The 144,179-nt window shown below is 38.4% G+C and overlaps 3 protein-coding genes and 1 pseudogene across 5 annotated transcripts; 3 read left to right on the top strand and 1 right to left on the bottom strand.

Annotated features, from left to right (window-relative positions):
* Window positions 1-46,303: 46,303 nt before the first annotated feature.
* USP44 (ubiquitin specific peptidase 44) lies at window positions 46,304-75,973 on the top strand. Of its 2 annotated transcripts, none has more exons than XM_041738520.1 (6): window positions 46,304-46,372; window positions 60,982-62,479; window positions 65,728-65,923; window positions 67,977-68,085; window positions 72,221-72,426; window positions 73,359-75,973. In XM_041738520.1, the coding sequence occupies exons 2-6, from the start codon at window positions 61,052-61,054 to the stop codon at window positions 73,556-73,558; spliced, it is 2,139 nt and encodes a 712-aa protein (XP_041594454.1). In that variant the 5' UTR covers window positions 46,304-46,372; window positions 60,982-61,051; the 3' UTR covers window positions 73,559-75,973. The 2 variants fall into 2 exon arrangements, with proteins under 2 accessions (XP_041594454.1, XP_041594453.1); XM_041738519.1 differs by lacking the exon at window positions 46,304-46,372 and adding an exon at window positions 46,453-46,636.
* A 1,316-nt stretch (window positions 75,974-77,289) lies between these two features.
* METAP2 (methionyl aminopeptidase 2) lies at window positions 77,290-114,532 on the bottom strand. Of its 2 annotated transcripts, none has more exons than XM_041738522.1 (11): window positions 114,303-114,532; window positions 112,190-112,297; window positions 102,714-102,779; window positions 97,801-97,903; window positions 86,725-86,886; window positions 85,805-85,986; window positions 84,474-84,568; window positions 84,143-84,239; window positions 80,139-80,242; window positions 79,063-79,178; window positions 77,290-77,977 (listed from the first exon to the last, which is right to left on the bottom strand). In XM_041738522.1, the coding sequence occupies exons 1-11, from the start codon at window positions 114,451-114,453 to the stop codon at window positions 77,725-77,727; spliced, it is 1,437 nt and encodes a 478-aa protein (XP_041594456.1). In that variant the 5' UTR covers window positions 114,454-114,532; the 3' UTR covers window positions 77,290-77,724. The 2 variants fall into 2 exon arrangements, with proteins under 2 accessions (XP_041594456.1, XP_041594457.1); XM_041738523.1 differs by having other exon boundaries at window positions 112,190-112,294; window positions 114,303-114,530.
* A 19,026-nt stretch (window positions 114,533-133,558) lies between these two features.
* Window positions 133,559-134,439, top strand: LOC121481269 (annotated as a pseudogene).
* A 454-nt stretch (window positions 134,440-134,893) lies between these two features.
* LOC121481005 (small RNA 2'-O-methyltransferase-like) lies at window positions 134,894-139,239 on the top strand. Its single transcript, XM_041737979.1, has 2 exons — window positions 134,894-134,994; window positions 138,267-139,239. Exons 1-2 carry the CDS (start codon window positions 134,894-134,896, stop codon window positions 139,066-139,068), a joined length of 903 nt encoding a protein of 300 aa, XP_041593913.1. The 3' UTR covers window positions 139,069-139,239.
* Window positions 139,240-144,179: the final 4,940 nt, after the last annotated feature.

The raw sequence follows: 144,179 nt of genomic DNA on the forward strand, positions 1-144,179 counted from the left end.
TTTAAGGCTGAATAATATTCCAGTGTGTATATACATACACACAAATATGTATATATGTACAAAAATATGTATGTACAACTTTCTTGATCCATTCATTTGCTGATGGATATTAATGTTGTTTCCATACCTTGGCTATTGTGAATAATGCTGCAAAGAACACAGGAGTATAGACATCTTTTCAAGATAATGGTTTCAACTCCTTAGGGTATATATCCAGAAGTGGGATTGCTGGATAAGAAAGCTATTTTTAGGGCAGCTTGGGTGGCTCAGTGGTTTAGCGCTGCCTTCGGCCCAGGGCATGATCCTGGAGACATGGGATCGAGTCCCACGTCAGGCTCCCTGCACGGAGCCTGTTTCTCCCTCTGCCTGTGTCTCTACCTCTCTGTCTCTCTGTTTCTCATGAATAAATAAATAACATCTTTAAAAAAAAAAAAGAGTTATAAATAATAGCAACCTATTCTTTAAGGAAAATATATGTAACCATAAAAATAGCTTTTTTAAAAAAAAGATTTTATTCATTTATTCATGAGAGACAGAGTGAGAGAGAGAGAGAGAGAGAGGCAGAGAGAGAAGCAGGCTCCCTGCAGGGAACCCAATGCAGAACTCAGTCTCAGGACCCCGGGATCATAACCTGACCTGAAGGCAGATGCTCAACCACTGAGCCATCAGGCATCTTCATTTTTTTAAAAGATTTTATTTATTCATTAGAGACACAGAAAGAGGCAGAGACATAGGCAGGAGGAGATACAGGCTCCCTGGACAATTTAAATGAGTTTAAACCAAAAAACAAATGAGCAGCTTGTCTGAAAAGTTCAAATACAGCTGTATCCTGAAGCCAGACCAACACTGGTGACTTTTATTTTCTCCGTGTCCCCACCCTACTCCTATTTGTTAGTTTTCTCCTAATATAAGACAGCCCCCATGAGGTTTGAGAAGATTTCCATGTGTGGCTCCATGCTGTATTCTAATCTAGCAACTTCTCCATTATGGCCAAATGAATGAGGCCCTAGGAAATGTAGCCCATCAGAATCACAGGAAGTAGAGAAGAGGTAGTTCCTATAAAGAAGAGATGCTGGATTGAAAAAATATGTTTAATGGCTGGTATAGTAAGAAAGTATAACATACATAAATCATATTGCCCCAGAACGTTTTTAGGCCCATATACAGGTGCCTGTAACAATTTGTGTTCTACCAAGTTTGAGAAGGTTGGTGGCAAGGGGAACCAACCAGTGGCATTGGTCTTCTGTCCTAGAACTAGTTACCTTGCATCATGAGAATGTATTTGTGTTATGCTAACCTTACCGGCTACATGTTCCACAGATCAACTCTTCTATTTTGCTGTTATCTCAGATAACTCCTATTCTGAGTATATCATGTGTGAGACAGGATAAATGGGCCCTAATATGGCAGCAGTTCTTTTCTAAAGCACGTTGAAATCCTGGGAAGACTGGGGTTATAGCCTATGCTCCAGTGAGTCTGTTAAGATTACTCATGATGACTCTAGGCTATGTTTGGAACTCTTTCTGAAGTGAATAAACAGATGGCCAGCAGTGGCTAAAATTGAAAGTAGTTTTTAAAATGCTGAGAATCAATTACTTTCATATCCTCCAAGCTTAAATATCCTTCAAAAATGACTGGACAATATTTACTAAGAAACATGTGCCTTCTGGAATGAATTCAGCTCAAGGAGATCAAATGTGCTATAATATTCTAAGACATGAATTCAAAGTGATATGAAAAAATTACTGGTTTCATATCCCTATCACAGAAGTCTTGAGGCATAATTAATTGATAATGATTGCTTTAGAAATATTCTGAGCCAAGATTCCACCAAAAAAGAATAGTATTTTTCTCATCAGCTTTCTAATAGCACTATTATTCACAAGAAATTCACAGGAATGGGCATGTGATATCTTAGAAAAGTGATCCATTTAGGGTATGCTTGAGCCAGAAACAGCAAAATGGTGAGAAAGGCAAGTTTCTGAATCCTAGAAACTATGCCAGTAGGATTTTTGGAGGGCCAAAAAAAGATAGTGAATCAGCCAGTCCAGCTGTGAGAATGCAGCTGTGAGATTGCTGAAGGAAATGATGAAGTAGAAGGCAAGCTCATCAAATGACATGCCACCAAGCTGAGAGCAGTATTAGCACAGTGGAGGACAAAATAAGTATTTCCAATGACTCTAAATTAGAGACTTGGATCTAAGAAAAAAACTTCAACAAGACTAGTCACAAATTAGCATCAAATAAAAATCCATAGGAGCAACATAGGCTGTAGGCAGAAGTTGAGGAGCAGTGGAACAAGGTATATCACACTCTAATAGAGAGTTTAGAGTATGTAGAAAGTATCTTGTTCAAATTAATTCACAGATTTATAAACAAACAAACAAAAAATAGGTCTTGCCCAGAGAAGATATTTCAATTGTCTCTACTTAACAAATTACCCCCCAAAAAACTAGTGCCTTAAAATTGCTTATTTGCTCACAATTCTGTAATTTGGGCAAGGTTTGTTACTGTTCCACATGGTGTCAGCTGGGGTGGCGCAACTATGACTAGAGAATCAACTTCCAAGATGGCCTTACTCACAGGCTGGCAAGTTGGTGTAACTGTCGGTTAAAAGATCAGCTGGGGCTGTTGGCTAGAGTCTGGTTCTCCTCCCCATGGCCTCTCCATGTGGCTACGCTGGACTCATGGAGAGGCCATGTGGAAGACAACTGCTCACAGATGGCAGTCTCAGGGTAAACATATTACACAGCAGTTGGCTATCCCCAGAATGCTAAGTCTTCTTAAGGCTTAAGCCTGGAACAAGCACAGTGTCACTTCCTCTGAATTCTATTGGTTAAAGTGTGGCCAGTCCAGATCCAACAGAACATCACACAGGTGCACGAAAATAGGAGGCATGGTTCAGCTTACCACAGAGGAGATGTGACTTGTACAAAGTTAACTATATGCTACTATTAGAGGAAAAATTGATGCTAATAAGCCCATAAAATAAAGCAAAGGGGAAGAGAGAGAGATGATTGCTTTGTATGGCCGAAAAAGAAGAGAAAAAAATAAGGGAAAACAGACATAAATAGTAAAATAATGATCCTATTATAAGGACCCTGGTCAAATCTCAGCTTCACAATTTAAAAGAAACCTGAAATTTTTAGAGATAAGTCAGAGGGGAACAGTAATTAGGAGTGGAAGATAGGAAAACAGAACTTATGAAAACTTTTAGAAAAGAAAGTTATATAGCCTGAAGAAAAGAAGACTGTAGTGTGACTTGATAATGAATTTCAAAGCAGTATATCAACATTTACCACCAATCTCTATGCTCCCAGAACAGGAAAAGAGGATATCTATTTAAATTGATCATATAAGATTCAGGCTAAAGAATTTCCCAGAATATATGATGGATTAGAAAAATTAGAAATAAAAATTTCAGTTGAGTATCCAACTCTTCATTTCAGCTCGGGTCATGGTCTCACAGTCTCTGGGTCATGCGGTCGAGCACGTGTGGGGCTCCATGCTCAACACAGAGTCTGCTAAGGTTTCTCTCTCTCCCTCTCCCTCTGCCCCTCCCTGCTCTCTCTCTCTCTCTCTCTCTCTCTCAAATAAGTAAATAAATCTTTAAAAAACAAAACAAGAGGACCACTGACCTTGGGAGATAAAATAGTGAGTTGGACTCACTGCAAGTTTCTTAACAATGTAAACACTAAGGTTTTGATCTGTAAAATGGGGATAAATAGTAGCTACCTCACATTCTATTTTGCAATTGCCATATGGATCCATTTGACCCTTTAAAAATCAAAGATAAATTATGGGATATTAGTTGATCTTATTTTTCATATATCTTGAAATATTCTGCTATTTCATCAACCTTGGAATAAGTTCATCATTACCAACTAATTATTCTCAACCATGATTTTTAAAAAGACGAAAATAATAAAACAATGGAAGAAATATTAAATTACTGAGAAGCATGTGCAATAGTGGAATATAATAACATTCTTCAGCTTCTTTTTCTTTTCCTTCAGTTTCTTATTGTACTGACCAAAGTATTTTTTTTTAATTTTTATTTATTTATGTATGATAGTCACAAAGAGAGAGAGAGAGAGAGAGGCAGAGACACAGGCAGAGGGAGAAGCAGGCTCCATGCACCGGGAGCCCGACGTGGGATTCAATCCCGGGTCTCCAGGATCGCGCCCTGGGCCAAAGGCGGCGCTAAACCGCTGCGCCACCCAGGGATCCCTGAGTCTTTTTTTTTTTTTTTTTTACTTTTTTTTTTTTATAACCTTGAGAAATTTGAACGTTCAGGTTTAGGAGGTAAGAGAGTTCAGGGAAGGAAAAATAATACTTCATATGGTACACATGACAACAAAGAAAAATGGTAAATGAATAATTAAGGTTTAGGAAACACGCCCCTTAATTACCTAGAAATCCCTCAGCTAGATTGTAAACACACGGAGAGGGCTTTTATAATTTTTTATTCTCCCCAAGCTGCGCTGTGCTGGGTTCATAGTATTCTTTCAATAAATGATTGATTAATTAAAAAAAAAAGTTTTTAAAGACTTTATTTATTCGTCAGAAGGAGGGGGCAGAGACACAGGCAGAGGGAGAAGCAGGCTCCAGGCAGGGAGCCCGACATGGGACCCGATCCCGGGGCTCCAGGATCACGCCCTGGGCTGAAGGCAGGCACTAAACTGCTGAGCCACCCGAGCTGCCCAATGACCGATTAGTTGAAAGAAATGGACTCAAGTCAGTCCTTCGTGTCAGTAAAGTGGAATAGCCAGAAATACAAATCTTGTAGTCCAATTAACCTGGGTTCTAATTCCTGTTCTGCCATTTAACTAGACATTTTACCTTAACTTACCCCCTCGGAACCTCAATTTCAAGATCTATGAAAGAGAAGCAGTAACAGTATCTACCTCATAAGACTGATATAATACTAAGAGAGCTAATACAAATGAGATACTTAGAGTGGTCAGTACATGTTAGCCTCTTTTTCTTTTTCTGTTAACAGTTATTTTTCACTAGCACAGAAATCAAATGTTCAAAACCAAATGTCAACAGCATTAAAACAATAGTCTCATATGACTACTTTTTTCTAGAGCAGAAGCCAGCTTTTCACTTATTGTTATGATTTACGATGGGATTACATTTATCAAGGGAATGAATTTAAAATCTGGAACTGGTTTTTCCCTTAATAAACCAAGCAAAAGAGTTCCTTATGACAGGCAAATTATATCTTTTAAAAGCAAAAGGGAAGAATAGAATTCCCTTTATCATGTGAAAAGGACTAGCACTCATTAACTTTGAAACTTTTTCAGGATCAACTTGATAGAATGAATACACAACAGAAAGGTTATAATATTCTTTTCTACTTCTTCACGCTTAATAAAAATGAAACTTAGAAAATAAAAATAATACCATGTTTTTTCAAGATTGCTCTTTACTAGGTGAGAATAATATTAATAATAGTATTGATAATGATAATAATGACAGCACTTAATAAGCACTGTAAGTGTTCCACATGAATTATCTCATTGAATTATCATACTGATTCATATTATATACTTTAAAAAAAAGAGATGCATGAGCAATTTTAAGAAGTTGATTCAAAGAATAAGAAGGGTGAATGAGACAGACATTGTGATGTGCCACCCAGATCCCTCATCATTGAAGGACTTGCTACTCCAGCTGCTAGGAGAACTGTTGGCAGATAGCCCTACCCTGCATTAACACCTTTCAGAAATTGTCTCAATCAGCTATCAGCTATCAGCCAGCCCCTTCCAGGATTGCCTGAGAAGCAGAGAGCATCTTTGTCGGAAACTACGCCCCTTCCAGGGTGGCCCACATCCAATGACTGACTGTTGCAAGAGTACAAAGTCTTGGCCATCTAGGGCCAACTTAGGACAACTCTGAAGGGCCAGTCTAGCTTCAGAGCTGTTTGTGGGGTAGGCTGGGATTGTGGTTGGTGCATATCACAGCTGGACTTATCCCTCTGCATCCTTCCCCATGTTTTGACAAGTTTTGATCCCAAGGGCTCTGCTTAATAAACATCCTTCATGCTCATCTCTGTCTCAGAGTCTGTGGCCTGGGAAACCCAATTGCAACACTGCAAATACACTACTAATAAAAGGCTACTTTCACTCACACAAAAGATCTATCTTTAATAATATGTTATTAAATTTACTTATCATAAAATATGGAATCCCAGGCAATTTATATTATGCTTAGTCTTATTCTGTACACTTCCATAGCCTGCATGTTGGAGGAAAGATGGCCATGGGATAGCTATGCTCTGACAGAGCACAGAGCTAGTTCTAGCATACAGAGTGGGTAAATATTGGGAAACAAAACTTGTCAGACTGAAGGTGATAACTGATCCCTTAACCAAAATAAAATCAAAATAAAGAAAAGCAGGATCTTCCTCTGGAAAAAAGGACAAATCTAAGTGATACATTCTGATTGGGAAAATTTTAATTACAGAAATTTTATAAAATTAAAAAGGAAAAATACACTCTTTCCTCATACTTCAGTTTTTGTCCCATTTCCCAGAGGTAGTCACTATTGGTTTGGTGTGCATTATTTCCAGACTTTTTTCCGTGAGTATTTAATTATAGGTGTACATATGTTTGAATATGAATTTTTAATAAAAGTGGAATTTATGGTATGTGCTGCTCAGCAACTGACATTATGGAAGTAATCTGCTTTACTCAAACTATTGATTTAAATGTTAATCACATCAAAAAACCACCTTCACAGCAACATCTAAGATTGGTATTTGGCCAAACATCTGGGCATCACAGACTAGCCAAGTTGACACATAAAATTAATCATCACAAGACCACCTCTTGTCAAGTTGGCACTCTTTAAACCATACTTAATATCTAAATAAAGATAACAAGTGTCTTTGGGGCACCTGGCTGGCTCAGTTGGTAGAGCATGTGATTCTTGATCTTGGAGTCATGAAATCAAGCCCCATGTTGGATATAGAGCTTACTTTAAAAATTTTTTTTAATTTTTTTCTTAAAGATAATGTCTTAGTTCAGGCCACTTACCAAAGTACCATAGACTGAGTGGCTTATAAACAACAGAAATTTCTTATAGTTCTGATGTTTGGAAATCTGAGAACAAGGTGCCAGCATGGTTGATTTCTAGTAAGAACCCTCTTCTGGTTGCTGACATTTTTTTTTTTTTAAGTAAGCTCTACACCCAGTGTGGGACTTGAACTCACAAGCCCAAGATCAAGAGTCATATACTCTAGTTACTGAGTGAGCCAGGCCTTCTAGACTGCTGACTTCTTGTATCCTCATATGGCAGAGAGCAGGGAAGAAAGGTCTCTTAAGACTCTTATAAGGGCACTAATACTATTCATGAGGACTTCACCCTCATGACCTAATCATAATTACCTCCCAAAGGCCCCATTTCCTAATACCATCACAGAGTTTCAACATACTAGTTTAGGGAAGAAACAAGCACTCAGTCCATAACAACATGGTTATACTTCCACCTAAAATGATACAACTAACTTTTGTACAACTGAAAAAACATTAACCTTTTCCCCAGATGAAGATGCAAAGTTCTTGGGTGATGTTCACTCTTCTTAATAGCATATAACTTAGGGATGCCTGGGTGGCTCAGCGGTTCAGTGTCTGCCTTTGGCTCAGAGAGTGATCCTGGGTCCGGTGAAGAAATCCCACATCAGGCTCCCTGCAAGGAGCCTGCTTTTCTCTCTGCCTCTGTTTTTCTCATGAATAAATAAATAAATCTTTTTTAAAAATCATATAACTTAAATATTATGATATAAAGTCAGTTTTATATAATATGATAAGGGAAGAAAACAAAGATACTTGCTACACACATACATACACATAAACATATTCATAACAAAATAAAGAAAAAATACTCATGATAATTATAGACCTCATTATTACTGATCATGTGGTCATACCTAGTATTTAAAACTATTTTTCCACTCTTGGGATCCCTGGGTAGCTCAGCGGTTTAGCATCTGCCTTCAGCCCAGGACCTGATCCTGGAGACCCGGGATCGAGTCCCACATCGGGCTTCCTGCATGGAGCCTGCTTCTCCCTCTGCCTGTGTCTCTGTCTCTGTGTCTCTCATGAATAAATAGACATAAATAAATAAAACTATTCTTCCACTCTCTATTTTGTATTAAATAAACATAACATAAATAAATAAATAAACATAATAAATAAATAAAACTATTCTTCCACTCTCTATTTTGTATTCCCTTTGTCCTCAGCAAGCACCTCAGCTAAGATGGGGTAACTTAAACCTTCAATCCTAAGGGGTTTTACCAGGTGGGGTAATTTAAACCTTCATTCCTAATTGGTCTGGGTCATCTCTGCTTCTACCTGAATGGAGTTGTTGTGGTTTTCCGTTAACTTTAACTACATGGTAATAACAAGAGATAGCCAGGGATGCCTGGCTGGCTCAGTCAGTAGAAAATGCAACTCCCGATCTCGGAGTTATAAGCTGAAGCCCCATGTTGGCTGTAGCGAATACTAAAAAAAGAAAAATTAAATTAGAAAAAAAGGCCCAATATACCTTTCTTCCCCTTCATTGTAAAGTAGCAGTTCAATTTCCCCTTGGTAATCAAGATCAATCACCTGATCCAGCACAGAACTCCATTCTTTGCCCATTTAGAGGCATGGGGAACCCAAAGTGGCCAGATGGCAGTCTTAACTTCCAATTCAGTGGAATTATTGTTGGGTCTTCTAGTAAAGGCATTCTTCTATTTGGAACCAAGACCTCTAGGCAAGGAGTGCATGAGGTCATAAGGACAGGAAAGAAGAACTTTACTAGGGGTAAAAATGAGTGGTTCCACTCTGGTTTCCACCCCTTGATTCCTGGACCTATGAATCCTGGCTATGGAAGAACAGCAGAATATATAGAGCATATAGAACCTCTCAGAGAATCTTGTGCTAGCCCTACAAGATATTGCCACCTAGCTGACACTGTAACTGAGTCTTCAAAAGGCCATTCCAGCATTCTATGAAGCCAGCTGCCTCAGAATGGTGAGGAACACGATAAGACCAGTAAATTCCATGAGCATGGGCCCACTGTCACACTTCATTGGCTGTGAAGCAAGTTCCTTGATCAGAAGCAGTGCTGTTAAAAGAAAAGAAAAAAAAAAAAGCAGTGTTGTGTGAAATACCATGATAATAGAAAAGGTATTCTACTTTTGACTGAAGGATTACATGCAGGGAAGGCAAATCTAGATTCAGAGTGTCTATTCCAGTAAGAACAAAGTGCTGCCCTTTCTATGATGGAAGTGGCCCAATATAATCAACCTGTTAGCAGGTAGGTGGCTGATCACTCCAGGAAATGATGCTACATTGGGGGAGCAGACTAAGGACTCAGCAGTGGTCCTAGCCAGGTTAGCTATGGTGAAGTCCATGCTATTGAGCCTGTGAACAATTTCTATCCCTGCCACCATGGACACTTTGTTCATGAGCCCATTGCACATAACAGGGATGGCTTGGGAAAGACGCTGACTGGAATCCACAAAACAGGTCATCCTATCCATTTGGTTATTAAAGTCCTCCTCTACTAAGGACATACATTGGTGAACATTCACATGACACAAATATCTTCATATTTTTCACCCAATCATCAAGATCTATCCACATACCTCTTCCTCAATCTCTTTGTTACCAATTTTCTAATTATGTTCTTTCCAAGTCTCTTACCAGCCAGCCAAACCATTGGCCACAATCCATGAATTAGCATATAATCATTAATCTGGCTGTTTTTACTTCAAAGCAAAATGAACAACCAGGTACACTGCTTAACATTTTGCCCACTGAGAGAATTTTCCTTCATCATTGTCCTTCATGTCCCATTTTTATTTTCAAGTGATGCCTACATATCACACAGAACTACCTATAAACCAGGCCTACAATTTTGCTTCTTCTGTCAACTCATTGTAGGAAAGAGGCACCAGCTAAGAAAAGGTAATGTAGTAGAAGTAGGGATACTTTTATATCTGTAGTATAAACCTAGGTCATTCATTTTAACAGCTGGATAGTATTTCATCTTATCCTTGTACCATAATACAACTATCCCATTGTAATGGGTTTTTAGTTGCCTCCAATTTTTTTCTTTTAAAATGTTCCAGAGAATGAATGAACATATATATCCTTAGGTACTCGTGAGATTGCCATAAAAATTAGATAATAGAAACAGATGAGGTATTAACTGTGACAACTAGATTTGCTACCCTAAAACAAAGATGAATCCACATCAAGAAGCTCAAAGAATCATTTTGAAATCTATTACAAATATCCCCAACCACTCAGAAAAGAAGCTAATGAGACTCTCAAGAGAATGTGTATTTTATCACTTGATATTGTTGCACTAACATTTAAACCAATATAGGTGAGGATCCCTGGGTGGGTCAGCAGTTTGGCGCCTGCCTTTAGGCCAGGGCACGATCCTGGAGTCCCGGGATCAAGTCCTGCATTGGGCTCCTGGCATGGAGCCTGCTTCTCCCTCCTCCTGGGTCTCTGCCTCCTTCTCTCTCTCTCTCTCTCTCATAAATAAATAAATCTTTTTAAAATAAATAAATAGGGATCCCTGGGTGGCGCAGCGGTTTGGCGCCTGCCTTTGGCCCAGGGCGCGATCCAACTGTTTTTGTCCACAGTTTTGAGTTGACTTAGCAGTTATTGTCACCAAATGAATTTTGGGTATTCAACAGTCAGAATATAGTCCACATTATTTGAAAGTCTTCTGTTGGCTGCTTCCACATATTACCAAGTAGATCAGTTAGCTATTCAGTATTTTCTGATGATTGTTTCTATCCCAAGAGATGGTCCAATCCTACAGTTATTTAAGTACCACACTCTAAATTCAATGAATAACTTATTCTTATTTCCACATAATAATATATATTTTCTAACTTTGCCAAACTAGTGATCTTAACAATTTATAGTTTATAAGTCAAAGAAATTCATTCCATCCCAGCCAAGAGTATAATTTTATTCCAGTTTTTTTTTTTAAGATTTTTATTTATTTATTCATGAGAGACACACACAGAGAGAGGCAGAGAAACAGGCAGAGGGAGATGCAGGCTCCATGCAGGGAGCCCGACCTGAGACTCCATCCCGGGTCTCCAGGATCACACCCTGGACTGAAGGCGGCGGTAAACTGCTGAGCCACCAGGGCTGCCCTCCAGTTTCTTTTATGAAGGACCTCTAAACTCCATATTTGAGTGTTTAGTTATATTTCATTTGTGTAAGATGAGAATAGTCCTCTCATACAGAGGCAGCTAAAATGTGTATCTCTATTTACAGTCCATGGAATTAGTAGAGATTTTATCTCTGAATCACATGGCAAAAACTTCAGGCAAAGCGAAGTCTTTGTCAGTTCCAAAAGAAAGCAATATTCAGACTAAAGGTAATCTTTTCTTCAGTGGATCATCTATAAGCAGAGGCTGCTTGTTACTCACAAAAACTTACAAGTGAACCACCTTGTGAAAATAGCTTAAATTCCATCATTGGGATTTTATTTAGAGTCTTTAAAGCTTTTCACTCTACTAAAAAATCTCTTAAAATACAAATTCTTGGGAGAGTTAATCCCTTAAGCCAAGAGATCCATCTTCATTAAATAATTTAGAAATAAGACATGGGATTTGGGCAAAGAGATATAATCAGAAAGAGAAAGAAGGCCACTGACTCAAAAAATTCTGCCTATATTACAATTTTACTAGTAGTCTATTCTATTCTCATTACATTTCTGGTAATAAATGAATCAGAAAAATAAATCCATACTGACTTAGGCTTGTATATTAATTTATCCTTTAAAACATTTCAAAATATGGATCTGATAACTGATAGAGAATGCCTTACTTATAGATATCTCTTCTCTTAGACACACTTTCTTTTCAACTCATGAACTTTTTTCTTTTTAAGATTTTATTTATTTATTCATGAGAGACACAGAGAGAGATTGAGAGGCACAGACACAGGCAGAGGGAGAAGCAGGCTCCATGCAGGGAGCCTGACGTGGGACTCAATCCCAGGTCTCCAAGATCACACCCTGGGCTGAAGGCGGCACTAAACCATTGAGCCACCCGGCTGCCCAATGAACTTCCTATATATACCTTGGTTCCTTCCAGAAATCATCAATACTTGCCAACTCTGGAGAATGGACCCCTTTTTATTCTCCCATCCCTCTGGAGCTAATCATTATCTTAACTCTTATCATGATCATGTCTTTGCTTTCCTTTAGTTTTACTACCCATGTGTGTATCCTTAAATAAAAGAATTTAGTTTTGTCTATTTTTGAACTTTATAGATATGGAATCATCTATATGTATTCTCTTTTGTTACTCCACATTGTTGCTGATAACTCCATATTGTTGTTTACAGCTGTATTTTGTTCATTTCCATTTCTGCATAATTTTCCAATTTATAAGTATACTTCAATTTATTCCTCCATTATACAGTTAATAGATATTTATGATGTTTCCATTTGGGGGCTACTATGAACCGTGCTGTTATTATAAGCACTGTTAGGGAAGCCTGGGTGGCTCAGCGGTTGAGCGCCTGTCTTTGGCCCAGGCCATGATCCTGGGGTCTCGGGATCAAGTCCCACATTGGGCTCCCTGCATGGAGCTTGCTTCTCCTTCTGCCTATGTCTCAGCCGTTCTCTCTCCCTGTGTCTCTCATGAATAAATAAATAAAATCTTTAAAAAAAAAAAAAAAAAGCACTGTTAAACATGAACTCTGATAAACATAAGCACACAGTATATTCCTAGGTGTGAAATTGTTGTGTCATAGAATATGAGTGTCTCAACTTTACTTGGTAATGCAAACTAATTTCCAAAGTGGTTGTGCCAACTTACACTGCTACCAGAAATGTATGAGAGCTACTATTGCTCTTATCCTGACCAACCCCAAATTTTTCTAATTTTCAAAAATCTGGTCAGTATAACCTACTTATCTCCATAGCCATGATTATAAATGAAATTGAATATTTTTTTCACATATTTTACCAAAGATTTAGATATCCCTTATTATGAAATGGTGACACTGGCTTTATCCTTTTTTATATAGAGTATTTTGTTTTTTAAGAAGTTATTTATTCTGGATACTAGTATGTACTTGACTGGTGTTATAGGTTGTAAAAATCTTCTATTATAGAATAGAATATGTCTTGCCTTTTCTTTTTATATTGCCTTTTGACTTTTTTTTTTTTTTTTTTTTTTTAATTTTAGGACAGCCTCCTAATCAGAAGGAAGCCTAAAGGCCCGCCCATGGAAAGAAAGGCCATCACGAAGAGTAAGTCTCCCACATGGTGAGGGAACAGCATGGGGGCTGGTACCAAGAATGGTGGTACTCACCAAAATTTGACTGATCCTTATTTTTTTCCATTCACTGAACACAATTCGACTTGGAAGACCCATCCAGAAGCAACCTTCTTCTTCCTCTTCTTGACTTTCCTAGTCTTGCCTTCTTCAGACTAAACAACACAAAGATTCTTTCATTCTTCCTTAATGTCCTAATTTCATATCCTCTCATCATCCTAATTGACGAGCAGAAAGTAGAATAAACTATCACCTTCTTTACTTCAAATATAATACCTCCATTAATGTATTTGCTTTTTCAGAAACCACTTTCCACTGCTGCTTTTGTATGCTATCCACAACTAAGTACTATACTGACATAAATTTAAATGTCTATTTGTTAACACTACCAAAAGGCATTTTGTTCTGAAAAACAAGTGATTGAGTCTAATATTTCTATATTTCTCTCATTCTTAAAAATAACCTCAGTTATGTTGCTTAGCTACTTATCGATCGTTTCAAATTGTTTAAAATACATATGTACACACACACATTTCTTGAGAGGAATTAAAATCACTTCTAGTAAAACATGTATCTAAGTGAGTCCTATATTTCATTCTTTAACATGTAAAAATAGAGGGTTTTTTGGTCACTTTGTTTTCTTCACTATTCTTTTCTTTTAATGAACCAAGGAAAATTCTGTTTCTCTGCCTAGTCACATTCTCAGAATATGAATGGGACAACACCTTTGCCCCTCTCAGAAAGTTTTTTTTCTAGCATAGCCAATTACAATTATGAAGTCTTTCCTTTATTTCATTGTGAAGTTTCTTTTTCTTTTTGAAGAATTACGACTGATGCTCAAAAAAACTCAATTATGCCTAGCAAAATTCCATTATCTCATTTCCCCAAGGGGTGCTAGTGAGCCCTGCCCCACCAGCCAGGATACACAAGAATTCTGTTTTAAAGCAGTTCCACATGAATGCCTGTTTCTCCCTTGTGTTCTCCATGGCTGGGAATCACCTCTTTGAAAAACACAATGCCATGCTGAATGTGCATTTTTCATTAAAATGTGACCTGTTTCCAGGCTGGTATCTGTGCTCCACATTCAACTAACCCTTTGGCCAAATTCACACCCACATATTTTGGACATTCTTCTGGCCTAAAACTGCACCCAGAGCATCTGTTCTGTGCAAAGGATTAATAAAAAAAAAAAAAATGTGTGTGCAGGTCAGAAGCCAGTCTAGTGACTGTACATCCCCCTTCAGATGTTAGATCAGCTCACAAAATATATGAGACAACTATCAGCCTATCAGTAAGTTTTTGGCTTACTTTAAATCTTAAAACCTTAAAAAAAATCTTAAAACCTTTAAACTAATAGATGAGAAGGTCACGAGAAAAACAAAAAACAAAAACAAATCTTAGAGAACATTTTCTTTCTTTCTGTTTTAGTTCTTGGCCACTTGATAATGTCTTATGGTTTCTAATATTAGACTCCCAAAGAAAATCTTTTCCTTAGGATATTCTATTATAATCAAGAGTCTAAGAAAGACTTGGGCTATTTTTCTATGAGTAGAAAGAACAAGAAAAATATAATTTTAAATATCAAAATTAAGTGGGAAGGAAAACTTGCATACATTTTTCTTTACCTAGAACTCTTTCTTTTCCTCTTTTCTCTGCATCACCTCTAGAAAGAAAAGCCATAAAGGTAACCAACTTGGGAAGTAGAATCTGAAACATATTTAAGGAAAATGTATTTTCAAAATATATTGATATGAATATATCTTTTTTTAAAAAATTAATGCAGTGCATAAAGAATGCACCAAAGACTGATGTCTAGACATTATTCTCAAATAAAATCTCCCAAGTTATATTATATAAACCCTCAACTATATTTCCCTTTTGCATATAGAGAGTTAAATGATCATAAAGATGACTAAAGAAGGCTTACCTACTTTTGCCCAAGGAGATGAGTTTAAGGACTATATAATCTTTCATAATCAAAGATGTAACATTTCTCTCTATCCTTCTGCTGTATATCAAGGCCATTTGCCACCCAGGCAGGAAGGAGCCAACAGCAACAGACATTTTGCAGTAGAACCCTATGAGTTATTTAGACCAAAAGAGGGAAGACCCTCTGTTCTGGCCACCAGATGTTGTAGCTATCTCTCCAAATGTCCTGTTGGTGACCTTGACTAGTTAGCATTCTGTGCTTGGAATAGATGCTGTGATTGCCTCTCACTCTCTCTTCCAGTGCATAAAAACAGAATTGAGTTTCCTCCCCATAGCCTCAACCTCCACCCCACCAATGTAGGGAGGCAAGAATAAAACCTAAGAATTGATCAATAAATGTGGCAGGGGTGATGGTAAAACTATTGTGGAAGTCTTGGTTCCTAACTCTCTGATTTTTTTTTTTTTTTAAAGATTTATTTATTCACGAGAGACACAGAAAGAGAGGCAGAGACACAGGCAGAGGGAGAAGCAGGTTCCCCACAGGAAGCTGATGTGGGATTCGATTCTGCGGAGTCCAGGATCATGCCCTGACCCAAAGGCAACACCCAATCACTGAGTCACCCAGGCGTCCCCCTAACTCTCTGCCTTAAGAATTAATTACTTACAGAAACACTGATACAACTTAGAAAGAAAGCAATTTCAACTATAGCACATCTTGCAGCATTGGCCAAAGACATAGTGAAAACAATGCTACAAAAACAAAACAAAACAAAACAAAAATTGGGATACCTGGGTGGTTCAATGGTTGAGTGTCTGCCTTTGGCTCAGGGCGTGATCCTGGGGTCCTGGGATCAAGTCCCACATCAGGCTCCCCGCATGGAGTCTGCTTCTCCCTCTGCCTGTGTCTCTGCCTCTCTCTCTCTCTCTCTCTCTCAACAATTTTCAATATTCCTTTCACCTTTTAAATTTACACTGACACTTTTTGAAGATTAATGAATCTGGATGCAAAATAGAATTAACAAATGTAAATGTTTGCTTTTATTTCAGGTAGCAAAGCAGAAAAGATAGCTGCTTTGTGGAAAAGTATTATCCCAGAGCACCCCCTGATGGCAAAATGCACTAATGTAAAGTGCTTCCATGGGAAAAGTTTCAAATCTTCAATATAAGTGGGAAAATATTGCTATTCCACTCTAAAGACCTTTTCTTCATTTTCCTTTTAAGTTTTTTTTTTTTTTATTTATTTACTCTTGAGAGACAGAGCAAGAAAGAGAGAGGGAACCCAACATAGGACTTGAACCCAGGTCTCCTGGATCACTCCCTGGATCAAAGGCAGGTACTAAACCACTGAGCTACCCAGGCTGCCCTTCATTTTCCTTTTACTTTCCTTTTTTATATAAGCTCTATGGCCATCGTGGGATTTGAATTCACAACCTCGAGATCAAGTCACATGTTCCACCAACTGAACCATCAAGTTCTCTTCTTTATTTTTTTTTTCCCTTTTCATTTTTGTTGGGAAATTAGAAATCATCTTGCCACTTATAAAAAAAGTAGTCCCGGTTCACTTTATAGGTAGATTTATTTACTACAAAAATAATTTCTTTCATGCCAGAACATGGAATTCTATTCCTTAGATTCACCCGATAAGGGTAAAACTAAACCAGTTTTTATACTCCTGTTGAACTTAATTCTCAGATAGCCTTCTTCGACTACTACTGAATTTGAAGTGTTTTGTCAAGTGCTGTTCTTCATCAAACCATGCATACCCACTAACCTCTGAATTCCTCTTGGATGTCAGCTTTATAGCCCATACATGTTATGAGTGCCATATGAGCTGTTATTTACTAAACGGGATCATCAAGTCCTATTGTTTAGATCATGAATGGGCACAGCTGTACACATGGTTCTCTGGAAGGGTTTTGCTGCAGCTAGAAAGATAAATGAGATAATAATTCTGCAGGCAGGCAAATGTTTATAATAACTTAGCACAACCAGAAATTCATACATAACTTGTTTTCTTCTTTTTTTTGTTAAGATTTATTTATTTATTCATGAGAGACACAGACTGAGAGAGAGAGAAGCAGAGACACTGGCAAAGGGAGAAGCAAGCTCCTCAGAGGGAGTCCAATGTGGGACTTGATCCCGGATCCCGGGATCATGACCTGAGCCGAAGGCAGATGCTCAACCACTGAGCCACCCAGGCATCCCAACTTGTTTTTTTCTAACAATTAAATACACTTTGAATTTTGTATATGTACTTATAATACACCTTTGTATTCTTGTATTAAACTTTAGAAAAAGGCATTTGAATTTAAATGCATGATAGAATTTGCTTTAACAGCATCTTTAAATGCTAATCAAAAGAATATTAGGTATTGAATTTTCCTATTCCTTTGAGAAAACATTCTCATTATTAATCTATAATCACTTTATCCTGAGGCATGATATAAATCCCATCATAACAGTGTCCCAACAAGGTCAGGACTAACTAAGGAAACCTGAGTCCTACAGAGTTAGATGAGACCTAGGCATTAAACATGGGACCAAAGCCAGGGGGTAGTGACTTGAGAGAAAGGCTCACAAGTACAAAACTAAATACCAGGTTAGAGGGGGCAAGGGCAGGAGGGATTATTATTAGACAAAAGGCCCAAACCAAATGTCCAAACCAGCTATTTCCCAGTATAAGAGTGGGCCAGCTGCTGCCAGGATTTGTGTCTTCATGGATAAGAGCTGGGGCAGGGTATTCTCCCTAAAACATCCAAGAGTAGGTTACTTACTGAAAGGTAAGTCCAAATAAATGTTCCTGAAGAATTCCAAGTAGCCAGCCAGGTAACCAAGATCAGTGCAGGTCCAATGGGTAGAAGCATGACCTAGAGCCGGTAAAGGAACCAGTAAAGTTCATGCAGCAGATATCTTTATACCTTGGTTATCACAAAGAAAAGGCATAGAAACTGAAGCAGTCCCTGCCACCAGGTTTAGCAGTTAACGAGCTGAAATGAACCTGGCCCACTGATTTGAACTGTATTAAGATTTTTTAAATTCTTTAAAAAATAAATAAAATGTTCCTTTTTTCCCTTCCAACAAAAAAAGTCCCAGGACTCAAAACAGAACATAAAGCTTTCTGCCCATGGACACTGCTGAGTAAGCATCATTAAAGTCTCCCCTGGGGGCGGGGTGGGGGAGGTGGAGCTAGGATGGCTGGCTGAGTTGGTTAAGCATCTGCTTTGGGCTCAGGTCATGATCCCAGGGTCCTGAGATGGGGCCTCTGAGTTGGGCTCCCTGCTCAGCAGGGAGCATCCCACTCCCTCTGCTTGTGCGCTCTCTTGCTCTCTCAAATAAATAAAAAATTTTTTAAATTATAAATAAAATAAAGTCTCCCTTCCCACCATGGTCATGTCTAAGTCAAAATATCCCAAAGAGTATGAACAGCTGTGGAAGTTCTTCTGTGGAGGTTTGAGATTTGCAACAACTGATGAGAGAGTCTGAGGAGCCATTCTGAGCAATGGGGAACGCTTATGGACTGTGTGGTAATGAGAGATCCAAATACTAACCACTCCAGAGGCCTTATTTTGAACCGTATGGGAAAACTGAAGTGACTGACATCATGACCAAATGAGGCAGTGGCAACAAGAGATTCTTTGCTTTTGTAACATTTGATGACCATGACTCTGTAGACAAGACTGTCATTCAAAAATACCACACAGGGCAGCCCTGGTGGCGCAGCGGTTTAGTGCCGCCTGCAGCCCGGGGTGTGATCCTGGAGACCTGGGATCGAGTCCCGCTTAGGGCTTCCTGCATGGGGCCTGCTTCTCCCTCTGCCTGTGTCTCTGCCTCTCTCTCTATCTCTGAATGAATAAATAAATCTTAAAAAAAAATAAATAAAAATAAAACCACACACACACATAAGGAGATCCCTGGGTGGTTCAGCAGTTTGGTGCCTGCCTTCGGCCCAGGGCACGATCCTGGAGTCCCAGGATCAAGTCCTGCATTGGGCTCCCTCCATGGAGCCTGCTTCTCCTCTGTCTGCCTCTGTGTGTGTGTGTGTCTCATGAATAAATAAAGTCTTTAAAAAATACCACACTGTAGGGACTCCTGGGTGGCTCAGCAGTTGAGCATGTGCCTTTGGCTCAGGGCCTGATCCTGGACACAGGCAGAGGGAGAAGCAGGCTCCATGCAGGGAGCCCGATGTGGGACTCTATCCTCGATCTCCACGATCACGCCCTGGGCTGAAGGCGGCGCTAAACCGCTGGGCCACCCAGGCTACCCTAAATAAAATCTTAAAAAAACAAAACAAAACAAAACAAACAAACAAACAAAAAAAAAACACAACACTGCGAATGGCCCCCACCATGAAGTAAGGAAAGCCCTATCTCAGTCCTCAGTCCTTCTCTCGAGAAATGTTAGTTCCAGAGAACTGTTGCAGCCACTTTTACCAGTGATGTATCATGCTTCATCAAAAAGTGCCTCCCTCACCTGTCTCAGCCTTGGCATTGAAGCTTACCGCACACTGAACTGAATTTCAGGGCACCAGGGCAGCTGAACAGTTGATCTCATTTCAGCGGTCTATACCTCTACCAGCTCCTTATTCCAGAATTTCCTGGGAACTACCAGGAAAGTCCACTAGAGGTCACTTTATTGCGACCTGCAATGGATGGGGAATTTCAGAGCTTCATTTCTCCTAGAAAGGTTATGAAAATAACAGTGTTGATGTTAAAAGTTCTAAGGACCTAGGATAGCAACTTGGGAATTAATATGTCTTTTCATGCCATGGTGCAGAGTGTTCCCAGAATTTCAAACAGAGGAGGCTAAAGGTGTTAATGGGAATTATGAAAAATTGAGAGGAAATTGGTCTACTGCTTTTGAAAAGCCACATTCACCACCTATCCCTTCATAGTAGACAGAACCCGTAGGACTCCAGTAGGACACTAGAGCAGGCAGGGCTCCTAATTTGGAGACAGTACATCCATGGGTATCAGAAGGTCTCTTACCCTCTACAAGTGTGTTTTTCTGAGGACAGAGAGATCCTCAGAGAGATTTAAGAGATAAGGGACTCAAAAACACAGGCAGAGCTGCTCTTTTTTTTCCACCCACTCTTTCCTGTCACCTAAGAAAATTCAAAGAGAAATTTGGACTCTGAAACCTTCTCCAGGGCAGCCCAGGTGGCTCAGCGGTTTGAGCGATGCCTTCAGCCCAGGGCCTGATCCTGGAGACCCAGGATCGAGTCCCACATCAGGCTCCCTGCATGGAGCCTGCTTCTCCCTCTGCCTGTGTCTCTGCCTCTCTCTCTCTCTCTGTGTCTCATGAATGAATGAATGAATGAATGAATGAATGAATAAATAAATCCTTTAAAAAAAATGAAACCTTCTCCAAGACTAAGATTTTTCTCAGCCAGCCAGAAACAGATCAAGGAATTGATGTTTCAACCCCCTGTTCTTTATAAAGGGCTTGAATGACAGCAACTGAAAGGCAAGCAAAACTTCAGCATTCACCACCAAACTAAAAGGTACAGAATCAATGATAATTGCAGTTAAGTCCGAATTCAGCCTAAAAACAAAAGGAAGATAACATGAGAATGGCTCACCAGGACCCAAAACCCCAGGCGCTAGGGACAAATGGGGATCATTGACAGAGAAAAAGGGGTGGAAACCCTCAGTGTGATGCAGATTTGTTTGAAGTGGAGTGACCCCCTTCTAGACAGGGGAATCCCCACAAGCCAGCCCACCCCTCCCCCACAGCCCTGTGTGAGCTCACAATACCTAGCCTTCTGATGGCAGTTGCCTCATAGGAATGTAAACTGACCAAAATGGAAAGCTTTGGATGAGTGGAGCTGGAGTCTGCCATCGGTATAAAGTCTGAGAATTTAAAAAGTTCTGAAGTGTGAGCAGGTGAGCCTGAAAGAAAAGAGAGCTGAGAAAACTGCGCTTTATTTCTGTCCTGTTAGGGATAGAAGATTTGGGTTTTGAGGTTTACTTAAACCATCTCTGGGGAGTTTGGACTATAGAGTGCTTTAGAAAATAAAGGCCTTTGATTTTGAATATTACTCCTGATTCCATTTATCAAATTTGACTTTATTGTTAAAATATCTAGCAAAAATCCTGTCCACTTGTAGATGGTTCTAGGTATCCTGGTACCTACACACTCTCCCTAATCCTCCAGGGAAATTACTATATTCTCTTGTCTCAGCACTGGGCTCCCTCAGAATTGGTCAGGCTTATGCAAAGAACTGGGTTTTATACTATGTCTTAAAAGCAATCAAACTGTAAATCCTATAGTGGAATTATCTCAAAATAGAGGCATAGTCCAATTTTGGAGCAGTTTGCCATCCATACTGTCCTAAAGATACTAACAGGTTCTTTTCAAATCAAAGGATCAAACAGGCACCTCTGTCTACAAGCACTCTGGGGGGGGGAAATGAGCCAAATGTGTACCTTCAAGCCAATTAACATCCATTAGACTACATAAGCAAGTAGAAACAAAACCAAGAGATTGAAAGACTGATTCCAGCTCCAAAACCATTTCTGTGACCTTTGCAGGTCCCTTATCTTCTTGCTACCACAAGATACTCCACATGATCAGACATTCAGCATATTACAGCGAAAAGTCCAAGGATTCAAAGTCCAGGCTTTAATCCTTTGCAAACTCTGAGATCTAGATGCCAATGTAGCTATTTTCTGGCTGGGTGATTTTGAAGTTATTTAATTTCGGTTTCCTTATCTGTAAAAAGGAAATAATAAACTCTACCTTGTAAGGATTAGGGGTGTGTGTGTGTGTGTGTGAATTATCCCAGCCCCCTCTTGGATGACAGACTAAGACAAAATACAACATACTATACAGAAAGCACTTTGAAAAACAAAGGTATTATATAAGGAACAGTAATTTAATAAATCCATGATGATTTAGAGCATATTGAGCTTTCACTTCTGCCATCACACACAACAAAAATAGACTAAAACCTGTTTCAGATCTATTAAAATTGCTCCTTCAATAATTTGCAGGACAAATACGAAGCTACCAGAAGATTAGTTTCTACTCAACATCAGGAAAAATTACTGACAGAAGTCCTAAAACAGAAGGGCTGTTTCTGGAAAGTGTGAGTTCCCTGTTAGTAAAGATCCTAGGACTGGGGAAGATGATGGGAGGGAAATGAAGAGGGGACTCATGAATGTCCAGATCAACCACTGGTCTGGACTTTATCAGGTCTGAAAACCCTTAGCTAGAGAATTACAAAAGGATATTCTACATCATGGGGCACCTGGATGGCTCACTCGGTAGAACATGGGACTCCTGATCTGTGGGTAGTGTGTTCAAGCTCCACATTGGGTGTAGAGCTCACTGAAAAACAAAAACCCAAAAAAACACTACATCCTTGATCTACTTTCCAACTAGCATGTTTCCTAAGTGGTTGCACTGGTTGCACTAACTGAAGAAAAAATATCCATTCATATTTTCTGCTTCTTTGCAATTATTTCTAAAAACACTCAGTCAATGGTAGCTAAACACCCAGCTCTAGGATACAGTGGCTTAAAAAGCAAAAGCTACATGGGCACCCAGCTGGCTCAGTAGGTGGAGCAACTCTTAATCTCTGGTTCAAGCCCCATGTTATATGTAGAGATTAATACAAATAAATAAACTTTAAAAATTAATAAATAAAACATTTTTTTTAAAAAAGCAAAAGCTACAGGGCACCTAGGTGGCTCAGTCAATTGAATTCAGGCTCCTTGAATTCAGGGAGTCTGCTTGGGATTCTCCCTTTCCCTCTACCCCTCCCCTCGTGTGCTTTCTCTCTTTCTCGCAAATAAATCTTTTTGAAATTTATTTATTTAAATTTTATGTATTTATTCACGAGAGACACAGAGAGAGGCAGAGACACAGGCAGAGGGAGAAGGAGGCTCCCTGCAGTGAGCCTGATGCAGGACTCGATCCCAGGCCCCAGGATCACACCTGAGCCAAAGGCAGGCGCTCAACCATTGAGTCACCCAGGGGTCCCTAAAATAAATCTTTTTAAAAATATTTTTAAATGTAAAAAAATAAAAAAGCAAAAGCTACATTAATGACATAAAAATCATTTTGTAGCACATTTCAGATTGTTTGCTTAAAAACAAATACAAACTTTTATGTATATATTTGAATTCAGTTCTCTAGTTTACCTTCCTAATGAACTACTCTTTTTTCATAAGAATTCTAAGAAAAACAAATATGTTATCAGAGCATCTGAAGACTTTTGAAGTTAAAATAAGCTAGAAACTACTAAATAGATGTTGTGTGTGGCATACCTAAAAGCAAACCCAAAGCAGAGAGCTGCCAATTGTCTCAATGTGTATATAGATCAAAGCACTGTATATAGTGGTAATATACACAGAAATCTCTGGATATATACACATAACCTCTTCCTGGATTCAAATCCTGATGTCACTACCTGTTAGGTACATGACCTAAAATAAGTTACTTGATCTCTGTACCCCAGTGTCTTCATTGCCAAAATGGATTAACAATATATATACTTCATAGGCTTAGTATGAGGGTTAAATAATGAAATACTTATAAAGCTGTTTGCATAGTCCCCAGACATATGAGTGAGTGCTTATGCAGTAATAGTAGCATTAACACAGTAGCTTCCTATGGATGGGTGATAGGTTTTAAATACAGACTTGTTGAAATATTTTTATTTTTATTTTTATTTTTTTTAAGAATTTTTTTTTAATTTATTTATTTATGATAGTCACAGAGAGAGAGGGAGAGAGAGGCAGAGACACAGGCAGAGGGAGAAGCAGGCTCCATGCACCAGGAGCCTGATGTGGGATTCGATCCCGGGTATCCAGGATCACGCCCTGGGCCAAAGGCAGGCGCCAAACCGCTGCACCACCCAGGGATCCCGTTGAAATATTTTTAAATGAAATTTTAAAACATTTTATTGTAAAATATGGTAATGACTACAAAAAAACTTTAAAAGAACATCAATTACCCATAATCCTACCAATTAAGGAAAGGGCTAATACACTTGGTGTGTTTCTTCCAAAATATTTTTTCTTGTATGCTTTTCCATAGTTGGGGATCATATGTTCACAGTCTAATAGATTAAAAACTAAGGTTTAGAGCTTCACCTCCTTCAGTGTCTAGGTGAAGTCTTCCCATATATACCTTGAAAAACTATATTTTCCTCTTCTTCACTATCCTCTTCCTCCAGGAATTTACTACCTACCTAGTAAGGGCATAGCCCTGTGATCCCTGGCTGCTGCTTCTTCCTCCTTTTTTTTTTTTTTTTTTTTTTAAGATTTTATTTTTAAGTAACCTCAACATCTGTTTTGGGGCTCAAAAAACTTCAAGATCAAGAACCACATGCTCGGGCAGCCCGGGTGGTGCAATGGTTCGGCGCCGCCTTCAGCCCGGGGCCTGATCCTAGAGACCCTGAATCAAGTCCCATGTGGGGCTCCCTGCATGGAGCCTGCTTCTCCCTCTGCCTGTGTCTCTGCCTCTCTCTCTCTCTCTCTCTCTCTCTCTCTGTGTGTGTGTGTGTGTCTCTCATGAATAAATAAATAAAATCTTTAAAGAAAAAAAAAAAAGAACCACATGCTCTACCAACTGAGCCAGCCAGCAGCCAGTTGCCCCTCCCTGGCTTCTTAATGTGAATTTTCTTTTTTTAAAGATTTATTTATTCATGAGAGACAGAGAGAGAATGTGAATTTTCTGACTTTCAAATGTCTCTCTCTTTCCTGAACACCTTGGGAGGTACCCTCTTCTTTCATAACCAAAACTTCTTTTCTCTCCTTTTCTTCAATGCCAGCCTGGCTCTGGAGAATTCCTTCCCTGGACTGTGTGGAGAGAGATGTTTAGAGGTGGAGCTTTTTCTCACCATGATTTCCTTCAACATTTTATAACTCTACAAAGTACATAAAGCTTCATATATATAATTACCCATTTGTCCTCATATTAGATGTACAGCAAATGGGCATTCTGGCTGGATCAGTCAGAAGAGCATTCAACTCTTGATCTTGGGGTTATGAGTTCAAGCCCCATGTTGGGTGTGGAGATTACTAAAAATAATAATAATAAACTTAAAATAAATAAATAAATAAGTATGACCAATATAACTTTAAACTGGATAGTTCAGAAATTGTTCCTCACTCTATAATAAAGCACAATGATTATCAGAAGTAGAAATTATCAACTACTACCATTGAATCTAGTACTTTTATTTTTGGATTTTATTTTTAAATAATCGTTATACCTAGTGTGGGACTCAAACTTGCAAACTTGAGATAACTTGCAACCCTGAGACCAAGAGTTGTATGCTCTACCGACTGAGCCAGTCAGATACCCCTCTAACCTAGTACTTTTAACTGTGTAGTTCATTCTTACTATAGCTATTGCTAAGTAGCTAAGCTATTGCCTCAGCAATAAAATATATCACCATAATAAGGTACTATCACCATCATCAGCAAACACCTACCATTTATCATGTGTCTAAGTAATTGGTTATATCTATTTTTACACATATTAGCTCATTCAATCCTCAAAACAACTCTGTGAGATTACCTATTATGCAGGTGAAGAAAAGAGAATTTGAATCAAGATCTCTTTTGATTCCAAAATCACAGAAATTTTATTCTAATTCATACCCTGAAAAATCTTTTTCTTTTTTTTTTTTGAAAAATATTTTTCTAAAAAAAAAAAAGAAAAATATTTTTCTGATCACACCTCATTTCGGAATTTTGACACATTCACATTTCATAATACTCTGACATAACATCTTTCAGATTTATGCTAGAATATTAGAATTCTAGAGAGACAAAGACTTAAAAAACATGTCTGCAAAGGTAGTCCTCTTTGAGAGAGTATACTTTCTGGCAGAAGAAAACATGAAGTGGGAAGACAGGGAGAAGATGCCTATTCAATCAGCTAAACTGGCTAAATCAATCCCGGAGGCAGCTAATCACAGTCAGTATAAGCACAGCTTCACAAAAACAGGCTGGCAATAAAATACTTCAGATAACCAAACCAGAGAAAGTCCAAGGCAGTCTAAGACGCCATCAAGTACTACTGCTCTTTGGCTGATAGAATTATAGAGAGGTTCTTAGATTAAAGTTTTACATATGACAACTACTCCTATCATTTGGTGAAACATTTCCCAGCCCAAATTTCATAATCTGGGATAATAGTATAATCTATTTTCTTCTGAAGGCTAAAAAGAAAATAAAAGTTCGATTTTCCAAAATATTCCAGGAAAAGACACCTTTTAAGCTCTTTTCCTGTCTCTCTATTATGGCTCCTATATGTGGCTCATAGTAGGGAGAATGACAAAGAACTCAGGTAGAACAAGCTGCCATTGTTGTGCAATTTTCAAGCTTCTTGAAAGAAACAGAAAACAAGAAAAGCAAAATTCTTTAAAAATTCCTGTCATCCTATCTACAATGCCCATCTCTGGTTCCTCCTGCTCCCTGCCTTACCACCCCCATTATCCGGCTCATCTGAAGCTTCTGGCTGGTCTTAGAACCTCATAAAAACAACTTCTTTCTAGCCAATCTGATTGATGCTCGCCCAGAGATCCAGATTGGAGAGCATAGCATATACAGCATGTATACATACTTTCATGTGTGTACACATGTACACACAAGATGGCCAGCAGGACACACATACACAAAGGATATTCAGAAACAACTATTCCACATGAAGTAGGGGTATAATGGAGGATGAGCAAAAAGCTGTATTAAGAGCTAAAAGGAAATATAAATGGATATTGATAGTCGAATGTATGGAAGAAAATTTAATCTCAAGAGGCTGTCTAAATGTAAGTACTAGTCTCATAAGACCAATTATCTAGCTTTACTCAATAATCATGTATAGGGGGACGCCTGGGTAGTTCAGTGGTTATGCATCTGCCTTCGGCTCAGGGTGTGATCCTGGAGTCCCAGGATTGAGTCCCACATCAGGCTTGCTGCATGGAGCCTGCTTCTCCCTCTGCCTATGTCTCGGTCTCTCTATCTCTCTGTGTCTCTCATGAATAAATAAATAAAATCATTCAAAAAAATTATTTTTAAAAAATCATGTATAGGCATGTATAGGGAAAGTCCTAAAGGTTACAAGGCAGACTGATAAGACAATTACTACCAATAATAATAATAATATCTTAATCTGATTATTGCTCCCTGATTCCCAAGAGCTGTCATATCCATTCTCTCAGATACTTACCACTGTTCACAGGAAGTTGAAGCTCAGATACCATTTTTGTTATTTACACTCAATTCCTTCTTTCCCTCCTTCCCTCTCGTCTTCCTTCCTTCCTTCCTTCCCTCCTTCCTTCCATCAAGTATAGAGTGCCTAAAACGTGTAAACACTGTTTGAGGTACTGAAAATCCAGCAGCGAACAAGACCTAAAAGTTGCTATTCTCATCTAGCTTACAAGGTTTTTTGTTTTAGTCATTGAAGGATAATTGACATGTAATGTTATTTTAGTTTTAGGTGTACAATATAGTGATTTGACAATTCTACACATGAGGGGCGCCTGGCTGCCTCAGTCGACTCTTGATCTCAAGGTTGTAAGTTTGAGCCCCATATATGGTATAGAGATTACTTAAGAAGAAAATCTAAAAAAAAAAAAAAACAACAACACAAAAAAAGCACCCAGGTATGCCTGAGTGGCTCAGTCAGTTAAGCATTTGCCTTTGGCTCAGGTCAGGATCCCAGGGTCCTGGGATCAAGCCCCATGTGGGGCTCCCTGATCCGTGGAGAGTTTGCTTCTCCCTCTCCCTAAGCCTGCTGCTCCCCTTGCTTGTGTGCCCTCTGTCAATAAATAAAATCTTAAAAAAAAAAATCTACACATTAGTCATTGCTCACCTCAATGAGGGTAGTCACCGTCACCATATAATGTTACTACAATATTATTGACTATATTTCCTATGCTGTAGTTTCCATCTCTGTGATTATATACCTTACATTTCAGTAAGAAAGAGACAATATACAATACATATAATAAGGGACGCCTGAGTGGCTCAGCGGCTGAATATCTGCCTTCAGCTCAAGGCAGGATCCCGGGATTGGGATTGAGTCCCACTTCGGGCTCCCTGCGGGGAGCCTGCCTCTCCCTCTGCCTATGTTTCTGCCTCTCTCTCTCTCTCTCTCCACATCTCTCATGAATAAATAAAATCTTAACAAAAGAAAAAAAATAGGGCAGCCTGGGTGGCTCAGTGGTTTAGCGCCGCCTTCAGCCCAGGGCCTGATCCTGGAGACCCAGGATCAAGTCCCATGTCAGGCTCCCTTCATGGAGCCTGCTTCTCCCTCTGCCTGTGTCTCTGCCTCTCTGTGTGTGTCTCTCATGAATAAATAAATTAAATCTTAAAAAAAGAAAAGAAAAAATACATATAGTAAATAATTACAGAGCTATTTAGAATGTGATATTAGAACGATGCAGTAATTTATAAAATATGAAATACTATGGAAAAATAAATACATCAGGGTAATGGGAAGTGTTAGAGGAGGGCTATAATTTCAAATAGCATTGTCGGGGATCCCTGGGTGGCTCAGCGGTTTAGTGCCTGCCTTCGGCCCAGGGCATGATCCTGGGGTCCTGGGATTGAGTCTGTGTCAGGCTCCCTGCCTGGAACCTGCTTCTCCCACTGCCTGTGTCTCTGCCTCTCTGTGTGTGTCTGTCATGAATAAATAAATAAAATATTTTTAAAAAATAGCATTGTCAAGACAGGCCTAATTTAGAAAGAATATGGGTACTTGGGTGGCTCAGCGGTTGAGCATCTGCCTTTGGCTCAGTCGTGATCCCAGGGTCCTGGGGTCGAGTCCCACATCGGGCTCCCTGCATAGAGCCTGCTTCTCCCTCTGCCTATTTCTCTACCTCTCTCTCTCTCTCTCTCTCTGTGTGTCGCTCGTGAACAAATAAATGAATAATCTTTTAAAAAATAGAAATAATATATCTTGGAGAAGAGTAGGCAATCAGAGTGACCAGTCTGTCCAGAGGTCTAGGAGCAGGAGCTTGACTGGACTGTTTGATGTGCAGCAAAAAGACCAATGTGATGAGGAAAATCATAAGAGATAAGGAAAGACAAGAGAGAAGGCATGGGGCCAGATCCTTTATAAAGATCCTTGAGGTCTTTATAAAAGCTTTTTAGCTTTTATTCTGAGTGAAATGGGAAGCCTTCTTGACTGTTAGGATGAGAGTAGACTGCAGGGGGGACAAGAGTAGAAGCAGTGAGACTAGTTAGAATATGCTATTAAATAATCCAGGGCACAAGAAGACAGCAGCTTGGTCCATGGTTACAGCAGCAGAGGTAGAGAGACAGATTCTCATTATGTTTTGAAAGTAGAGCCAAAGGGATTGATTCTCTGATGTGGAGTGTGAGGGGTAAACATATAGGATGTCAAAAAAGACACTGAAGTTTTCAGTCTGTGCAACTAAAAAGGGTAGAGGTGCTATTTACTAAAAGAAGGAAAACAAGACAAGTAGATTTGAAGAATTTGACATTTGTAAATGTTAAATTTAGATGTCTATTAGACATCTAAGTGATGTTGGATAGGCAGATATTATGAGTCAGAAACTAAGGGGAGAAGTCTGGATTGAAGATAAAATTTGGGAAGTATCATTATTTAGGTGGTATTTAAAACCATCAGCATAGATGAAACCACTAACAGAGTGAGAAAAATAAAGAGATAAGGACCAGAAACTGAGCCCTGGTTGCTTTCCAACATAAAAAGTGGAGAAAAGAAGGGCAGCTGGCTGTCTCAGTTGACAGAGCATGCAACTCTTGATCCCAGGGTCTTGGGTTCAAGTCCCATGTTGGGGACAGAGTTTACTTTAAAAATTAATTAATTTTAAAAAATAAATTACTTTAAAAAATAAAAATTAATAAAATAATTAAAAAGTGGAGAAAAAAGAAAGATTCAGCAAAGGAACTTGAGAAGGAATAACCAAAGACAGAGGAAGAAAGCCAGGAAAGTGTGGTATTCTTGGCACACAAAAGAAAGGAAATATTTCCAGGAAGAGAAAATGACCAATTGTGTTAATACTCCTAATGATGAAAACTAAGAATTGACCTCTGTTTATAACAATTTAGAAGTTGCTACTACTAGGTTGCTCCACAAGAGCTGCTTTTATGGAATGATAGAGATGAAAGCCTAACTGAATTAAGTTTTAAAGATTATGGGAAGACAGCAGCCGGGGTAGCTCAGTGGTTTAGCGCTGCCTTTGGCCTGGGGTGTGATCCTGGAGATGGGATAGAGTCCCACGTCAGGCTCCCTGCATGGAGCCTGCTTCTCCCTCTGCCTGTGTCTCTGCCTCTCTCTCTCTCTCTCTCTCTGTGTGTGTATACTCATGAGTAAATAAATAAAATCTTAAAAAAAAAAAAAAAGATTATGGGAAGACAGAGTACCTGGGTGGCTCAGTCAGTCAAGTGGCTACCTCAGTTTTGGCTCAGGTCATTGTTTCACAGTCCTAGGATGGAGTCTGGGTAGGGCTCTGCCCTCAGCAGGGAATCTGCTTGTGGGTTCTCTCTCCCTCTGTGCCTCCCCCCACTTGCATGCTCTCTCTCTAAAATAAATAAATCTTTTTAAAAATTTTTAAAAATTAAAAGATAATGGAAAGAGAATTAAAGACAGCAAGTTTAGAACATTTTCTCTTTTTTTAAGATTTATTTATTTGAGCAGTGCCTGGGTGGCTTAGTCAGTTGAGCATCTGCCTTTGGCTCAGGTCATGATCCCAGAGTCCTGGAATCAAGCCACACATCAGGCTCCCCACAGGGAGGCTGCTTCTCCCTCTGCCTCTCTCTCTGTCTCTCTCATGAATAAATAAAATCTTAAAAAATAATAAAAATAAAAGGGAAAAAAATTCCCTTATTTAGTCATACCCTTTCGTTTTACAGAAGAAAAAAAACCAAAATTGTATTAGTTTAATGATTTGCCTAAACAATTACTATTGGGAGCAGCTGGCTGACTCAGTGGGTAGAGCATATGACTCTTGATCTTGGGGTTCTGAGTTTGAACCCCATGTTTGGCATAGAACCTACTGTAACAACAACAAAAAAAACCAACTAGTTACTGTCAGAAGCAGGGCTATAAAGCAACAGGTCTTTTAGCCTTAACCAAGTCCCTGATCTTTTCTCATTATTATAATAACATTGATCACATTGTATTGCCAGTCTTCCTCATCCCATAGAATTCCTGGAAGGCAGTAACAATGTCTTACCTGTCTATAATATATCCCTTGATTAAAGATGATGAGGTAATGAATCAAGCCCATGGTGCCATAGAAATAACCTCAAAATCAGATAGAGGGGCTTGCAATCCCCTTTAATACCACTTGTCTAAAAATAAATAATAAAAATAAATAATAATAATAATAATAATAATAATAATACTTGTCTGTACTAATTTCCACACTGTCAGAGATACCTGAATGAGTTTTAGTGAAACAGTGAAATAACCCTGAGCTTTAAAGCCAAACACACCTGAGTTTTTTTTAATTTTTTTAATTTTTATTTATTTTATGATAGTCACAGAGAGAGAGAGAGAGAGAGAGAGAGACAGACAGACAGACAGACAGAGACACAGGCAGAGGGAGAAGCAGGCTCCATGCACCAGGAGCCCGATGTGGGATTTGATCCCAGGTCTCCAGGATCGCGCCCTGGGCCAAAGGCTGGCGCCAAACCGCTACACCACCCAGGGATCCCCCACATCTGAGTTTAAATCCCAGTTCTGAAATTAACTATGATACTAGGCATACTATTTAAAATTTCAGAGCTCAGTTACTTTATCTGCAGCCCAGATCAGAAAGGCCAGTAGACAGGTATCAATGCCTATCCTGCAAACTAGCATGCTATAGGTGTTCAATTAAATGGTAGTTATTTTATTGTTGTTATTGTTAATGAATTAGCTAATTCATTCATTAAAAAGTGGGGCATTTTTTTTAACTCCTCTCTGCATATCAAAACCTCACCTGTCAAAAACAAAAACAAAACAAAACAAAAAAACCTCACCTGTCCTTTAAACCATTTCCAGGCAGACATCTCCAGAAATTTCTTTTTTTCATCTCCAGAAATTTTCAGAATGGTAACTACCTTTTCTTGACTTCACATGAAACTGAGTGACCCATTGGATTATAAATTCTATCTTGTCCCATTCTCTAATTTTTTATTATGTGCATATCTCATTTTTCTCATGGAATTATAAACTTTTTGACTACGTAATAGGGTAGCATAGAGAGAACAGAAGGAGGGAAACCAGCACACTGGCTAATTATCATAGCTCTGACAAGGGATGATGAGAATAGGAACTGAGGCAGTGGCAGTGGAAAGTGAAATGGGTCTCAGAGACACTTTAATAATAAAGCTAGCAAAATCTGGCCTCGGATTCAATGTGATGGATAATGCGGGGTGGAGATAAAAGATGATACTAAGGTGTCTAAAATAAATGGTTGACTAGATGATTCTATTATCTAAAATAAGGAGTAAAATCAAAAGAAGAGATTGGAGACTGGGGGTGGTAGAAGGAAGGACAAAAAGTATTAGGGACATGCTAAGTATTTTGCAAGTAGGCATAGGTGGGCAATGAAAAGAGAAAAGAGGGTGGCCTGGGTGACTCAGCGGTTTAGCTCCACCTTCAGATTGAGTCCCATGTCAGGCTCCCTACATGGAGCCTGCTTCTCTCTCTGCCTGTGTCTCTGCCTCTCTGTGTCTCAAATAAATTAGATAAATAAATAAATAAAATCTTTCTTTTAAAAAAAAGAGAAAGAGAAAAGAATCTAAAATCCTAAAAATGCTTGGTTTGGGGATATTTCCTCAGGAAACAAAGGGCGAGCAGGATGTAGGAGCTTGGAGAAAGCAGTTCATTCAGTGAGTGCAGAAATAGGACAAGGGGGTAAATGTTACAAGTAAATAAATTTTTTATTTGCCATAAGGGAGAATTTTCTGATAACATAAACTCTGGAAGCTAAGTATCCCATTGTATGATTTTGGATCAGTCATTTCATCCTCAAGCTGTCCCATCTGTAAAATTCATACCAAAGCTATTATCCTTATCATTTGTGTGCTAGTGCCTATTAGGACACTTCCTGTATCACTGAATGTGACAGAAGAAACAGATTTCACATAAAATGCAGATGGAGTAAGTAAGGTTACAACTCAGATCAGGAAGATGAATAAAGCCTTAATTATGAACCAGTTGATCCCCACACCTATTCATAAAATGAGTAGTTTTTTTTTAAATAAAATTTTATTTATTTATTCATGAGAGACACATAGAGAGAGGCAGAGACACAGGCAGAGAGAGAAGCAGGCTCCATGCAGGGACCCCCATGTGGGACTTGATCCCGGGGACTCCAGGATTACTCCCGGAGCTAAAGGCCAATGCTCAACCACTGAGCCACCCAGGGATCCCCATATAAGTAGTTTAGAAAGCAGATACTTTTTAACAGAAACAGTTCTGTTTTCTTCTTTGAGACCATCTTTCCTTACCTATTTTTCTGTCCATTCTTCAAGGTCATGAGTTTACCTATGAGTGAATAAATTATAGTAGAAGAGCTTCTATAACTTATGTAGAACAACATCTCAATCAATTTGGACACCTTGAATACATATCAAATTAGCTTGGCAAAGCAAGAATCTAACAGGAGATAAAATGTAGGTAAAATTCTGTAAGCCAATTTTTTCTCATTATACTTATACAAATTCTGCTTGGAGATTCTAACACAGTATATTCCATCTGATTTAGACAGTCAAGCTTAAGTACTTTTTTTTTTCACAAGTAGACAAGTTGAGGGGTTGGGGGTGTTTTAATTACTATTTCTCAAAAGAAATCACTTCCATGGTATCTATAAAGTACACTGCAAAGAAAAATGGTACCTATAATGTATACACACTGTAAAGAACAATGGCTGTTCATAGGAAGACTTGTTTTCTAATCCCAGGTCTGATGAATGCTGTGTAGCTTCAAACAATTCAGTTAATACCTTAATTTCCTAACCTATGTAATGAGAAGTATGAAGAAAGAGAATGTATATGAAAATCCTGTGAGGTATAAATTGTTCTGCAATGAAAGGCTTTATAACTAGTGCATAATTCCTCCTTTCCTCAATCTATTTATACAGAAATGGGGTCCTTAATTAATATCTTTGAGATAATTCATAATCCTCTCCTACCTCCATCAGATTTATTAATCAAATGATTAAAAGTATTTTGGTAGATAGGTAAAAGATTTAGTGACAAACCCTGCTAAAAGAAGAAAGCCAAATGCCTCTGAAAAAGGTAAGAATATCTTAAATGAAAAAATCAAAGACTATATATACATTTAGTGTATTTGTAATACTCAGTCTTTATTATTTCTCAAATTTGTCAATTGAAAAACAAAAGTAGTGGTGTAATATACTCCATAGGCTTAATATTACATTAATCAAAGCTGATGACCATGAAAACCACGTATTGTTGTATTTGAACCACTAATTTCAGATGAAATCTAAAACACTTAAGTCCCTATTGTTAACACTGACATGCCAACAAAAACATTAAGGAAATCCTTTGTAGCTAGTTTATACTAGTATGCATTTACTTGAAAAAACAAAATATGTAGTAACTAATGTATCTAAATCCTAATGTAAAAGCCTTCAATAAAATCCACTCAGTCAAAAGTTGAACAAATTATACTACATAGCTTAATTTAAAATCTTTGTTGTCATGCATCAAAGTCTGATAACCATACTTTACAATTTAGTGTATGTGGTTAGACCATTGCCTAGATTAAATAAATCCAAAGGTACATTTCCATTCCTACAGGAGCCAGTTAACCTGAAAAGGAGGATAAAATCAGTAACCTATCACAACTTGGTATCTCCCCGAGTTCCCTGATCTTGGTCAAAACTGAGTTCAAAGGGCACTTGACAAAATTGTGGATGAATAGCCTTGGCAAAAAAACTACTTAAAATGCCATCTTCACAAATGAAGTACAGTACCCCTTCACAAATGAAGTACGTACTCTAAATATAGGGAACAGAGCATGCTGTGATCCAGTCAAGAAAGGGTTTTCCTCTCTATTGCTAAATTGAACACCTCCCAGAGTGGATTCCACTCTGGGAGAATTTGAACAAGTTGAGCCTGTTTCCTCCTCAGCTGTAAAATGAGGATAACACTGACCTCCTTAGGACAATTGAGAGAATTACAGTAAGTACAGTAAGTAGTGAATACAAGCTAACTAAGCAAAAGCAGGAATAGTAGTACCCAGAGCTGCAGCCCTCACTGTTCTCATTCTGTCCTAATGCATAGGAGATCATGTACAGGTCTTAGAATAAAAAGTAGGAATGTGTTTTAAGAAGGAAAGGGTGATCAACTTTAGCAAAGGGTGAAGGAAGATCAATGGCTTTTGAATTTGTCAGGAAGGGATTGTTGCAAAGTTTGCTTTAGAACATTTTCAAAGCAGTAAAGTGAAAAGCCTGATTCTAAGTGACTAAGGTGGCTCAGTTAGGCATGGATCATGATCCTAGGGTCTGGGATCAAGCCCCACACTGGGCTTCCTGCTCAGTGGGGAACCTAATTCTCCCTCTGCTGCTCCCCTTGCTTATGTTCTCTCGCTCTCTCTCTCAAATAAATAAATGGATAAAATCTTTTTTTTAAAAAAGGAAATGGCAGGTGTAAGCCAGGGGTTTTCAACAGTTTGCCTCCAGCAATCACTATCAGAGTCATGATGATTTTTCTAAATCAGAGAAGGACCTATATTTATAGGCTTTTTGTTATAGTTCTCATTTACAATAAATATTAGAATTGAGAAAAACAATTACTGAGACTGTCTTGTTACCATGGTCTAACTCACAAAATGTCCTATTAGTGGTTGACAATATATAAAACCATTGAGGTTATAATGGTACAGAGAACACTGATGATGCATTAAGAAATGTTAAGTAAAGTGGGCAGGGGAAGCAAGCCATATCTCTAAATAGGAGACTGACAGAAAATGAATTTGTAGTGATTGTGATGAAATATGGTTTCATGGCAACTATTTCTACAGATATAAGCTTGTTGTTGACGACATGAGGGAGAAGAGAAATACAGTGGTTGAGACAAGAAACCATAAGTCAGGCAATTTCTTTCAAGATGTGGAAAACTGCATGTTTGAAAGCAGAGGTCTACAGGAGCCAGTGAAAAGTAAGAGAACACAAGAAATAGAAGAAGAAAGCAAGAAAGCTTAGCCACCAAGTACTTCACATAGGATTGGATATGATTCAATAATGATAATAGGAACCTAAGATTTATTTTTTAAAATTTTTATTTATGATAGTCACACAGAGAGAGAGAGGCAGAAACACAGGCAGAGGGAGAAGCAGGCTCCATGCACCGGGAGCCCGACGTGGGATTCGATCCCGGGTCTCCAGGATCGCGCCCTGGGCTAAAGGGAGGCGCCAAACCGCTGCGCCACCCAGGGATCCCAAGGAACCTAAGATTTATTGGGAACTATTATCATTTTAAAATTGTTACATCTCTGTTATACACAGTAGCAGCTTAATAGGAATAGTGCAATTCTGATTCTTACTGTTGTAAAAAAATTTGTAAAGTATGTAGAAAGATCATTTATCCACCTTTTTAAAAAAGGTATACTTTTTATTTAATTTTTTATTATTTTTTATTTTTTTAGATTTTATTTATGTATGAGAGACACAGAGAAAGAGAGAGGCAGAGGGAGAAGCAGGCTCCATGCAGGGAGCCTGACGTGGAACTCAATCCCGGGTCTCCAGGATCACGCCCTGGGCTGAAGGTGGCGCTAAACCGCTGAGCCACCCGGGCTGCCCTACTTTTTTATTTTAAATATTTTATTTATTTATATGAGAGAGAGAGAGAGAGAGGGAGAAGCAGACTCCCTGCTGAGCAGGGAGCCCAGCAACAGGGGCTCAATCCCATGATGCTTAACTCACTGAGCCACCCAGGCACCCCTTCACCTTTTGCACTTAAATTTCACTTTGAATTCATGTCATACTGCATGTTTTACAACAGCATTCACATAATCTTCAACAATGTGAATCTGCTGAGTCAGTTTTGTAATTCTTATTTTCAGATACAGAAATTGAAATACATAAATGTTAAATGACTTGAAAAGGGTTCTTTTTATTTTTCTTAAGCCCAGAGTTGATTATGAAGATATAACTCTCAAATTTTCAAGAGATAAAGTGTCAGACTTCCTAACTAGCACTCATCTTAAAATGTTTTTTGTTCATTCAGATTCTATTTCCCCAAAGACCCAGTGAGTGCTCTGATGCTATTCCACTCTTGATCAGACCTCTCAGAGGTAACATAATATCTATACGTGTTTCTCATTTCTCCCCACCCCTCCCCCATCATCCTCCAAATTTAAAAACTCATTTTCCATTATCTTCAGAGCACTATTAATTTATCTAATTCATTAGTTTGCATTAAGATATTAAAACTGATCAGAGGTTGGGGTACCTGGCTAACTCTGTCAGGGAGCATGTGACTATTGATCTTGGGGTTATGGGTTCAGGCCCCATGTTGGGTGTGGAGCTTGCTTGGAAAGAGAAAAACTGATAGAGGCTGAACAAATTATCCTCTCCTAGATTTGCATTTTAACCTGGGGCCTTAAATTGAAGATGGCATTTCTGACCCTCATAATGGAGCCAAGGAAGTTTGTTTTTTTCTGGCATCCCATCACATCAACACATCAGAGGCAAACTTTATAGGACTTTTTGTAGGAATAACCATAACCTTCATTACATGTACAGCAGTATTAAACAAAAAGGGAGAAAATTATTCATAATAAGACTAGCCAAAATTATAATCCTTTTTGCCCAGCTTAATTTTGTGATTGATGATAATATTAAACAGTTTCATCTTAATTCAGTAAAATGTTACAAGCATAAGCAAATAAGTTAAAATGTTTAAGTTACTCTTTAATACTATTATTCATTTTCATGAAAAAAAAATTTTATAAGTGCTGGTGAATTTATACATTTTCCTTTCATGATCAATCCTGAGACATTTTAGAGTTTTCATGCAAATAGATGAAAGAAAACTTCATTGTTGCTAAAAAGATCTCGTTTATGTCACCTTTTGTTTTCTACTTACTGACTCATCCTTCATTATTTTTCTAAAGATCAGGAGCCACATATATCTAGTTTAAAAATTAAGAAACCTCTATCAAGCATCTGTTCTGCTTAGTTCTGTAAACACTTGTTTCAGGACCAAAGACAAAATGAAATAGATGGAGGTTATCTGTCTTACATACAACCTCCTTTCCCTTTAAGACTCTCCTGTGGAAATGTGGTTTTCTAGAACTTCATTCATCTCTGGTTATCTGAGCAAGGAGAAGCTTACTGATACTAATAGACAGCTGAATCAATGACTGTCACCAAGGGGGATCTCTGGCCTGAAAGAAAGTCACCTTAAGATCTTAAAAAGAGGGGCACTCTGGTGGCTCAGTTGGTTAAGTGTCTGCCTTTGGCTCAGGTCATGATCTCAGGGTCCTGAGACCAAGCCCCTCATAGCGCTCCCTGCTCAGTGGGGAGTCTGCTTCTCCCTCTCCCTCTGCCCCTCCCTCTGCTTGTGCTCTCTCTCAAAATAATAAATAAAATTCTTAAAAAAAAAAAAAAAAAAAAAACCTTAAGATGGCAGAGAAAAGCAGGGTGGTCATCCTGGCTTTGCACATGAAGAATTGTCAGCTTTTTTTTTTTTTTTTAAGATTTTATTTTTAAGTAATCCCTAAACCCAACGTGGGGCTCAAATTTACAATTCCAAACTTAAGAAACACATGTCCTACCTACTGAGCCAGCCAGGTATGCCAGAATTGTTAGCTCTTTTTATTGCATGCATAGATCCTGAAACTACAGTATGAAGTTTCCTTTATATGATGTAGTACTTTACTACATTAATTGCTGCTTTATGTTCAGCTTTCTGGTTTTGTGCAACTCTAAAGGATTTCAATTTCCAAATTGTTTGGGAAGATGTACATGATTATACAAGCAATTATGGTTAACCACCTATACTTTCCTTATTTTTTTTTTTAAGAAATGGGTTTAAAAACATGTACAGAGTATAAAACAAAATTTAGGTATCTCAATCATCTTTCCTCATGAAAGATTACTTTCCCTAATGAGGGGTGCCTGACTGGCTCAGTTGGAAGAACAAGGATTTATGGAGCTCAGAGACATGAATTTGAGCCCCACATTGGGTATAGAATACTTAAACTTTAAAAAAAAAAAAAAAAAAAAGAGGGAATCCCTGGGTGGCTCAGCTGTTTCGCGCCTGCCTTTGGCCCAGGGTGTGATCCTGGAGTCCCATGATCAAGTCCCACATCAGGCTCCCTGCATGGAGCCTGCTTCTCCCTCTGCCTGTGTCTCTGCCTCTCTCTGTGTCTTTCATGAAGAAATAAATAAACAAAATCTTAAAAAAAAGAGAGAGAAAGATTACTTTCCCTCATGAAAGGTACTTTTAGTTTCTTTTTGGCATGGTTTACTAAAGTTTTATAAATTAAAATTTCCAACTCTAATCCTTTTCCTTTCTCTCGCTGCTTTTCCAGATTCTTCCCTTGCTTGCTATGAGAAACAGAGACTAAAACTTGGCTCTACATGTTTCTCAGAATACTAATTTTTAACTTCTATAGTATTTATCCTCCAGTTAACTATCCTCCAGTATAGAAGGAAAACACAATTTAAGGGATTATAAACACGAACAAAACTCAGTTCCTGACCTTAAGAAATTTTACAGGTTAGTAATAATCCTGAGAAAAATAATAATGATAAATATATTTTACTTTTCTTTTTACACTTTATGAAGAGTTTACACATGCAAAAGTTGATTTGATATTTAAAACATCCTTGTAAGGAAAAAGGACAGCAACTATCTTCTTAATTTTACAGAGGAGATAGAAGTAAAACTTGCAACACATTTAAAGAACTAAAAATATGTAGGTAAACTGTCATACATTGTGATTATAACCAGATAAACAGGGACGCCTGGATGGCTCAGCGGTTCTGCGCCTGCCTTTGGCCCGAGGCATGATCCTGGACGGAGCCTGCTTCTCCCTCTGCCTGTGTCTCTGCCTCTCTCTCTGTACCTCTCATGAATAAATAAATAAAATCTTAAAAAAAACCTAAATATACTTAAAAAAATAAAATAAAAAGTCAACACTCCATTGACTGAGCCATCCAAGCACCCTTAAAGTCTTATTTTAGAAATCCCATAATCAAAAAAAAAAGAAAGAAAGAAATAAAGAAAGAAATCCCATAATCAGTGTCTACAGGAGGTCCATTACAAATAGTCTTAGAGAAAAATGCAAAAACATTTCCAAGCACAAATAATTTACTACCTGATAGCTGGGCTCCTTAGAAAATGGAAGTTTGGGATAAAGGGTGCTAGAACAAAATGGGAATCATTTTGCTGGGAGAAAAGAGAGAAAGGCCCTGACAGATCTGAGATAAAGCCTTGGGCAAAGCAGCCTGTGGATCCCTGAGAAAACTGAGTAGGGTGGAGATGGAGTCGATACTAAAAGGAGACCCCAAATGACTAGCCTCACAATTTTGCTACTGCTAATGACAAAACCCTGGGCTCAGTTTCAGTTTCTGGTAGGTCTATGTTGGAAATTCACTGCCAATGTACAAGTTTCCCTCACAAGCCACCAAATAAACACTTAACAGCCCTTTAAAATGAAATCAGCTTTGGTATCTTCTACTTCTTAACTTAATTTGCCTCCCTTACCTGGCACCACGCTCATTCTTTCTTAGAATTAAAAATGGTGTCTGTTTGGCTCTATCCATAGAGCATGCGACTCTCCATCTCAAGGTAGTGAGTTTAAGCCTCACATTGGGCATGGAGCTTACTTTAAAAAAAAAGAGAGAATTTAAAAAGGCTAATTTTAAAGCCATTTCTTTCTCCTCACTTTCTTCTATCTATATTCACTAAGACCATATTTTGTCATCTGCCATTCTATTTCAATATTACTCTCTCTTTTCTTATATATTTGCCTCAAATTTAAGATTCTTTGGGTCACTCTATTTAAAAAAATAACTGCAGGGTGTTGCTACACCTTAATCAAACTATAGGTCTGAGTCCTTTAGTATTTTCTTTACCTATTTTCTCCATTAAATCCTTTATCTCTTCCTAATGTTGAAATGAAGGTCATGGACATCTCACTGTCTAGCATGATGCCAAGCATATACGTGTTCAAAAAATATTTGTTAAATGAATCCTTCATAACTTTTTAAAAAAGATGTTATTTATTTATTCATGAGAGACAAAGAGAGAGAGGCAGAGACATAGGCAGAGGGGGAGGCAGGCTCCCCATAGGGAGCCTGATGCAGGACTTGCAACTTAATCCCAGGACCCCAGGATAACCACCTGAGCCAAAGGCAGACAGTCAACCGCTGAGTCACCCAGGCACCCATAACTTTTTTTTTATTTAAAGATTTTACTTATTTGAGAGAGTGAGTGTGTATGTGTGTGTGTGTGTGTGTGTGTAAGAGAGGGAGAGAGAGAGAGAAGAGAGATATTACTAGCAAGGGCGAGGGGCAGAGGGAGAGGGAGAAGCAGGCTCCCCAACGTGAGATGGGACTGGATCCCAGGACCCTCGGATCATGACCTGAGCCAAAGGTCCACGCTTAACCGACTGAGCCACCCAGACACCCTCTTTCATAACTTTAAAATTATTAATAGGAACATATAGTCTGGGCAGCTCCCGTGGCGCAGCGGTTTAGCGCTGCCTGCAGCCCGGGGTGTGATCCTGGAGACCCGGGATCGAGTCCCACGTCGGGCTCCCTGCATGGAGCCTGCTTCTCTCTCTGCCTGTGTCTCTGCCTCTCTTTCGCTCTCTGAATAAATAAATAAATCTTAAAAAAAAAAAAAAAGGAACATATAGTCTATCAAACTCTGAGAATTCTTTTTTTAAAAAGATTTTTATTTATTCATAAGAGAGACACAGAGACACAGGCAGAGGGAGAAGCAGGCTCCATGCAAGGAGCCCGATGTGGGACTTGACCCCTGGTCTCCAGGATCACACCCAGAGCTAAAGGCAGACGCTCAACCGCTGAGCCACCCAGGCACCCAAACTCTGAAAATTCTTGTAAGTAGTTTCCTCAAAGTTAACAAGCTCTCAAATTCTTTTATTGACCATTAGGATTCCTAATATATTTCGTATCTTCATGAAAGACTGGAATACAGAATTCTAAAAATCTGCACAAAGATTAAAAAGCAGCTCTAAGATTATACAAAATTTGCAGTGTTTTGTCTTCCTTTAATTCATTCACATTTTCAGGATCCAAGGAAGAACAGGTTTGTGTTCTACCCACTTCAGAAGTTGTATATGGCCAGAGAATTGAGGTATAGGAGTCATTAAAATTTCATCATTAGAAAACTGTCCATTTACCTTAGAAAAAGGGCAAATTGCCATTTCTTCCAATGTGAGAACTGTGGAAACAAGGGAAACCCCCATACACCATTTCATGATCCCGTATTTTGTGAGGGAGCATCTAATTTTAACTCATGAAGCATTTTGAGAATATTTTTGGCCAGCAGTATACTCTTAAGAGCTGTAAAGAGACACACAAGCAAAGCAAGTGCACATTCCTTGTCCCCTAAGAGGTTACAATGCAAAGAGAGAACCAGGCGCGGAACTCAGAACAAAAGCTGTTCTGACTGCATAATAAGGTATTGGGGCGTGGGGGATGGGGCTCTGAGAGCCTAGTTACTAGGAAAGCAATTTCCAGGAGGTGAGAGTTTAGGCCAGCCCTGAAAGAGTTTGATTGTAATGATTTGCAGGAGTGAAAGTTGGAGGGCCTTCTACTTAGGAGATAAACATCTGCCCTGATTTAAAGGTGGGAAGTGCCTGAAGTGTGTGAGACGTAAAGAGACTGACCTAGCAAAGGCCGATAAAGGGGAAGACTGATTCTGAGGAGATAATAGGTAAGTTTGGGGAAGACTTGATGACGTGTGAAGGGAAGAAGACTTCTTTTTTCTTTGTTTTATAGTAAGCTTAGATTTCATGAAAATTGGTGTAAAACAAGTAGGAAAATTGCATGAGAAAAAAATGAGTATGACAGCTATGTAAAAATGAGATTGCAGTAGAGAGGTTCTGGGGGTCAGGAAACAAGCTGGACACACCAAAATTTAGGCCTAGGTTCTTAAGGCCTAGTATAAAATGATAGCTGAGGAAATTTTCAAAGCTGAATAAATAGTAATAACAATACATATAAAGCCAAACTACAATCTCATTGCTTATCTTTAGTCATTAACACAATTATTTTTTTAAAAGATTTTATTTATTCATGAAAGACATACACAGAGAGAGGCAGAGACACAGGCAGAGGGAGAAGCAGGCTCCATGCAGGCAGCCTGATGTGGGACTCGATCCCTGGACTCTAGGATCATGCCCTGGGCCGAAGGTAGGTGCTAAACCACTGAGCCACCCAGGGATTCCAATTATTAACACAATAATCTCCAGAAAATTTCTTATCTCCAGCTCATCCTTCCCATCTAGTACCTCTCCCTAGCTTTGTATTCAGTCCTATGCCTTACTCAACTTGCCCTTGTTTTGTTGTCTTCCCATTTCTTTTTAAAATTTTTTAAAAAATTTTTATTTATTCATGGGAGACATAGAGAGGCAGAGCCGCAGGCAGAGGGAGAAGCAGACTCCATGCTGGGAGCCCGATGTGGGACTCGATCCTGGGACTTCAGGATCACACCCTGGGCCCAAGGTGGCGCTAAACCGCTGAGCCACCCAGGGATCCCCCCCCCTTTTTTTTCTTTTTAAGATTTTATTTATTTATTCATGAGAGATACAGAGACACAGGCAGAAGGAGAAGCAGGCTCCCAATGTGGGGTTTGATCCAGGATCACGCCCTGGGCGGAAGAAGGCGCTAAACTGTTGAGCCACCCGGGTTGCCCCTGTCTTCCCATTCAGGCACCCCTGAAAATAAGATTTTTGAGGACTATATAATATTCTGTCAATCTTATAAGATATACTTAACCTACCCCATAGTGCTGAAAGTTCGTTTTTTTAAGATTATTTATCCATTCGTGAGAGACACACACACAACAGACATAGAGACACAGGCAGAGGGAGAAGCAGGCTCCACACACGGAGCCTGACATGGGACTCGATCCCGAGTCCCCAGGATCACGCCCTGGGCCAACGGCAGGCGCCAAACTACTGAGCCACCCGGGCTGCCCAAGTTAGGTTATTTCTGATTTTCACTATCCTAAATAACACTGAGATGGATAGCTTTCTAAGTTGCTGGAGTCTCAGGTAAAAATTCTTTGTATTCCCAAAAGTAAAATCCCTAGATTGGCAGTGGCAGACTTTTAATATTTGCCAAAGACCTTCCAGAAGGGGTTTATCGTATTAAAAATGAAGAGCAAGGGTCCTGAACTCCTATTTTGCTTTCTAGGAAATGCAGGAAGAACGATATTGTTACGTCAGAAACACTTAGAATGAAAAACTCCCTCTTAAGAGATACTCTGTCGCAATGCATTTAGTACATTTTAGAAATTAACGAGATGAGAAAGATTACAAGACAGCGGTTGATGTGTTTTGAGTGGGAGGAAAGTGCAGGGGACAGAATTGAATTAAAAGAATTATTATGCACTTAAGTATGAGGGGGAAATGAAGGAAATATTAAGCTCTATAAATTCATTCCTTATGTATAATCTTTATGTGCATAACTACATTTTATGCAGTTGAATCATGTACATTGGTATTTTTTTTCCTTTATTTTTAAGATTTTATTTATTCATGAGAGACACAGAGTGAGGCAGACACACAGGCAGAGGGAGAAGCAGGCTCCACGCGGGGAGCCCGATACAGGACTCGCTCCCCGGTGTCCAGGGTCACGCCCTGAGCTCAAGGCAGACGCTTAACCGCTGAGCCACGCAGGCGTCCCTGTTTGGTATTTCTTCAAATATAAATTGATTACGCTGTGGCCGCTTTGTGACCTACATAAGAATTCTTGAGGTTAATATGCCAGATGTTAATTAGCCGTTTCCTTTCAAACTTCTGTTTCCGATAATATACTACGAATACCTTCGTGTGCTCGTTTTTATTCTCCAGGTCGTGCTATGGAAAGATATTCCCCAATTCCCCAAAGTAGCTGTTGACTAGAAGACATGCACAATTTTATAACTCGCCTTACATATTGCAACGTAATGCACTCCACGGACGTGCTACTAACTTCGCGCGTCCGTCTTGCTGCTCCCACCTCAGAAATCAGGGGCTTTCCACTCGCAATACTCTCCTCAGGGTAGCGGAGGCGGAAACGGCTCAGAGCTGAGCAGAGAGTAACAGCTCGATAAGTATTAACGGCTTAGTCTTCGTGTACCTGTACGTTTGACTTTAGTCCAGACTTTTCAGCTTCATCTTCATCTACCTGGACGTTGGGCTTTCCTCTTCTCCAGGTTTTTCTCTCCCGGCTCTTCCTTTCGGTGTCTATCTCATTATCTTAAATTGGCAATTTCAGGTCAGTCGGCAACTTCAGAGTCAACTAATTCTGGACAGGGGTGTCCCTTCGGGCCCCTTAAGTTTATTTCTCACTAAGTGTGCCATTCTGGAACCTTCCTTGCCCGACAGCTGTCTGAGGAGGCTGAGTCCAAGGGGATGCCCTTGAGCTCACACCTGGGTTCCTCCTCAGAAAGGAAACGTTTTGTCGAAGAATTTCTACGCCAGTTAACCTGCGCTGATTCTTTTTTTTTTTTTTTTTTTTTTGAAGAAAACCGAACTAGCGCGCGTCTTTGCCAAACAGTCCGTCGCGGCCTGAGTCGCAGAAACTCCGTGGGCTGTCCCGCGTCTCGCGGACTCGCGGTGAACGCTGGCAACGCCCTCCCGGGCCGCGGCGCTGAGGACAGGTGCCAAGCCGGCCTCGGGAGGGAAGCCCGGCTCCCAGCGCCCCCGCGGGCAGCCGCCGAGCGAGGCTGTGGAGCGAGGCTGTGGAGCGAGGCTGTGGAGCGAGGCTGTGGAGCGAGGCTGTGGAGCGAGGCTGTGGAGCGAGGCTGCAGCCCAGCCCGGGCGCTCCCGAGGCGCGGGGGGCGGGGCGGCGCGGCGTCACCGCTGACGTAGCCGCTCGGCCGGGCCGCCGCCGCCGCCGCCGCCGCCGCCGCCGCCGAACCGGGGGGCGGGCGGCCCGGGGTGAGCGCAAAATGGCCGCGCCGGCTCAGGCGGGTGAGTGTGGCGACGGGCGCGCTGCCTCTGCGTTGGCCGAAGGGGGCGGGGGCTGTGCGGGCGCGGAGGTCCCACGGGAGCCCCCCGGGGCCGGGAGGCACCTGGCGGCGTTTTCCCGCCGCGCTGGACGCAGGGGGCCCCTGAGGGAGGGAGGGGGGCTGCGACGGACGGACGGAGGGCAGCGAGCCCCCGGGCGCGCGGAGGCGGCGCTGGCAGCGGCGGCCGGTCCGGCGAATTTAGAATTGGCGCCTGTGGGAAGTTCCGGTGGGTTGTGCGTTGCCGCGGCCGGCGTCCTCGTGGGGCCGCCTCCCGAGTGCGCAGGGATGCTGCGAGGAGCCGCGTCCTCGGCGGCCAGGCTCGCCGTGTGGCCACCCCGCGCGGGGCTGGAGGGGGACGGGTTGCGAGGGGAAGGGGGGAAGAGCGAGACTCTCGGGGACGCGGTGGGGGGGGCGGGGCAGGCAGATGTGCGAGGCCCGCGGTCGGAAGCGTTGAGGAGACGGGATCGCGAATCCCGCGCGCACCGGGCGCTCTGCGGAGCTGGTGCGGAGCTGGTGCGGCGAGATAAAGCCGCGTCCTCCCTCTGCCCCGCCTGCCACCGAGGGATGCTCCACGCCCTCTGGGAGGCTTTGCAAGCGCCGTTTCTGGTCCTCCGTTTGCGAGGAGCGGCTTGCCCTCGATCGGGTCCCAGCGTTGCCAGCACCTGCTGCCACTTAGAGACGCTTAGGATTTTTTGGATTCTGGCCTCCTAAACCATCCCCGCTGGCCTTCGGGGAAGGAATGCTAATAAGCTAACCTCGTTTTGAGGCATAAGAAATGGGTCAGAACTAGGGGGAAAAAAATGCTCAAGTTTAAGAGGTAGTAGGACACGGTCCTCCTAACCCTCACCCCCAATTAAAAAGAAAAAGGTGAAACGTGGTAATTGTTGCAACTGCAAGTTTGAGCTGTTGTGAATTCTACAGGTAACTGGATAATTTCTTGCAGTCTTAATTTTGGAAGTAAACAATTTAGCGAGTCTCAGGAGAGTCGTTTTGTTCTGAAGCCCTCCCGATCCCTGCCCCCCCCCCCCTTAATGGTCATATCTTGCAAGTAACGGGATTGTGAAATTAGCATGGAAATAGGACCTTCAGGCCCTGCACTTGAATTGCTTATTATCTGTGAAGTAGCTGCCTGTGGGGAAAAAGTAGGGGGGTGGTAACATTGGGGCCTGGAATTCCATTTTGAGTCGTCCTTAAAACCAGTATTCAGTGTAAACAAGGAAAAAGAATTGGCTGTTCACTGTGATCAAATTCAGAAAGCCAAACATGAGTTAAGTACATGTTTATAGAATATTTCATAATCTCAGTGAGATTCAATATTTAGTTGTCTTGAAAGAGAGGAAAACTTTGTATTCTTGGAACCCTAATCTTTTTATGTTTAATTTAGCATCTTGGGATTTGAAAGAGATTTTTACTTAATTTCCCCCACTACCACCCCCCCTCCCAGATTTTAAAGAGATTTTATTTTTATTTTTATTTTTTTTTTATATTTATTTATTTATGACAGTCACAGAGAGAGAGAGAGAGGCAGAGACACAGGCAGAGGAAGAAGCAGGCTCCATGCACCGGGAGCCCGACGTGGGATTCGATCCCGGGTCTCCAGGATCGCGCCCTGGGCCAAAGGCAGGCGCCAAACCGCTGCGCCACCCAGGGATCCCTTAAAGAGATTTTAAACATTTTGGTTTGTTGAGCTTCTATCTTCCCTGCTCTGATTTCTCTTAACATTTTGTGTACTAGCCATTAATTTTGCAATGGATGGCAGATTTTTTAATCTAGGATTTTTCATAGTAGATTTTCTGTATTGAAATTTAGAAATATTCTAATATTGAACAGAGTTCAATGCATACATTGTAGACAGTTGAAATTTTTTGTCTGTTTTGATTGAACATTCATCTTTTTTTTTTTTTAAGATTTTATCTATTTACTCGTGAGAGAGACACAGAGAGAGAGAGAGAGAGAGAGAGAGAGGCAGAGACACAGGCAGAGGGAGAAGCAGGCTGCCTGCCGGGAGCCTGATGTGGGACTCGATCCCGGGACACCAGGATCATGCCCTGGAATGGTGCTAAACCACTGAGCCACCCAGGGATCCCCTTGTTTTTCTTTTATAATATCAATTGTCTCAAATTTTTTCAGTTTAAAAACATTTAAGTGATAAGTGAATCTGTGTTGTATACTATACAATTATACACTTACTGGAATATTTAAAATGAAAATATTGATTTGGGTTAAAATATTTAAAATATATTGTTTCTACTTAATTATCTGTATACCCCCCCTTCACAGATTTTTTCATTTTGTACTGCAAAAAGAAAGGAGTAAGTTATCGTATATATCCTCTACCAAACTTTTCCTCTACATACTTGCATCTTATTATTATGGTGGTACATAAGAGGATTTTCTGCTCATTGGGTTGTCTGAGGGCAGAGTCTGGTTGTATTTTGTTTGTATCCCTAGTACCTATCTGCTTAACATGCTGGAAAACCCCTTGTAAATGTTTGTTGAATTGTGTTTTCAAATGGTATAGAGATACAGAGAAAAGCAGTATCTTGACTTCTTGGTAGCAGAAGAAAAAGGGTGCTCTGGAGTTTTTCTCCTTCCTGTAATGTTAGGCAGAACAAACATGGTTGCCAGATTCTAATGGTAGATTAGAGAGAGACTAGGGCACAGGCTTAGGAGTCTAATCAAGGTAGGAAATTTGAATTCAGTAATGGCGGACAGTTTTGCCAGTAGGCCCAACCTAAATAGGTGACAAGTAACTAAACTGTAGGACTCAATAATACTCGCTTTCTGGCAAAGATTAAGAGTATTGAAGTACATTGGTTTTTCGCAGCACTTTCAGGTACCATAAAACTTTATTATAAAGAATTCCTTTTTAGTGGAGTTCTACATAGGAAAAGCTAATTTATTTATAGTCCCAAGAATATACTTGTTAGGCCAAATCATGAATATGCTAGAATGATAGTCTAGGCATTTTATGCAAAGTATTTGAAATCCGTTTTCTAGACACTTAGTAGAAGGGTCAATCTTTTTGTGAACATTTCCCTCATTGTTATGAAGTTAGCTGCAATAGATTGATGTATAAGTATGGTGGTGTGACACTAATGATAAATATTTTGGAACAAAATTGCCCATGAGTGAAATACTTAAAAGCAGTGATGGGTGAGGAAATCAATTAACCTGGTGGCAGAACTTGCTTTCTAGAAGCTTTTTCTTAGAACATTATCAACTAGATTCAATTTCTGTGCTTCTGGTGTGTGTGTGGGGGGGGGGGGGCAATGTTAAGAGACGTGAAGAAGATCCAGGGTAAAAGGATATCCTTTTTTGTCTAATGAGGAGTTGCAAGCAAGATCAGGGTAATTATAGACTCTAGATCTCTAGAAGCAGAAAGAATAACGACAGCCTTTCTAGGATAAAGGAAAGGAAATACATCATGATTGACAAGAAGAGGTGGCAAAGCACATAATAGGCATAATAGCATACCTAAGAGGGAAAAGGGAGTTCATTGTGTTCGTTCATTCAATAATTTCTTCCTTCAGAATTTTGAACCCTTTTGTACCAGGCACTATGCATGTCCCTTGGCACTTTTTTTAAGATTTTATTTTATTTACTCATGAGAGATACAGAGCGAGCGAGAGAGAGGCAGAGGGAGAAGCAGGCTCCACGCAGGGAGGCCAACGTGGGTCTCGATCCCGGGTTTCCAGGATCAGGCCCTGGGCTGCAGGCAGCGCTAAACCGCTGCGCCACTGGGGCTGCCCTCCCTTGGCATTTTGTAAACATTTCTTAAGAGAACAGGGTACTATGGTAGTTCCATAAAATAAATGGAAATTTGTAAACTGCTCATAAGGAGTGGGTAGGGTTTGCCCTAATTACTATGGATAAAGTTATTTTCATTCTTAATCCAAATGCATGCAAAGATTGTGGTGGCTAGTAATTTTTAAGGCCTACTTCCTGTTGAAATTGCCATTTCCTCCTATCTTTTATTATGGAAAATAACAAGTCTCCCTACTTTTAATAGCTTTTAGAGGATCTGTTTAGGTTATTTGGTACCATTAAAAGAAAATTAAGTTTTGTGGGTGGCTCTGTCGGAAGCAGCCCACTCTTGATTTTGACTCAGGTCGTGATCTCTGGGTGAAATCAGCCCTGTGTGGGGCTCCACGCTCAGCACAGATTTGGCTTGGGTTTCTCCCTCTCCCTCTGCCCCTCCCCTCCTCAAATAAATCTTTCTTAAAAAAGTAAGTTTTGTTATAAAAATTAGCTTTGTTAAAATTCAACATATGCCTACTCTTTAATATCTGTCCCTCTGGGAGGTTCTCTAATAAGATAAAGATGATTACTGTAACATGATTTTATTAAATATTCTTTTTTTTAAAAATTATTTATTTTAGAGAGAGAGAGAGAGCCCACACACCCACAAAGAGAGGGGCAAAGAGAAAAGAGTCCTAAGCAGACTCCACACTGAGCACAGAGCCTGAGGTCATCACTCTGAGATGACCTGAGCAGAAACCAAGAGCTCCTTACTCAACCCCTTACTAAATAAATAAATAAATCTTTAAAAATTGTGCAACAGTGCTATGAGACACACTAGGAATTATATAAAATGCAACTTATATGATCATTTGACAAAGAATGAGCTATGGAAAGGGAGAAGCTTCTTAATAAAGCAAAATATTTTAGCATTTATTCAGATTTTAAAATACAGATTATTTTTAGGAGCGTATATTAGCCAGATCCCTCATTCTGTGTCACTTTAAAAAAATTTTTTTTAAAGATTTTATACTTTATTCATGGGAGACACAGAGAAAGAGGCAGAGACTTAGGCAGAGGGAGAAGCAGGCTCCGTGCCGGGAGCCCAACGTGGTACTCCATGGATCTCAGGAGATCCCAGGACCCTGGGATCAGGCCCTGAGAGAAGGCAAACATTTAGCCACTGAGTTCTGTGTGCCACTTTTTTTTTTTTTTTAAATTGATTTATTCATGAGAGACAGAGAGAGAGACACACAGGCAGAGGGAGAAGCAGGCTCCATGCAGGAGCCCGATGTGGGACTCAATCCAGGATTACACCCTGGGCTGAAGGCAGGCGCCAAACCACGGAGCCACCAGGGCTGCCCCTGTGTGTCACTTTTTTAAATAGTAATTTAGTTTGGCTATTTTTGTGTGTTTGTTTTTTCTGGTAACTTCTGTCTTTCATAAAAACGTATTTTTTAAAGCAAGGAATCTGAAAATGGTGCTGTTAATTGCAATCATTAGGAGATTGAGGTTATTTTTACCTGACTGGTCTTAGTAACTGACCTCCTGTAGGAACTTCCAAAGCTTGTAATAATATTGTACCTTTCCATGGTTTCTTTTTTTCTTTTCTTTTTTTTTTAAGATTTTAAAAAATTTATTCATGATAGACATAGAAAGAAAGAGAGAGAGGCAGAGACACAGGCAGAGGAAGAAGCGGGCTCCATGCCGGGAGGGACTCCAGGATCACGCCCTGGGCCAAAGGCAGGTGCTAAACCGCTGAGCCACCCAGGGATCCCCCCATGGTTTCTTTCTAAATGTCTTAAGGTGTAAAGGGAGTGGCCAGCTGAAAAGATCATTTTGTTGAGGTTAACAAATTTATAGTGGAATGTTAATTTTTTAAAAACCTTTTATCTCTTTATTTGAGAGAGAGCATGCACACATGACCAAGAAGTTGGGGGGAGGGGGGGGGACTAAGCAGACTTCCCACTGAAGAGGGAGCCCAATTCAGGGCTCCATCCCAGAACCCTGGGATCATCATCTGAGTTGAAGGCAGATGTTGCTTAACCTACTGAACCACCCAGGTGCCCCAGATTGTTAATTTTTGAAGAAAATATTAGCTACCCTTCTAATTTTTCAGTGATATTTGTAGCTCTTAGTAATATTTATATTTGGAGCATAAATATATATTTAAAGTGTCACTACATATCTTACCAAAACCTAAAATAATCTTTTTAAACTTTTTGATCTATTATTTTTTATTTTTTTAAAGATTTTATTTTGTGGACATTTGGGTGGCTCAGTCTGTTAAGCCTCTGACTCTTGATATCAGCTGAGATCTTGGTCTCAAGGTCCTGAATTCAAGCTTGGAGCCTACTTAAAAGAAAAAAAAGATTTTATTTTTAAGTAATTTCTACACCCAACATAGAGCTTGAACTCAAAACCCCAAGATTAAGAGTCACACACTCCACCAACTGACCCAGCCAGGTGCCCCTGTTTATTTTTTAAATTTTTAAAAGATTTTTAAAAATATTTATTTATTTGAGAGCAAGCGAGCACAAGTAGGGGTGCAGGCAGAGGGATAGGGAAAAGCAGACTCCTTACTGATCAGGGAGCCCCAACTCGGGGCTCAATCCCAGGACCCTGAGATCATGACCTGAGCCAAGGCAGATGCTTAACCAACTGAGCCACCCAGGAGCCCTAAAGATTTTATTTTTAAGTAATCTCTATTCCTAACATGGGGCTCAAACTCACAACACCAAGATCAAGAGTTAAATGCTCTAGGGGCACCTGAGTGGCGCGGTTCTGCCCATTAAGCCCCCTGACTCTTGATTTCAGGTCAGGTAATGATCTCAGAGTTGTGAGATCAAGCCCTGTGTGTGTCATCCCCCCTGCCAAAAAAAAAGTTGAATGCTCTATTAAGAGTTGAATGCGTACAGACTGAGCTAGCCAGATGCCTAAAACAATCTTAATAGGGGTGGGGAAGTATATCTCCATTTACTTTTGTTTAAAATCTATTTGGGTATCTGAAAGCACAAAGAATGGAACAAGACATGTGGTAGGCTGTGGTTAAGGATGGAGAAAGTAGGATAATGACATCACAAAATATCAGGAAACTGCCTTGACTGACTCTGAGGGGGGAAATGGCCACTTGGGTGGGGATGGAGGGCAATTTTGGTCACTAATGATCCATGACTTCCTATTCTTCCTTTTTCCCTTTCTCTCTCTTTTGAAGTATAATTGACTTCCTATCCTTGACCACTTACTCAAATGTTATAAAGAGAACTAAAGCAAAACCTGCATTTAAACAAGTTGGTTGATTGTGCCAAGAATTGGGTAACCTGGAACAAGATGGCTATAAAACCTATAGGATGGTAATTGTCATCATTTAAGTGGTGTTTAAAACCATGAGCATACAGGAAGTGGGGCACCTGAGTGGTTCAGTTGGTTAAGTGTTGGCTTTCAGTTCAGGTCATAATCTCAGGGTCCTGGGATTAAGCCCCTCATCAGGCTCACTGCTCAGTGGGGAGTCTGCTTCTCCCTCTCCCTCTGCCCCTCCACCCTGCTTGTGCTGTCTCTGATGCTCTCTCTCTCTCTCATAACATGGGGCTCACACTCATGACCCTGAGATGGAGAATTGCAGGCTCTACAGAGTGAGCTAGCTAGGAACTTCAGAAATCTGCTGTTTTATTGGACTATGGGGAACAGAGGATTTCTTTTAAGATTTTATATGTTAGAGCTGTGGAGGGGGAGCAGAGGAGGAGTAGGGGGCCTGACATGGGGCTTGATCCTGGGCCCAAAGCAGATGCTTAACCCAGGCGCCCCTGGGGAACAGGATTTTAAGAGTAAAACCGTCAAAGCAAACTTGAAGATTAATTTGCCAAGATAGTACAGGGAGAGCCTGGATGTTGGGAAACCAGTTTGGATGTTACTGCTGTACCTCAGGAATGATATAATAAAAGTCCATAATGAGAATGATAACGCTTCAATTGAAAAAAAAAATAAAGAAAAGAAAAGAAAAGAAAGACTTGGGAAGTGATAACCTTATATCCATAGGTGACAAATTGAATGTTTGAGTGGAAAAGATGGGAGGGAGGAGTAAAAACAACAAAACCTAGTCTGAATACTTCAGTGATGATATACTATCTTTAATAAGAGAATATTGGAAAAGGAACTAATTCTGTGAAGATAAGATGTATTGGTAACCTAAGTTTTGCAGTGTGCCTGAGACTGATGCAGAAAGATTTTGGTGGTCAGTTATTTAGAACTGCCAATAGGATGAGCTATTGAAATAGGTGTCAGAAACGTATTACTACATGCTTAAAACCTGGATTGTATGATGCAAAGGGCTATAATTTGAGTAGATTAAAATTAATTTCAGACACTCTACACTGGGTGGTAAGCATGAGCAATTTTGTTTTATTGAACTGTAACAATTTAAATGTTTTACTCATGATATCTGATTTTTTTCTGTGATATAAATTTTTAACTAAAAATACCGTATTTAATAAGATTGAATGTTTTATTTTTCTTCTAGTCATTTTAGCTTTATATTTTGTAATTACCTTAATTATAGGTTAACCCTCTGTAAAGTAATCAGATTTCAATGAGTCAAATACAATTATTTTCTTGAACTTTAGAGATTTACTACAGGGAATTTTAAAAATAAAAATGCTTAGTTATAGGGGATGAAAAGCTTAAATCATTTAAATGGTTTTCTTTGAGCCATTTGAAAATTTTATTGTCTTTAAGCAGTGAAGAATGACAAAGCCCTCAGAATATTTATAAATCTGTCTTTAAAATAAAGATAGCATACTTGGTTTCAAAAAACACATTTCGTAGGTATTCAGTGGAATTTTAAGTATGAAACATTTTTTAAATACACAAAAATGATAGTATGTATATTATTTTAATCTTTATAGATTTTGTTCAAAACATCATGACTTGTGTGTGTTGCTATTATATACAGGGACAGGTAATATTTTATCAGATTCTACATGAGGATGCAGAAATATTTGGTTATCTCTATTTAAAGTGAATATATTGCTAAAAATTACATAACCAATCTCCAAACTAACCAGTTAATACATAGCTTCTCCATAGTGGATTAGCAAGTGAAAAGAAGTGCTCTGAACCCAGTAGAGGAAAATAGGAAGTGTCAAGAAAATACTCCCATCCCCCTTTCCTTTCCTCCCAGCTCTTAGGTCTTTGTGTGTTGAGGCCCCTTTGGGGATACCTTAGTAAGTGTCTTTGAGCTTTGGCTCTAAGCAGCAGTGCTAGCTGGAAATCTCAGGCAGCAATCTTGTTTGCTAGCTCTTGCTTACTTCCCTGCCCTTCTCTTGGTTGTATGCCCCCTCTTGGTTTCTTTCATAAGTAAACAGGGTGGGCCCTGCTCTAAAATATTAATCTCCTGATCTGTCATTCCAGCATCTGGTTTCACTTCTTTGTGTGTTTGTTTTGGTTTTGGTTTTAAAAATTTATTTTGGGGATTCCTGGGTGGCTCAGTGGTTGAGTGTCTGCATTTGGATCAGGGCGTGATCCAGGGGTATGGGATTGAGTCTGCATCAGGCTCCTTGCTAGGAGCCTGCTTCTCCATCTGTCTATGTGTCTGCCTCTCTCTGTGTTTCGTTTCTTTTTTTTTTTTTTTTTTTAAGAGTTTGTTTATTCATGAGAGACGCACAGAGAGAGGCAGAGACACAGGCAGAGGGAGAACCAGGTTCCATGCAGGGAGCCCCACGTGGGACTCGATCCCAGGTCTCCAGGATCAGACCCTGGGCTGAAGGTGGTGCTAAACCGCTGAGCCACCGGGGCTGCCCTCTCTCCGTGTTTCTCATGAATAAATAAAATCTTTTAAAAAAATAAAAATTTATTTTGAAGTAATCTCCACACCCAACATGCACTTTGAACTCACAACCCTGAGATCAAGAGTGTCTTGGGCTCTACCAGCTGAGCTAGCCAGGGATCCCTGGTTTTCACTTCTTTGGATTTTTAAAAGGATTTTATCTTTAAGAGATCCTCTTTTAAAATGCAAATACCCTGGTAGAGATCAGACCTTAGTTCTCAGCAAACATCTTAATTATCAGCTAGCACCTTAGTTGGGGTGAGAAGAATGAACCCTTGGCTAAAAGTGATAAAACTAGAAGGAAATGTGTATTTACAGTAGCAGCCCCAGCAGCAGTAGTATTGTCAGCCAACGTGTACTGGGAGCCACATAATTAAGTGACAGGGTTTATTCTAGGTGCTTTATACATATACATTTATAAAATTCCCTCAACAACTCTGCTGGTGTTCTTACTATTGTATTTTAAAGATAAGAAAACTGAGTGAGGTGAGTGGAGCATAAATAATTTGTCTAAGGCACACAGACACATGTTAACATTGAGGCTTTTGGATTTCAGAGTGTGCTTTCTAACCATTTTGTTGTGATACCTCTCCACTGCTATATTGCCTCCCAGAGAGATGGCATCTGATCATCATTTCACCCTTTTCATGACTTTTTATTGAATGGAATCATGTTAAAGGGTGCGGAAGGTCTTACTATCATCTAAATAGATTTTTTTAGTAATATCTAGGCATGTATTTGCAGAATATAGAAAAGGGAGTAAAGAGGCTATATTTAGCACATATATATAGCTAAATTATACACTAATATGTATATGTTCCTACTTAAGACTTATACAAGTAATATGCTCATAATTTCTAGATATTTGAAAATATGAATAACCCCAGAATAGGCTATATACTTTGTAGGGTTTTTTTTTCTTTTGAGTCTTCTCTGAATTTTGTGTAAAGTGTTAACTCATACCACCTTTAAAATTTAGAAAGAGGGGCTCCTGGGTGGCTTAGTCAGTTAAGCCTCTGCCTTCAGCTCGGGTCTGGGATTGAACCCCTGTGTCTGGGAAATCCTGCTCAGTGGGGAGTCTGTTTCTACTTATCCCTCTGCCCACCCCCACTTGTGCTCTCTCTCTCTTTTGCTCCTTCTCTCTCAAAATTTTTTTTCAAATGAAAACAATTTTTAAAAATATTTTATTTATTTATTCATGAGAGACACAAAGAGAGAGAGGCAGAGACATAGGCAGAGGGAGAAGCAGGCTCCATGCAGCGAGCCTGACATGAGACTCAATCCGGGGACTCCAGGATCATGCCCTGAGCCAAAGGCAGACACTCAACCACTGAGCCACCTAGGCATCCCTCAAATCTTTATTTTATTTTTTTTAAGATTTTATTTATTCATGAGAGACAGAGAAAGAGAGAGAGAGAGAAAGGCAGAGACACAGGCAGAGGGAGAAGCAGGCTCCATGCAGGGAGCCCGATGTGGGACTCGATGTGGGACTCGATCCAGGGTCTCCAGGATCACTTCCTGGGCCGAAGGCAGGCGCCCAACCGCTGAGCCACCCAGGGATCCCTCCCTCAAATCTTTAAAACATTTTTAGAATGAAATAATTTCCCTTTAGTGCAGATAAATGGCATTTCTCTCTTCATCTCAAGCTGAACTAATAATTATTGTCTAACTTACCAGAAATAAATGTCTAAATTATCTCTGTATTCTTTATATGATCCTTTTAATTTTATTTTTATATGATTTTTAAAAAAAGATTTTATTCATGAGAGACACAGAAAGAGAAAGAGAGAGGCAGAGACACAGGCAGAGGGAGAAGCAAGCTCCATGTAGGGAGCCTGATGTAGGACTCGATCCCAGGACTTGAGGATCATGCCCTGGGCCAAAGCCAGGCACTAAACTGCTGAGCCACCCAGGGATCCCCCTATATGATCTTTTTAAAAATAAAAGTAGAAGGGTGTCTGGGTGGCTTAGTTGGTCAAGTGTCTGCCTTCATCTCAGGTCATGATCCTAGGGTCCTGGGATCGAGCCCCATGTCAGACTCTTTGCTCAGAGGGGGAATCTGCTTCTCCCTCTCCCTGTGTGCTCTCTCTTTCATTCTCACTCTCTCTCAAATAAATAAAATCTTTTTAAAAAATAAAAGTAAATAAAAGTAGAAGAGAGCTCTAGATTTTTCTCTTACTCTCCTTATTTGATCAGTCCTTTCAGCCAATGTGTGTGTAACACTAATTTACCTCTGCTCCCATCTTTGCTTCAATGCCGCTGCAGCTTTAATTTCCATATAAAGCTGGAGTAATAATTTCCTTTTTTTTTTTTAAAGATTTTATTTATTTATTCATAGACACAGAGAGAGAGGCAGAGACACAGGCAGAGGGAGAGAAGCAGGCTCCATGCAGGGAGCCCGACAGGGGACTCGATCCCAAGTCTCCAGTATCACACCTTAGGCTGCAGGCGGCGCCAAACCGCTGCGCCACCGGGGCTGCCCTGGAGTAATAATTTCTTAAAATCACTCACCCTGTCTCTAGATCTGCCGTTTCAGATCCATCTGTAACCTATGTATCTGATCATGTCATTCTTCAGAATTCTTCAGGGGCTTTTTATTGCCCACAGGCCCTGGAAGCAGGCTTGGGGATGATTGGTGCAGGGAATTTTTGAGGTTCCAGGTACTGGTGAATGAGTCCAAAAGGGGAGTTAGGGATGTGTGCTGGTGACCACATCCTAAAAGAGCAGGGACCCTCTAAAATGTCAGGTTTGGGCCCTGGTGGTTTGGGTTCAAAGGCAGAGTGTGCTGTAGCTGTGTAAATTTTTGTGGCAGCAAGAATCAAAGTGGGGAGACCATTTAAGGAGCCTTATTGCAGTAATCCAGGTGAGACTTGATTGTGCTTGGCATGGTGAGAGCAGTGGAGGTACTAAGTAGTCAGGTTCTAGATATATTTTTAAGGTAAAACCAACCATTTTTCCTGAAGGATTGGTGTGGGGAAAGAAAGAGGAGTCAAGAATGAGCATTTAGCTTCAGTACCTGGAAGGATTTAGGATAATGGAGAATCACTGATGTCTTAATTTTGCCATTAGCAATTATTGTTGAATACTAGCAGTTCTATTAAGATGCTATATTTGAATAGTTTTTGGACTTTAGGAAATTTTGGAGGAAGAGAAATAAACTTAAAATGTGCTCTTGTATGCACATGTAATGGTTAGGACTGGTCAGCCTTAAGTCCATATTCAGGATACACCCAGCATCTGAAAAAGTTAAGTGGAGGGAAAGGGGCTCTTTGTTTGCTAGGAGATTTTACAAAAAAAGAGGTGGGGAGGAATCAAAAATTAGCTTCACCTCTGTAGCTTTCTTAGAGCCCTGGAGGTGGCATCTGCAAGTACTGCTGAAATTCATATTGTCTTGCTGCCCTAAAAAATTTAAAGCATTGATCATGCTACATAAAATGATCTGAGTGTTTTGTAACTAGGTTTCCACCTGTGACCTGAAATTTGTGATTGATTTGCGTTAAATCAGTGAAGGAACTATTTTGTGATCCCTGCTTTTTAACTAGATGTCAGTTTACTAGTTTTATTTTTGTTTTTAAAGATTTTATTTTTAAGTAATCTCTTAACCCAGCATAGGACTCAAACTCAAAACCCAGAGGTCAAGAGTCATGTGGTCCACCAACTGAGCCAGCCAGGTGCCTCTATCTTTAGATACTTGTAGCAAAAGTAAGTATTCCTGACTCTATTATGATAAAGGAACATGTTTCTGGGTCAAAACCATATAGGTTTCATTTGTTTTATTTGATGGGGGGTTTTGTTTTTGTTTTTAGAATGAGCTTATGATTTCAGATAGTGTGTAGGCCTGCCAGAGTGTAAAAGTTCATAATATTGTCATCCACTTCATATTCTTCCTTTTTTCTCTTTGCCTGTGTATCCTTGCACTTTCCTAAGAGGCCATTCAAACAATTCTCCTCTTTTGTGTTCTCCCTCCCTAAGGCAAATTGTAAAGTCTATCAAATTAAAAGTATGTTATAAAGCCATAAATTGAAGGTTATTATTGATTTACTAGCAAAAAGCTAAATTTAAAATGGTAATTAAGTAGAATATTGTGATTTATTTAAATAAATAGAATATTAAGTTTTGTTCACTATAACTGCCATTATATATATATATATATATATTTAAGATTTTATTTATTTATTCATGAGAAACACAGAGAGAGAGGCAGAGACACAGGCAGAGGGAGAAGCAGGCTTCCATGCAGGGAGTCCGGCGTGGCACTTGATTCCGGGTCTCCAGGATCACACTGTGCTGAAGGCACTGAAGGCAGCGCTAAACTGCTGAGCCACCCGGGCTGCCCTATAACCGCCATTATAGCTACAATTTATTGGGTGTTTAGTATGTGGTAGATAAATATTTTATCTCAATTCTTCATTGAAATTGATGTGATTCTTCCCTGTTTTACAGAAGAATTTTAGAGAAGTTAAAATAATTGCCCAAATCAGACAAACAGTATGTGGCAAAGGTAGAATTCTTATCTCTTAAGTTTTTATTTCAGAACTCATGCTTTTACACTGTGGTTATGCTTTAATAACTATGTTGATAAGGCTCTCAAAATGTGGATATTTGTAAGATCTATTTGAGTCCTGCCAGCTCCAATTTTTAAGAAGGGGAATGTAGTTTTATAAATTGCCCTCAACTGTTACATAGGAGGATGGATCTTATTCTAGTTCATTGAAAAGGGGTCACTACCCATTCTTTACCAGTAGATGGTGGCAGAAAATTAAAAACGGTTTTCAAAGGGAACCCATTAGAGAAAATAAAGTGAAGTGTGTGGTTCTCTCAGAGCAAGGCAGATGAGAGATTAGAGACCTCCAGAGCAAGAGAAAAGTGAGAACTGTCTGTGTTTATGATAGGCAGCCCAGAAATTGGGAGGAAAGGAAGCAAATTTATAAAATTATTCTTGGAAAAATACCTTATAAAAAAGAAAGATACTGGTTTCTTTTATTTAAAAATGGTATTGTTCTGCTTAGTTTTCAGATGCTTCAGGTATCGTGAACAGAGACTTGTTTGGATTATGTGTTTCTCAGCTAGACTAAATAAATGTTAACAATGGATAAGTGCAAACATATTGGGCAGTTGCAGCTTGCTCAAGACCATTCCATCCTCAACCCTCAGAAGTGGCATTGTGTGGACTGCAATACAACTGAGTCAATTTGGGCTTGCCTTAGCTGTTCTCATGTTGCCTGTGGAAGATATATTGAAGAACATGCACTCAAGCACTTTCAAGAAAGCAGTCATCCTGTTGCATTGGAGGTGAATGAGATGTATGTTTTTTGTTATCTTTGTGATGATTATGTTCTAAATGATAATGCAACTGGAGACCTGAAGTTGCTACGAAGTATGTTAAGTGCAATCAAAAGTCAAAATTATCAGTGCACCACTCGTAGTGGAAGGGTTTTGCGGTCTGTGGGTACAAGTGATGATACTTACTACTTACCTGATGGCACCCAATCTCTCCTTCAAAATGAAGATCAAATGTATACTGCCCTGTGGCACAGGAGAAGGATATTGATGGGTAAAATATTTCGAATTTGGTTTGAACAATCACCCATTGGAAGAAAAAGGCAAGAGGAACAATTTCAGGAAAAAATAGCAAAAAGAGAAGTGAAGAAAAGACAACAAGAATTAGAGTATCAAGTTAAAGCAGAATTGGAAAATATACATCCAAGAAAGAGTTTACGTTTGCAAAGTCTAGCTCAGTCTACTACCGTAGAAATAGTTCCTGTTCAAGTTCCACAACAAACCCCAGCATCACCAGCAAAAGATAAAGTAGTATCTACCTCAGAAGATGTAAGATTAAAAAAAGCCAGTGACTCCTCAGGTAAACGAAGGCCAATAGTAACCCCTGGTGTAACAGGATTGAGAAATTTGGGAAATACCTGCTATATGAATTCTGTTCTTCAAGTGTTGAGTCATTTACTTATTTTTCGGCAATGTTTTTTAAAACTTGATCTGAACCGATGGCTGGCTGTGACAGCTGGTGGTGATAAGACAAGATCACCTTATAAGCATCCACCAATCACAGATGCAGTATATCAAATGAATGAATGCCAAGAAAAAGATACATGCAGTGCTCTCTCCAGACATCCAAGTTTATCCTTAGGACTAAGTGGTGGAGCATCCAAGAGTAGAAATATGGAACTTATTCAGCCAAGGGAGCCCAGTTCACAATACATTTCTCTCTGTCATGAATTGCATACCTTGTTCCAAGTCATGTGGTCTGGAAAGTGGGCCTTGGTCTCACCATTTGCTATGCTACACTCCGTGTGGAGACTTATTCCAGCCTTTCGTGGTTATGCCCAACAAGATGCTCAGGAATTTCTTTGTGAACTTTTGGATAAAATACAACATGAACTAGAGACAACTGGTACTAGGTTACCAGCTCTTATCCCCACTTCTCAAAGAAAACTTATCAAACAGGTTCTGAATGTTGTGAATAACATATTTCATGGACAACTTCTTAGTCAGGTATGGGTTTTTTAAAATATCATTTTCATCTTGGGGAATTCATAAAATGAAGCCTAAAGATACACCTTTTCTCTGTATGTCTAGTGTGTTAGAGCTAGTACTTTTTTTAGGTAAAAATTGCTTTTTCAGAAGTTGGCTCACGTAGTGTTTGACTCATTTATGGGTTTCCTTCATGAATCACTGAAAGTTTTTCATCTATGATATCAATGTTTTTTATTTTTGTTTTTGTGTGTGTGTGGGGGGGGAGGGAATCAGGAAACAGCCTCTTAGGTTAATATTAAATTCATTTTCTGAGAGATTGAGAAGAGAGGGTTTAACTCCACAGAGAATAGATTTGAAGATGCTGCTGTACTGGGAATGGATTTTAGTAATCTCAGGATCCGAGAAGTAGCCCTGGAGGACTTTCTATAAAACCAAAGGGGTATAAGATCTGAAAGCTTTAACAAATAGGTAGGGAAATTTTAAAGTAAATAACGATTTCATTGAGAAAAATCCTGAATGGTTTCCTTTATTTTAATTACAGCTGTAAAAGTTCCCCTTGTTGTGAAAAGGAATCACGAAACCAGAAACTTATATCTAATTAATAGCTCTCTGTAATGAGTGGACTTATTGGTAAACTATTACTAGGCAAAACGCTCTCTACTTTTCCATAGCATAGAGCTTAAATTTTTTTCTGTTTTAGGTAATTGGGCTGTTAGGTCATTTCTTTCCCCTTGTACACCTGCCTCTTCTCCTCAGTTCAACTTTCACAGTAATGATACCATCTTTATAGCATACTTTTCTGGAATGTAGCTTAAATATATTAAAAAAATTTTTTTTTTAAAGCTCATCATGGGGCTTGAACTCAAAACCTGAAATCAAGAGTCACATGCTCTGTGGACTGAGCCAGCCAGGTGCCCCTGTAGTTTAAGTATTTCAAATATAATTTTCCTTAGAGTTTATCTGTGACACTTATTCCACTTAATGTTTCAGCAATGTAAAGATTCTACATTGTGCCATTTAGCAAGTAAGAGCTGTTTCTTGTGTTGCATGGAATTTTTATTTTTTCATCATTTTTATACGAAAGTTTAAAATGCACTATTAATAGGAGTGCCTGGCTGGCTTAGTCAGTAGAGCACGTGGCTCTTGATCATTGGAGTGATGAGTTCAAGCCCTACATTGGGCACAGAGCCTACTGAAAAAGTTAAAATGAACGATTATAAGTAGAAGTAATTTATACTCCTAAAAAACCTATATGATACATTAAATCTATGCAGTAAAAGAGAAATCATCCCCTTGTCCCATAACCCCACAACTCACACATAAAACTATTCATATTTTGGTATATATCCTCTGGTTTTCCTTCTCCTGTAGATTAAAATTTTTTATTTAAAGTTCTATATTTATTTTAAGTAAACTCCGTGTGGAGCCCAACATGGGGCTTGAACTCAAGACCCCGAGATCAAGACCTGAGCTGAGAGTCAGGCACTTTAACCAAGTCACCCACATGCCCCTATCTTCTGTACATTTATATTTTCTCCTTCTGTATGGTCATGATGAATTTACCTGATTTTTTTTCATTATTAATGTAAAGGTCATTAAAATATTTGATCATTTTTTACAGCATGTTAATGTCCATTATATGTAGAGACCATAATTTATTTACCCATTCCTGCATTGTTGACTTATAAACTATTTCCACTTTTTCTGTTATTATAATGTCACAATAAATTTTTTTCTAGCAATTTCATTAAGACAGAGTCCTAGAAGTAAAATTGCTTGGTGTCAGAAGTTAAGACTTTTGATACTTGACTACAAATTTCTTTCCAGAAAGTTACTATTTTCTATTTCAAGTAATGCAAGGTGCTGGTGTGCTTATTTTTTCCTTTACGGATGACTTGAAATGAGCCAAAAACTGGCATAATAATTTTTATTCTCTTCCCTTCAGACACATAATAAACTCTTAGGAAACTGGAAACCAGTCATCCAAGGAGATTCAGATGATTGGTTCCTGGAATGGCTTCTTCTTTCTTTTTTTTTTTTATTCAAGAAGCTGTTCTCAAAAGGTTAAATCTCCGCCCAATGAGTCTCCAAACACCAAAAGTATTCTTTTCTTTGTGTCAGTTTGTTAAATCTAGAATCTGCATTAGACATGGCTTCTTTATTTCATTGCCTGTTCCAGGAACCTTGCTTTTTTTTTTTTTTTTTTTTTTAAAGATTTTATTTATTTATTCATGAGAGACACACACAGAGAGAGAGGTAGAGACACAGGCAGAGGGAGAAGCAGGCTCCATGCAAGGAGCTCAACGTGGGACTTGATCCGGGGTCTCCAGGATCACACCCTGCAGCACTAAGCCACTGCACCACCAGGGCTGCCCAGGAACCTTGCTTTTATAAAAGAATTTAGTAATGTATCATGTAGGGATTCTTAGATCTATAAAGTCTGTCTTCAGTTTTGTGCAGTGTTTGTTGGCATTAAATCCTGCTGAGTGCTTCACTGGTTAAAACTGCCCCATGTTCTTTGTGGTTCCTGTATTTGATGAAGATTTTAATGTAGTGACGTTTGCTTTAAGTGATAGTATGGCATCATTTACATTAAATGTATTGTCTTTTGAAATTATCAGTTGGTAGGTATCCAGTATATATAAAAATATACAAATAGTATTTTGTTTGTATCATGGTTAAAAAGCTATAGGGATTTGGGGGGAGAAAATTAGTGGAAGATGAGGAAGGAGAAAGGGCAAAAAACAAGGCTAATAATCTAAACACATTAAATTAAATGCATGTAAATCGGTTTCTTTTTTTTTTTTTTTAAAGATTTAATTTATTTATTCATGAGAGATACAGAGAGAGGCAGAGGGAGAAGCAGGCTCCATGCAGGGAGCCATACATGGGACTCATCCCGGGTCTCCAGGATCACACCCTGGGCTGCAGGCAGCACTAAACCACTGCACCACCAGGGCTGCCCGTAAATCAATTTCACACACACACAATGTATACCTAATTAAGTGAGTCCACAGGTGTTTGTTTACCTACATTCAGATTTGATAAATGGCTTTGGAGTACATAATGAGTTTAATGATAGTCATCGAAAGGAAAAATTGTAATAATGAAAAAAATTCCTGAAAGTATATAAAAAGCAGATTACTCAGAATTTTGATGGTGCATTTTCAGAAGAAAAGTTAATTTACTGGGAGTGACCTCTAGAGTGAAAGGAGTAAATGTTTTGATGGGATTGTAATCTGAGGAACTAATATTTTTATTTGCAGGTTACATGTCTTGCATGTGACAACAAATCAAATACCATAGAACCTTTCTGGGACTTATCACTGGAATTTCCAGAAAGATACCAATGCAGTGGAAAAGATATTGCTTCCCAGCCATGTCTGGTTACAGAAATGTTGGCCAAATTCACAGAAACTGAAGCTTTAGAAGGAAAAATCTACGTATGTGACCATTGTAACAGTAAGTAGAGACTTTATATTGAGAGAAAGCTGAGAAATATCCTGAAAGCAGTTATGGAAGTAAACTTTGTTAGTTCATGAAAAGAAACTGGGATAGATATTTCTACTTTATAATTGGCACTGGTGAATTAAGTGTTTTCCTTTATTGATGACCTTTAAACTTTTTTGATCTCATAGTCAATTATGGAAAAGATTAATAAGAAATTTGAACTTAATATGTGAGGCAGAATAAAGAGGCAATAGGGAATAGTAAAAGGAAAGCATGGTATTTAGTACTAAATAAAATGTTTGCTTTATGAGTCCTTTTGCTATCTATACAGTCCTTTTGATATATAGATAATATACGTATATAAGTGTGTATATGCATATACATATACATATATATGCATATATATATTAAAGGAAATATATAGCTGGACTGCTGCTATGGAGATTGGCTTCATAAAAACAAAGATTTAGTCAAAAACCATCTGCTATCTCTTCTATATTCGTTATTATTCTAATTGCTATGGATAGAAATAAAACACTTTCAAGGTGCTCACATACCTAATGGAAGAAATAGACAATTAAGATCTATTATGAGAAATTTTCTACTAGAGGTGAACCCAGGAACCCAGCACTGGGGGGTTGAAATAGTAATTTCAATTAAAGGAAAGCATCAAACTCCAGAGAAATTGTGTATGAAACTATGACAGATCTGCTGTGTCTTTTTGGTATCTTTATCTTCTCTATCAGTATGCATGTGGTATCTTAGTATACCAGGTATTCAGGTGTTCTCTAATTTCCATGTTTGAAAAAAAAGGATCCTAGGGTCTTAGATACTAAACTTTTAAGGTAATATAAAAGAAATATTGGATGTTCCAGAATTGAAGAAATGTCACATCAATTGATGGTTTTTTAAGAATGCCTTCTATTAACATTTTCTGAGTGCTGTCTAATAGGAACTCTGTGATAAGTAGCCTAAGATTTATAATGTTTGAAAAAAACCTTTATCAAATTCGAATGATGAAGTAAATTTTTTCTTGGACATAAATGTGAATGGTTCTAGATGCCTTCATCACCAAATCTGGGAATAGAAAGATATTATGAATGAATATAGAATATGGTTTTATGTGTTTACTGGGTTTACCAACTAAAGTCCTATAAGAGCTGTTATAATTTAATACATAAAGGCCAATGTTTAAAATTATAAGTCAGGGAGTTGACATCACATATATAGCCATATTTGAGGCCATACATTCAGGGAGGTGATCCAAAAGTAGGTCCAGGACATTAAGCAGCACGAGATACCTGGATCTTAGGAACAGAGACCTGGAAGACAGGATACCTATGGCAGGTGGAGATGGCTTAGAAGACAGCCTCCTGGGAGACTAATTCCACCTTAGGAGAAGCAGCTGCTGCTGTGGCTGGAGTCAGAGCTCTTGTATATGCTGAAGGACCACTCCTGGGTGTCCAGAGCAAGCTCTGGTAAATAGTGCCCCAGCCAGAAGCTTCAGGTGGACCTCTAGAGAAGCAGAAGAGACAACAACACAGAATCCCAAGTGCCACTTGTTTAAGATCTGGTACGAAAATAGTAAAAGCAAGACACTGAGGGAGGCCTCAGGCTCTGAGCTGGAAGAGGACTGCTTTATCAGGAAGTAGGAAAGAGTATTCTGAGCTATTAAGGGCCCACCCTCCTGGGATTCCAATTTCCCTCAGTAAATGAACTGACCGTGATAATTTAAAAGAATTTGGGAAGGGTATATTAAAGTATGTTTAGGGAAAGTTTTAACTTTTTTCTATTAATTGGAATAGTCAAATTCATTTTTAAATATTACAGCACTAGATCATTCTGTTGCCTTATTTGTAGGAGTATATTAAATCAGATACTTAATTGTTTATGTGTCTGTCTGCCTAACTAGCTCTTAAATTGTGTGTGTGTTTGTACTTACAAGTTTTTTGAGAACAAGGCCATGTCTTTAGCACAGTATAATATGTTTCTAAAGTATCTAAAGTCTACTCAGCATTTCTTTGTATTTTTAAATTTGATTCTCATTCTGTCTTTGATGTCACAGCAAAGCGTAGAAGGTTTTCTTCAAAATCAGTTGTACTCACAGAAGCACAAAAACAGCTTATGATTTGCCACCTACCTCAGGTTCTCAGACTACATCTCAAACGATTCAGGTCAGTAGTAGTAATATTCCAACTACACACTTCTTTTGTTTGTTTTAAAGATTTTTTTATTTTTAAGGTAATCTCTGTACTCAGTGTGGGGCTTGAATTTACAATCCCAAGATCAAGAGTCTCATGCTCTACTGAGCCAGCCAGTCTCTCTTCCAACTATACACTTCTCATTTAGTCATTCCTTTTGCTTATAGTGCTTCAAAACTTAACACATGATGAAGCAGATTTTAATAGTATATATTCGGCTAGCAGATGACTTAACATCTATTTTTTTAAAGATTTTATTTATTCATGATAATCACACAGAAGAGAGAGAGAGAGAGGCAGAGACACGGGCAGAGGGAGAAGCAGGCTCCATGCAGGGAGCCCGACCTGGGATCCGATCCCAGGTCTCCAGGATCATGCCCCGGGCCAAAGGCAGGCGCTAAACTGCTGTGCCACCCAGGGATCCTGATTTTTTTTTTTTTAAAGACAAAGAAATTCTGTCATTATCTCTAGCCTTGACCCATGGACACCATCCGTATTCAATAAGAATACTCTGGTTAGCTTCCCTGGATTGACGATGAGTAGACCCTTCACATTTTCTGCGTAGTAATATTATTCTTGCAAACTTCTGCTTATAGAGTTTAATATTCAGCATATTTTAGGTATAAAAGTTTAAAATTTTTAACTTAAGAGTGTTTGGCCTAACTGCTTCATTCTTGGAAAATATCTAAGGTATTGTATAGTTCAATTCAGAGCAGTTAACAAAAACAAAAAATCTCTAGTGTTCAGAAACATTTAGTCAGGTGAATTAGTTTGCATAACTATTGGTTAAGCAAGGCATATGGATTTTCACACCTTGCAATAACTATGTTAACCTTAGAGCTTATTCTTAAGTTACTTTATATGCTGTGATTTGAAACTATTGAAATCATGTTTTTCACACATTGGTTTTTGGCTTGTTTAAAGTTTCTTTTTTTAAATTTTTTTTTAAGATTTTATTTATTTATTCATGAGAGACACTGGGGGAGAGAGAGAGAGAGAGGGAGAGACAGAGAGACAGAGACACAGGCAGAGGGAGAAGCAGGCTCCATGCAGGGAGCCCAACGTGAGACTCGATCCCAGGTCTCCAGTATCACACCCTGGGCCGAAGGTGGCGCTAAACCTCTGAGCCACCCAGGTTGCCCTAGACTATCCTATTTAAAAGTAGCACCACCTAACCCTCATTACATTACCTATTTTTGTTTATTTATTTATTATTTTTTAAAGATTTTATTTATTTATTTATTTATTTATTTATTTATTTATTTTTAAGAAGTAGATTTTTTTAAAATTTATTTATTCATGATAGTCACACACACACACACAGAGAGAGAGGCAGAGACACAGGCAGAGGGAGAAGCAGGCTCCGTGCACCGGGAGCCCGACGTGGGATTCCATCCCGGGTCTCCAGGATCGTGTCCTGGGCCAAAGACAGGCGCCAAACCCCTGCGCCACCCAGGGATCCCAGATTTTATTTATTTATTCATGAGACACAGAAAGAGAGGCAGAGACACAGGCAGAGGGAGGAGAAGCAGGCTCCATGCAAGGAGCCTGATGCAGGACTTGATCCCAGGAATCTGGGATCACATCTGCCCTGAGCCAAAGGCAGATAGATGGTCAACTGCTGAGCCAACCAGGTGTCCCCTATTTTTGTTTAAATGGCAAAACCCACTATCTGCAATTAGTAGTTTATTTACTTATTTCTCTCCCTCTGGCAGAGGAACAGAAGCTCGGTAATGACAGGGACCTTGTCTATTTCACCTGTATCCCAAGGCCCAGAACTGAGCTCTGTGCATAGTAGTTGCCCAACAAATGTTAATTAAGTGAATGAGTGGGGCATATACAGAAGGGGGAGCACTTCAGCCCAAGGGAGCAACATGAACAAAGGTATGGAGGAAGGAACAGGGAAGTGTACACAACAAAAGGTTTAGTGAAATCAGGTGAGACCTGTCATTATGCATAAAATCAAGTGGAATGGAAACAGGAAGATTAGTTAGGAGGTTAGTTTTGTATTTCATGGTAAGGTAAGAAGGTACAGGGAGCATGGACAGGTAAGAGCATAAATAAGATTCTGTAAACATAGAACTGAAAGGATTTAAAATTTTGTTACTTAAATTTGCATTGAATTGGCTACTGTAATCTGTTGAAGAGTTCCTGTTCTTCATAATTGCCGTTGTAATCTGATATTTGAAGCTCTCCTTCGAGTTAAACCTATTTGACTCTCTTTCCATCTTTTACCCAAAACCTTCTTGACCCTTCATGTGGTATTTGTTACTGATTCATAGATTTTGTTTATGCTGCCTTTACCACATTTGTCTTTATTGTATTTGCCAGTTCATAAAATGTATAGTATATATAAAAGATAAAAGGGAGAACAGGATTGGGGAGGGGCATACAGGAACCTCTGAAAAAGCATTAAAAAAATGGAACATTCCTAGTACCTTAGTACTACTCCCCACGTGTGCCTCCCAGTCCTTATTCTCCCTTCTCTTTGAAGCAAACCACTATGAACTAGGGGGATGGGGTTTCTTGTTATCATTTTACTGTATTTCCATCAGCGGGAAAAAAACCTGGGCACCCAGCTTAATCCATAGGAATGAGTATTGTCTATTTAGGTGGTTTACAAGTGTTTATTTAGCATTATTAGATAATGTCAGGTTTGAATTTTATGGTGAACTGAAATAATCTTTTGAATGATAGGAATTATAGGAATGTGTGTGAAACAAGTCCCCCCCCCCCCTTTTTTTTTGTTTTTACATGCTTGGTCTTCCATGTTGACTAGTTAAAGGTACATTGAATATAGGATCTTTTATAGATTTCATGGGGAAGGGCAGCCTGGGTGGCTCAGCGGTTTAGCGCCTGCCTTTGGCCCAGGGCATGGTCCTGGAGACCCGGGATCGAGTCCCACGTGGGGCTTCCTGCAGGGAGCCTGCTTCTCCCTCTGCCTCTGTGTGTGTGTGTGTGTATGTGTGTGTGTGTCTGATGAATAAATAAAATCTTAAAAAAAAAAGATTTCATGGGTAAGTTTTGTGATATGACTCCTACTTCAACAGATAATTTAATTTGCAAGTCTCACCTTTAGTTCCATACGATTTTATATTGTACTAATAGCATTTTCAATAATTTTGCTTCATAAAACCTTTCTCCTTCTCTATCACTGTTATTTATCATAGCTTCATGTTTTATGCTTTAATGCTATATTTTCATCTATGTATATCATTAGTCTCTTCACCACCACATACCAAGCTGCATTATAATTTCTTGAACAACACATTATCTTCCCCTGTAGCACCAGCTCATATGATGTGTATGATGAAAACATTGCTTGCTATGCTTTGGTCCAGTATCAGGAAGCATGACCATCAAACTGAGCAAATGACAGTACAGAGGCATTATTTATGTCTGTCCCTAGAGAGTATAGTGCAGGATCCCAGTTCCTTTTTTTTTTTTTTTCCCCTTAGAAGAGCTCTCAAGCGTTCTGAAATTAGAAGTGCCTTGCTTTGTCCTGCTTTTTCTCCAAATCTGGCCAAGAAGGTCCAGATTATGTCTCACAAGAACAAATTCTAGCTTCTGGGTAGCCTCCTCATGGTGTGACAAGGCAACAGAGAATTAAAAACCCATTAGTACCTTGAATTAATCTATTAGAAGGGGGAAACTGCTATAGGGCCATAATTTCCTTTGATGAAAAGTTCATTTTCTTCCTATATTATCATCTAACTACAGAAGGCAGATATTTTTTTTAAAGATTTTATTTATTTATTCATGATAGACATAGAGAGAGGCAGAGACACAGAGGGAGAAGCAGGCACCCTGCAGGGAGCCCGATGTGGGACTCGATCCCGGGTCTCCAGGATCGCGCACTGGGCCAAAGGCAGATGGAAAACCACTGCGCCACCCAGGGATCCCAGAAGGCAGATATTTTAAAACCTAATCAGACCTGTTTAATAAACCTAAATTCTTTCATTTATAGCCCACTTCAGCATAAAAAGGATTTTATAATTACATTATTTTACATATGATACTTTGTATTCTATACTGAGGCCTAAGTCTATTATTGTGACTGTCTGAACCTAGTACACTTTTTGATAATTTTACCCTGGTTTGTTCACAGGTGGTCGGGACGTAATAACCGAGAGAAAATTGGTGTTCATGTTGGCTTTGAAGAAATCTTAAACATGGAACCTTATTGCTGCAGGGAATCCCTGAAATCCCTCAGACCAGAATGTTTTATCTATGACTTATCTGCTGTAGTAATGCACCATGGGAAAGGATTTGGCTCAGGACACTACACTGCCTACTGCTATAATTCTGAAGGAGGTATAGATGGGGAAAAGTATTTTATCTTGGGTCAGACTTGAAAGCTGGAATTTAGGCTTTATGATTTCTAAATTGGCCACTTAGTGAAGCCACATGACCTTTTGTTTTTTCCCAAGAATATTTCTGCAGTTAATAAAAAAACAAGGATTTGTGCAGAAAATGGGCTATATTCTGCAGGATAGTAGTTTTGACTTTCAAAGGCTATAGCGATAGGATAATAAGGGTGGTCACATTAATTAAGTCAGTGCTATCTTACAAGCACATTTCTAAGGGCAAGTGCCCTATTCACTGATTTCCTCTAATTATCTTTGTTAGAGAACAGAGCATCTAAGTGAACTGGGGAATCACATATTTAGAATAAACTCTGGGTTCAGGTTTTAACAAAACTTACTTCCCCTTACTGCCTCCATGGACCTTCAAGGACAGTCTTCATAGGTAGCACAAGTGATTTAGGTTTCACTTTTTATCTCCCCTTTCCTTAACTACTGCTGAATGAAAACTGAGCCTCCCCGTTTGTACCATTTCCCCTCACCCAGAAAAGGGGCGTGGACAGAAAGCCACATAATCCATGAAGGCAATTAATTTAACAATGAACTACCAAGAGTGAGTTGTACATTATTTGTTTTACAGTATGATTAGCAGCAGAAGCATTAACTGGCAAGATTATACCTAGAATTAAAGGTCGTGTCAAATGAACTAATCAGATTTTTAAACTTCAGATTTACTTCTAGAATAAAAGCAAACAATTCCAGAATAACATACAGCCCAAGCTGTATTTCTCAGTAATAAAAGTAAATTGGCTAGATAATTATTTTCTCCTCAAAGAAACTTAACTTGCACTGAAACTAATACCCCTAAATCCATTTTAATTTATACTTGAAACTTTTAGTTATTTTATAAACCCTAAGGTATATTTCTGTGCTTCACTCTAGGGTTCTGGGTACACTGCAATGATTCCAAGCTAAGCATGTGCACTATGGATGAAGTATGCAAGGCCCAAGCTTATATCTTGTTTTATACCCAGCGAGTTACTGAGAATGGACATTCTAAACTCTTGCCTGCAGAACTCCTGTCTGGTAGCCAACATCCCAATGAAGAAGCTGATACCTCTTCTAATGAAATCCTAAGCTGATCCAAAGACAGTGGGGCTTTCTTCTTGTGATTTTATATATACTTTTTAAAAGGGCTTACAATTTTGAGCTTGTTTTTTTACCTAGGAATCAGTGCACTGTTTATACATTTTGTATCTACAACAAAGCTCTTTTTACAAAGACAAGGTTAGCATAAATATGTACTATCAATGACAGCAAGTAACACAACTTTTTTCAAGTACTTCAGAGTTTTAAACTTTTAGTGTTTACTTCAGACTGGCATTACCTCTTTTATATTTTGTTGTCTAAAATTGGCTCAGATCATGAATTTGTGCAATCTTTTACCGAAATTCAGGTGGCATCATTTTATACATTTATTTATCTTTTGTAGGTATTTTCTATACAAATTCTTAATTAGATACTTTCTTCACTGATAGTCATACCAAAAAAAATTTCTTTCAGGCCATTTGCACACCTGAAGTTATTACTTTTGCCCCTTGAAGGGAGTTAAACTACTACATTCATTGTGAACTATCAAGGTATCACCTAAATACTCATCAATTACACTAATTGATATTCCTGACGCTTTGTGTGTTACAGGGCTCAGAATAGACATTACTTTGGCTAATGGAACTTCTATTTTTCCAAAAATTTATTAAGTTTTAATAATTGTTCTTTATTTGGCGTGGTCCAACTTTATACAAATGAAAATGACAGCTTTATAAATAGTATGTTTAAATTACTTCAGTACTGTGGACATTGAAAACGATGGCTGGGATTTATAATGATGATTTGTCTGGCAACAAACAGGTTTGTCCAGAATCTAATAAAGTCTTGCCAAAAATCTGAATTCAGCAGCATATTATGATATATAAGTACTTTTTAACTTGAATAGTTCATTTGATATGTTTAACATTAATCTCTTAAAAAGCTTTGTACCATATCCTACCTTGAGAGTTTTAAAGGAAGAAATCTTGGAGATAAAAATTGCATAGGACAGAGAAAATAATTGTTCAAAATTGGCAACTGGCAACATGTTCAGCATCTCTTATTTCTAAATAACTAAAGGCTTGGACAACTTTTGCTCTGATTATGTGAAGACTAGGAACCTCAGATAGCCAAGCACTGGGCCCTTACTTTAATAGAGTGCAAGTTTAGGTAATTTTTTAAAATATAGCATGACATACTCTTTGCTCTTCCCTAATAATCTCACTAGATCTTTTTAAAATCCTACTGCTGCTAATTATCCACTAACCTCTATAAATCAGCTATTTAACATCTTAGTGTTAACCACAGGAAGATCATTTTTTCCTTTATTAAATGGGTTTTCTTGCAGGTTGAAATTTTTTTTTTTAAGATTTTATTTATTCATTCATGAGAGAGAGAGAGAGAGAGAGAGAGAGGCAGAGACACAGGCAGAGGGATAAGCAGGCTCCATGCAGGAAACCCGACGTGGGACTCGATCCCGGGTCTCCAGGATCACACCCTGGGCTGAAGGCAGCGCTAAACCGCTGAGCCACCCAGGCTGCCCGCAGGTTGAAATCTTAATGAAAGATCATATTCTACAGAGTGTTATTCTCTGCTAGTAATCATCTATTAAGTATAAGCTTGAAAAGGACCTTTGTTAGCAAATTTTCCTTAAATTTCACAGAGCAAGTCATTGGGCAGCTGATCATGAAGTGCAATGAGAATTATCTTTGAACAAATAATTTATGCCAAATATATAGCTTAAGTATTAAATGGCTGAAGTTTAAAAAAATCATTCATTTAAATACCTATGCAAACAGTTACCTCAACTGTTAACATAATTATACCTCATTAAAGATTTATGTGTTCAAGATACTAGAGTCTAGCCTTTTTTAACTTTAAGGATTACTTTATATGTGGGTTAACTGCCGTATACTCTAGCACCTAATTTTAGGGACATAATTTTAAAACCACTCTGAAAGCTTTGCTGTTTATAATAGTATAAGTTGCTTATTTCAGTACTTAATTTCAATATAAAAATATATGAAAGAAAGTGCCTTAGGCTTTTACTTTTTAATCCCTCAAACCCAAAACCTATGGGGGAGGCTGTGTGTGTGTGTGAGAGGTCAAGAAGGTATATGAGAACTCTGTACTTGCTGTTCAATTTTGCTACAAACCTAAAATTGATATAAAATTAAATAGACTTAAGACAAAACTAAAACCTAGCCAATGAACAGAAACTTAGATTTCTTATTGTGTATCTCAGTGTAGACTTCTACATTCAGCTAAGTTGATCTAACAAAAAACAACATGTTTTGTTTGTAAAATAATTTACTAAAGGCACTATTTGTTAAACATCAAACTAATAATTTGTTACCAAAAAGGTACATCATTGTAAACATGACAAAATGATTCCGAGAGATACATGGCTAGTAGGTAAACAATACAATTTTAAGTGACAGCTTTCCTATTTACAAGATCATATTCCTTCCAGCTATTCCAGGGGCTTGCAAGTGATGCTACTGCTTGTGACAGTTACCTGAGAGGGGAGCTTGGAGCTCCTAACTGGTTTGAGATGACTACTGCTAAAGAGGTCTTACAAAGCTCCAAAATTCTTCACTCATAAGGTCATTTGAAAACTCTTTAGCTTAGAAATCAAGATACTTTCTTTTTTCTTTTCTTTTTTTTCAAGATACTTTCTGTCTCCCACCAAAACACATCAAAAAGATATGGATTCAGAACCCCAGAAGAACTAGCTGGAGGGCATAAGCCCTGTAACATGTCGAAGCACGAATTGGTGAGCTCTGCCACTAAGCACATCACAGAAAATGGAGAAAATAATCCAAAAGTAGCTATTGAACATTAGCACCATAATAAACATGGCTCATATAGCTAAAAACTAGACTGTTTATCCCACCAGGTAACATTCATTTATAGCTCTAATGCTGAAAGAGCAGCTTTTTAATGTATAAGTGATCTAAGTACAGAAGTCCGGTTTTAATTCCTATGAGAAAAATGTTAAACAAAATACAAACTAAACAGCATCCCAGAGGCAGTGAATCTTACTGTGCTAAAGCATATACAGATTAAGGCTTTACCTTGGTACATAAACAATTTTTTAATTAGGTTGGAACATTACCAACAAATCAGTTACAAAGAATTCAAGCAATTTAAGAATCTATAGTGGGACTCAGTTCAAAAGTATTAGGCATCTTACATTCAACTTATGCACTTAGCTGCCATAAGTGTTACTGTAACTTCACTCCCTGAAATGCCACCCATAGTTTTGAATTCAAGCCAGTCAAGTGTTAAAAGAATTTGGTTCATTAATGAAAAAGCCTAATGATTCAATTAAACTCTTCTAACTAGAGAATGATCCAAATACAGGAAGTTTCCCTGTTTTAGTATTTGTAGTTTCAAATGCCCTTTTGGTTTACTGAGTAAACACATTTCCTGATAAATACCACCACTGGACAATAGATCTAAATGTTAAAATTTTAACCAAGTCAAGGTTTCAAGCTGGTACAATGTTCCTACTAGGTCATGTTTCAATTAATCTTTCCAATGTCAGGGAAAAAAAATGAAAGACAAAGACTAACATGGTTTGAAAAAGAAAATAAACTATTCCTAAAGCTCTATATTATGAAGAGTCTCCAATTTTATGCATGTATAGATCTTGTTTTAGCCACTATGCCAGAAGTTTCAGTGTAGAGGTTTACAATCTAGATAAAAGGCTCTACAATTTCCCTACATGTTTAGCTATTTACTGTGCAGAATTATAACCACAGACATTGAAATATAGCTCTCAGATCTGAAAATGTCTTTATTTTTTAGAAAATGGATTCCAGGAAGGTTAAAAAGCAATACCAGAGGGTATAGGTGCAGAATTGGATGTAGTCATTCAAAGCATTCAATTAAGAATATGGCAATATAAATATCTGAAAAGCATCTCTTAAGTGTTCAAAACAAAAAAATGTATAAGTCATTCCTAACTAATTTGAGCTTTATAGCATTTCCTAGATGGGAAAAACAGTTAACATTTGAAAGTCCTGAAAGCTTTTTCCTTGACTAATTACATCAGATGGTTTGCCTTTGATCAAATTCCTTCCTTTTTAAACATGGATAAAAGCATTACAAAGGTCCACTGTTAAACAGACAACATGTTGCAAATTACTTCTGGTATAATGTATTCCAACAAAGCTTAGAAAATAAAAGATGTTGAGGCGGCTTTGGACTAAGTTTAATAGTCATCTCCTCTGCTGACAACTTCTTTACACGTTGGACGCAACAGTATGGTATGTTCAAACTGCGCTGTATATGATCCTTTAATGTCACATAATGGTGGATACGGATCTACAATGCCCAAGTCACACAGATTCTTCAGAGCCATCAAGTATTTACTTTCTCCCAAGCGATCCAGCCATCTGCGGCAGAAGGCTAGGGTGCCAAAGTTTTCATTGATGACGTTCAACAAGTGTTTTGTTCTTGGAAGCCTAAGAGGAGAAAATCCAAAATTAACAGGTAGTTAAATGAGTTACCAACTCATTTTCCCCATTAAGGAAAATTTATATAGTACACATTGCTTTATTCAGTAATTCAATAAACATTTTTTAAAAAAGATTTTATTTATTCAGAGACACAGAGAGAGAGTGAGAGGCAGAGACACAGGCAGAGGGAGAAGCAGGCACCATGCAGGGAGCCGAACGTGGGACTCGATCCAGGGTCTCCAGGATCACGCCCTGGGCTGCAGGCGGCGCTAAACCGCTGCACAACTGGGGCTGCCCTCAAAAAACATTTTGTTGCCTCTTTGAATATTCAAGTCAGAATGTAAACAACCCATACCTAATCCTACATGGCAACTGAATGGGAGACCAGCTGAAAGCTATCTTTTTTTTTTTTTTTTTTAAATTTATGACAGTCACACAGAGAGAGAGAGAGAGGCAGAGACACAGGCAGAGGGAGAAGCAGGCTCCATGCACGGGGAGCCCGACGTGGGATTCGATCCCGGGTCTCCAGGATCGCGCCCTGGGCCAAAGGCAGGCACTAAACCACTGTGCCACCCAGGGATCCCCTGAAAGCTATCTTATCACGTTTATGTGTCTATACATCTGTGTGTTAAATTCCCAGTGGAGACTCATCAACAGTATTATGGTGGCAATTTCCTTTTTTGTACATCAAGCTGAAAGACCTGCACATAAAGGAGGTATAAATCCATCCTTCAATCTTCTCCAAGAAGTTTAAGGGGGAAAAAAGGTAAAAATACAAGGTTTACCAAAAGGAAAATATTAACAAAAACCTAGAAATGACAGCAAAATAATTACATGTGAAATTATTGGAAAATGGATCTGAACAGAATACTTGTTTATATCATTTTTATTTCAGTTAAGATTTTTAAGAGGCCAATTTCTATGCTGTACTACAAAAATCCACAGAATTTATTGGTAGGCTATAGAACTGTACACTTATTGGTAGGCCACAGAACTTTACATTATGAATGTACAATTGTGGATGTTTGTCAAATTTTTTAAAATGCTAACTGGGAAAAGAAACAATACTCCTAAAAACAATGGTCTCTCACCTGATTGGCACGTGTCCAACATCAAAATTTTTCATATAATGTGAACATTCCATGTCATCATGAACAACGCCTTTTCCTGTGCTTCCAAAGGTTTCAATGGCATACACTTCTCCTTCCTAGAGTATGTAAAGGTCACAGGGAGAGAAGAAGAATCCAGAACTAATTAAAATTGTCATTTGTTAACTTCAGGCTGAGGTATTACTTTCTTCACATAAGAAACAACATAAAAAAAAAAAAAACCTCTAATAGTCATTACCCACCCTTCTCTGCTTTATCTCCTTAGCCCTTTTTGATCTGTGTCCTCCTATTAGAATGTCACCTTTATAGGGCACCTGGGTGGCTCAGTCAGTTAAGCATCCAACTTTTGATCTCAGCTCAAGTCTTGATCGCAGGGTCGTGAGTTTAAGCCCCACATTGGGCTCCATGCTGGGCATGGAAAAAAGGGAATGCAGGGATCCCTGGGTGGCTCAGCAGTTTGGCGCCTGCCTTTGGCCCAGGGCACGATCCTGGATCCCGGGATCGAGTCCCACATCGGGTTCCCTGCTTGGAGCCTGCTTCTCCCTCTGCCTGTGTCTCTGCCCCTCTCTCTCTCTCTGTGTCTCTCATGAATAAATAAATAAAATCTTTAAAATAAAAATAAATAAAATAAAATAAAATAAAATAAATAAAATAAATAAAATAAATAAATAAAATAAAATAATAAAATAAAATAAAATAAAATAAAATAAAATAAATAAAATAAAATAAATAAATTAAAATTAAAAAAGAATGTAGCCTTTACATGGGCAGGAAATTTTATTTTGTTCACTATTACATCCTCAATGACTCCTAGAGTCTGGCACCTAAGAGATGCTTAATAAAAAGTGGTGTATAAGCAATCTTTTGGCATACCCAATATCCACAGCTAACTGTGCCCTGTTCTGACCAGACACAATTTGCACACACAGAAACCAATTCCTATTGGAGCACAGATGGCAAGTTAATTTTACTCAATATACTATATACTCAACTATCACCAACTTTAGTTTGGAAAAAAAAATTAAAGAACACAGAAACACTGATAATGGCATATATACCTCCATTCTTGTTGCCTCTCCTCCTTTCACAATGGGCACTGTTTTCCCAGCATGTATTCTATATGGCCCAATTGAATGTCCATTTAGGTTACGAATTGGTTTCACTGGAATAATAGAAAAAAGAGTTATTCAAGGTCTACAGAAACACAAACATCTCTTAGATTTTTTTTAAAAATTTATTTATGACAGACAGAGAGAGCACGAGGCAGAGACACAGGCAGAAGGAGAAGCAGGCTCCATGCACGGAGCCCGATGTGGGACTCGATCCTGGGTCTCCAGGATCAGGCCCTGGGCTGAAGGCGGCGCTTAACTGCTGAGCCACCCAGGCTGCCCCAATCTCTTGGCTTTCTGGCAAAGAGTTCAAGAATCGACTTAAAATTAAGACATGGCTCTACTAAACTCCATGTTGACATAGTTAAATGCAAACTGGAAAACCAGTGGAATATAAAAAGATGTTTGCTACAGTGTTACTGATTAAAAACTAGACGGGAGTAAGAGGAGATAGTGGGAAAAGAACAAATTATGTGATGACACAACAGGGTCATCTAAAGAGGTATTGTTAATAAAAAGTTATAAAATGCCATGTGATTAGGGATTACAAACATAAAAAAAAATATGGCTATGGTTAAGGACCAAAAGGTAATGTGAAAAGGAGAATTTTGTGTTGAAATGTCAGGATTATAAAACCTTAAATTTTATAATTATAGCACTTATAGTTCAAATTTTTTTTTTTTTAAGATTTTATTTATTTATTCATAAGAGATGCACAGAGAGGCAGAGACATAGGCAGAGGGAGAAGCAGGCTCCATGCAGGGAGCCTGATGTGGGATTTGATTCCAGAACCCCGGGATCACGACCTGAGCCAAAGGCAGATGCTCAACAAATGAGCCACTCAGGTGTCCCCAATTCCAGTGTTAATAAAGGAAAATCTAAATAATTCCAAGGTCCAGAGACCAATGGCAAATTGTGGTATATTCACACAATGGAACACTACACAACAAAATGAAACAATAAAAACAAAAAGTTGGTGATACTGAACTGAAATAAACCCAAAGAAAAAAGAACAAAAGAAGGCACAATTACATATATACCGTTTTGTTATTATATATCAAAATTAAGCACAATCATGCTATTGTTTATGGATGCATAATTAGGTGATAAAGACCAAAGCAAATGCAAATACTTTAGTACTCCAGACAGTGGTCTGCTAAAGGAAGGCTGCACTAATTCAAAGGGGTATATAGAATTGAAGGGCTTTTGGAGTGCTGGCAACATTCTATTCCGTAAGGGATAAAATTATATAGCTTTCACAGTTTAGTTGAATTTTTATATTGTGTATCTCTAGTGTATATTTCACAATAAAAAGATTTTTTAAAAAAGATTTATTTATTTGAGAGAGAGAGAGAGAGAGAGAGAGAGAGGCAGAGATACTGGCAGAGGGAGAAGCAGGCTCCACACAGGCAGCCCAACATGGGACTTGATCCCGGGACTCCAGGATCACACCCTGGGCTGAAGGTGGCGCTAAACCTCTTAAGCCACCAGGGCTGCCCTAAAAAAAGGTTTTAAAAAATCTAGCTCTACAGTGCTAGAATTCTCAGTACAAGCTATCTTTTTATCAGGGTAGAATTAGGTAGCAGGATTTTTTTTTTTAATCTTTATTTTTTAATTTAATTTTATTTTTTTAATTTATGGTAGTCACAGAGAGAGAGAGAGAGAGAGAGAGAGAGAGAGGCAGAGACACAGGCAGAGGGAGAAGCAGGCTCCATGCACCGGGAGCCCGACATGGGATTCGATCCCGGGTCCCCAGGATCGCGCCCTGGGCCAAAGGCAGGCGCCAAACCGCTGCGCCACCCAGGGATCCCAGGTAGCAGGATTTTGAACTCTACAACAATGAAACGATGACAATTATATTTAGAAAATGGCACAGAAAAATAAAAATTAGCTCTTCAAAAAAATTCTCCTTATACAAACAATAAGCTAAGTTTGCTTTAAAATTCAGCAAGCTTGGGCAGCCCGGGTGGCTCAGTGGGCAGCCTAGGTGGCTCAGTGCTTTAGCGCTGCCTTTAGCCCAGGGTGTGATCCTGGAGACTGGGGATCGAGTCCTACTTCGGGCTCCCTGCATGGAGCCTGCCTCTCCTTCTGCCTGTGTCTCTTGCCTCTCTCCTCTGTGTATTCTCATGAATAACTAAATAAAATCTTAAAATAAAAATAAAAATTCAGCAAGCTTTACATTTCTCCAAGATGTGGCAAACTTACCCACAGGCCAATCAAAAACACATTTACATAAAAAGATTTCTTAGCTATTCCAACCTAACATACAACCAAATTACATAAAAGCAGGGCACAGGAGTATACATCTTTGTATTATACAAGTTGTGACAACACCAGGCTAATTCTGGGACTAACTGGTAAAGGTAACTTTCAATTCTACAGCTTCTGATGAAGGTAGAATCACTCCCTTGATGGTTCAGTTATGTGGTTTTTGGAAACTGCTGCTCAGAGTACAGCTTGTCCATTTTTTTCATCTTCCCAATGTCATGATTTGTCTATACCCTTTCTGCTCAAACTAGTAAAAATTAATTATGCCACCCTCCACTAAGGACCTTAACACAATAACTGGTATCAAAAAGGGGTGTGAGGGGGATCCCTAGGTGGCTTGGCAGTTTGGTGCCTGCCTTAAGCCCAGGGCGTTGATGCTGGAGTCCCAGGATCTAGTCCCACATCAGGCTTCCTGCACAGAGCCTGCTTCTCCTCTGTGTGTCTGCCTCTCTCTGTGTGTCTCTCACGAATAAATAAATAAAATCTTTAAAAAAAGGGGTGGGGGTTATGTTAAACAATAGAACCTAAAGTGTTGCACCGGCTTAATGGAAAGAATAAGAAGGCAGATACTGATTCCAATATTGCAGGTTGGCATTTTTTGTTGTTGTTGTTTTTTGAAAGATTCTATTTATTTGACAGCACGAGTTGGCGGAACAGGCTCTCCACCAAGTAGGGAGCGCGACGTGGGGCTCGAACCCAGAACCCTACGATCATGACTGAGCCAAAGGCAGATGCTTAACCAACTGAGCTGCCCAGGTGCCCCTGCAGGTTTGCAGTTATGTGGGGACTCAACATTAAATGAAACTCGCTTAATACACCTTGAAAGGCAGACCATAAGCCAACCAAAGTTGTAAAATTAGGAAAAAATAGAAGGGAAAGATAATCTGAGAGGGACTTGAATAAGCATTGTTTGTTGTGGCACCAATCCCAAATGTGGAGGCAGGAAATGACAAGTATACATTTCTTTGAAAAAAAAAAAAAAAAAAGCCCTAAAGCCCCACTACAGTCAAAGAAACTTGGGTTCTGGAGTTTTTACAAAGTTCATCTAGGCTCAAAGATTAACCTGTCTGACCCTATAGTATGTTTTCTTCATTACCCCATAATACCTCCCATCCAAGTGTGAGCAGCCTTAAAGTTTTTTGATTTGTACTGATGTTCACAAGATCTCTGAGAGAGGAACAAGGATAGACACCATCAGGTTGCAGAGGAAGAAATCCTTCTGCAGTTGGCAGAAACAATACTCTATCAGTATCAACAAAATTATGCAAAGAATGCTAAGTGATGTGGGATTTACTGAGGGCAAGGAGGCATGAGTGTCTCTGCAAAGAGGAACATAAAGAAGAGAGAGGATGTGGTTAAAAAGGGAGAGAGATCATCAATGGAAAGAGCCTCTGGCTTATATCTCAGCCTCAATTTAACTAAGTCACAGAAAACCAAGCCTGCATTTTGGCCAGCATGGGATAAATCCCTGGGTGTCCTTGTTACCACAGTAGCTTGGCAATAGTTCCCACCTAGTGACCACAGTTTCCCTAATTCGAGGATCACTGACATTTTCCCTCTTTATATTCCCAGGAGATAAAGATAAAGCAGCTGACCCAAAGAAAGCATTCAACACTATTCTGTAAAATTAATTCTGCAAGAGGTCATATGCATTTCAAAATAAGATACATTTAAAAAAAACATACCTTGATAGGTCTTCCCATCTATTTCAACCTCATAGGATTCCATAACTTCTTGGATGGCCTCACCAACATCACATAGACGGACATCAATTCCAGCACACTAAAAACAAAATGATGTATATTAGAATTTTATAGCAATTTGTTAGTATTTTTAAATAAAGGACAACTAGATAAACTGCTTTGCACATTATAACTTTTATAAAAGTACACTGTACTAGAATTACCCACTTAAAACCCTAAGGCCAGTGGACTGGTCTTACATAATCCAAAGACCTTATATGGGCTATAAAATGTTCAAAATATGTTCAATGAAATTTCCTTCTAGTTCACATACCTTTATTCCAGTGTTAGTGGCATCCTTTACAGCTTTTAATAATGTATCATATTTGGGATTAAAAGTAACAGTAAAAGCACAGTCAATAATCCTACCTGAAAGAGAAAATTATTTAAGTTGATTTAGCAGCTAGTCAATTTGCCTACTTTATAGCATCTACTCTATTAACTTTGCTAGTTAAAAGGAAAATAAAACGTGGGTTCAAATGAAGGCAGCAATCCAAGTACCCAGATAGCATTCACAATCAAAGTGGAAAAAAGTATAAATGATATAAAGGTTTCAGATTAAAAAAACTAATTCCAGTGTTAGTATATTACTTCAAGATAGTATCAATTTAGTACTAACCCAGGTGGATAAGCAAAAATAGAAACTAATCAGAGAAAAACCCAGGGGACTAAGAAATAGCAATGTGGGCAGAGAAAATGTACAAGGTCCACAGACACTAATCGTCAGTCCAGCTTCACCGATTTATCAAAACCTCAGGTAAGTACTTAATCTGAGTTTTATTTTCTTTATTTTTTAAATTTTATTTATTTATTCATGACACAGAGAGAGAGGGGCAGAGACACAGGCAGAGAGAGAGAAGCAGGCTCCATGCAGGAAGCCTGATATGGGACTCGATCCTATGACTCAAGGACCATGCCCTGGGCTGAAGGCAGGCACTAAACCACTGAGCCATCCAGGGATCCCCTGAGTTTTATTTTCTCACCTAAAGTGAGATAAAAAGATACTAACCTAATGAGGTTTGGGACAGAATTTAGAAAAGCCAGCAAGTATATAAAGGTTGGTAAACTTAAAAGGTTCTCAGTAAATGTTTGTTGTTGTACGGATAAATGTCTGAAACAACGTGAAGAAATATAAGATTAAGTTCTTCACATTTTAATAGAAAGAGTAATAAACCTCAATTACCCAACGATTTGCATTATACTCCATTTAGTAGGATGCTTAAGAGTACATTTCAAAACCTGCCTCAACACAGCTCTACTGAAAAGTGTGGCGTAAAGAAGAAAACTAGCGAGTTCAAGTAACTATATCCCCATCCAACAGAGAAAATACTAGTTTTTTTTTTAAAGATTTTTTATTTTATTTTTATTTTATTTATTTATTTATTTTTAATGATAGTCACACAGAGAGAAGAGAGAGAGGCAGAGACACAGGCAGAGGGAGAAGCAGGCTCCATGCACCGGGAGCCCGACGCGGGACTCGATCCCGGGTCTCCAGGATCATGCCCTGGGCCAAAGGCAGGCGCCAAACCGCTGCACCACCCAGGGATCCCGAAAAGACTAGTTTTTAAGGGGAGGGGAAGGGGTTACATAGTTCCAAGAACTCACCACTTATATGTGTTCCAAAGTCTATCTTACAGATGTCATCATACTGTAATACTGTTGTATCACCAGCATTTGGAGTATAATGGGCAGCACAGTTATTCAGAGAACACCCGGTAGGAAATGCCAGGCCTGCATTTAGTCCATTCTCTTTAATTAGCTTTCGTGAACAGTCTTCCAATTTTTCACTATTAAAAAAAATTATTTACTTTTACATTTTTATCCTTATATATCTTACACATCATCAGCTCCAGAGAGTTTACTAAAAATTCTTAAATTACTTTCTTGAAGTGATTTGAGCACTTCCTGGATGTGAATAAGTAAGAGCTCTCTGATGCTATGAAAATAGTAGCTCATCTCTAATAGATGTAAGAATTTAATTCCACTAGAAATCTAAAGAAACAGAACCACATGAACCACTTTTAACTTAGTTTACTAGGAAATGAGATTCTTGACTTAGACTAATTTAAATGCTAATTATATTTTATTTGCTCAATGTTGCACATTTAAAAATTCGTCTGAATTACAGAATTGTTGCTTGTAATAGCTAATTACTTCTAAAAGGGAAAAACTAAAGAAATAATTACTTTATTGGTTTCTTCACTGCATTATAACTTAGGACCAATAATTTTAATATGAATGTTAGCTAGCAAAATAACAGATCTCTAAATAAAACATAAGAATCATAGTAATGTGTGCATTTGCACATGTAAATGTACATGAGTACAAAATAGGGTGGCTGAGGTACTAATGCCCCTCTTACAATTTTCTCATTACATTTACAGTACGAGATGTCAGAAGATATTTCTAGGAGCTTAACTTTAGGTTTTAGCAAAGTAGTAATGAAAGTCAAACATTACAGTCAGAGTTAGCACTAAAAAAAAAAAAAAAATTATCATGTTCTTACAAAAACATATTCCTTTTACCAGATTTCTATCATTGTCATCCCAGGCTTGATCCAGCTCATAACATATTTTCTAACTTGTCGATGTGCTTCCGCAGCTTCTCGAAAATCATTCCAAATCTCTTCACTAGCTTGATCTAATGCTTTCTTTTCTTCACTCGTAGTTCTCCAAGCAGCTGTTCGCCTTTATAGTATGTACAGCATAGTATTAGTCGTTTAAGAAACAGCAGATAAGCATTAAGACTGAGAGATAAAAATATATTAAGACATTTTAGATAAAAATGTTACATATTCAGTTTCTTTTATTAAAAGTCAGCAAAGTTTCTGAAATACTAGTCACACAATTACAATCAAGCCAAATCAAGTTAAACCTTTTGAGAGACTCAAAATCCTCAAGTGAGATTTTATTCATACAGAGACTAAAACTCTGCCACACAAAAAAAAAAAACATAAAAAGAAAAAAAAAAAAAAAACCCCAGAGAACTCAGAAGAGAGTCCTAGAAACCAAGCAGTGGGAGAAAAAAAGTCCTTCTTCCACTCACGGTTATAGTCTAGGGAGACTTCAAAAGACTATACCAAAAATTAGCATTTAACTTTATACACAGGGTAAGTACTAATGTGAAAACTTGCCCTGGAAATCTACATATACCTTCCACAAAACACAAAATATTATGTGTTATTGTAGGATTTTTCTAATTGCATATATATAAGAAGTGATCTTCCTTCCTTGAAGGACATAGCTCATATTTTAAAACTGCCAAGAGCAACAAACATTTTCTATTCAGTATCTGGGAATGAGATCCACGGACTCCCTTTAAGCGCACATTTCAAAAACAGTTAACTGTTTTCAAATGAAAATCTTGTAAAAAGTTGTAGCTTTCACACATTAAGCAATATTGAATATACAGTTCACAAACTCAGTGATCACTGATGTATAAATACACTCAGTTATAATAAAAGTGATGTCTTCGGGATGCCTAGGTGGCTCAGCAGTTGAAGCGTCTGCCTTTGGCTTAGGGCATGATCCCAGATTCCCATTGGGCTCCTTGCATGGAGCCTGCTTCTCTTCCCTCTGTCTGTGCGTCTCTGCCTCTTTCTGGGTTTCTCATGAATAAATAAAATCTTTAAAAAAAAAAGTGATGCCTTCAAGAAATTCCTATTTGTCTTAAAGAATAGCTTGCAGGCAAATCCAGCCTGGTGCCTGTTTTGTAAGTAAAATTTTACTGCAATACAGTTATGTCCGTTTGTTTAGACTGTCTATAGCTACCTGCATGCTACAAAGGCAGAACTGAGTAACACTTAAGGCCTGAAATATTTACTGTATGTCTCTTTAAAGTTTATATAACTGCTCTACACTATGCCCCTAAGTTAATGCCTTCAAATGCTGTGAATTGTTCTGTCACTGTCAAGTTCATATGATTACTTCCTACTGCAGTAGCTACCTGTGTGCCAACATCTAGCACCTCTAACTTGCTACATAGACCCAAAGGGACTGTCCTATGTCAATTTCAGGGTACTTAATCATCACAGAGGCTTCTTTGGCTTATTTTGTTTGGAAATGTATTTTGGATCTGTATACTGACATTATCGGAGAACTGAAATATTGCAGCACCATCTCTTAAGGTCAGTTTTATCTCCACAAATACTTAAATGCATATGAATAAATAGTGACAATCCAAGAGGCAATTCCTAATAAAAGCATTCAAATGAACATCCTCAGACTGAAAGGTAACAGGAAAAGATCCATTAACAAGTATATTCTCAAAATGATGGGACAGACCAGCCACAATATCCTAATCTGAAGATGTAACTCCTCAGTCCGTGCTCTCCCATGAATCCAAAAATATTTCCCAGGAACAAAGAACCTGAATATTCTAAGAACAAATCATTTTCTGGCAGAAGAGAGTAGTCTCAGATCAATTTTTAAACAAAACTTATCACAACTCTTCACCTCATCCAAGGCCATAACTCTGGCACATACACTTGACAATGACAGAACAGCCATATCTATATGCACACCCTTGTCTCAAAAGCCAAACATTTTGTGAAAAGCAAAAATATCCTCAAATGTTTACTCTAGGATGGTAAGATGACAGACCACTGACAGGGAACTGATGGATATCATGCATGTAGGGCCACGGATATGAAATTGGTCATTATCAATTCCCATTTCTTCCCAATTCTTCAAACCCACTTCTTACAGGTTAAAATGTTAAGTATAATTAAATTACAAATGCTATTTGACTACATTTTAGAATCAAAATACAGTACAATAAAAATCCCCAATACTGAAATCAATTGGCCTCACATGATCTTATACTTTATTATTTTTTTTAAGATTCTATTTATTTATTCATGAGAGACACAGAGAGAGAGACAGAGACATAGGCAGAGACAGAAACAGGCTCCATGCAGGGGGCCCAATGCAGGACTAGACCCCAGGACTCCAGGATCACACCCGGGCCAAAGGCATGTGCTCAACCGCTGAGCCACCCAGGCATCCCTGATCTTTTATTTCTGAAGCCACATAGCTGATTCACAGAAGCAGTGAATTCAAAAGATTATGTAATGTACTGCATTATTGGTAAAGAGCTACCAATCAGAAAATGGATTAAAGGGGGTGCTGGCTGACTCAGTCAGTTAAGCATCTGCCTTCAACTCAGATCATGATCCCAGGGACCTGGGACTGAGCCCCACACGGGGCTCCCTGTTTAGCTGATTGCCTGCTTCGCCCTCTGTGCCTCCCTCTGCTTGTGCTCTCTCTCATATAAATAAAATCTTTTTTTTTTTTTAAAGATTTATTTATTTATTCATTCAGAGAGAGAGAGAGAGAGAGAGAGAGAGAGGCAGAGACACAGGCAGAGGGAGAAGCAGGCTTCACACAGGGATCCCGACGTGGGACTCGATCCCTGGTCTCCAGGATCACACCCTGGGCTGCAGGTGGTGCTAAACCGCTGCGCCACTGGGGCTGCCCAAATAAAATCTTAAAAAAAAAATAGGAAAAGAAAATGGATTAAAGAAATTCTAAGTCTTGAGTTCAAATTGAAAGTCATTAAAGTAGTATTCAAGCATCTAAAATTACAATTCTAAACTTGTACTAATTACAAAAAATATGAAGGAGCTGCTCCCCTTTCCAAAACCTAATATTTTGATGTTCAGTCTACTTAGCAAAAATAGAGAAATTAATTAAGATGAAAAAAAACATGCTGAGCTCATAATAATTATCTAAAAGAGCAATTAATTCATTCAACTGACAGAGGTGGGTTAGAAATGCTTTTAAGGGGCATCTGGGTGGCTCAGTTGGTTGGGTGTTTGCCAGGGTCCTGGGATCCAGCCCTGCATCACGCTCCCTGCTCTATGAGGAATCTGCTTCTCCCTCTACCCCTCCCCCTGCATGTGTTCTTGCTCTCTCTCTCAAATAAATATATAAAATCTTTAAAAAAAAAAAGGCTTTTGAAATATGTTGTGTCTGCACAACAAAACTATCATAATAACTGCTCAAAAGAGAATCCTTATAGAAGTGTTTACAGAGTATGTAAATTACACCTCTTTCATATTTCTGAGTCTTCAGTATTTCATCATTTTTACTAGATTAAGGGCATAAATATAAGTTAAGACCAAAAGATACAAAGGAATCCAATTAATAATTTCTTTTTTTGGGATCCCTGGGTGGCTCAGTGGTTTGGCGCCTGCCTTTGGCCCAGGGCGTGATCCTGGAGTCCCGGGATCGAGTCCCACGTCGGGCTCCTGGCGTGGAGCTTGCTTCTCCCTCCTCCTGTGTCTCTGCCTCTCTCTCTCTCTAGGTCTATCACAAATAAATAAATTAAAGAAAATTTAAAATAATAATAATTTCTTTTTTTAATCGCAGACTTTTTAAAAAAGATTTTATTCATTTATTCATGAGAGACACAGGGAGATATAGGCAGAGACATAGGCAGAGGGAGAAGCAGGTTCCCTGCGGGGAGCCCAACGTGGGACTTGATCCTGGGACCCCAGAATCATGCCCTGAGCCAAAGGCAGATGCTCAACCTTTGAGCCACCCAGGTGTCCCCAACTAGTAATTTCAAATTTTATAAACATTTGTAAACTAAACACATGGATAACTTAAAAGCTAATTGTATTTTTAAAGTACTGTATGGCATATTTATTAAAAACCATTTAAAAATGTCCCTAAAATTTTTTTTTAAATGCATGTTTTTACCCAGAAGAATTAAGAATGCATGCAGACATGACATTTCTTCTTCTGAAAACTGGTACTTAGAAGGGAAAAAAAATAAAGCATGTTTTAGCTCTGCCTAGTTAACTAATAAAGTTAACTGATACTCAGCTGATAAAGGAAAATCCTTCTTACAGAACGTCAGCTAATAAATGTAGAAGGAAACAAAATTAGAAAATCACCATTTTGCAGTCCCCAGTGAAATAACTGAGTAAGCATGGATGGATACTAAAATAATTAAGTAGAAAGTTGCTGAAGCAAAGAATATTCCAAAAGAATATTCCAATGGTACCAAACTACCCCCACAGATTACTTGGAACCTGCAAAAAGAAAAAAGTATCTTTAAAAAAGAAACAGTTGGCTGTTACCAAATTAACCAAGTGATCAAACAGTAAAACCAGTACTAGAAAAACATAACTTTACAACTGATGTAATAGACTATGACATAATATGGAGCACATATCATAAATGACATGTTCTTCCTGTCAAAAACATTTAATGTAAATCTAATCTAACCCTTTACAACTAATTCTGGTTTACAGAAAATAAAGGAATAGAGAAAAAAGTTTAATGACACCACAAGGAAACAGTAAGAAAAACTGCAGAATAGGAGTCTTTCTAAACTAACTAGTCTCTTCAAAAAGTCAGTGCAACAGAGAAGAAAGCGAGAATTCTAACCATATGCACTTTATGAACCTTGACTGAACCCTGGTTGAGAGGGCAAAAATAGCTTAAGAGATATTTCAGGGACAATGGAAAAAATAATTCTAAATATGAACTAGGTATGTATATAATACTGGAAAATTACTCTTAATTTATATAAATGTGATAATTTGGAGAATATCTAATTCTTGGGAGATGCTTTGTTTGTTTTTCTAAAACAATCATGTGGCCCAAACTTACAACCCTGAGTTCAAGACCTGAGCTGAGGGGCATCTGGGCAGCTCAGTTGGTTAAGCTTCCCACTCTGGATTTCTGCTCAGGTCATGATCTCAGGGTTGTAAGATTCATCCACAATAGGTTCAGTGCTCAGAGGGGAGTCTGCTTCTTTCCTTCTCCCTCCCCCTCTGTCCATATCCCATCCCTCTGAAATGATTAAATAAAAAAAAAAAAAAAAAAAAAAGACCTGAGCTGAGATCAGAGTTGGACACCTGACTGAGCCACCCAGCCCAGATAGATCCTTAAAGTTGTTTTTTTTTTAATTTTTTAAAAAAGACTTTATTTATTCATGAGAGACACACAGAGAAAGAGAGAGGCAGAGACACAGGCAGAGGGAGAAGCAGACTCTATACAGGGAGCCCGACGTGGGACTTGATTCTAGGACTCCAGGACCACACCCTGGGCCGAAGGTGGCACTAAACCACTGAACCACCCGGGCTGCCCTGATCCTTAAAGTTTTTAGAAGTGAAGACTCAATGGAGACTTGAGGTACCTGGCTGGCTCAGGCAGTAGAACAAGCGACTCTTGATCTGAGGGTCATGAGTTCAAGCCCCATGTTGGGGTTGGATATTACTAAAAAAAAAAACCCCAAAAAACAAAAAAACAAAACCACCTCATTTTTAAATGGTCTAGCAAAAACCAAAAACCAAAAAAAAAAAAAAAAAAAAAAAAGAAAGAAAAGAAACAAATACATACAACTACATAGACATATAAAAATACTGTTTATTTCTCTACTAACATGAAAAGAAATTTAAAAATAGTTACAGAGGCACCTGGGTGGTTGAGCATCTGCCTTTGGCTCAGGTTGTGATACCGGGGTCCTGGGATGAAGTCCTTATCAGGCTCCCCACAGGGAGTCTGCTTCTCTCTTTGCCTATGTCTCTGCATCTCTCATGAATAAGTAAATAAAATCTTTTTAAAATATTAAATTAAAATATTAAAAAATAAAAAAATAAAAAATACTAAAAAATTAAAATGGATTAAAAAGCTGTTTGCAGTATAGATCTATTTTGAAGACATTCCCAGGTATTTATAATACACATTTATATAGGGACTATAGAGGAAGAAATAGCAATAGTGGTTTTAAAATTCATTGGTAGAATGTAGAAGAATATTTTAATTTTTTTCTTTTTGCTTATTTGTATTTCCTACCTCTTCTATAATGGATGTGTATTGCTTATAGAACTGTCCCAAATAACTGCCTACTAAATTTAGAAATAGGTATCAAGAATTTGAAAATAATTCTTCATTCTACATCTAGAGATCTAGAATAAGAGAAAAATCAGATCCGATTAATATACTAAAATGTTCATCATGAAATTTTTGCTATGGTAAAAAATGAAAATTCGAAACTAGGGAAATATTCAAAAATAGAGAAATCACTAATAAAATTATGCTAGGTACAAAATAGAGTAGCATTATAGTCATTCAAAATTGGTTTAAAAAATGTTTAATGACACAGGAAATGCACACAGAATGTCAGTTTTTTAAAAGGGAAAATTACTAATTATAAGAGGAAAAAAATAGTAATATCACACTAGAGAAACTGGATAATACCTTATCCAAGTGATGAAATCTGACATTATGTGCCTCAAGATGTTATCTGAAAAGGATAGGTTATCTACTTGTCCAGTATTCCATCCAAAAATATACAAATTACTGGGCGCCTGGGTTGCTCAGTCAGTTAAACATCTGACTTTGGCTCAGGTCATGATCTTGGATTGAGCCTCAGGTAGCTCTGCAATAAGCAGGGAATCTGCTTTTCCCTTTTCCTCACCCTCTGCCCCTCCCCCTGGTTCATGCGCGCGCTCGCTCTCTCTCAAATAAATAAAATCTTAAAAGAAAAATACACAAAAGACTCAAATAATTCAGAAAAAGTAGTATGAATACAGATTCACCAATAACATGTTCCACATTTGCCTTCTATCTATCTTGCAAGGAGAAAATTTAATGTTACTGGTATATGCATAATTGTCATACTCCATTGAGAGAACAATAGATGAAACAAATGTTAAAGAGAACCTGAATAAAAGGTATGCAAGAGTTTGTACTTTTCTTTGTACTTTTCTCTTAATATGGAATTATTTCAAAATAAAAAGTTAAATACTGCACTCAACATGGGTGGTAGTTACACAGGTGAGTTCTTTGTGATAATTCATGCAATTTTTACCAAGTTTATTAAAAAATAATGAAGAGGGGAAAAAAAGAGAAAGATAAGCCAAGAAACATACTCTTAACTCTAGAGAACAAACTGATGGTTCCCAGAGGAGAGGAGGTGGGGGGGAGGGGATGGGTGAAACAGGTGATGGGGATTAAGCACCGCACTTGCTGGTGCATCTGGTGATGAGCACCAGATGATGTATGGAAGTGCTGAGTCACTATATTGTACACGTGAAACTGTACACGTGAAACTGTTAACTAGCTGGAATTTAAATGAAAAAAAATTTTTTAAATGAAGGCAGATAGAAAACAGTAATACTTTACCAAATCTGTAAGAATACTGATGCTGATCTATTTGCAAATAATCAAAACTGGTTTATATGAATGTCAAAAAATATCAAAATATCAAAAAATTACTGAAGACCAAACAATCACAATAATTTTTTTACTTCTCCACAGCATACAACATTGCTTTTCAATATTTAAGCATTACTCAAAAAAATACTATAATTACCATCTTTCTCTATTGTTTCAAAAACAGAAGTTATTCCACCTCCGTAATATTTAATTTGCAATAGAAAATGATAGTAAGGATGGAAAGATAGTTTTAAAGATTTGTAAAAGCTCAATTTTTCTTGTATTAAACATTACTTCAAGTGTTCCATCACATTCACATGGTTAATAAAAATATTAACAATCTATTAAAAGCATAGGAGATCAAGGACTTTCTTCCACTTTAGCAATAAACACATAGAAATGGAAACAGGTGTGATAACATCTTGTTCACATCAGTAACAAAACCATCAAACACTTAATAAGTTTAACAAAAAAGGGACAGGACCTATCTGAAAAAAAAAACAGAGTCAGTGGGAAAACATACTATGACAACAGGTTAAGACAATATGACACAACTGTCAATTTTCTGAAATAAATGCATAAATGCAATTCTGATCAGACTTGTAATGAAAAGCATTTTTCTGTGGGTTATGTATGTTAGGAATATAAGCCTGAGCAGAGCTAAATATAAAAAAGAACTGTATTCAGGTGTGTGTGGCAGAAAGAGATTTGCCTTAACAAATTATCAATATATATTTTAAAGTTGATGATAATCAGAGATGCCTGGGTGGCTCAGATGGGTAAAGAGTCTGCTTTTGGTTCAGGTCATGATCTCCAGGTTCTGGGACTGAGTACCACATCATCCCACATCGGGCTCCCCACTCAGTGGGGGGTGGACAGGGTCTGCTTCTTTCTGTTTCTCCCCACTCCACCCCTCATGCTCTTTCTCACATGTGCTCTCTTGCTCTCAAATAAATAAAATCTTTTTTAAAAAATTAAAGTTGCTGATAATTAGATCCAAATAGTACTAGCTAAGAATACACAAACAGATCAGTAGAATAAAAGAAATTGGTTGATTATGAAAATATAGTTCCATCATATGAGAATATAGTATATGCCAAAGGTTGTCATTCAATTCAGTAGAATGATTCATTTATTTAAAAAAGATTTTATTTTCTTAATTGGCAGAGAGATGGAAAGAGTCAGAGAGTACAAGTGGGGGAATGTCAGAGGGAGAGGGAGAAGCAGGCTCCTCACTAAGCAGGGGCTCAAACCCACAACTCTGGGATCATGCCCAGAGCCAAAGGCAGATGCTTAACCAACTGAGCCACCTAGGTGCCCCTAGAATGAATTATTTAATAAACAATTCTAGCACAATGGGCTTTCCATTTCAAATAAAATAAAATTAGCACTCTCAACCTTACACAAAAAAGCTCCACACTAACCAAAGGATGTAATAAAACAGAGTAAGAATTTGAAAGAAAAAAAAAAAAGCTACGAGACTGCTAGGTACCTATAAATATAAAATAGTATAAAATAGAAACACATACTATATACAAAATTTTAAAACTTCTGGAAGAGTAAAAGAATAAAGCCAACAATCAAAAAATGCTCAAAATCATTAGCAGTCCAGGAATCATAAACTAAAATATTACATATTCTTTGATTCAGCAATTCCACTCCTAAAAAACTATCCCATAATAAAACTTCCATAAGGAAATAATACACATACATACACATATATACATATACATTATATACTCAGAAATGTTTATTACAGAATGGTTTGTAATACAGCTAAAATATTAGAGGCAAAATGAATGCTCATCAATTAGAAAATGGTAGATTAAAGTATAGCATATTATGAAGCCATTCAAAAGAATAACAGCTATTCTGATGGACTTGGGAGGACCTTTCAAGAAATAGTCCTGAAGGAGAAAGGTGAGGAAAGTGTGCCTGTGATTCCATTCTGGAAAACAAACAAGACCAAAACAGTCCCCTTATACAAACAGACACAGATGACCACATATATGAGCATATTAAAATATGGAAGGCTACCTGCTGGGTGGTTACATAGGTCTGGAAGGAAGGGAAAAAGAAGGAACAGCACACACACACAAAAAAATTTTTTAAATTGTATTTAAAAATAAATGTGATTATATGTACTACGAAAATTTATGATAATTCATGTGAAATTACATGTCTGTGACATTTCAAAAATAGCTGCTTTAAGATAGGGATAGTAATTAATTTAAATTCAAAGAAAAGATGCTCCTGACATAATATTTCAGAACTTTACATTTATTCCCTTAAGTACTGGGAATGAAGGAGGGGGATTAAAATATAACAATATCACATTCTTTCCTAAAGTCCTAAAATTTAAAGAAAACAATGAGGTCTTTACAGGTCAATGAAACAAGGCTACAGTAGAAGCTTTCTTAACCAACTATTGCAACCACTGGATTAACTGATGCTCTTTATCCCTCTGTAAAATATACTGACCAATGCCCACTGTATGCTGAATATAAGGGGCTGACAGGTTCCTGTTCTGAATAATAGCAGCAGTTAACACTTAATGTTTACTATGTGTCTGTTACTCTCCTAAGTGCTTTACAAATGTTTATTCCTCACAACAACCCTATGAAATGCTCATTTTATAGATGAAGAAATGAAAGCAAAGACATGATCAGTTACTTGCCCAAGTCACAAAGCTAATAAATGTTAGAGCTGGGACTGAAGTGAATCCCAGCTTCTGTGTTCTTAACCAGTCAGCATAATGCCATGATGAATACCTACTGACCAGCTCAAAAGTATCCTTTAAGAACACTTCCAACAATCAGGAGATTTGTTTCCAAACCAGTGTAAATCTTTTTTACTTGTAACTATAATTATGTAATTAGTTATATAGTACGTACAAAGAATTGTTTCTATGAAAACTAAATTGAACACTCAGAAAAGTCTCAATAAAGGCAAGTCATCAAAAAACACTTCTGTCAAATTAAGTGTAGGTAAGAACTGCAAATGGTTTCAGGGAAAAAATGTAAACATCCAGGTTCAGATTACTTAGTTTTTATTCACAGAAACTCAAAATGGAATATTTCATAGACAATGCATTATGGCTTATGAGAAGAAAAAAGTGCAGTACGATACAAAATCCATCTTCAAATATCCAGAATGATGAAAAACAAGTATTTGTTTAAAGTTAACTTTTATCAATGAAAATTTTAATGTTTTGTGATCGCCATTTTAACATACTTTTTTGATTAACTGAACTATTATTACTGGTCCCAATCATTTTGGATAAGAGGGCTTCTACTGTATTTTTTGTTAACAAATTCATAAGCTTTTATTAAGGCAGTGGAGCAAATTCTGAGAAAAATCAAATCTGCTTTATTGCTAAGCTATAACTTTCAAAAGTCAAACTGGAAGTTATTTTATGATCCTTACCCATCTTGTGTGGGTGGGTACTCGCATTCTTGTCCTTTGGGAAATACACCATTAGGATACAGGTCACATATTGGAACTGAGGGAGGGTCTGTTTGAACTTTTGCTGTGAGATACAAATAAAGTATTAACTTCTGTAATTAAAAGTAAAATTAAGCAGTTATCATTTCATTACAGTTTTTCTCAGTTCCTAATGATTGTTTTATGTCCTAATTTTAAGGAACCTCCTTGCTATCACAGCCTTATAGTTAAAAACAGAAAATATTTCACCATAATGGCCACCTCCTCTCCAATTTACTATTGCTTAGGAATAGAAATATTCAACTCTCAAAATTCCAATATGTATTTAAATAGTGTATGTCTTGGCAGAAAGCATACTTCTAATGTTTTTGTCTTTATTTACTATAATGGAAAAAGAATAGCAAATAGAGGCCAGTTTTCACAAATAAAAATCAAAGAAGTAATAAAGTATGAAAGAGTATGAAAGAGTAAAATATAAAGATATTATGTATTAATAAGTGAAAAATTTACTTCAAGGGTATATTAGGTATAAAAGTTAAGATAAACATACCCAGTGCCAAAGAATGGAATATAGGTAGCCATATACAAATTTCCTGATACTTAAAGTTAGTCCTTAGCATATGTTTTAAGGACATTATTTCCCAAACCATATTCTAAAAGATACCAGTGTTCCAAGATGATTTTTAAAAACAAATGATTTGTCTTCTAAAAAAATGTTTAAACCTAAGAACTAGAGTTCTTATTATATGGAACTGCCTTTTATTTTTTTTTAAAGATTTTATTTATTTATTGAGACAGAGAGGCAGAGGGAGAAGCAGGCTCCATACAGGGAACCCGACGTGGGACTCGATCCCAGGTCCCCAAGGATCACACCCCAGGCTGCAGGCGGCGCCAAACCGCTGCGCCACCGGGGCTGCCCGGAACTGCCTTTTAGTAATGAATGTTGTTTCCAAAAAATGCCAGGAAACAGAGTATATTAATTTATGCAGTGATATAGAATATTCAATGTGTATCTGCAGCATTTCAACTACTGAGGTGAAATATGTGGTTTCCATTTGATTATAACTGGTCTTATGGATTGTGGATCTTAAATTTCAACACATTTTGCTCTCTTTGTTCTGCAACAGGGGGGGAAAAAGAACTACATAAATAAAGTATAACTGTCCATTGAGTCAAATCATTTACCTATGGAACCATATTTCGGTTCCTTCTTTTAACCCAAACACACAGCATCTCATGAGCACTAAATGTTTTTCTCTCTTTACATAATGTTTAAGTGTTCTATGGGCAAATAATCTTAAGAAAACACTGTTTTCAGTTCCTCCTAAGAGAGAACTTTAGAATTTAAAATCAAAAAAGATCTTAGAGGGGGACACCTGGGTGGCTCAGTGGTTTAGTGCCTGCCAAAGGCCCAGGGTGTATCCTGGGGTCCCGGGATCGAGTCCCGCATTGGGCTCCCTGCATGGAGCCTGCTTCTCCCTCTGCCTGTGTCTCTGTCTCTCCCGAATAAATAAAATCTTAAAAAAAAAAAAAATCTCAGAGGTCATCTTAATTTTGCTTTACACTTAAATCCAGGAATTCCATAATGCCCCTGACAGATGGCAGTGAGCTTCTAAGAATGGAGACAGTCTTTATCTCCCAAGTGAAAATCACTCATTTTGAAAGAACTGTAACTATTAGAAAGCTCTTCCTACATTAATTCAATACCTCCTTGTTACTTTCATCTGTTAGTTCTAGCTTCATTCTTTGCAGTTGAAAGAATTTTACTTCTCATATTTACTGACTCCTTTCTCTCTATAAGAAACCACTTTAAAGGGGCACCTGGATGGCTCAGTGGTTGAGCATCTGTCTTTGGCTCAGGTCATGATCCTGGAGTCTTGGGATCAAGTCCCGCATCGAGCTCCCTGTAGGGAGCCTGCTTCTCCCTCTGCCTGTGTCTCTGCCTCTTCTTCTGTGTCTCTCATGAATAAATAAATGGAAAGAAAAGAAGGAAAAGAAAGGAAAGGAAAGGAAAGGAAAGGAAAGGAAAGGAAAGGAAAGGAAAGGAAAGGAAAGGAAAGGAAAGGAAAGGAAAGGAAAGGAAAGGAAAGGAAACGAAGAGAAGAGAAGAGAAGAGAAGAGAAGAGAAGAGAAGAGAAGAGAAGAGAAGAGAAAGAAAAGAAAAGAAAAGAAAAGAAAAGAAAAGAGAAAAGAAAAGAAAAGAAAGAAAAGAAAAGAAAAGAAAAGAAAAGAAAAGAAAAGAAAAGAAAAGAAAAGAAAAGAAAAGAAAAGAAACGAAACGAAACGAAACCACTTTGATGGGGACACCTGGGTAGCTCACAGGTTCAGCATCTGCCTTCAGCACAGGGCATGATCCCAGGTCCGGGAATCGAGTCCTGCATTGGGATCCCTATGAGCCTGCTTCTCCCTCTGCCTATGTCTCTGCCCCTCTCTCTCTCTCTCTCTCTCTCTCTCTGTGTCTCTCATGAATAAAATCTTAAAAAAAAAAAAAAAAAAAAAGAAGGGATATGGTTCTTAACCCCCTCACCCCTATTTGCCAACCCAGAATTTGTCAATGTTTCTTTTAGGTTGGTATTAGAATGGACTTCTATTAATAGTCCAAATAAGGTATAAATTAGTGTAAAGCTATAATGATTCTAAAAATCCTACAGCTGCTAGTTAAGACTCCCTTTTTGTCTTATATCACACTAGCACTCAAAATCCTTAGATCCTATCACCTGTATTAACTTTATATATGTCTATTAAATTTCAACTTAATACTAGCCTATTTCTCAGTCTTCCTGATCTTTTGAAATCTTGAGTTTTATCAACCAAAGTAGTATCGCATTATCTTCAGCTTGATCTCATCTACAATTCTGATAAAGATGCCTTTTATATTATCCATAAATTATTAAGGACTCGAAAAGATCATTAGACAAAAAAATTTGTACTCAAAACAAGAGGGTTGAAGTTCAGCCTGAACAACTTATTAATTGTGACTTGGGACAAACGGCTTGATGTGCCAAGCCTCAGTTTCCTCATCTACAAAATGAAGAACCAGATGAAATCTTGGATAACCTTTGAAAATTATAATGCACTATGTCCAAGTTATTATCTAAAACTATATAGAATTATAATAATCTGTACTGCAGCTATCATTAACTATCATTTATAACTCTCTCACTTTATAGATGAGGAAAATGAGGGCAGTAAATAGCCCATAATTACATTATTTGGATTATTCCAGAAGTGATTTATGATAGCCTATGAGGTATTTAAAATACACAAATAGAGACAATAAATTAGAGAAAAATAAAAACATGGAAAAAACATAAAATAGAACCTGAAATACTGCTAATACAAAACCACAGATTTGGCTCTAAGCCCTCTAATAGCCAAAAAACAAACAAAAAAACAAAAAAACTAGTTTATTTGCATGGGTCATGTTTATGAGATAAACACATTACGTATTCAGGAAAAATATAATTATTCTTGATACCAAGACCAGACAAAAGATTCTCTCGAGAGTACTCATAAAGAAATAAAATGAACAGCAAGTTCAGTAACATCCTCAGAGGAGGCACAATAAAAGCTGATGGCGTCATACTAAAACATGTGTCAGTGGAAGAATTCTACCAAGGGCAAATAGGAAGTAGCCCTTTAACATTCCTCCCTGCTTACCTATCTTCATCAGGGAGTAATTTAAGAGACTGGGAGAAATGGTTCTCTGAAGCCATTCTCAGGTAATACCATGTCTCACAAGCACACTGTTAACAATTTTTGAATGGAAGGAATAGGACATCACAATCTCTGGAAGATTCCTAGAACACAGGTAACCTGTGTTCATTAAATATGGACTATGCGGGCAGCCCCGGTGGCCCAGCAGTTCAGCCCCGCTTTCAGCCCAGGGTGTAATCCTGGAGACCAGGGATCTAGTCCCATGTCAGGCTCCTTGCATGGAGCCTGCTTCTCCCTCTGCCTGTGTCTCTGCCTCTCTCTTTCTCTGTCTCTCATAAATAAATAAATAAAGTCTTAAAAAAAAATATGGACTATGTAAGGGACATATCTGACATCCTATGACAAGAAAAATCTAAAAGTAGTTGCCTGAATAGAAGGAAGGCTATCCCCCATCCTCATCTGGAGAAACATCAGGAATATTGCTGATAGAGCCAAAAGTTTTCTTAAAAAATATTTAAGAACTTCTCTCAGCCTAGAGATAAAAATGAGTAAAGCCCCCAACATCCTGATTCATAAAATTTCAGCCTAAAAGACTTAAAGGAAGGTATAACCAGATACTCAGTGGTCCCTAATAACCCAAAGGGCATCCAGAATTAGAACTTGCTCTGATTCTCAACCCAACCTTTATTCTCTAATACTTTACAGACTCCCTGTCTCCTTAATAGAATTTCAGGTCCCTGAAGAGGCTTGGTTTGCCATTTATAAAAACAAAGCACAAGCATGATCATATTTTAAGTAAATACAAAACAGTACAATGTTATTAATAAAATTTAACCACATGCACAAAGTTTAATAAATATTCATCAAGAATCTCTTAACTTCAAAGCTGGCAAACGATGTTTATCCTATTACTGTACAGTGGTACCACTTTACTCATCCCTGACAGAATTGTTATTTGTGTTATTCAAGTTTTAAATTATCAACTTATTCCTAAACTGCAGTAAAATGCAATCAACTTATTATTAACATCCCTTAACTCAATAATAGGTAAAGAAAATACCAAAAGGATTGTTAAATGAAAAAATAGTTGTGAGCTTCACTAAATTCTAGCTCTATAAAGCCTAAATGTATTTCCTTGACATACAATGGGATCTTAAGGAACTTCAAACCTACTCTTCAAACCTGCTGGTTAATACACATTTTTAATTTGTCAGGTTAGATCAACTTAAAACACTAACGTCCTCTCTTCTTCTTCTTCTTTTTCTTCTTCTTTCCAGTTGCTCCATCTCCATCCCCATCTCCATCTAGGAAAAGACCATTTAAAGTATATATTTATTTAAACTTCATAAGCAGAGGAACAAGGCAAGGATAAGCAGACAAGTACACATACACAAAGCATCTTAAATAGCACATAATGAAGCTGGCACAATATTCTTAGAAAATAATTCTGAATATTGCTAATATAACAGAATTTGTGTAATCAAAAGCACTAAGGAAACTTGACTTCAATTTACTCTAATAAAAGAATTGTTGAATAAGACATTCTTAAGAATAAAAACTGTATTAACACTCTTTTTCAAGAGCTAAGAAGAACAACTAGTGTTAATTTAATACTAATAATAATGACCATGACCAAATAATACTAGTTTGCTTACATATGCTTTGTGGTTCAAGACCTGTATTTCATGACTTCATATGACCCTTAAAGCAACTTTATGAGATAAAACAAGGAATGTTTAAGGGACATGCCCAAGATAATCCCAACCAGTAAACAGCAGAACTAGACCAAGAATTAAAAAAATAAAATAAAATAAAAAGAAAAGAAAAGAAAAGAACTAGACCAAGAATTTGTCACCTAATTCCTAATCCAGGTAGGAGTATTTGCAATGTCATATTTTAAAATATCTTTTCCTGCATAGTTATTATTAGAGAAAAAGAGTTCTCCTTCTGATCAAATTATATGCAAAAATCAGAAAGTATATATACTTTTACTAGGTTCACAGTTCTCAGATTCTCAAAAGAACCTGATGCCCAAAAATGGGGATTGAGAACTATTTCAAGAAAGGGGCACCTGGGTGATTCAATCAGTTAAGTGTTCAACTCTTGATCTCAGGTCTTGATCTCAGGGTCATGTGTTCAAGCCCTGTGTTGGGCTCCATGCTGGGCATGGAGCCTACTTAAAAACAAAAAACAAACACAGTATCTGCCTGCCAGATTTTTTTTTTTAAGATTCTTTTATTTGAGAGACAGAGAGAGCACAAGCAGGGGGAGGGGCAGAGGGCAAAGGACAAATGAACTCCCCTCTGAGCATGAAGCCAGACTTGTGGCTTGATTCCAGGACCCCAAGACCATGTCTTGAACCAAAGTCAGACACTTAACCAACTGAGCCACGCCAGTGCCCCTGTCTGTCAATTTTTATAACAATCTTATGAAGCCCATACTATACTCTTGAACTTGGAGAAAAAATAAAGAATGCTATTATGGCTAAAATTAAATAAACAGTAACTTAAAATGTTTTAAATAAAGGTATCAAAAATAGACTGAAGTGTCTGAATTTCTAAAAATACTGCTCAATAATTAGAACATTCATGAAGTACTCCCATCTACCCACAAATCACACTGCTATAAAATAAGGATGAATAGGAAGCTGTGGCAGACAAATGGAAGTTGACAGCTTAATAGTATGTTCACCATATAGTGTTCTTTTAGATGTTTCACATAGTGGCAGTAACTCATGGCTAGTATCAATAATTGTAGATCATGAAATCCACACCCATAAAATAATGTCAAATGACTGCTTACATTTTCTTCTCAAAGAGCTCCTTTTTTACTCCCAGACCAATAAGCAGGAAACATAAATTTTTCATTGCAATATTCTTCTAATTATCACACCAAATTGCAACTTTTTTCTTTTTTGCAAAATGATTAGGGGTTTCAATGACCCTCAATTGTCTGTGAACTCCTTAAAGATTATATACCATTTCCTAAGTTAAGGCACAGGGCTAAGCGTGTGATAAATATTCACTCTATTCAACAAATGAATGTTCTTTTAGTTTATTTTATCCTGTTTTTTTTCCACCTAAATGAGAAATAGGAAACAGTAGTTTAGCAAAGACGGAGATAATAAGATATAGGACTTTAATGGACTGAGTGATAGGAAACTACCAATATGATAATTTTTTACTTACAAAATTGCAACTTATTTCTATTATTTTCTACTTCTGTGTGAGAGAGAGAGAGAAAGAGAAAGAGAATCCTAAGGAGGCTCCACACTCAGCAGAGCCCAAGATGGGACTCAATCTCATGACCCTGAGATCATGACCAGAGCCAAAAAACAAGAGTCAGACGCTAAAACGCTAAACCCCTTGTTGCTACAAGCATTCCCTCTTTTCTTTAAGTTTTTTTTTTTTTAATTTTTAAGTAATCTCTAACCCAATGTGGGGCTTGAACTCACAACCCCAATACACAGAGTTGCACATTCTATCAACTGAGCCAGCCAGGTACCCCACAAAATTGCAATTCCTATGTTCAATCTTATAAAATTGGGTATAAGAAACATGGAACACCGTGGAAACATGGCTGACTTACTCATTATTGGCTTCTAGATTCAAAAGTCCAACAAAAATAACCTGAAAATTTTTTTGGAAAACACAACTTTCAATTTCCTCATGTGTCTTACAATCTAATTCACATAACTTGTACTACAATTTTAATAGTAACCTTCATTCATTCAGTAAATGTTTCCTGAGTTCTTAAGTGCTAGGTAACAGGGAGAGAAAAACAAGGTAGTCTTTACTCTGGAGGAACACACAATGCTTAGCATAGTGCTACATACACTAGATTCAACCTAAAACAAATGCTTCAAGATGTATAACTAATTTTAGGGGTGCCTGAGTGGCTCAGTCAGTTAAACATTTGTCTTGGCTCAAGTCACTATCTCAGAGTCCTGGGAGAGAGCCCCACATCAGGCTCCCTGCTCAGCAGGGAATGTATTTCTCCCACTCACTCTGCTCCCCCACTTATGCATATGAACGTGGTCTCTCACTCTCAAAATCTTAAAAAAAAAAAAAAAAGGCGTATAACCAGTTTTAAAAACATACTAAGAATCATGCAAGCTGTGTGATCTTGGGCAAATTATTTAGCCTCTCTCTACCTCGGTCTCTTCATCTTTAAAATGAGATATGATGAAGCTCTTCCTCTGATACTCAATCAAGGTCTGTATTTAGTATAATAGTCACTGTTTATTAAACTCTTTTATCAGGATAGTAACAGTGTGGATCCAAATACCAAACTATATACGCTTATGCTCCCATCCATTATACCATGCCACAATTGTTTTTATGTCTTTCTTTCATAGCATCCCAGGATATTCTTAACAGGCAGAGGCTGTTTGTATTTATTTCTGTATTAGCCCTATGCTCCAATCAATTAATGTTTGTTGAATGAAAATTGGGCATCTATATGCAAGGAAAAAAAGGAATCTCAACTCTTACCTTGAACTATATACTCTAAATGGATATAAACTTCTTAAAGAGAACATAAGAAAAAAATTATCATGACCCTACAAACAACAATTATTTAACTTTTTGGATAAAACACACACACACAAAAAAAAATCCAGGAAGAAATAAAATAAATGAGACTATAAAAATTAAAATCTTTTCTGCTGCAAATAATACCAGCATGAAAGAAAATATTAGTAAACATATCAGATAAAGAACTTGTATCAAAAACAGGGGTGCCTGAGTGGTTCAGCTGGTTAAGCATCTGCCTTTGGCTGAGGTCTTGATCCCTGAGTCCCCAGGATCTGGAATCAAGCCTCTGCTTAGTGGGGAGTTTGCCTTTCCCTTTCTATCTTCCTCTCCTCCCGCTTCTGCTTCTGCTGCTCACATGCACAAGCTGGCTCTCTCAAATAAATAAACCTTTTTTTTCCCCAAAGAACTTGTATGAAGAGAGGAGCCTGGATGGCTCAGTGGTTGAGCATCTGCCTTTGGTTCTAGTCGTGATCCTGGAGTCCTGAGATGGAGTCTTGCATCAGGCTCCCTGCAGGAAGCCTGCTTCTCCCTCTGCCTATCTTTGTGTCTCTCATGAATAAATAAATAAAATCTTAAAAAACAAACAAACAAAAAAAACTTGTATGAAGAATATATAAAGAACTTCTACAACTCAATATGAGAATAAATAACCAAACTGAAAAGTGGACAAAAGATATGAACATTTCACCAAAGATATATGAAAGGCAAAAACATGAAAAGATGTTCAATATCTACCAGTCATTAGGGAAATACAAATTAAAACCACAATAACATACCACGACATACCGGTTAGAAAGACTAATTAAAAATTAAGAATATCAAGTGCTTCAGAGATACAAAGGACTTGGAACTCTCAACCAGTGCTGACAAGAGAGCAAAATGATACAGCTATTCTGGAAAATAGTTTGATAGTTTCTTGTAAGATTAAATATACACTTCCCATATGACCAGCAACCCTACTCCTAGGTATTCACACAGGAGAAATGAAAACTTACACCCAAAGACTTTTATGCAAATGTTGTCTTTATTCATAATACAAAAACTAGAAACAACCGGAATATCCATCAACTATTAAGTGGTTAAAAACATCTGGAATACTACTCAGCAATAAAATGTAATCAATTACTGATATATATGCAACAAATGGATGACTCTCAAAAGTATCATGCTAAGGGAAACAAATCAAAAAAAGCTGCACGCTATAATAATTCCACTTATATAATATTGTAGACAAAGCTACGTAACACAAAGTGCATCAGTAGTTGTGAGGGATTGGGATGTGGAGCAAGAGAATGGACTACAACATGGTAAAAGGCAACTTTTTGGTGGAGATGGAAATGTTAAATGAAAATGGTCTATATCTTGGTTGTGGGTACCCAAATGCATACATTTGTCAACTCACCAAGCTATATACTTATAAACGGTGAATATATAAAATGTACAATATCATAAGTAAGCCTAATTAAAAGTATGGACTTTGCATAATAGTGACGTATCTATGTAGGTTCATCTATTGTCACAAATGTACCACTCCAGTGGGGGATACTGATAATAAGAAAAGCTATGCATGTGTGGTATATGGGAAATCTCTGTACCTCCTGCTTAATTCTGCTGTGAATCTAAGTAAAACTGTTCCAAAACATAAAGTCTGTTTTTTAAAAATGGTGAATTTATGCCTTAACAAATGAATGTGACTTAAAACTTTATTGAATTACTTCTAGCACACTGGCAAATGCCCACAGGATTAACTATTCACACCAATACTCCAATTTCAAATTAAACCCATCTAAATTTAACTCAATACCCTCTTCTTTGCCTACACCCACCTCCCCATATCTCTTAACCCACTCTCTCTCCCTACTTCACCATTTCAGTAAACAGCACCAATTTTTTTTTTTTTTAAAGATTTTATTGGGGATCCCTGGGTGGCTCAGCGGTTTAGCGCCTGCCTTTGGCCCAGGGCACGATCCTGGAGTCCTGGGATCAAGTCCCACATCAGGCTCCCTGCATGGAGCCTGCTTCTCCCTCTGCCTGTGTCTCTGCCTCTCTCTCCCCCTATGTCTATCATGAATAAATAAATAAATAAATATTTTTTAAAAAGGGAGGGGAATCCCTGGGTGGCTCAGCGGTTTGGCGCCTGCCTTTGGCCAGGGCGCGATCCTGGAGTCCCAGGATCGAGTCCCGCGTTGGGCTCCCAGCATGGAGCCTGCTTCTCCCTCCTCCTGTGTCTCTGCCTCTCTCTCTCTATCATAAATAATAAATAAATAAATCTTAAAAAAAAAAAGATTTTATTTATTTATTCATGAGAGACAGAGAGAGAAGCAGAGACCTAGACAGAGGGAGAAGCAGACCCCTCACAGGATGCCTGAAGTGGAACTCGACCCTGGACCGGGATCATGCCCTGAGCCAAAGGCAGACGCTCAACCGCTGAGCCACACAGGCGTCCCCAGCACCAATTTTCTGTCCCCCAAGTTCAAACCTCTAAAACCTCTAGAGTCGAATGCCTCTCTTTTCTTCTTCCCCTACTGAAAGTCATTTAAGTCCTTTGAATTCTGCTTCCACAATCACTATTCCATTGAACCCTTCCCTTCCATTCTCATTTATGTTCACCCATTTAAAGATATTTGAGAGACAGTGCATGTACACATATGGGGTGGGGGGGGGGGGGGTAGAGAGAAACAAAAAGACTCCACACTGAGCATGGAGCCTGACTCAGGGCTCAATCTCAGGACTCTGAGATCATGACCTTAGCTGAAATCAACAGACTGAACCACTCAGGCACCCCACCCCATCAATTTAAATCATCATTACCATATGCCTGGGCTGTTAAGTGCCTTCCAAAATGATCTCCAAACCTTTTCCTAGATGTTTCCTCCCCTTCTAACAACCCTGCATATATATGAAGACGAAATTAATTTTTTATAACATTCTTCTCCCTTTTTTAATCATTTTATTTTTTAAGTAAACTCTATGCCCAACGTAGGGCTTGAACTCACAACTCCAAGATCAAGAATCACATGCTCTACCAACTGAGCCAGCCAGGCACCCCTAAAACATTCTTTTAAAAATGCTCCAAGGCTCCTTCAACAAATCATATGGTCAATCTGCATTATTCCCTACACTTTGAATACATTCTCAGCATTGTCCTGCCCCAAAGTGGTCTCTTCTGTTTGCTTTTATTCAAATTCCATTCCTTCCAAGCCTGCCTTCAGCACTCAGCCCGGATTTCCAACTCCAAATTTCAAAAAACTTTATAGCAGATACTGGTATATCTTTTCCCCTCTTTGCTTTGTCTCTCCACTTCCACCATCAGTTTTCCTTCAGAACAAAGATTCTGAAATACAACTTTCCATCCTTCAAAGAACTCTCACAACAGATTAACAGTATTGATTGACACTGATTATTAAAGTGAATTAGAGAAATTCACTTGGAGAAAACCAATAGTCCTAAAATCATCTTTAATTTTTTTTAAGATTTTTATTTATTTATTCATGAGAGACAGAGAGAGAAGCAGAGACCTAGACAGAGGGAGAAGCAGACCCCTCACAGGATGCCTGAAGTGGAACTCGACCCTGGACGGCGGGATCAATGGCCCTGAGCCAAGCGACTCTCAACCGATGAGCCCACAGGCTCCCCAGCACCAATTTTCTGTCCCCCAAGTTCAAACCTCTAAAACCTCTAGAGTCGAATGCCTCTCTTTTCTTCTTCCCCTACTGAAAGTCATTTAAGTCCTTTGAATTCTGCTTCCACAATCACTATTCCATTGAACCCTTCCCTTCCATTCTCATTTATGTTCACCCATTTAAAGATATTTGAGAGACAGTGCATGTACACATATGGGGTGGGGGGGAGGGGGTAGAGAGAAACAAAAAGACTCCACACTGAGCATGGAGCCTGACTCAGGGCTCAATCTCAGGACTCTGAGATCATGACCTTAGCTGAAATCAACAGACTGAACCACTCAGGCACCCCACCCCATCAATTTAAATCATCATTACCATATGCCTGGGCTGTTAAGTGCCTTCCAAAATGATCTCCAAACCTTTTCCTAGATGTTTCCTCCCCTTCTAACAACCCTGCATATATATGAAGACGAAATTAATTTTTTATAACATTCTTCTCCCTTTTTTAATCATTTTATTTTTTAAGTAAACTCTATGCCCAACGTAGGGCTTGAACTCACAACTCCAAGATCAAGAATCACATGCTCTACCAACTGAGCCAGCCAGGCACCCCTAAAACATTCTTTTAAAAATGCTCCAAGGCTCCTTCAACAAATCATATGGTCAATCTGCATTATTCCCTACACTTTGAATACATTCTCAGCATTGTCCTGCCCCAAAGTGGTCTCTTCTGTTTGCTTTTATTCAAATTCCATTCCTTCCAAGCCTGCCTTCAGCACTCAGCCCGGATTTCCAACTCCAAATTTCAAAAAACTTTATAGCAGATACTGGTATATCTTTTCCCCTCTTTGCTTTGTCTCTCCACTTCCACCATCAGTTTTCCTTCAGAACAAAGATTCTGAAATACTAACTTTCCATCCTTTCAAAGAACTCTCACAACAGATTAACAGTATTGATTGACACTGATTATTAAAGTGAATTAGAGAAATTCACTTGGAGAAAACCAATAGTCCTAAAATCATCTTTAATTTTTTTTAAGATTTTATTTATTTATTCATGAGAGAGTCAGAGAGAGGCACAGACATGCAGAGGGAGAAGCAGGCTCCCTATGGGGAGCCTGATGCGGGACTCAATCCCAGGACCCTGGGATCATGCATTGAGCAGAGGCGGATCCTCAACCACTGAGCCACCCAGGCGTCCCGTAAAAATCATCTTTAAAACATTGACGATTTCCAATCTGACAAGCAAAATTTTCTCTTCAATGGCAAGAGATTAATACAACTTTGTAGTGGACCAATGGAACAAGGAATGCATTTTAAGATTAACACTGTAACACTACACAGTAGGCCTACAGTAATCTATTATATAACCTTGAATTTACAAGTCCCTTTCTTGCTAAGAGTTCAAAATATGTTCATAATTTGAAGCACAAACCAAGATAAAATGGACAAGAGGTTTGCTTAAGGAAAAGCTAACTATTCCCTTGAACCTTAGCACTTTTTCCACCAAATTCTGACTATATAAGCTCCTTGAAGGTAGAGAGCTTATGCATTATCCTAAAGTGACAGTTAAAGTATAGCAGGTATTCTTTTGCTAAGGATTGGAAGGCACAAGCCCAAGCTGGCAGTGCTTAAGGAAGAGCAGTAAACTGTAATAGTAGATAATTCAGAATGACAAAGCCCCATCTCCCCTTCTACCGAAAGAGGCTATAGAATAATTTGCAAATATTCCCTCCACTGTCTTACTGATAGCACCAATTTCTAGAATTCCAAAAATTACTATCTTTAAAGAAATCTTACAGGACCAACGGACCACAAGAAGCTAGGGTCAGGGAATTTATAATCGAGTTTAGCAGCACTCCAATATACTCCTTGAGAATAAAGAGAGGGAGCTTTCATATAGAGTAAAAGGAACCAAACTTGAAATCAGGTTCTGGATTTGAAACTTTGGTTCCACTCTACACATATCAGGTGTGTCACTCTCAGCAAATGACATAATGACTATCATTGTCTTCACAAGTACAATAAGTATTAGTTGTTCAATAAATGTTAGTTAAATAAACAGTCCTTTAATTTCTTTTTTTTTTTTAAGATTTTATTTATTTATTTTAGGGAGAGCAAGAGTGAGAGAGCAGAAGCAGGAAGAGAGAGAAAGAAGCAGGCTCCCCACGGAGGAGGGAACCCTAGATGGGGCTTGATCCCAGGACTTTGGGATCATGACTGGAGCCTAAGGCAGACACTTGGACAAAGAAGCCATCCAGGCACCCCCCCTCCCCCATAATCCTTCAATTTCATCTTAATACCTCCTATTTGGCATTTTACCAAGTACATTTTTAAAAACTTAAGACGTGTTATTTGAACAGCCATTCCACCTATCCAACTTTTTAAGAATTGCTAGTAAATACCTTTTCCTTTTTATCTGTGCTATTGAGGCTTTAATGTCAATTAAGTAAAACATCAGATAATCACAAACTTTATGCACAAATTAAGTAGTTTTGTTTAAAGAATGTCATATCTTCTTGCTTTTCCAACCACAAAAATCAAATTTACCATTTACCTTCATCGTCATCATCTCTCTCTTTCTCTTCCAAGGCTTGTCTTTCCAATTGTCTTGCTACATCATCAACTGAGGCTCCTGATTCTTTATCAGGTTCTTGTTGCCCTGCTGATCAAATATAACATCAATTAAATCTAATAAAGGTACTTTCCAACTAGAATATGTTTTAAGGATTCTGGAGAACATAGAAGTCCTTTCCTACCTGATAAGTACTTGAGAAACAAAACCAGAAACATTATTGGGAACATAATAGAATTTATGTAACGACAAAGAAAAATCTTTCACTTGTAAGTAGCATTGTCCATTCAACAAAATATCCATTACACTGTCTCTGTGCTAGCAACCAAAGGATAAACAAAACTGTGAGTTTGTCCCTATCTGTAAGTTGTTAACTTTTTAAAGTATTTAACAATTAGACTACTATAACAAATGGCTTACTAACGAAACAGGTACTTAAAATAGGTAAGTTCTTAGGAAGTTCTTAGGAAGAGGAGGATTTCTATGGACACTGGGAACTTCAAGTCTTCACGAAAAATATGTCGTCAAGCTAGGCTGGGTAAAATCAAAATAAATAAGAAAAGATAGGGGATCCCTGGGTGGCGCAGCAGTTTGGCGCCTGCCTTTGGCCCAGGGCGCGATCCTGGAGACCCGGGATCGAATCCCACATCGGGCTCCCGGTGCATGGAGCCTGCTTCTCCCTCTGCATGTGTCTCTGCCTCTCTCTCTCTCTCTCTCTCTCTCTCTCTCTATCATAAATAAATAAAAATTAAAAAAAAAAAATAAGAAAAGATATTTCCATTACTAAAAAACAAAATTACTAAACAGCTAAGCACAAGACCAACCCAACCCCTCCATTGCCCCCCCCCCCAAAGTGAATACAATCTAGCTGTAGTAGCAATAGGTGTGTGTAGAAAGAGATAGTATTACCAGTTAGCATATACTGAAGTGGTATTCTGGCTACTGTAGAGGATTCATATTGAGAGCTACAACTGTTTAATAATATATCACGGGACCTGAATGGACAAACGGAAGTGCCTGTATTTCACGGAAAGCCAAGAACAGCCACCAGACTATGTCCTGGGATTAAACGGTCTCTGCAAGAGTCCAGCACCCACAACTTTCCCTTTCCAATTCCCACTTAATCACAATTTCAGAAAGATAGAGACTTCCAACCCCTGTCAACTTCATCTTCATCACTTACGGCCTCTCTCCATTTGTCTCTCAATCTCTGTGTGGCTTATTTTAAAAACAGGTACAAACATTGTTTTTCCTAAAACGAAGGACCACGAACACTGACTTCTCAAAATATTTAAGGTCCTAACTCATAATGTAATCCAAGTATAAACTTTCAGCTGTTTTCCTTGCCTTACCAGTGGATTTAGAGAAGTTCCATTCCCATCTACAGAATATTCTATCCGAACTGCCTGCAAATGGCATAATTCAGGCCTAAAAGCCCTGAAGCTTGACGATGCCATGGGTTTAGGCAGGGGAAGATTGGAAGCACGACCACACATTCTGCATTACTACTCAGTGACGTGACCGCGTGGGCATACACACATAGACACACATCTCAAAAGTGCAGCGGGCAACAAAAATCCCTCTGTAAACCGGGAAGGGGGAGGGGGGAGGAGGAGTGCGGTCAAGGCACTAAGACTCGCCCACTCCATCCCCGTCCTTGGAAATACGCTCCAGGTTCCTCCAGCCAAGAGGCGACAGTGTGGGTCAGAACCAGGTTTCTGAGGAGGGCGGACGGCGGGGAGAGTGACGGGGCTGAGTCCCTGTGCGCGGCTTCGAGTCCGTTGCACGACCTGTGCGGCGGTCTGAGTTCTGGCACTTCCAAGGGCTGAGGCCCGGCGGCCCCGCGACTACCTCACGATATGGCTGAGGCACCCTTCTCACCCCACCCCACCCTCAACAGCTCCCCCGTCCCACAGGAAGAGAAGCCGCCTCTCCCCGACCCTGGGGATCCGTAGCCCGTTCTGACACACACCCTGTCCTGGGATTCATTCCAGGCGGTGTTCCGAGGCCCCTGTTTCTGTCACTCCAGCAGGGCCTGGGCCGAGCCGTTCGGCCATCCCTAAAGGGGACTGGGAACACATACAACTCCCTTTACCTGTGGCAGCCCCTTTACTCTTCTTCTTCTTCCGTCTTTTTTTCTTGGCTGCTTCCTCAGCCGTAGAGGCAGCTCCCTCTTCTCTGTCGTCCGGATCCAGGTCGCCATTCAGGTGGCTCCCGGAGGACGCTGCCTCCTCCACGCCCGCCATGTTGCCTGAGAGAGCGCGCGCGCGAGTGAGACCGAGCGGCTAGGGCCCGCTCCTTCTTCACCCACCTACACCAGCGACACCGGAAGCCGCTCTCGATGGTAGGGGCGCAGGGAATGCTGGGATGTCGGAGGACTCTAGCGCGCGGGTCTCGCGCGAAAGGGCGCTGGGGTCCTTTCGGCTGGAGCGCAGCGCGGTTGGTGCTGCCCTGAACTCCTCTTTCGCCCGGCGCGTTGGGCGTTCCTTGGGCAAATGTGCCCCGCGTTGGGGCAAGTTGAGTGACTGTTCTTGCCCTGTGGACAGGCCCAGCCCGCAGGAGAGAGAAGGGCGTCTCTGCTGAAACCAAAAAGTTCTGTTCGTGGTATCGAGAAGCGTCCCGGAAGCGAGGAGAGGGCCTCCAAATGTGTTCGCTTGTACACACTCCTTTTTTATGACTCAAAAGGATTGCGTTTGTTTTTTTCTTTAGAGCTCGCGGCAAGGCTGTCCGGGCCCTTAAGGAGATGAACCTGCAAAGGAGCCTCGAAGAGGCAGGAAGAGGTGGACGGGTTTATCGTTAGAGAAGGCGAGGGGAGCGATGGATTAACTGCAGAGAGCTGTGGGGGTCGTGGGGGGGGGGGGGAGGTCGAGTCGGATGACTGAAAAACATCCGTTGTTGGTGGCTTTAGCGAAGCTACTCAGGTAGAGATGGACGCCGGACTCCACAGAGAGTTGAGGAAGGAGAAAGAGGTGAGGAAATAGGGCATCTCCGCATCCTTCCAGATTTCCGCTTAAATGCCACTCCCTCCGAGACCCCTCACTCCACAGTCTGAATCAGGCTCTGCTTTTACAACCCCTTGTTGAATTCTTAACCCTTTTCCGTGGCAGCTTGTTATAATCTATTTGTTTGATAAATTGTTTTCTATCTTCCCAACTACCTCGAGCTCCGTAAAGAAGGGAACCCTGCGTGTTTTGTACTCTTATCGCCAGCACCCTAGAGCATACTCTGAGCTCAGGAAATAATCATTGTTTAAACAGCACTTCAAGAGCTCCAAGCCCTTTATTATGCCATTTCATCCGCTTTTGAGTTCGAGGGAATTAGTTTTGTGAACTTGCATCAGATCATACAGGAAGTGAATGGGAGAGTTAGCATCTAAACCCAGGCCATCAGGCACCAAAAGTTTAATAATCCTGTACTCTGCCTTCCCAACTGGAATTTCAAGTCAGTAAATATTTATTGATTGTAGACTAGAAGTAATTTTTCATAATGGAAGATTTAAAAAAGTGAATGCCGGGATTCCTGGGTGGCTCGGCGGTTTAGCGCCACCTTCAGCCCAGGTCCTGATCCCGGGGTCTTGGGATTGAGTCCCACATCGGGCTCCCTGCATGGAGCCTGCTTCACCCTCTGCCTGTGTCTCTGCCTCTCTCCCTCTGTGTCTTTCATGAATAGACAAATAAAATCTTTTAAAAAAAGCAGTGAATGCCACAAATCTATACCCTCAAGAAAGTAGCATTCAATAAGGTAGACATGTAAATAAATATGAATAAAACTAGGTGCTAGTACTTTCCTTAAGCCATTTATTATTTTCTATTCCAAACTAGTGTATCACAAAGCTGAGAAATTTAAGAGTCCAAAAGATCCTCAGACTAGAGGCAAGAATGTGACTTAAGTTCAGGAGAAATAAAAAATTTTCACCCTTCTGAGGTGCTAACTCACTGTCAGAAGCTTTTCAACATCCTTATAAGTAAGATCTGCCACATCAAAAATGCCTTTAAAGTTTGTTTTAAATCTTCCCAGTTCCTCCCTAAATTCTAGGAACACTTGGACTATGACTACTACCTCGGACCCAGTACAGGAGACACAGGGTCCTGGAGGACAGAAACAGAACAGTAGGATCGATAAATGAATTTTCACAAAGGAGTGCTGGAGGCATAAGTTGATCTATAGAATTATCAGTGTCAAGATAAAATTTATTCAGTAAAAAAATACTAAAATGCAATGATAAAATACAACTTCTTTGTTGAAGGGGATTGTATTTTTTTTTTTTAAGGTTTTATTTATTCATGAGAGACACAGAGAGAGGCAGAGACACAGGCAGAGGGAGAAGCAGGCTCCATTCAGGGAGCCTGACACAGGACTTGATCACAGGTCTCCAGAAACAGGCCCTGGACTGAAAGCGGCGCTAGACTGCTGAGCCACCAGGGCTGCCCAAGGGATTGTATTCTACTTACCTTTTCTTTCTTTCTTTTTTTTTAGATTTTTATTTGTTTATTTGACAGAGAGAGAGAGAGAGAGAGTTAGAGAACACAAGCAAAGGAAATGGCAGAGGGAGAGGCAGAAGCAGGCCCTCCAGCCCAATATGGGGCTCAATCCCAGGATCCTGTGATCATGACCTGAGCTGAAGGCAGATACTTGACCCGCTGAGCCACCCAGGCGCCCATCCCTTCTTTATTGAAAGAGGCAAGAAGATAAAACTTTAAGGCAGTAGTATAAAAACAATACGTATCTTAACAGTATGGTAATGGATATTTACTGGATGACTGTTTTTCCAGGATACTCCAGAGTCTGAGGTAACTAAGTAAATACTTAAAATAATAACCCATGACACTCCTTGTTTTCATCATTTTCTTCATTTGGTTTTCTCTACAAGAGGAAGTTGAATAGGACAAAGGAATGACAAATGATGAAAACCTAAGAATTTAAGAGAACTAAGAATCTAAGTAAAAAAATATAATTCAATACCAGCATAGACAAGAATATTTTTTCTAGCAAACTAAGGCTGTTGGGAGGCTACAGAGAGAGGTTGAATTGCAGAAACATTTTTAACAGAATTAAGAGAACTTGATGGTCCATTAAATGTGGAGAGGTAGGAGCTGAGGATGACATCCAGGTTTCTGGCTTGGGTTCCAGGGTGGTTAATGGTACCACTCCCTGAGATAGAGAATAAAGGAGGAGGAGTAGGCTTTGTAGGAGTTGGAGAGGAAGATAAGCTTTGGGCATTTTAAGTTTGAGATGCCTGCAGGGCATCCAGGCAAAGATATCTAGTAGTCAGTTAGAAATATGGATCCAGAGATATAGACATGTGAGTTATTAGGGGTTGGGTATGGTAGAAGGCTGTGAATGCAGTAGTTCAGAGAGGAGAGAAAAGGACACTAATGTTTGGGGGTTTTGTTTACAACGGGAGTAGGAAATTCCATTAAGAAAACTGCAAAGGGTAGGAGGGCGGGGGGTGGGGGTGAATGGGTGACGGGCACTGAGGGGGACACTTGACGGGATAAGCACTGGGTGTTATTCTGTATGTTGGTAAATTGAACACCAATAAAAAATTAATTTATTAAAAAAAAAAAAAAGAAAACTGCAAAGGAGGGCAGCCCCGGTGGTACAGCAGTTTAGCACCGCTTGCAGCCCAGGGTGTGATCTGGAGACCCTGGATTGAGTCCCACTTCAGGCTCTCTGCATGGAGCCTGCTTCTCCCTCTGCCTGTGTCTCTGCCTCTCTCTCTCTCTCTCTCTCTCTCTCTGCATCTTTATGAATAAATAAATAAAAAAGAAAGAAAGAAAACTGCAAAGGATAGTTTTGGGCAAGACAGAGAAAATGCTTTAGAGAATAATCAGATGGAAGTATGGAGAGATAAAAGTTTGTTTTTTTTTTCAAGATTTTATTAATTTATTCGTAGAGAGAGAGAGAGGCAGGGACACAGGCAGAGGGGGCAAGCAGGCTCCATATAGGGAGCCCGATATGGGACTCAATCCTGGGTCTCCAGGATCAGGCCCTGGGCTGAAGGCGGTGCTAAACCGCTGAGCCACCCGGGGTTGCCTGAGAGATAGAAGTTTTACAGAACAAAAGTTTGATCAGCTCTATTAGCTGCTGAAGAAAGATTGAGTAGTATGAAGCCTCAAACTAGGCCATTGATTTTAGCCTTCAGGAGGCTACTGGTAACTTTAGTGAGAGAAATTTTGTTTGCACCAAAAAGGGATCCTCACAAGAGGTTGGGATGCACTGTCTTGAACACCAGCTCAAGAAGCAAAGGATCCCTTATCCCAAACCTATTTTATCAGTGACCCTTGCAGTACTCCCCTCTTTTGTTCTCTTGAACAGGACCTTTCTTGAAATTAAGTGTGGCTGTTTTTTTTTTTTTTTTTTTTTCTAAAGAAGGAGACAGAGGCAGGGGGAGTGGCAGAAGGAGAGGGAAAGAGAGAATCTTAAGTAGGCTCCAGTGCAGAGAGCCCAGTGTGGGGCTCCATCTCACAACCCTGAGAGCACAATCTGAGCCAAAATCAAGAGTCAGATGCTTAATGAACTGGGCTACCCATGCACCCCTAAATTGGCTCTTTCGCCACATGCTTTTCTATAAACCTTTCCCTATTTTAGTTCTGTCCAACAATATCCTAAGTTACTTTTTATTTTACACTTTGTTCTTTTTGTAACTGGGCAATAGATACTTAATAATAGAACTTCTTTATCTTCCCCATAATCTCTGTGTAGCATGTATGTATTTAGGCTGGACTTTGGGAAAGGTTTATATGGTTGCAAGCAATATTCCTATGGCCAAGATGTCAGGAGTATCATTACCGACATGGAAGTTTCAAGTGTTTATTAGTCAAATACACATAGGAATCAATATTAAGAGTTCATAAAAGAAAGATAAGAACTACATGAAATACTGGAGGACAAACAACAGTACCATTCATAGGTTCCCTCTTCCCATCTTTCCTGGTTGGCTTAGTTGGTTAAACATCCTATTCTTGATCTCAACCCAGGTCTTGATCTCAGGGTCGTGAATTCAAGCCCCTCATGGAGCCTACTTAAAAAAAAAAAAAAAGGTGAGGGTTATTTTGGTGTTAAAGATCAGGGTAGGCTGAGTAGAACTGGGAGTATCCTGTGAATGTGGTGCAGAGTTGAACTAGTAATGTATTATGAATGAGGTTGTAATATGGAGAAAGATAGGTGCTTTTGGTCTCCTCAGGAAACTTTCACACTTGAAAAATTATGGAGGACCCCACATATTTGTTTATATGATGCCATTGATTGAATGTGTCTCTCCAAAATTCATATGTTGAAAAATAGGCCCAATGTGATGGTATTTGGAGGTGGAGCTTCTGAGAGGTGATTAGATCATCAGAAGAGAACCTTTATGATTAGGATTAGTGTTCTTATAAAACAGGCTTCAAAGAGACCCTTTACCCCTTCCACATATGAGGACACAGGCATCTATGAACCAGGCAGCTGGACCTCACCAGACACTGAATCAGACAACTTGATATTGTCTTATAATTAATGAAGTTTGGTTGACTTTGGTTTTGTTTTTTGTTTTTATCTTTTTCTCTTTTGCTTCAGTTTGGATGGCTTCAATTGCTTTGCTCTCAAGGTCACTTATCATTTATTTTATAGCGTCTAATTCCTGTCAAATCTATCCAGTTAATTTTTCATTTCAGATACTATATTTTTCAGTTCTAGAATTTCCGTTTTCCTTTTTTAAAGTGTCCATTTCTATATTAAGATTTTCTATTTCTGGGATGCCTGGGTGGCTCAGCAGTTTAGTACCTGCCTTTGGCTCAGGGCATGATCCCGGATTCCCGGGTTCGAGTCCCACATGGGGCTCCTTGCATGGAGCCTGCTTCTCCCTCTGCCTCTCTCTCTCTCTGTGTCTCTCATGAATAAATAAATAAAATCTTTAAAAAAGGATGTGTTGTCTTATTACATTTATGTTTTCCTTTAAATTTTTAAACATAATAGCTGCTTTATTTTTTTATTATTTTTTTAATAATAGCTGCTTTAAAGTTCTTATCCCCTATTTTCATTCTCTCTCTCATTTTTTAAAAGATTTTATTTATTTATTTGATAGAACAAGCACACACAATCAGGGGGAACTGCAGAGGGAGAGGAAGAAGCAGGCTCCCCACTGAGCAGGGAGCCTAAGTGGGGTTCGATCCTAGGTCCTTGGGCTCATGACCTGAGGCAAAGCCAAATGTTTAACTGACTGAGCCATCTAGGTGCCCCTAATCTCTCTCATTTCTGAGGTTACAACTTTTTCTCCTGGTTAAGAGTCACATTTACTAATTCTCATGTCTAATAATGTGTTATGCTGGATACTACAGATACTACTTTGAGTGACCTTTGTTCTCTTTCATAATAGAGAATTGAATATTGTTAAAATGGTTAACTTACATCTCAGAGTGCCTGGGTGACTCGCTCTCTAGCTGTCTCTCAAATAAATAAATAAAATCTTAAAAAAAAAAACAAAAAAAAAACTTTATGGGTAGCCCAGGTGGCTCAGTGGTTTAGCCGCCTTCAACCCAGGCTGTGATCCTGGAGACCGGGGATGGAATCCCGCATCAGGCTTCCTGCATGGAGCCTGCTTCTGCCTATGTCTCTGCCTCTCTCCCTCTCTCTCTCTCTCTCTCTCTCTCTCTCTCTCTCATGAATAAATAAATAAAATCTTTAAAAAATTTACTTGCATCTCAATGTGATTTCAAGGTTTCTTTTAAGTTTTTTTTGTTTGTTTGTTTTTTACATAGAGCTATAGTACACTTACTCTAGGGTACCACTCTTTAATATGAAATCCACTAATCATGTATGGCTATTAAATGATTGAAATGTGACTAGTCCAAATCAAAGTGTGTGTTAAGTGTAAAATGAACACTGAATTTCAAAGACTTAGTTATGAAAAAGAGACTGTAAACTATCTCTTTTTAATTAATAATCTTCCATGTTCATGGGGTGCCTGGCTGGCTCAAATGGTATAGAATGTAACTCTTGATCTTGAGGTTGTGCATTCAAGTCCCACATTGGGTATAGAGATTACTTAAAAAATAAAATCTTTAAAAAAAAAAAATCTCTGTTGAAAAAAAATAATCTCCCATGTTGATTACATGTTGAAATGATAACCTTTTGGATATATTGGGTAAAATAAGATATTTTATTAATATTGTCTATTTTTACTTTTTTTTCTAAGAGGTTACTAGGAAATTTTAAATAACACTTCCATCATTATATTTCTATTGAATAGTGTCACTGTATTGCTAGATTAACCCTGTTCATAAAAACTGGCCTTTCTGGGATACCTACTAAATTTCTGAAGTAGTTAATTAGATCTTTCCACTGTTGTTGGTTGGAATACCAACATCTCACATTATTGTTTAACTTTTTTTTTTTAAAGATTTTATTTATTCATGAGAGACACAGAGTGAGGGGCAGACCATAGGCAGAGGGAAAAGCAGGCTCCCTGCAGGGAGCCTTAGGCGGGACTCCATCCTGGGACCCCAGGATCACACCCTGAGCCCAAGGGCAGATGCTCAACCACTGAGCTACCCAGGCATCCCCTGTCCAACTTCTGATCATTGTTCAGCCCATAGCTTCTCCATAGTTGTTCTGTTCCTAATAGTTGTTCTTTGTCTTGTGGAGTCATTTCCTGTGCAGACCTCTCTGTGTAGCTTCCTTCTCATTGATATCTGATCTCCATCTACCTCCTCAGTTCAGATAGACCACCATGTTTAATTTGGCCTTGCCCAGTGGAAAGTACCCCCAGGCAAAAAGCCATTGTAATCATGAAGCTTCTTCATTTGTTTTTCTTTGGTTAGGATTAACAGTTATATGTTCCCTATTGATCAATATCTAAAAACAGTTATTTATTTTGTCCAGTTTGATCATTGTTTATGGTGGGAAGTCTTGTGTCAGTTTTAGTTACTACATCATGATTGAAAGTAGAATTCTTTATTATAATCTTTCACTTCCATGTTGCACATTTTCCTTAAATGTCTCATGGGTATTCCAAAATATAGAGGAATTGGTGCTCAGTTGGCTTTCTTTTTTTTTTTTTAATTTTTATTTATTTATGATAGGCACACAGTGAGAGAGAGAGAGGCAGAGACACAGGCAGAGGGAGAAGCAGGCTCCATGCACCGGGAGCCCGACGTGGGATTTGATCCCGGATCTTCAGGATTGTGCCCTGGGCCAAAGGCAGGCGCCAAACCACTGCGCCACCCAGGGATCCCTCAGTTGGCTTTCTTAATCTAGAAATTCCAAGCTGACATTCCCAGTGACTGAGGATGACTGAGATAAAAGACATGAATGGAATCAGCTGGTCTTGAAGTTCTGGATGGAACTCTTGTATAAGGTTATTTTGGAGTCAGAACCAACAGATCTCTAGAATTCTTTGGGTCTGAAAATTGCAGAAGCTGGTGAGACAAGAGGTTGGTACTTTTAAAGGCATTTGGATATTTTTGATCTTTGGAATCTGACATCTCTAGGTTATGGGTAGAAGCTGGAACTGACTGAGGCTCTAGGGTACTCCTTTTTAAAAAAGTGGTAAATTTAAATATCATAAAATTCACCATTTTGAGGTTTTTAGTATATTACAACTGTATAATCACCACTATCTAATTATAGAATATTTTTCATACATCAATTGATAGACCTTTGGGTTGTTTCTATTTTTTTGCTATTATAAATAATACTACTATGAACATTACAAGTTTTGATATGGATGTACGTGTTTTCATTTCTCTTGGATATATATCTAGGAATACAATTGCTGAGTCTTATGGGATAACTCTATGTTTAACGTTTCAGTGAACTACTAGACTGTTTTCAAAAACAGCTGTGCAAAAAAACAAACAAACAAAAAACCTGTGCCATTATACAGTCCTACCTGCAGTATATGAGATTTCTAATTTCTCCATATCCTTGCCAACATTTATTATTGTCTTTGTTTAATTATAGCCATCCTAATAGGTGTAAAGTGCTATCGCATTTTGTTTTCGATTGGCAGTTAATTACTTAAAATATTGAGCATCTTTTCATGTGTTATTGGTAATTTGCATATATTCTTTGAGGAACTGTCTATCCAAAACTTTCCTCCATTTGTAAATTGAGTCCGTCATCTTTTATCTTTTTTATTGTTGAATTTAAGTTCTTTATATATTCTGGGTACTAGACCCTTATTACATATATGATTTGTGAATATTTTTCCCATTCTGTGATCCGTTTTGAATTGATTTTTTGTATTCAGTGTGGTATAGAGGTCTGATTTCATTCTTTTGCATGTAGATATCCAGTCGTCTCATTATGTATTGAAAAAACTATTTTTTCTTTCATTGAATTGTTGTGGCACCTTTGTCAAAAATTAATTAACCATAAATATAAGGTTTTGTTTCTATTTTTTGCTTTAGTTTTATTTATTTATTCATGAGAAATACAGAGAGACAGAGACATAGGCAAAGGGAGAAGCAGGCTCCCCGGGGGGAGCCTGATGCAGTACTTAATCCCAGGACCCTGGGATCACAACCCAAGCTGAAGGTAGATGCTCAACCACTGAGCCATCCAGGCATCCCATAAGGGTTCATTTCCAGACTCAATTCTAATTCATTGATCTATATATCTATACTCATGCAAGTACCACTTTTGATTACTGTAGCTTTTGTAAGTTTTGAAATTAGGAGATGTGAGTCCTCCAACTTTGTTCTTTTTTTAAGATTATTTTGACCATTCTATATTCTTGAATTCCTATATGAATTTTAGAAATGTTAGCATAGGTGGTACCTGAGTGGCTCAATTGGTTAAGTGTCTGCCTTCAGCTCAGGTTATCATCTCAAGGTCCTGGGATTGAGTCCCGCATCAGGCTCCCTGCTCAGCAAGGAGCCTACTTCTTACTTTCCTCCACCCTGCTTGTTGTCTCTCTCTCTCCCTCTTTCTTGAATAAATAAATCTTTTTTTTTAAAAAGAGAGAAAGAAGCATTAGCATATTCATTTCTGTGAAAAGGATCATTGGAACCTTGACAGAGATTGCACTGAATCTATCGATCATCTGGGGAATATTGCCATATTAACAGTATTAAGTCTTCCAATGCATCAATACAGAATATCTTTTCATTTAGTTAGGTCTCCAGTTTTTTCCAACAATATTTTATAGTTTTCAGTATACAAGTCTTTTTTTTTTTAAGATTTTATTTATTTATTCATGAGGGAGGGACACCGAGAAGCAGAGACACAGGCAGAGGGAGAAGCAGGCTCCATGCAAGGAGCCTGACATGGGACTCAATCCTGGGAATCTGGGATCATGCCTTGAGCCAAAGGCAGATGCTCAACCACTGAGCCACCCAGGTGTCCCATCAGTGTACAAGTCTTGAACTTCCTTAATTTATTCTTAAGTATTTTATTCTTTTTAATACTATTGTAAGTGGGATTTTCCTAATTTTACTTTCAGGTTTTTTGTTACAATTACATGGAAATATAACTGAATTTTCTATATTGATCTTAAATCTTGCAGCCTTGATGAATCTATTATCTGTATAGATTTTTTTTTGTGGATTCCTTAGGATTTTCTATATATAAGATCATGTCATGTGCAAATAATTTTCCTTTGCAAATGGGATGGTCCTCCCTTCTTTTTTGCCTAACTGTCATTGCATGAACTTCCAATACAATATTGAATAGAAGTGGTAAGAGAGGATACCTTTTTTGTCTTGTTCCAGATTTTAGGGGAAAGCTTTCAGCCTTTCATTATTAAATATTATGTTAACTGTGGGGTTTTTTTTGTAGATATCTTTTATGAGGTTGAGGAAGTTCCCTTCCATTTCTAGTTTGTTGAATATTTTTTGTCATAAAAGGGTGTTGGATTTAGTCAAATACTTTTTGTGTGTCTATAAATATGATCATGTGGTTTCTTGTTATTTATTTATTTTTTGTCCTTTATTTATATGGTTGTTACATTGATTGAGTTTTGGATGTTAAAGCTACCTTTCATTCTGAGATAAATCCCACTTGACCATGGTGTCTATTCCTTTTTATATGCTGCTGGATTTGATTTGTTAGTATTTTTATTGAGGATTTTTGAGTCTATATTCATAAGAGTCTGTATCTGTGGTTTGCTTTTTATAATGCCATTGGTTTTTGTGTCAGGGTAATGCAGGCCTCATATATGGAGTTGGGAAGGTTTTTCTCCTCTACTTTTTTGAAGGGTCTGGGGTACTCTTAATGCTTGATTTTTGAGACTTCCAACCTTCCTTTCCTTGTGCATCTAGGCTAGAACTGTTTACAGTTTGTTGATGTTCTCAGGATCATCTTTTTATTTCCTTCTTCTTGCAATACTACCTCCCTGATTTCCTCAGGGAGGAAATCCCTATGTTTCAAGATAATAATGACCTGATTTGAAACGCTGTATACATTTACTTGTTTAAGGTGTTTTTTCTCCTCTTAAGGAAACATATCAGTTTACCCTTGAGCAATGCTGGGGTTGGGGTGCTGACCGCCTACACAGCTGAAAATCTACAAATAACCTTTGACTCCTCAAAATTTAACTAATAGCCTACTGTTTATCTGAGCTTTACCAATAACATAAACAATCAATTAACACTTATTATAATATCCTGTATTCTTTTTTTTTTTTCTGTATTCTTTTTTTTTTTTCTGTATTCTTATAATATGTATAATATCCTGTATTCTTATAATAAAGTAAGCTGGAGAAAAGAAAATATTATTAAGAAAGTCACAAAAAAGGGAAAATACATTTACAGTACTGTAAAAAATGTGCATATAAGTAGACCCGTGTAGCTCAAACTCATATAGTTCAAGGGTCAACTGTAGTCTGTTTTGCCACAATTTGTGTTTCTGTAATGCACATTAGCTGATAATAATTAAATAAGGGAATGATACAGCATAGCATGGAAGTTATCATCCTTAACTTTTCATAGTTGATTTTTCTAGCAGTAGAGATAATAGAATTATATAACCTTTATTAGGGTGGAGAAAAGCCTTCAACTCAGCTGCTGCACAGGCAAGAACTCTTTCAACTCTTAAAAACAACAACAATAACAACATAAAAAAAAGAGTACTAGTTCTCAGGATCCCTCCCCAGAAAGGCACTCTCTCAGACTTATGGCTCTTAGACTATGGCAGGTTTCACTTCTTTCTGTGCCCACCTTAAAGCCACCCCACTGGCAAGAAACTCTACTTTATCCACATTATTTCAGTACCCCTAAGTTTATTTTTATTTTTATGTTGTTGTTGTTTAATATCCCCTGAAGTAATTTCTGGCTATAAGTGCCTTCCTGGGCTATTTAAGTTTCACCTCAGGTGCCAATTATTGACACGTGTTTTTTTGTGCTTTGGTTCCAAAGTAGTGTAGATTTTAAATGTTGTGCCCTAACCCTATTTTTTTTCCATAAACCCTATTATTTTTAGTGCACAACATTGTAGGACATGAGATTTTTCATTACTGTGTGTCACATGTTACAATGTAAATGCTTGTATTTTTACATTTTAACCGAGGATTTTTGAGATACTGGATTTACTTAAAGTGGAATTAGATGGAGATGTTTAGGTAAATAGGAGTTTTGCTGTCCCTCAAATCTTCATTTTAAAGAGATTCTCCTACTTCTTTTTAAGGAAGAGCTAGTCCAACCTGGGCCTCTGAAAATTTTCTCCACTAATAATAGTAACAGCTAACAATCCTCAGTCCCTCACATTTCCCATTCCATTGATGCTGTGGCTGCTACCCGTTCTCCATTGTGTGTTCCATCTTTCCATTGTAAATCCGATAGGCTCATTAGCTTTGAGTTAGCCTGTCCTAGACTTTCTCCTCCTCCAGTCACGAGGGTGGTTTTCACAACCTGCTTGGTAAAATGTGTCCTCTTGGTCAGTGCTTCTCAAATTTGGGCACTTTTCAGAATCATCTGAAGGGCTTGTTCAACCACAGGTTCCTTGGATGCCACCTCCAGAGATTCTGACACAGTATACATTAAGTCTGAATGAGAATTTGCATTTCTAACAAGGTCCCAGGTGATGCTGAGGCCTCTTGTCCAAGGACCACATTTTGAGTGCCATTGCTATAAATGGCCCTGTCATCAGCAGTGTCACTTATCTTCATCAGTTCCTCCCACATCAAACCCAGGACATTGCATTGGCATAATAATTCTCAACCAGAGGCACTTTTGATCCCCAAGAGATATTTGACAATGTCAGGAGACACTTGTCATAACTGGGGAAGAAGGTATGCTCCTGATGTTTGGTAGGTAGAGGCCAGAGATGTTGCTAAACATCCTACAATGCACAAGATAGCTTCTTACCACAAAGAATTATCTGGCCCAAAATGTCATTAGTGCCAAGGTTGAACAACTTGGCAGTGACATGCTATTGCTTTGTTTGCCCACAGCATGCAATCCTTCTGATTGTATCTATACCGAGTTGATAGCCCATAAAGTGAAAATACAGGCAAAGAAACAGTTCCATTCCCCCATCCCACAATTTTTTTATATTTCATTGAAAATAAAACATCTAAACTTTAAAACTATGAAGTGCTTTGGGATATCAGCTACAAACATGATAACTTGTCTTCAGAGTACTAATTTCTCCTTTTTAGGTCTCATGGCAGAATGGAAGCCTTTACTGTTTACTGAAGCTAAATCTTTGGACATTGGGCCAACCTATTTCTTTGATCAGGTAATAATATAGCTCAGTCTCATCAAATTGTAGTTTACTCTTCTAAAAATAATTCAGTTTGGGCCAGCATTTTTCTCTGTTTTTTTTTTTTTTTTAATTTTTTTCTCTGTTTTCTTAATTAGAAAATTTCCTTTCATTTTAGATGAAACAAAAAAGGAAAACATGGAAAAAGAGAGAACATGAAGACCATTTCCTCCATTTGAGATACACCTCAGGAGCTAATTATAAGTAAAATATTTGGAATTATTCTTCAATTGCTGGGTTACTTTACATTTTCTTTTTTTTTTTTTAAGATTTATTTATTTATTCATGAGAAACACAGAAGAGAGAGAGAGAGGCAGAGACATAGGCAGAGGGAAAAGCAGGCTCCTCAGAAGGAGCCCAAAACAGGACTTGATCCTGGATCCCGGGATCATGACCTGAGCTGAAGGCAGGTGCCCAACCCCTGAGCCACCTGGGCATCCCTACTGTACATTTTCAAAGAGTTATAAGGTGTTCAGGACCAGTGCTTCCCTACCCTATTCCCCAACTTTCAAGAAACCATAACAAGGAATTTTCCATTTCAAAACTGACCATGATGCCAATCAGAGAACTTTATTTTAGCCAGATCAGTGATTAATTAAAGCATAATTGGTCATATCTGACTAGCTACCCTGGTTTTTTGTTGTTGTTGTTGTTGTTGTTTGTTTTTGGTTATTCCACAACACACCCAGCCCCCACTCTTGCTTTAGGGAGTTTGTAGTAGCTGTTCCCTTTGCTTTCTTCATTGTTTTCTTTCTATTCCTCTTAAGTTTTTACTTAAATAGCACCTTTTTGTTGAGATTTTCTTGATAATCCTATTTCAAATTTCTACCCTATCCCCACCTTGGCTTATCTATCTGTCTTCCTAACTTTCCTCTTGTATTTGTCACTTTCTGACATTCTAAATGTCATTCTTTATTTCTTTGTTTGCCCTCCCTTTCCTCATGAGAGTATCAAGTCTATAAGGGAAAGATTTTTATTTTTATGATTTTATTTATCTTTTAAAATAAGAGAGGGAGAGAGAGAATGTGCGAGGTGCAGAGAAGGCAGAGGGAGGAGAGGGAAAGGGAAGAATCTCAGGCCGACTCCATGTGGGACGTGGAGCCCTTTGGGGGACTCGATGTCACCACCCTGAGATCATGACCAGAGCCAAAATCAAGAGTCAGTCACTTAACTGACTGAGCCACCCAGGTGCCCCAAGGGAAGATTTTTTTAATCTACTTGGTCATTTATCTATCCCCAGTCCCAAAAGCAATGCTTGAGCACATAGAGTGGGCTTATGAGATCTGTAACTTGACAACCATGGGATTGTGTCAGCCATCAAAGATAAATGAAATAATGGAACTAGCCATTTCACAGTGTTTTTACCCACTACTTACTACAGTTTCTTTCTTTTTTTTTTTTTTACTATAGTTTATTAATTTGGAAATTAAAATACCCCAACCTGTCTTAGAACATATATCTCAAGGTTATATAAGGTTAAAAGCTGTCACTTATACCAGTGAGTTCTTGAGCAGGGGCAATTTTGCCTCACAAAGGGACATTTAGCCTGAAGGCATTTTTGGTTGTAATGTCTAGGGATGTGGTGCTATTGTTAATCTAGTGGGTAGAGACCAGAGATGCTGCTAAACATCCTACAATGCACAGGACAGCTTCCCACAAAAGGATATTATCTGGTCCAAAATGTCGAGAAGGCTAGGGTTGAGAAACTCTGGTGTATACTAATCTGGTAGAGTTTGTTTGTTTGCTTTGAGCATGCTGTAACTTTTCTCAAGACCACTGCAAATTGCTGCTCTTTTCAGAAGTCTATTGTTTTTCATTTCCAACTCTTTCTGTTTGAAAAGTGATTCAACACAACTTGGTTATTTTGTATTCACATTGCTTGGCTTATAATTGGCATTCAGTAAGTGAGTTCCGGTTGTCATATGGGCAGTAAGTAGGTCTGTTTATTATCAAGCTCCAGGGCTTTGTTGGCTGCCCAGCTTTTTCATTTGATGTATGTCTTAAGCATTGCTTCTGTTTATTCTACTTGGAAACACCGTGTTTCAACCACTGACTATCCTACTGCTGCCACTACAGCAGGAATAAAATCCACACTTCTTAACCATGAATGGCATGTCCTTCTGTCATTTCCTCTCCTGCAGGCCCTCCAACCTCCTCAGATATCACACCTTGTCTCTTGTTCCCCAGCCATGATGGCTGATCTATTCTTTTAACAGCATAACTCATTCCTGCTTTTGGTTCTTTGCATTTGCTGTACACTCTGCTTTAAATGCTTTTCTGCCATATTATTTTATGCTTGGCTCTTCCTCATCATTATTTTAGTTTCAGTGCAAATGTCACCTCCTCACAAAAGCCATCCCTGACTAACCAAACCAAAGAAGCCAATTATACACCTGCCCATCACTCTATTATAGTGTCTTGTTTTATTTTCATCATCCTAGTTAACACTACCCATGCTTGTTATATCCTTCCCTTCTCCCTCTTCTCCCTTCATGTTTTCCTTGTCTTTCCCCAACTGTAGTCTAAGGTCCACAGGGACAGAGTTATGCCCTCTTTACCATGTCTCTCCAGTGCCTAGAACCATGCCTGATGAATATTTCTTAAATGAATGAATCATTTCTTCACATCTGCGGTGCTTAGAGAGATGGGGCTACTTTAAGATTGGGCCAGGTGTTAAGACCTTTATTGTTGCTTATCCCTTGTTAAGATTATTAAGTCTGGTTTTAAAATGGATAGTCCATTATTAAAGTTTCTGTCTGAAAAATAAACCAGACATATAAATACTTTTTAAGTGTACATTAAATTTCTTAACCTTCTGAAGGAGGTAAAATTATTGACCTTATTTTATATATGATAAAACAGAGGCAATTAATAAATGGTAGGTATTAATATTATTGTAATATGTACAGTTTTTATCATTTTATTTGAGCAATAGACAAATCTGGCAATTATGAATGGATATTTATAGAATGTTGCAAAGAAAATAACTTTAAAATGAAGATAACACAATAGCTGGCTCATAGGGTTAGTATTAGAGTTGGTATAATGATGTTTATGAAAGCAGCTTTGAAATCCATAGAGATATATAGAAATTTAAGGAGTTATTATTGTAATATATTTAAAGTTTTCAAAAATGGGTCTTCCATCTTTTAAATATCTGTGAGAAGATAAACATTACTTGAAGATCAGGATTTAAGATCTATGTTTAGAATTCTTATGCCAATTAAAATACCTTTTGATCTTAAAAAACATCCCTTTTATTTTACATTAAATACTTAGTTGGGAAACTAGTATTATTTCAAACTATGTGAATGGAATTATTATTTAGAAGATAAATGCAAAAAAGAAAGAAGTTAAATGCAAGTGGCTCTGTAGTGCTGTTTACCATTTTATAAAAACTTTGTTTAGGTGAAATTCCATCCAATGCCAACATGTTTTACTACATTGACTTGGTGAAAGAAAACACTTTGAAATTGTTATGACTTAGGTAGCTGTCTTAGAAATCTTTGAGCAACTAGTTTAGAGAACATTTCAAAGGACAGTTCACTTAAAGTATTTTTGTTCACGCCTCTGATGGTGTAGTGAAATTAGTTTCTTTTTTATGCAATAGATATTTGTTGAATGAATGAATAAAGATGGTAGCCAGATTACAGATTTTAGGTCCTGAAAAGGGAAGGACCGAGTCTTCTCTCTGTATTCTATGTAACACAGTGTCCACACAATGTATGCTTGATTATCCTCCTAGATTTTATTAATCAACTATCTAGAGGCTTGAAGATACCTTTGATGTTGCTCAGTGAAATATGTGCTTGGGATATAAATATTCTATATTTAACTCATGGCTCCTATCTTGAAGAAGGATCACATCTGGGCAAAGCTTGAACCCACTAAAGTTGCTACCTGTACCTAAATCAATCTTTTTTTCTTTATTCTAATATTTGTTGAGCAAATATGTGCTAGAGAAACAGTAGTGAACAAAACAAAGTCTCTGCTTCATGGAGCTGTCATTGAAGCAAAAGGAAACAAAAAAAGCCAAGTAAACAAGTTAATATATAGAATACCAAATAGTGATATGTGCCTTGGAGAAAATAAAACTGATTCATCAGGAGGAGAGTGATGCTGTTTTATATAGGGTGTTCAGAATGGCACCATTTCCACAGTAATATTTGAGCGGAAGGTGGATGTGAGGGTGTATCGTACATAAATGTGAGAAGCATCATACCTGTCTGTTGGAAGACAGCAAGGGGGCCAGTGTAACTGAAGTGGAAGGTGGATGTGAGGGTGTATCGTACATAAATGTGAGAAGCATCATACCTGTCTGTTGGAAGACAGCAAGGGGGCCAGTGTAACTGAATGAATTGGAAGAGAGTAGTAGTAGGAGATAAGATCACAAGAATAAGAGGAAAGGGAGAGGGTCTGATCATGAAAGACCTTAGATGCCATTGTTATACAGGCTTTTATGTTGAGTGAGATGGGAAGCTGTTGCAGAATCTTAGTGGAGAGGGGTCGCTTGACCTGAATAAATGACCAGGCTTACATGTTGAAATTCAATTTTAAGGATTAGAGAAAAAGCAGAAGATTCGATAAGAGCCTATCTATAGTAATAATCTAGGCAAGGGATGATTGTAGGTTAGCTAGTATGGTAACTAGAAAGAGGGACAATGAGGTTGCATTCTGGATATAGTTTAAGGCAGAGATGACTGGGTTTGTTATGAAATGGACATTGAATGTGAGAGAAGGAAGATAAAGATATCCAAAGATAACTCCAGAACATTTGGCCCGAGCAGTTAGAAGAATGGAATTGCTATTTATTGAAGTAAAAAGTAAGGGAAGAACAAGTTTGGTGGGAAAATCCGACATGTTGGATAAGCTGAGCTTGAGGTGCCTATTAGATATGTTATGTAGGAAGTTAGATATACAAGTCTGGAGGTCAGGTGGGAAGTCAGAGCTAGATATTTGTGAGTTGTCAAGTTCTAAATGGCTTTTAAAACCTTTTACTTGGGTAAGATTACATGGGGAATATTGGTAGAGAGAAGAAGAGGGGTGTGAGAGGGAGAAGTTGACGAGAAACCAGCAAAAGAGTTGGAGAAGGAATATCCAGTGAGGGAGGAGAACCAAGAGAAAGTGTTATTCAGAAAACTAAATGAAAAAAATGTTTTAAGAATGTTCAGTTATGTCAAGTGCTACATTGGGGTTGTGTGAGTTGAAGACTGAATAGTGACCATTGGATTCAGCATGATCAAGGATTTTGGTGACCTTAAAAGAGGCCTATTTGGGCAGCCCAGGTGGCTCAGCTATTTAGCGCCGCCTTCAGCCCAGGGCCTGATCCTGGAGACCCGGGATTGAATCCCACATCAGACTCGCTGCATGGAGCCTGCTTCTCCCTCTGCCTGTGTCTCTGCCTCTCTCTCTCTCTCTGTCTCTCATGAATAAATAAATAAAATCTTACCCCCACCCAAAAAAAGAGGCCTATTTGTGGAAAGGTGGGGACACATAGAGAGGGTTGAAATGAGAATAAGTATAAACAACTTACAAAGCTTTGCTTTTTCAAAGCAAAACAACTTTTACTGTATACCACTTCACACCTGATAGAATGGCTATTAAAAAACAAAAACGTAACATTCCTGCCCCTTGGCCAGAATTCTAAGGCTTTCTACAAAGATTTGAAAAATGGCAACAAATGAAAGTATCAGCATCTTTGGTTCAGCATCCTTGGCTATGGAGTATGTAGATTCACTTTTACCTAAGAACCCTCTACAAGAACGATTTTTAAATGCTTGGAACTATATGTTGAATAATTATACAAAGTTCCAGGTTGCAACATGGGGATCCTTGATAGTTCATGAAGTTCTTTATTTCTTGTTCTGTTTACCTGGATTTTTGTTTCAATTTATACCTTTCATGAAAAAAGTACAAAATTCAAAAGGATAAACCAGAAACATGGGAAAACCAATGGAATTGTTTTAAAGTACTTCTCTTTAATCACTTTTGTATCCAGCTTCCTTTGATCTGTGGAACTTATTATTTTACAGATATTTTAATATACCTTATGATTGGGAAATGATGCCAAGATGGTATATGCTTTTGGCAAGATGCTTTGGCTGTGTGGTGATTGAGGATACCTGGCACTATTTCCTGCATAGGCTCTTACATCACAAAGAATATATAAATATATTCATAAAGTTCATCATGAGTTTCAGGCTCCATTTAGAATGGAAGCTGAATATGCACATCCTTTGGAAATTCTGATTCTTGGAACTGGATTTTTCATTGGAATCATGCTTTTATGTGATCATGTCATTCTCCTTTGGGCATGGGTGACTATTCATTTGATAGAAACTATTGATGTCCATAGTGGCTATGACATTCCCCTGAACCCTTTAAATCTGATCCCTTTCAATGCTGGTTCTTGGCATCATGATTTCTACCACATGAACTTCATCGGAAACTATTCTTCCACATTTACATGGTGGGATAGAATTTTCGGAACAGACTCTCAGTTTACTGTCTATAATGAAAAGATGAAGAAGATTGAGAAAAAGATGCAATAAATATCTCATCTCAACTATCCTGAAAGCACACACCTTTCCTGAATTAAAGCGAGTAGCTAACATTGCTTCTGCAGAGCAGAAATAAACATGTGTCTTAGCTAAGTGATACAAAGAACATTAACAACCTTTAATTATCTTCCTAGTGGGAACTTTTTCTACTTTACATAGAAGTTCTGTATGTGTAGAAATAAGTAAATATATAACGAAGTATGATTTTCGTGAGGAGGTTGTAAAGGCCAACCTTACAGAACCTTACAACCTTACAGAAAGGTTTTAAGTAATGGAAGAAGTATCGGTCTGTTTCTTTCCCCCGGTAACACCAGAGGCCTGAAGCTAAGATTGGTCTTTAAAATCTTGTAAGTATATAGTGGCCATTTCAGTGTCTCTTATCAGGGTGTTGGCCTCAGATTGAACTTTAAGCATTTTCTAGAATTTGCCTAAACATCCAAGTATCATGGGTCGAACCATATCGATCCACAGTGAGAGTGAGGCTGCCAAATCAGGAATAGCCAGCCCCAAGAACTTCCAATCTGATCCTGAGCTGACTGGTTTGGGGTGATTCTCCTTCTTTGAGACGCCCTTTTGGATGGCAGTGTGCTACTGGTATTTATAAGGTGTTTTCAAATTGTCATAAATGGAATATTTTAGTCTAAAGGTTTTTGGCTTACTTGAATTTTTTTTAATTGAGCTTTATTTCTGCTATTTACCCTTTCATTTTTATATATCAAGTTTTCATTATTCTTAAAACTGTATCTTGAAACATTGTGAACTGACTTGCTGTATTTGCACTTTGAACTATTGAAATAAATGTGATTTTTTTTTGGTCTGAAAAAAAACAAAAAACAAACAAACCAAAAAAAAAAAAAAAAACAAGCAAAAATGGGCACACCTGTGTGGCTTAGTCGGTTAAGCATCCAACTCTTGATTCTGACTCAGACCATGATCTCAGGATCATGAAATTGAGCCCCCAGCCCCAGTCAGGCTCTGTGTGCAGTGGGGACTGCTTGAGATTATCTCTCTCCCTTTGCCCACCTATCTCCCCTTTTAAATAAAGAAATAAATCTTTAAAAAACAAAACAAAAAACAGAAGGTAGCAAGAGTTGGCAAGGATGTGGAGAAATTGGAACCTCTGTGCACTGATGATGCGACTGTGAAATGGTGCAGTAGCTGTGGAAAGTAATATGGGATTTCCTCAAAAAATTAAACATAGAATTGCCATGACCAGCAATTCCAATTTTAGAAATGAATGAAGAGACTTCAACAGATAATGTATACCCATGTTCATAGCAGCATTATTCATAATTGCCAAAAGGTGGAAGCAACCCAAGTCCATTGACAAATGAATGGATAAACAAAGTGGGGTACACACATACAATGGAATGTTACCCAGCCTTAAGAAGGAAGGAAATCCTGACCATGCTACAACATAGTTGAACCTTGAAGACATTATGCTAAGTGAAATAAGAGAGTCACAAATGAACAAATACTGTATGCTTCCTCTTACATGAAGTTAATAGTAGTCAAAATCATAGAAACAGAAAGTAGGATGGTGGTTACCAGGGACTGGGGGGTGAGGGGAATAGAGTATATTGGTATATAGGGTGTATCATTTCTCCTCTACCCTTTCAGGGTCATCTGCTGGAATGGATATAAGACAGATCAGTAAGAGATAAACATACAATTTTTCTGGAGCTTTTATTTATTCATGAGAGACACACAGAGAGAAGCAGAGACATAGGCAGAGGGAGAAGCAGGCTCCCTGCAGGGAGCCCAATGTGGGGCTTGATCCCAGAACCCTGAGATCACAACCTGAGCCAAAGACAGACACTCAACCACTGAGCCACCCAGGCGCCCCAATAAACATACAAATTTTATCTACTAATTTTTGCATCATTATATAGAAGCCCTCTCAAGAATGAAGACCTAGTCAACTAGACCTGAATGCTTATATACTACATTGGACAAAGTGATAAACTATGAAAATGTGACAAAACTAAGGGGCTGGGATAGAGCAGTTAAACCTAGAGAAGTGATTTGGAAGGTAAGAGTTAGTTTTTAAAAATCTGTACAGGGGGGATCCCTGGGTGGCGCAGTGGTTTAGCGCCTGCCTTTGGCCCCAGGCGCGATCCTGGAGACCCAGGATCGAATCCCACATCGGGCTCCCAGTGCATGGAGCCTGCTTCTCCCTCTGCCTCTCTCTCTCTCTCTCTCTCTGTGACTATCATAAATAAATAAATTGAAGAAAAATTTAAAAATATTAAATAAATAAATAAATAAAATACCATGTACACTTCACTGGATAAGCCAAACAAAATATATGTCTGAATTCTGCCCCATGGCTATTTGCTGCTGAATTCTGGCCTAGAGCTACCTAGTTTACAGGATTTTCAGAAACTTGTTCACTGTCACATAAAATATTGCTTAGGCTGGTATTTTTCTGGACTCATCTGAAAATCATAATCCTTTCTTTATATCTAACAACACTCCAGAAAATGCAAAAGAAATCGAAGAACCCAGATGAGTGCTCCTTAATATTAAATCTTTTTTTAAACTTAGTTTTGTTGAAGTGAAAAGTCTTTATTCTAGAAATAAATATAACATTTCCCCTTCAGTAATAAGAGAGAAAAAATTTACCTCCTAGGGTTGTTGAAATATCTAGTCCAATATCAACTGCCTATTAATTAAAATTTTTAGATCAACAACAGTTATTATTTAATAAATAAATGATAGTAAAACTATCATATTATATATAGAATACTATGAAATAGAAATAACACCTATTTAATAGAGTTATTTTTAGAGCTGAATAAAGTTGTCTATGTGAAAGTACTTTATAACTATAAAGTGATGAATACATTTATAGTATCATTATTACAATAGTTAACAAAGGTTATTAAAATAAGATTTCTGTCTTCTAAAAACCAGTGAGTATAAAAATTACATATATACATACATATAGATATACAACATCTGTATGTGTGTACGATCATGTGAATATATATATATATATATATATATATATTTTTTTTTTTTTTTTTTTTTTTTTTTTTTTTTTTTTTTTTTTTTTTTGTAGAGACTGAGAGGGGACAGGAAGAGTACTCTTCCAAATGTGCAATTCTGTCTTCTAAGAAGACAAACTCAAAGGCAAACAGTAGTGTCCAAAGATGATGTAGCATGTGATGACTATGTAGAGAATGTATTAACAAAATTAGAAGGAAAGAATTCTAGGTTTTGAAACCCATTTTCTTAATTTGTCTCTTTTCCAAACAGAAATCAGTAAAAATTACAGATTTCTGTGGATGAGGCTAAGACTTTTATATCTGTGACCCAAGGCTTAGTCCCGTGGTCTCAGGGCCAGTTCTAAGGTAACAAATAAATAGTCTGTAGAGCTGCTGCTTATCTCATTGGTCACTTTGGGGATGGATATAAGCTGGCAGAACTTTATGCCTCTTAGGTGTGAGTTACCTGTGCCATGGCAGGGAATTATTAAGTAAGGAAACATACTGGATAACTAGAGGCCTGTTAATGTTCAAGTAAGTCTGTGGTTCTGGGCAGCCCTGGCGGCGCAGCGGTTTAGCACCCCCTGCAGCCCGGGGTGTGATCCTGGAGACCCAGGATCGAGTCCCACATCGGGCTTCCTGCATGGAGTCTGCTTCTCCCTCTGCCTGTGTCTCCGCCTCTCTCTTCGCTCTCTCTGAATAAATAAATAAATAAATCTTAAAAAAAAAAAAAAAAAACTGTGGTTCTAATTTGCCAATCTCAAAGTCAAATAAAAAAAATGTTTATCCGAATTTCTACACACTGATACTGTAAAAAATAAATAATAGTTTGGTTGGATTTGACTTGATGACATGTATTGAATTGATAGAACATTTAGATTCTGAAGATCTGGCCAAGTTTCCTGAAGTTGTATTTGGTTATTATTCCCCACGTATCATCATCATCAGCACACCAAACTCTGAATTCAATCCCCTGTTTCCAGCATCAACCTTTAGACACTTAGATCACAAATTTGAGTGGAACAGAATGCAGTTTCAGACCTGGGCTTCGGATGTGGCAAATCTCTACAATTACTCAGTAGAGTTTACTGGTGTGGGGTCTCCACCAGCAGGAGCTGAGCATGTTGGGTACTGTACCCAGATAGGGGTCTTCCAGAAAAACGAAGCAAAGGCAACTGAATCATGCATTTCCACACCAGAGGAACATGTTTATGAAACCGTTTTTACAACAGCATATCCCAGTTTACAGGAGAAGAAAAACCTCCTGTTAGTTCTGAGCGCAGAGGTGTTAAGAGCCTCCAACTCTATGAGACTGAGGTTTATCGTCGATCCGAAGAAAAAGGTGAACGGTAGATTGGTGCCAGAAGACAGTTGCGTCCCACGGTACGGATTAATCGTCACCGACGCTCAAAGGGCCCAAATTGAGAGCTCCCCCAAGCCTTACTGTGTGGGAAAGAAATTCTACGTGCCCCTGGAAAGACTCATTACTTTTCCAAAGGTGAACCGCTTGGTTGATAGTGTCGAGCGGCTGCGCAGCCTCCTTTCCGAGGCGCTGAAGCTGAACAGGGATCAGAGTGCCCTCCAGGTGGACTTGCATGATCACTACTCACGGACCATGCTTTCCTACTGAAGCCGCGGACCTTAATGATAGGCTTAGTTTGAAAATTGTACGTTTAGGCAACTTAGTTTTGAATTTCCCTATCCTTGTGTGTTTTCATATGCTTTTTGGGGGTGGTGTAGGGTTCACGTTCACACGTTTCTGTTGTACCCATGTTAAATGACTTAAATTTGTAAACTATGAAATAAAAATTTTCCACTGAAAAAAAAAAAAAAAAATATATATATATATATATATTATATATTTATATATATATTTAATATATATATATATATTTATATATATATTTTTTTATATATATATATATAAATTCATGGTGTAGGTCAAATTATACACTTTTTAAATCACCAAAAGGATCCTCCTTCATTTTATCCTTTTGTTTTTGTTTTATTTTTTTACTTATTTACTTATTTTAGAGAGAGGGAAAGAGCACGAGTGGAGGAGGAGCAGAGTGAGAGAGAGAAAACCCCAAGCAGGCTCCCCACTGAGCATGAAGCCTCATGTACTGTTCTATTCTGCAACAATGAGATCATGACCTGAGCTAAAATCAAGAGTCAGACACTCAACTGAGTGAGCCACCCAGGCGCCTTGATCTCCTTTTATTTTTTAAAATTAATAGTAAATTTCAATGACTATAAACAGATGGTTTTTTTATAATCTTACTTCTGCTCAATTTTAACTTTCCATACTTCATTGTGAAGATTTTCTTGACTTATCTTTCATGTATCTAATTTTCTCTTCAGCTTTGTGTCTAATATGTTATATGTTTGTTTTGTTTTGTTTTAAAGATTTTATTTATTTATTCATGAGAGACACAGATAGAAAGAGGCAGAGACACAGATAGAGGAGAAGCAGGCTCCGTGCAGGAAGCCTGACGCGGGACTAGATCCCGGGACTCCAGGATCACGACCTGAGCCAAAGGCAGATGCTCAACTGCTGAGACACTCAGGCATTAATGTTGTTAAATCATTAACATTAGTTAAATCATTTAACTAATATGTTGTTAAATCCATCTACTGAGTTCTTAATTTTGGTGATTGTATTTTTCAGCTTATAATTTCTATATAGTTCTTTTTCAGATATGCTCTAATATTTATACGTGTGTGGGTGTGTGTGTGTAGTTTTCGAATTTTTGCAGAAATTCTCAATTTCCTTGGTCATAGTAAGCAGATATATTTTAAACTCTGTATCTCCCTGTGGTTCTATTTTATCAATTGCTGTTTCTCCTGGCTCTCATTCATGTTCTCTTGATGCCTTGTGAATCTTGTTTTATAAAACACTTTGTATCACACATTGTGCTTGAAAATTGTTTTTAAAAATAATTTGAGGGCTAGGACAGAGTTAGCTTCCATTGGAGGAGATTTACATTTGTTTTTGTCAGAGGCTTGGGGATAGCAACACTTTGGGGTCACCTTAATTAAATGTCAGGGAATGCGATAATTGAAGCTATGTTATAATGAGCTGGACTAGGTGTACTTCTGGATAACCCTTACTTCTAGTATGCATGCAGCCTTTTGAGACTCAACCAGTAACCTTGCCATGGAAGGCCCTAGATTCCAAATTTTTATTTATTTTTTTCTTTTTTTTTTTAATTTTTATTTATTTATGATAGTCACAGAGAGAGAGAGAGAGAGGCCCAGAGACATAGGCAGAGGGAGAAGCAGGCTCCATGCACCGGGAGCCTGACGTGGGATTCAATCTCGGGTCTCCAGGATCGCGCCCTGGGCCAAAGGCAGGAGCCAAACCGCTGCGCCACCCAGGGATCCCAGATTCCAAATTTTTAACCCTTAGCCTCCACAAAGCTATAAAAAGCCCTACTAGTCTTTCAGTCTCTTAAATGCCTCTTATAGAATTAGTAAATTATCTTTCCCCACCCCTGACCTTCCGCGAGGGGGGAAAATAATGGGGTTTTTCTCTTTGGATTCCATCTTCTTCCAGATACTGATGGTAATTTGTCACTTTCTTGTTAGCTCTCTGTAGTCTTTAAGATTTTTTTCAAACTTTGTCCAGCGTTTCTAGTTGTCCCCAAGAGAGGGTTACTTTGAATTACCTAGGTGCTATTAGCAAATGGGGAAGACCACTTGTAAGTTTTAAACATGCTATGCATAGTTGTTTCATAAACTGTGGCTAAAAATTCCATTATTTGAAACACTTAGTCTCTTTGTATATCTATTTATGCTACTGCTTTGGAGTTTCAGTATAATATAGTAACATCTGATGGGGTGTGTAAGACAGGCTAAGAGAACAAAGAACATGTTTGTCCACTAACCTAAGAAATTCAGGGAAGGCTTTCTGGAAGAAATGACCTCTGTCTTGTCTTATAATTAAAGTGATTAATAAGCAACATACATCATGTTTTTATCTCCTGTGTACAAACATAATAAATATTCATTGTGAAAAGTTAGAGGGGAGCCTGGCTGGCTCAGTCAGTAGAGTATGCAACTCTCACATGGGGTCTCTCAGGGTTGTGAATTTAAGTAAGTGGGGAGCCTACTTGAAAAAAAAGGAAGAGTCGGAAAATATCCAATAAAAAATGACTTCCACAATCCAAAAAAATCAATGTACTTTTTGGAGGATATTTGCGTAGTCTCTGTACTACCAGATATGTGATATAGACATTACACACTTTGAGGACATCCCACATATACAGTTATGTATAATCTTTATATATTATAACATAACATATATATTTTTTAATTTTTTTTATTTTTAAAAAATTTCATTTATTTATTCATGAGAGACACAGAGAGGGAGAGAGGCAGAGACAGAGGCAGAGGGAGAAGCAGGCTCCACACAGGGAGCCTGACGGAGACTCGATGCCTTGGGTCAAAAGCGGCGCTAAACTGCTGAGCCACCCGGGCTGCCCTCCAAACACTTTTTCATGCTACCCATTGTATGAGAATGGCATTACTTATTTAGCTATATCCTTATAGTCACTAGGTTTCTTTCAATTCTATTATCAAAAGATAATGTTACAGTTAGCAATTTTATTCACACATGTTATATACCTTTTCTATTACAATTTAAGATGGATTTCTAGAAGTTGAATTGCTAGGTTAAAGAAGATAAAATATCTTTAAGGCTTACATATGTTTTTTTACAGACATACAAAGAGTCCAATATCTAAAAAACTAAAGGATGCAAGACTACCTACAATAGCTGAAGCTGAGGAGAAAGATGAGGTCCATTCATTCAGCATCTCACAAACGCCTAAGGTTGCCAAGTTTTCTCCTAAACTTCAAGTCTCCAAAATATACCTGAAAAAGAATCTACTTGAATATAAACTCCTTGCTTCTGAAATACTGCATGAGCTTGGAGAGATATTGCAGAAATATGCAGACTGTAACCGTATATACCCTGCAGGAATTGTAAATCTTATGAATTACAGTTGGCATGATCTTATCGAAGGTGCTTATGAGTGTGCAACCAAAAATTCAATCAAAAACAGTGCCTTGCAAGGAGATCCCAAAGCTATGACCCAAATCAGCAGCTATTCAAGGGAGGAATATCATAAGGAAAATCATCTTGTGAAAGTAAAGAAAGACCACCATGTTCCATCTGGTAAGTAGAAGTTATTAGTTAGTTTTATAAATAATCATCCAGGTTTTTTAAAAAAAGAATAAAAACAGCAAGTGAGTGAGATATTGGCAAAACATTATATTAGTGATACTTGCTTTGTGTTAATAATTTTAATGTGTATTAGTGAAAGTCAGGAGAAAGATACAAAAATTTGTAATGCTTTCATTGAAATTATCTATTATACTTCTTGTGCTATGAACTCTGTCTCAGGGGATCCTACAAATTCTTTTACTGTGGCAGGGTCCAACAGAAATATGATGCTATCCACATACATAATGTTTTTAGTTAATTTTATTTAAGGTTTTTTTTTTTTAGATAGAGAGGTGGGGGAGGGGCAGAGGGAGAGAGAAACCCAAGCAGAGTCTGCCTGAGCACAGAGCCCGACACAGTACTTGATCTTACATCCCTGAAATCACAACCCTGAGATTGCCACCTGAGCCAAAACCAAGAGTCAGATGCCTAACCAACTGTGCCACCCAGGCACTGCATTAAATTAACTTTTTATCTTAAGGTCATTATAGACCCACATACAGAGAGACCCCATATGCCCTTTACTCATTTTCTCCATATGACATCTTGTAAAATTGTAGTTCAATATCACAACCAGGATATTGACACTGATACAGTCCAGATTCAAAATATTTCCGTCAAGGTAAGGATCATTCATACTGTCCTTCTGCAGCCACACCCACCTCCCTCTTTTCTCCACCCCCTTTTTAATCCTGGCAACCACCAATGTGTTGTCCATTTCTATATTTTTGTCATTTCAAGGATATTATATAAATGGAATCATACAATATATAACTTTTGGTGATTGCCTTTTTTCAATCAGCTTAATTCTCTGGAGATACATCCAGGTTGTACATACTTGTAGTTTGTTCTTTTTATTGTTTAGTAGCAGTTTGTGGCATGAATGTACCTGTTTGTTTAATCATTTGCTCCTTGAAGGATATCTGGGTATTTTGTTTTTTTTCCCCCCATTTTTCGGCTGTTTTGAAAGCTGCTAAAACACTCATGTATAGGAATTATGTAAATAAAAGTTTTGATTTTTCTTTCATAAATGTCCAAAAGTACAATTACTGGGCTATGTGGCAATTGCATGTTTACTTTTATCTGAAACTTTCAAACTGTTTTCCAAAGAGGCTTATACTGTTTTACATTCCCACCATCAATGCATGAATGATACCATCTCTCCATATCCTCTCTTGTGTTTGGGTATTATCACCATGTTTTATTTTAGTCATTCTTAGAGGTATGTAGTGGTATCTCCTTGTAGTTTTCATTTGCATTCCTTTTTTTTTTAAGATTTTATTTTCAAACAACCTCTACACCCAACAAGGGGCTTGAACTCACAACTCCAACAGTCTCATGCTCTACCCATTGAGCCAACTAGGCACCCCTAATTTGCATTTCTTTCATGGCTAAAATATTGAATATTTGCCATCTATATATCCACTTCAGTGAAATATCTTTTTTTTTGCTCATTTTCTAATTGGATTATTTGCTTTTTGCACTGTTAAGTTTTGAGAGTTCTTTATATATGC

The sequence above is a fragment of the Vulpes lagopus genome, chromosome 23, assembly GCF_018345385.1.
Source record: "Vulpes lagopus strain Blue_001 chromosome 23, ASM1834538v1, whole genome shotgun sequence".
NCBI classification, from domain to species: domain Eukaryota; kingdom Metazoa; phylum Chordata; class Mammalia; order Carnivora; family Canidae; genus Vulpes; species Vulpes lagopus.

Bases quoted from the DNA above. Each gene is read 5' to 3' on its own strand.
- USP44 (XM_041738520.1), top strand. From the start codon at position 61,052: ATGTTAACAATGGATAAGTGCAAACATATTGGGCAGTTGCAGCTTGCT. The intron at 68,086-72,220 runs GTCAGTAGTAGT...GTTTGTTCACAG, and splicing joins CTACATCTCAAACGATTCAG to GTGGTCGGGACGTAATAACC. The intron at 72,427-73,358 runs GTATAGATGGGG...GCTTCACTCTAG, and splicing joins CTGCTATAATTCTGAAGGAG to GGTTCTGGGTACACTGCAAT.
- METAP2 (XM_041738522.1), bottom strand. From the start codon at position 114,453: ATGGCGGGCGTGGAGGAGGCAGCGTCCTCCGGGAGCCACCTGAATGGC. The intron at 80,243-84,142 runs GTATGTTTTTTT...CTATTATTCCAG, and splicing joins AGATGGGAAGACCTATCAAG to TGAAACCAATTCGTAACCTA. The intron at 79,179-80,138 runs GTATATATGCCA...TACATACTCTAG, and splicing joins GAGAGGCAACAAGAATGGAG to GAAGGAGAAGTGTATGCCAT.
- LOC121481005 (XM_041737979.1), top strand. From the start codon at position 134,894: ATGGGTCGAACCATATCGATCCACAGTGAGAGTGAGGCTGCCAAATCA. The intron at 134,995-138,266 runs GTGATTCTCCTT...AATAAATAATAG, and splicing joins CCTGAGCTGACTGGTTTGGG to TTTGGTTGGATTTGACTTGA.